We start from the raw sequence: 141,447 nt of genomic DNA, 5'->3' as shown, positions 1-141,447 counted from the left end.
TCCTGTGTCTCAGGTTCCCCAGCCAGGGCACTGCGGCTCCATCTACTTCCCTCCATGGGATGGAGTCCGGGAAGAAGCCTCCTCACTTCTCTGTAGAGTCCTGTCCCTGAAATGACCTCTTCTGATTTCCTACTTCCCGCCTTACTCATCCTGAAGCCCCGGAGGCAAGGTGCTGTCCTCAAAATCAGTAGGTGCCAGACCCACCGCGTCATCAGCCAAAGCTATGTGACAGGGCTTCCCTAAAGGCAAATGCCTAATTGATTTATGATGCAGACTGGAACCCGCGAGCAGTCCAGTCGAGCAGTCATGCTGTGTGTCCTCCGCTGTGATTTCAGTCTGGTCATTTTTAAAGATACATTGTTATAATTAATCACAGCACAAATACACTTGTAAAGGCATTTTTCTTTCTCTGGGCACTAAACGTGAACCATCTGTTGAGTCTGATCAGACAACACGTGCCTTCCCGGGAGGTCCCATGGTGAGCCTGCGGCACTGACCCTGAGTGGTGCAGACAGGGCCCCTGCAGGTCGAGAGGTGTAGCCGCCACCCTCTGGGGGCCACGACGCAGCATGCCCGCATGTCATGGCCACACCCCACCTGCTGGCACAGACTGTGCCAGAGGACCTGTGATCTGCTGTGGGCCCACTCCATGAAAAGGCTTGTTTCTCATCAAGATGCAACAGAAAAGGAAAGCAGCAACTGGCCCCACTGACAGAGCTGCCTCACCCCAGGGGACGCCCAGGAAGTGTGGGGCCTTGGCGGGGCCACATCCCACCTCCTTCTCGACTTCGCTGTAGGGCTCTGAGGTTCTAGGGGGCTGCCTGGGCTGCCCATCTGCTCCTGTGCTGTTTGATGGTGTGTGGAAGCAGGTGGGCCCGCGGTGTTGATGGGGGTTTGGGGTCTGACAGCCTCAGGCTCATGTCCAGGTTCTGCCTCTTGCTGGCTGTGGGGCTCTAGGCGAGCCACTCACCTGTCTGCAGGTGCATTCTCTCAACCAGGATGGCTGTCACCTGCAGGGCTTTGGTCCCCTTTCTGGGCCTTGAGGCAGGGCCGTTCAGGAGCAGGGACCCCTTGGGTGTGGCTGACACCTTTCTAACCAGTGCTGGAGGGTGGGTCGGGGGGTGAAAGCCCCGGCAAGTGTACAGTGGAACGACATGGGAAGATCCGGCAGGAATGAAGCTGACGCGGCGTCCCCGGCGTTGTCAGCAGCTCTGGGACCTCCTGATGTTTCAGTGGTGATATCCTCCCAGGGGGATACCAGAGGAAAGTCCGCTGACCCTGTTTTCTCCGGAGCAGAACTTCATTTGCAAAGAGAAATGTGGACTGTATGAAAAGGACAACAGAACATATCAAAATGTATGGGCTATCTCCAAAGTGATGCTAAGAAGGGTATTTATAGCTTCAAATGCCTGTATTAGAAAAGAAGAAAGAACTTATATCAATAAGCTAAACTTTCACATAAAGAGTCTTAAAAAATAAGAGCAACTTCAACCAAAAGTAAGCAGAAGGAACAAATTATAAAGACTGGAATGAAAGTCACTGAAACAGCAGGAAAACAATAGAGGAAAACAATGAAATTAAGTCATTTGTTTGAAAACATCAACAAAATTGGCAAACCTTTAGGCAGATTAAATAAGAACAAAAGGGGGAAGATAGAGATCACCATATTAGGAGAAAAAGAGGGGAAGTGGCCTCTGATGGTCCAGAAATGAGAAGGATCATGAGGGAATATTGCAAACATGCCTACAAATTCAACAGCTTGTGTGAAATGGATGAATTTCCAGTAAAGCATAAATTATAAAAACTTAGTCAACAAGAAATGGAAAATCTGAGAAGATCAATAACAGGTAAAGAAATTATATTAGCAATCAAAAATCTTCTTAGAAAGAAATGCCAGACCCAAATGATTTCACTGGTGGATTCTATCGGACATTTAAAGACAAAAAAAATTGCCAACACTCTCTGAAGACTTCCAGAAAATAGAGGAGGAAGGAACGTTTCCACCTCATTCTATAAAGCAGGTGTCATCCTGATCCCAAGCCCAAGAAAGACATCAAAAGGAAAGAGAAATGCACAGCAATATGCCTCTTAGATTTAGAGGCAGAAATCCTCAACATATTAGCAATCAGGGGACTGAGGGGTGACGGAAGCTGAGCTCATCCATGCTTTGTAGGGCCAAGGAAGATATAAAGGGCGTTGTGTTCCCGTTGGGTGGTAGGTGTGGGTGTGTTTGTCAGCATGGCTGTATGTTGATAACAGTGACAGCTGACACCTACCTGTGCCTGCTGTGGGCCAGACTTGGAGCTCATGGAAAGACCCTGTTACCAGTCCTGTGTTACAGCAGAGGAAACTGAGGCATGGAGCTATGGGGTGGTTCATCCCAGGCCGCAGGGACCCATAGCAGGGGAGGCAGAACGTGGCTCCTGCCCCTTTGTTCTGGCATGCACTCCAGGCCTCCGCACAGAGCGGTCAAGGCTTCCCGGGGGCTGGTAGTGCGAGGCCACGAAGAAAGACCGCTGCCGTCTGTGGTGCCCAGAGCAGGCTGGGGTGAGACGAGTGGGTCCCCGGGACCCCACTAGGATGGCGCTTGCTCTCAGGTCTTGTCTGTAGGACGACTAAGTGATAGTGAGGTGTTCGAACAGTGATTACTGCTGAGGTGTGAGTTGAGCTGGTCCCAGTGGGCCCAAGCGGCAGCAGAAGGTGAGGGTGTCCTGGTGGGGAGGGGACAAGGTGAGGGGGTGTGTACCAGGAGAGCTGGGGACAGGCAGTGTCCTCGCAGGCAGCAGAGCTGTGGCCCCGAGAGGAAAGTGCTCCAGGGCACAGTGCACGCTGGCAAGCCGACATGGTCTCACCCCGGAGGACGGGGCCGAGTGCCTCGGGGACCCTGCTGGTCTCCAGCTCAGACCCAGGTGATCGATAAAACGTTTAACTGCAAAGTTCAGCCAAGAAAATTCTCTGTAGAGTTTGGCTTCATCAATGCTCAGTGGCATCAAGCTCTAGATGACCCAGATCACTAACCGGACATAGGATCTGGACAAAGCCAACAGCCAATGAGGCTTTGCGCTCAGGGTCCCCTCTCCTTTCAGGCAGCACCATCGTTCAGCCTGGGGGATGGGTTTCTTCCCGGGCTCCCATTGGCAAGGGGCTGCCAGGCGGGGGAGGTCAGCATCCCAGGCTCAGCTTCAAGTTTGTTTGGATGCTGAGGACTGTGCTGGGGGGCTCTCAGGGAGGGGCTGGTGGGGCTCTAGTCACATATTTTATAATCTTCCCCCTGAGGAATCCAGATGACCGAGGATGCATTGGGGTGACACGCCTGAAGCTGGGTTTAGGCAAAGCCCACAATGATGGTGCCACAGCTCTGTGGGGTGGGGGGCCCACCGCTGGGCTCCCCAGTCCCCACGGCCACAATGGGATTCCCATGGGGCTGGTGGGCAGTGGCAGATCAAAGCAGAAGAAACCAGGCCCATGGTGGCCCTTGAGGGTTTTTCCTCCGACTTCAAGATGGGGGCAGGGGGCTCATGAGAACACGCTTTGAACTCCACAGGCCCGAAGCCCTGCTGTAAACAGAGGAAGCAAACGCACTTGTTTACTTGGCAGGGCGGGTCTCAGGAAGCACCTCGTCTACCCGTATTTAGAAAGCACAGGACCACAGCTCACCTCTGGGCAGGCACTCACTACACTGACCTCGGCCCCCGTCTGTGAGCAGGAGGCCAGGATGTTGAGTCTGCGGGACCCTGACTGCCTGTCATGTGGCCCCCGCTGCAAGGCCACAGTGAGAACCCGGTGGAATATTTTTCTCCCAGGCTGATGAAATCTCTGCTCAGTTCCTGGCTTGAGATAGGGAGCCCTTATCTCTTGGGCAAGGCTTCCTTTCTCTGTAGGTGGGGTATTTGCCACAGGAGAGGGGGTGGGACTTTCAACGGGACCGTGACCCACAGACCTATAATGCCAGGCTCCCAGCAGCTCAGCAGGACTGAGGAGGTCTGACAGGCCCAGGTTGGGCCTGGTGCCCCTGTGGGCCACTGCCCTGTGCCCTGCACCCCCTTTACAGGACGGGAGCTGGGACTGGCTGGGGCCCAAATCCCACCGTTGCCAAGGGCAGGCCCAGGCTGCTCTCCTGCTGCGGGCGGAGAGATGAAGTCCCTGATGAATGGCAGTGCCATGCGTTTATGCACGGGTCTCAGTGTCACCATGGGGCCATGCAGACTGCTGGGCAAAGAATCCTAAGGTGATTAAAGACATAATGAAAGCAAGGAAATGCACAGTCTGAGTGGCCACAAGCCAGATGCCCCCTACAGTTACTGGGGTGACCCGTGCCCTCCCTCACTGATGCCTCGTGCACCCGGGACCCGTGGTCCTTTCTGCAGGAGGAGGGGCCCTCTCAGGCCTGGCCCGGCAGCAGGCTTGTTCTCCAAGCCAGGCCCCCAGGGACTCCCTGACTGATGTGCAGATGCACATGGTCCCCAAGTTCTCATTCCCTGGTGGGGGCCCTGACTGAAGGTGGGAGAGCCCAGATCTGCAGTCCCTGTTTCCTAAGGCCAGGGGGCTGCATCAATAATGGGCTGATGAAGTGCCTTACGGGAAGACCCGTGCAAGGACCAGTGTCCACATTAACTGTGCCTATGCTGCGGGCACCTGCCCTTGGCTTCCTGGGCTCATTCGGCAGACATTGATCTGTCCCTTCTCAGTAGGCCTCTGGGCTGTGAGGGCAGGTGGATCCTGTGCATGTCTCATGACACAGTGGCCATTCTATGCACCTGGGGACATGCTGAGAGTCAGGGGAGGAGGTGGAATGGAGGCTGCTAGGCTTTGGGTCAGGGCCTTTGTCCAGAGCGCTGGCCCTGACATGCAAGGTGACTTCCACCTTCCCCTCCCCTGGGGCAATGCTGAGCATGACCTCGGTGGTGAAGAGGTTCATAAGGCCCACCCTTAGCAGAGAAGTATGAGGGGCATGTCAAGTGTACGATGTTCAGAGAAATAAGGGGACTCTGTTCTGCCTGACCATGCACTGCCAGGGAACGTGTGACAGCAAAGCGAGGGTGTGCTGCTGCGGGATGGTGGTAGCCGTGGGACGGCAGTGGCTGTGGATAGTGGTGGCCACAGCACAGTGGTGGCTGTGGGACAGTGGTAGCAATGCACAGTCCCTGCACACCCAGAGACACTCCCAGCTGGTGGACAGTTCTAGCTCCCTGGATCTCGCTGTGTCCTGTGGGACTGATGGGAGACAAGCAGGAAAAGCTGTATACCTGTGTGGATTACAGGGTGTTTCTGTGTGGCCAACCAACCCAGCTTTGCAGTAGTGCAAGGACTCTGGTTCTGGGTTCCAGCTGAGCGGGTCTGGGTTCTGGACCACCACCCACCAACAGCATCCATGGTGCCTCCTGTAAGTCCCTAGCCCCCAAGACCAGAGACAGAGACACAGATCCGTCCAGGCCCTGAGAGCCTCCCCAGGGAGCCCTGCTGGCCATGGCTTGCACTGAGCCATCTGTGTGGTCCCTTGTCTTCCGTCCAATAGGCAACTCAAGCTTAACGTGCCATGGTGGATTGGATCAGCGCCCAGCTATTGCTTCCCCTGTAATGAGATTAGAATTCCCCGCCCTTGGTGTGGCTTGGCCTGTGTGTCCCAGGGGAGCAGCAGGAAGCCTGCTCTGCAGACTTGGAGTTTGGCCATATGGCAGCTCTGGCCAGGGCTGTGGTCAGCAAGGCAGGGCTCTCCTCGCCTTGGGGCCTTTGTCCTCTTCTTCCCCATGGCTTGCTCCTCCAGTTCATCTGGGTCCTTGCTGATCGCCATCTAGCGCCAGTCAGCATGGCCTCTCTTTGAGCTGACCCCCTGCACTTCCACCTCCTGGACCCCGCCATCCACCCGCGCCCCGCTGTCCGTGCTTCGGGGACGAGCAGTTCTACTGCAGGCCACAGCTTAAGCGTGAGGTTCCTGACGTTCTTCCTGAAACCCCGCATGGCACAGGGTTTCTTGCTTCGTTTTTGTCCGTAAGAGACAGCATATGTCATTGCTGCTATCCACATCTTTGGAAGGTTCCGGAATCCACTGCTTGCTGGAAGTGCGTCCGCTGTGTCCCAAGATCAGCCCTTACCCTGCTGTGAGCCCTCTGAAGGCACAAGCTGTCTTCTAGCTCTTTGTATCTCCACAACCAAACCAACCGTTTAGGAGGTGTCCCCTCAGTATCTGTTGGATAGAGTCTTTCTAGAAAGTGAGCTTGATGGTGCATGCTGGCCCAGCGCCCTGCCTTGGGGTGGCAGGCTGCCCCACTGCCTCTGAGCCTTGGGGGACAACTCAGTGGGAACCAGCCATGGGTGTTTGTGAGGCCTCGGGCTGGCCATAGGTGGCAGGGAGGGCTTCCTGCACCACTGTGCCTAGTGTGCAGATCTCAGGGCTGGGAGGACATCAGCACGCTGCCGCTCTGATTGCAGAAGGCAGATGATCATGACCAGTAACCCAGTGACTCAGCTTAGAGCACCCAGATACCTGGCCCCCCATACGGGCAGTAACAGCCACCACCCCTGTGTGGGCCAGTGCTCTGCCCAGTCAGCAGGGCCCCCCAAAAACAAGTACATGGACCTGCTGCCTGCAGGGGGTTGCTCAGCATGGCTGCTGCAGAGCAGAGATTGGGACAAACACTACGCTTTGCCTTTGTGGTATCCCCTTAAAGGTTATTAATTTGAGAGTAAAAACGCTTCCCTGCTTCTACACAGCAGGTGCGACAATCGACTGCTTCAGAGCCAAGGCGGGAGGCACCTATCTGACCCTGGTGGCCCTGGGCTGCTCAGGCAACTGCTTGCCACATCCACTTCCTGCCTCCTTCTGCCAGCAGATAAAGAATCTTCTTCAGCCTGTGGGTAGAGACCACAAGAATGAACCATCGAGATAATTGCCTGGCTTGTCTGTATTTCAGTAAAGCTGGTGACTCCTGCCAGCTGTAACCGCGCGGCTCAGTCCTTGGAGCCCCAGAGCCGCACCGCCTGGGCTTCCTCTGCGGGTGGGGCTGTGGCTTGGAAGGAAGTCGAGGCAGCCTGTTCCCTGCGGAGAGCAGAGACTCGCCAACCAGTGGGGCAGGAAGGGGCCCCGGGGGCATGTCCCTCAGGCTCTGGCTCTCAGATGATGGGGCTGAGACCCAGGGACCCGGCATCTTCCTCCAAGTCACAGCGTTGGCTGGGGGAGCCCTGAGTCCCAGCACCCCGAGCTGCTTGCTGCTTGCACGCAGGGAAGCCAAGCCCCAGGGCCAACTTTGTTCTCAGTCAAGGCTGAGGATGGAGCCCCAAGTCTGGGTTAGGCATCTAGTGAATCAGGACCCGCAACAAGCATCCTGGGACAGGGGTCAAGCCCACACCCAGTGGCACGGGGTTATCCTAATTCTGGAGGTGGGGACGGGTGTTGACAGAGGGGACCTCAGCTTCTGGAGTGAGGTTGTCCTGGGTGACATCACAGGTAAAAATGAGGATCACAGCCGGACTCTGTGTCAGCATCAGCTGTGTCTCCGCCCGCCCGGGAGCTCTCTTCCGGGACTTGGGGCAAGCTCGGAGGGGCCACGTAGCTGTTTCCTCTCCCTGTCAATGTCCAAGGGAAGCCAAAGAAAGGGCGGGGGGAAGGGTGGTGGCTCATGGAAATGTTTAAGTCGCCCTCTGGGTCCTGTGCAGAGCGTGGGTCTGGAGGGAGGAGGAGCTGGCAGCTGGGTGGCCGGGAGGAGGGTGTGCATGGAGCGTGGCGTGCAGGTGCATGGAGGCCAGGCGGGGAAGCAGCCAGGGCATCACTCGGAGGGGGAATAAACAGGACCGCACAGGACAGGGGTGGGGGGAGGCTGGGAGGATAGCTGACCATCCAGTGATGAAAGCAGGTGTGGCGATGGGCAGAGTGCCAATGAGGCTCAGCCGAGCACCATCTCCAGCACTGTCAGTCGGGGTCGGGGAAGCGCTGGCATCTCATCCCTGGGCAGGACATGCAGGATTTCTTTCATGTTTTTAAAGCTGTAGTTGATCTGCAATATTATATTGGTTTCATTATTGGTATAATTGGTAACAATTACATACATTATGAAATGCTCACACAACAGGTGTAGTTGCCATCTGTCACCACACAGTTATTACAATGTTACGGACTGCATTCCGCCTGCTGTGCTTTCATCCCCATGACTTACTTTTTTGATTACTGAATGTTTGTTCCTCTTTATCCCCTTCACCTATTTCACCCCGCCTCCTCCCCTATGGCAACTGCCAGTCTGTTCTCTGTGTCTAAGAGTCCATTTCTATTTTGTTTGTTTGTTCGTTTGTTCTGTTTTTTAGATACTACATATAAGAGAGATCGTAAGGTATTTGTCTCTCTGTCTGACTTCCTTCACTTAACATAACACCCTTCCAGGTCCATCATGTTTTCCCACTTGGCAAGATTTCATCCTTTTCTTGTGGCTGAGTAATGTTCCATTGTATACATGGGCCACATTTTCATTCTCCATTTATCTACAGATGGACAGAGGCTGCTTCCATGTCTTGGCTACTGGGGACACACAGAGTTTCTGCTCCAGGGCCCAAACTGTGTGAACCAGCCTGGTCACCCCCTTGCCCCAAATCCATGCTCCCCCAGCCTTCATAACAGGACTGTTTGGCATGTAGATTTTCCAGGAAAAAGCCAATGAGGAAGTTACTTCTGGTAGCTGGGAAGTCTGGTAGTTATAATTCTTACTGTAAATGAAGAAATGTGCAGTCTGCTCCTTCTGGACTCCTTAGCTGCGCCCCCAAGAGGCCATGGGAAGCGAGCTCACCCTGGAGAGCCAGATTCATTTGGTCAGCAGGCAGGGTAGGTTTTGAGTCTTATGAACCCGAGAACCAGACCACATCCTGGGTGACTTCACCAGGAGATTCCTGGGAAGCTGCCCATCCCCTGCCTACCCTACAGGAAAATCAGCCTCCCCTCCTCTCTCTACTTCTGGCTGGGCCCATCCATCTGCTGACCAACACCCTGTGCCCCTCCTGCAGCTGTCAGAACCCGGACAGTTGGGTCCTGCACCCAGCCCTCAGGTTGGGTCAGGCCCACAGGAGGGCGGCCTGCCCAGGAGCAGGGCCGGTCTGAGCCTCTGGCCAGGCAATATGAAGATGTCCACACCAGCATCCCCATGTCCCTGGCCTGGGCCCACTGCCCAGGGGGCTCCTCCAGGTCAGGTTCTGTGGGGCATTGGGGGCTGAGGCTCAGAGGGCCCAGGAGGAGGGCACTGCCCTCCCGAGGACTACTTGCAGCTCACGCAGCCTGCCTCCAGGAGTTTACAAGCTGGGGTATGAATCTGGGTTAAAGTTCAGGATGAAGTAATTGTTGCAAGCCATGTGCAGAGTCTGACTCACATATATTATACAAAATAATACCACAATAGACACTGAAATCAGAATGCAGTACAGAGAAATCTTTAAAAGCATGAAAAGGAAGGTGTAGCTGGGCTGATTGGTGAGTGTGCTTCCTGGACAGCCTGACATGCCGACGTGGGCACGTAGATGGCTTTCCTGAGCTCAGCGGTGATACATTGTTTCTTAGTGGGAGATACTAGCATTAAAAAAAACCTATAAATATTCACATAGATAGTCCCTTATTTATGATACCCATTATTTAATTGTTTGTACAATTAATCCTTAGCACTGAATCTCATTTACTTATTTCTGTGGGGTGCTTATGTGTGTCTCAGAAACTACAAACATCCTGCGGACACCCTCTTTGTGACCCGCTGGCCAAGTAGAAACCTATTTTGAGGGCAGAAATTTATGAAAGGTTTGGTGTCTGTACCATAGAAGGGGCACATGGAAGCATCAGTTGACCCAGGATGGGAGGTAAGTTCTAAGAAAATTTTCAAGGAAGTACATGCAGCCAAGATTCAGGGCTGGGGGCATGTGAGCTGTATGGTCTCCTGAGGCAGCGCAGCAAAGTCCCTCCGACGGGGGCCTTAAACAGCAGAGATTTATTTCTCCCTGTCCTGGAAGCTGGAAGCGTGAGGCCCAGGTGTGGCTGGGCTGGGTCCTTCCGAGCCTTTCTCCTCGGCTTGTAGATGCCACTTTCTCCATGTCCTCAACAGTCATCCCGTGTGCGTGCCTGTCTCTTGTCTGAATTTCTCCTTTTTATAAGAACCAGTCCTACTGGATGAGGCCCACCCTAACGACCTCATTGTAACTTCGTTACTTCTGTAAGACCCTGTTTCCAAGCACAGTCTCATTCTGTGGTCCTGGGGCCAGGACTCCAGCAAGTCTTTTTGGGGGACCACAGTTCAGCCCATAACAGGGGCTGACATGAGGGCATTTTGGGGTTTTGCTCCTGTTGTCCAGCCCATCTGCCCTGAATGTGATCTTGGCGGGCTCAAGTGGCCTTGAGGAGGGCTGGGGTGCTTTGCAGGAATTTGTCTGGGTGTCTTAGGCTGCTGAGATGAGCGGGGGGCCATGCCTGTCATTTTGTGTAGAGACCCGGGCACAGAGTTGGGGCTCAGAAGGAAGAGCTGTCTGCCTGGGACCCTGCATGACCCTCCAGTATCTCTCTGGCTAGCAACACGCTTCTGATTATTTGCACTGAGAACCTGACTCCACTACATGTAAACATAAGGTATGTTTCACATGGCTTTAATGTTCCAGGAATGTAACTATTAAACTATTATGAAGATTGAATTTTATTTTGTTTGGAAATTTTCTGGGACTCTTTCACCATTTTGGAAAATCATGTCATTGAGGTATTTGAGCTGCCCACACACTACATCATCTGTCGCACTTCTCGCATTACTGAGGTGGTGACACCATCTGTCTGCTGATCCATAGCCCCTTACCTGCAACGTGGAAATCTACAAAGCTCTGAAAACCAACAGCTATCTCTATAGGCCACTTAGAGAAAATCAGATTGAGCCCGCTGATTGGCCCAGAGTGCCCAAGGCCCCAGGCAAAAATGTCCATGGGGCCCCAACTGTGCAAACATAGGAATCACCCCGAATCGGCAGGTTGGCACCATTCTGGCACAAACATGATTCTGCAAGTGAGAGGCTGTGCTTGCCAATGGGAGGGTCGCTGCTAGGCTGCTGACTCAAAGTGGGTGCCCAGCCACAGGACCCAGAGCTTCTCAGGGCATCTGTTCAACCCTGTGAGTGGAGTAGAGGGTCAGAGGGTGCCACAAAGTGGGAAACAGGAACCAGGGCCCACTGGGTTCAGTCCAAGCTCTGGTGCTCACTCAGATGGCACTGTTTATGCAACCATCCCGGTCATTGGGGGAACTTGGAAGATTTCAAAGGACATGCTCCGATGTGGTGCACAGAGGGGAGTCCAGGGTCCTGTAGCAGGCCGCATGCCCACGTAAGGGCAGTACTGGGAACTCCTGGGAGGCTGGAACCAGCCTTTCATGGAACCCATTTTGTGACCATTCATACATTTTGTTTCAGAATCATTAACTTAGAAGTTTCTAAGTTGTTTGATTAGAAGGTCCTGCCCCAGGCCCTAACGGGATGACTTAAAATGTACAAAGCAGCATGCCATTACATGAAGAAGCCTTTAAAAATATGAATCTCTAAGCACATTTCTTCTCAAGGGTTTCAGATAACCAACTGTTAACTTTTCTTTTGGTAAAATCATGCTTGAGAATTTACATATTAAATGCATGAACACACTATGTTTCTCATGAATTGTTTCTTTTTCTTTTACGTCATGGTGAGGGCATTTTGCAGATTTACATTTTAAATTCTACATGTAGATAGGAGATATTTCCTAGGGACTGGATCCCCTAGACAAGGAGTGTGGAACTGTAAGTGATGTCAGTCCCCAGGTGAGGGGAGGCCAGGTGATCGGAGAATGAAGACAGCAGCCCAGGCCATCCTATCCCTGGCCGAACCCAGGGCAGAGCTGTGGCTGGAAATCTCCCTGAGAGGGCTGCCTGGCTGCCCTGCCCCGAGCTGGCTGAAAGGGAGGAGGCACTGAAATTCACCACGCTGGGCTGAACCTGGCCACTGGTCATGGTCTTGCCAAGGGATGACAGGGCCTACCTGGTCTTTGGGTTGGCATGTCCAGCCCCCAGTTCCCGCCTGGGTGCCCAGGGACCCAGAGACCAGGAGACCCAAAGACCAGGGGACCTAGGGCAGCACCAGATCCTGGGCAGACATAAGTTCTGCTGGCTGGAGAAACTGGGCAGGGAAATGGATTCACATTCAAGTAGGAAGTGCAGCCCCTTATTGGTGTTTGGATACCATCTCATGTAACAGTGCCTGGACACTGACGAATTTATGAGACTCAGAGAGAACCAAGGAAAAGGTGGGAGGGAAGGGTGACAGCTCATGGCAATGTTTATGTCCTGTCGGTCTGCTCTGTGTGCCTATGGAGGCGGGCGGGACAAGGGTGGCGACATGAGCAGGCCTACCCTGGAACCCATGCAGAAGGTTTTTCAGACTCTCCTGTTGGAAGTCTCGGGGTGTCTTCTGCTCCCAGACCCCCAAGTCCCTCAGACTGCCCACCCAGGAACGTGCACCCTTGCACACTTGCCTCCCTGCTCGTAGGAAGCAGCTTCTGAGAAATGTGAAAATATTGCCAAGATTCCATTTTCAGAGTTAATATGCCATGGAAGCGGTAACATTTCATCCCTGCTCAGTGGCCAGACCCCAATAAAATCCACACATTTCCTTTACTAAATTAAAAATACTCCTAAGCCCCCACAGACGAGTGTCCTGAAGGCGTGCTCCCAAAGAAAACACCTCCTTGCCAGAGTTACTGAGAGGAGGGGTGATGGAGACCCCCAGGGAACAGGGCTCTGGGCCTCGGTGCGCCCCGCTGCCTCGCTCTCCTGGGCGGGCTCCCCCACCTCTCCATCCAGCTGGGAGGCACCTGCCCCCTCCAGGAGTTCTTGCCCAGGTGTGGCGGCTCCCTCCCTGTGCCCGGCATGCTGGTGTGGTGACCTGGGCTTAGGTCATGGTTCCAGGGCTTGGAGCTGTGTGACGGTGGGTGAGCAGAGCTCTGACTGTCCCTGAGCCTCAGATTCCTCGTATGTAAACAACAGTGTTTCATGCCTTGTAGGATTCCTGAGAGGCTGAAGCTCCAGTTAGGTTGAGACGTTGTGTCCTCAATGTGAGACCTACTTTGAAGGCTTGGAGGCTCCTTGAATCTGCACTGAGCTCAAGGGAGCAAAGGGAGGCGTCAGTGGGACGTGAAATTCCACACGGACCTGTGGACCGTCAGGGTTTCCCAGTGGAAGCAAGGAAAGATGAGCTGGAACGCGTCCTTACCGAAGGCTTGCATCTCTCCGCTTGGCAGTGACATGTATTGAGAAGATCTGTTCAGAACTCAAAGAGCAATGGGGTTTGTTAGGTGGGCCACCCTGTAAGATGATTTATTGGAAACAAATATTGGTTTTACCTTCCTTTGTGCCTCAGTGGATCAGACCATCCACTTCCAACATTATCTACCTAAACGTTAATGAAGAATGAAAAACGGCAGTTGACTCAATGTGTAATTGAAATTAATGCTTGCCAGCTCATTAGTTTAGGTTAAATGTCTAATTTGGTAGATTTACATTTAGGGTGTCTGATTTATAAAGAATGTGTGCAGTCCATAAATGACTATTTTTATAGGTCTTAGAGCACACCCTATTATTTTAAATGGTTGTAAAGATTTTTTTAAAAATCTCTATTTGTTCTATTCTCAGCCCTCCCTGTGCTTTTGGATGCTGCAGCACGGACCAGAGAGCCACCCCAGTCACCATCTGAGTCCTTGGGGAAAACACGTTCCTCCGTGTGGTTTGCATCATGCCGAGGAGTTCATTAACAAGCTGCGGGGAATGTAAACTCGGCCTGGTGGAAAGCAGGCGGAGCAAGGCCCTGGCAAGAACTGGTGTTCTGTCATCGGAAGGCGAGGGTGTAGGAGGGAATGCAGGAAATATTTAAAGGGCCTCACCCTGTCTTTTCCCTTGAGGCAAAGCCTAGAATGCTAGAAAGAAAGAAAGAACGAGACCCACGGAGAGCAGAACCGAAGCTGGAGGCGGTAACCGGGTCACCTGCGCGCCTCGGGAGGAATTACAGCGAGAAAGCTGTGCGGCCGGTTCTCCGAGGCCTGGCCCCCCACAGCCCCGTCTGCGGGCCGCCCGCCCCGGCCACCCCCACGCGCACCGGTCCCGTCGCTCCGGCCATGGGGGCGGCACAGAGGCGGCCAGCGCTCTGCGCCCCGGGGTTGTTCAGCAGCCCTGCAGAGTTTGGCAGATGCCCTCTGTCGGCACCCAGGGGGTGGGAGGAGGCTGGCAGCAAAGAGGCCTTGTTTTATTATTCACAGAAAGCATCAGGAGAAAAGCAGTCCCGTTGGCTGCCTGGAGAACAGCCCTCACAGGCAGCCGCCTGGCTCCTGGGACGCGGCTAGCTCGCACAGACAGACACACGTCGCTGTGGGGACAGCGCGCCGCAGGGCAGAGAGGGGGCTGCTCCCCAGCAGAGGGGGTGCATCCTGGGCCCCGACCTGGAGGTAGGCAGGACGCGCGGAGGGCCGCTCCCCTCCCGGCACCACCACCAGCGCCCTGGCCCACAGAAGTCCCGGGGCCCTTCTGTGGAGAGGCTGGGTGGCGAAGGGCCCCATCTGGGCTCAGGGTGCGAATCGTGAAGTTCCTGCCTCAGCGATTCGCTGTCTCCGTTTGAGGGTAGGGATGACACAGTGAAGGAGTTACATTTCAATTTAGGGTGCGACTTATAGTCCTCCATTAAAAAGGAGTCACGGAGGCGCCGCCCTGAAGCCCGCTGCCAAATGTTACAATTGCAGAGCGACAAAAAGCCTAAGTACAGAGACTGATAGAGTCATGTTTCACTCATGAAAGAAATGTTCTTTCTTGTCAAAGCAAGTACTCAAAATAATTGCAGAATACGGGCTTCAAGAGTTCAATAGTGGTCGCAGAGGAAAGCCTTCCTTATCTAGGTGAGGCCGACTCCACCGTGCCCTCTCGGGACGGCAAAACAAGCCACGCCCTTCAGTCTTGTCAGCTCATTGACCAAACGCTGCACCCCTGAATGAAATATTAATGCGTTTGTCTTCGTGCTTGTCTGGCTATCCATCCTTTACCATCCATTCCTCCCTCCATCCATCCCCCATCCATCTCCCCATCCATCCCCCCATCCACCCCCCCTCCATCCACCCATCATCCATCACCCCCTTCCTCCTCTTCCTTGTTCAGTAATAACTTCAGGCAGGCTGTTAGTACTCCCAGAATTATTCAGATACATGGAAATAGGAATAGAAAATAGAATAGGGGAAGAAAAAAGAAAAATGGAAGAAGGGATAAAAAGAAAAAAAGAGAAGATGAAAGATAAATGACTTCAGTCGGTTTTATTAGAAATTTTCTCTTATGGTGCGCAGCAGTAAAAACCAATGAGGAAAGACCAGATTGTCCACGGCAGTCCTCATATTTGCAAACTACATCTAAGCTAACGTGTCCCTGAACACACAGCAGGTGACTCGGATAAGTCAGGAGGAATAGGCGGGCCCTGACTCAGAAGGTCGGCCAGTGCCCACGAAACACCACCTTCCGTGCAGGCCCCCCAACTAGGGTACGGGGTGGGTGCTGTTTGTCTGCTTGGCTTCCGTCCGCACCCCCCTTCCACTCCCTTACCTCCTCCGGGGGTCCCCCTCACTGGTGTGGTTTGTGATGGTCGGTGTGGTCACATCCTCCCAGATCCGGGCATGGGCAGAGCCAGCAGCCTCGTGCTGCCCACAGGGACAGCCCTGGTGATGCAACCACATAGGTCCAACCAGCATTCGCCCTGGTACTGGGTCTGGAACCACAGGGAAACGAACTCGGGTGTGTGAGGGGGCGTCTGGGGGGACCCCCCCACCCAGCTTTGTGCTGGGGGGACCCCGCACAAAGCACCCTGATGTGAACAAAGCAAACAGACTGGAGGGAAATAGGAGCGGAGCTGGGGCCTGACGTCTTCTGAACTCGCGGATGCGTATATCAGACTCAGGTGTGAGAGTGAGGCAGTGCCCCTCCTGCTGATGCGGGGGTGTTCTGGGAACCCTGGCCATCCTGGCTGCCTCACCCAGCCCCCCAGCATGGCAGGGGCCAGAGAAGAGGGTGGCCTCATCCCTGCTGCTCCCACGTAACCCTCCGAGGCAGAGCCAGAACTGCCCGCTGAGGCAGCACTGGCCCCAGAGCAGGCCCTGCTGGGCGGCTGCACCTGACACGTGTCACCGGAGGCATGTGTGCTGCCCTTTGGTTGTCGGCATTTTACTGGAGTGGTCCCCTCTGGTGCCTTGTGACATCTGGTGTTTTGTAGCCAAGTACAGTTCCAACCACTTAAGGTTAAAAATGTCAGAAGTTAAAAAAAATCACACACGCTCACAGGTAAATGTGATTTGTGTTCACTGCTGTGTTATATTGCAGCTTTGGAAGTCTTTAATCTACTGTTTGACAACGTAGAACATTGCACCTGCATGGAAACAGTTTTTCCCGGAAGAACGCTCTGAAGCCAGTGATGAGGGGTAGGAATACCCCTCACCACAAAGGAGCAGAAGGCTTTGTTCTGTTTTGGAAGGCAGACGTCATGGATTATGCATGCCTTACCTCAGCTGTGGTGGTTTGAGCAGTGATGAAAGAGTAATGCAACAAACAACGGAATACTATTTTTCACTTTCCATTTATTCAATAGGTTGTCTAAAGTCTCTGAAAAACGTCTACCTGGAATCTTTTTAAACTTTCTGGAATATAACACAACAATTTCAGAGGGCTTTCCAAGGTGTCAGGCATTATGTTATGTACTTGGGTACAGATGAAAATACTGCCACTGCCTCTGCCTTCAAGGGGACAACAGCTTAGTAGGAGGCGGGTGGCATGACATAAAAAGCAGAGCTGCAGGACAAAGTGGTGACTGTCAGGACACGGGAGTGAGGAACCTGCTGCCTAAGCAGAGGGCAGGTGGGGTAAGGCTTGGACTTCCTGTACACACCTGGAGCAGCAGGTGGATTCCAGAAAGAAGGTTGCCAGAAAGTCCCTGGCAGTTGCATGGGCGAAGGAGATTTGATTCTGAAGAAGCTAATGTGGGGGCACTTCTGTCCTGGCACTTCAGTATCTCGGGATGTCATGATACCTACCAGGACTGGGTCAACCTGTGCAGATCACCAGAGCACTGCCAGCTGTCAGGCTGGCCGTGGTCTGAGCGACACCGGGTATCTGTACTGAGCAAGTCAGCTGACACTGCCCATGTGCCATCGGGTGTCAAATCCATGTGATAGGGGCCTGAGTCTGGAAATGCGGGCTTTTTATCATCATACCGGTGATGGGAAATGCTACTTTAAGATGTCAGACCAGACCAAGAAACATTTATTTAGAAAGGAAGCCACTGTACCTCCAGAGGAGATGGTGTGGACCAAGCAAGCATCCAGCTCAAGCATCAGCCTTACTCTGGCTCATGGCATCTCTGAGAAAGTGCAGTGCCGACTAACAGTCACCCTGCGCTAGCATCTCTGTCTATACTTGGTGGAAAACTGAAAAAGATGAAGATACATCCCAAATGCTTTACTGAGTGTATGAGCTTATTAGAAGAGCTTTTTTTCACAATTGCAAAACAATTTTTTCACAAATAGGTATGTTGCAGCAATACCCCCAGAGATGCACTCCGATTTAAGATCACATTAAGAAATTCATCTTAGTATTTCATTCATAATTTATTGCTCATTTTTGTAGGCATTTAGCACATTTTTAAATACTAGTTTCAAAAACCTTATCTAGACATATGACCAGAACCAGGGTCCCAATTCTTTCTACCTAACCACGTATTGATTAGTGACTTTAAAAATGTTATTAAACATTCATACAACACAATGTGTTTATATTTCTGTCATTTTAATTGCTCTTTATCATTTTGCATTTCAACCACAGATTGCTTTAGGCATCACTGTCTTCATGGAAAGACAACTGGAGGCCTTGTCACCGGGACTGGATGACACTTGAGATTCATGGTGGGGCTTGGGGAGCACCCGCTGGCTGAGATGTTCCCAGAAGACAGTGGGCAGATGTACTACAAATGGTCCCCAGGGGTAACTCTAGAATATTCATCAGCCACACATGGTACCTTCAGCCTTTACATGTTGACAGCTCTGGTATAGGGCTGTGTCTTCTCGACAATGGCCATTGTGATTGACCTGAAACTACACTGTCGCTTTGCTGCCTATGTGACAACTCGTCTACCTGAGCATGTACTCCTGGAACAGCCTGGTGACCCCATCCTGGTGCCGTGTCTGGACACCTGAAATCCCTGGGTTTCCGATCACCCAATACCTTGGCTCACTGGAGGTATGAAATGAATTTAGTAGTTTTCTGGAACTCTTTCTTGCTCCTTGTTAAGATGATAAAACATCAGCATCAGAATGTACAGAACGAGTGTTAAGAGCCTGCAAACATTCCAAGGACAGCTGCATAGAAGCTTCTCCCCTGGTGCCCCGAGGTATACCCCAGAGGTTACTCCTGGGTGAGCAACTTGGACACCGTTGAGTCAAAACATGACACAGGAATGTCAGACACTGGATTTGAGGACATATTAAAGGCATCACAGCCATTTATAGTGCTTTGTTGTTCCCTTCTGTTTTCATGCATAGAAGAGATGCAGTGTCTGTGACTGAAAAATGGAACTTAGCACATAGGCAATTCCATGCGGCCCCTCGGGCAGCATAGTGGCAGACAGGGAACTGCAATCAGGTGAAAGGAAAGGATGCCCCAGACTAGCCCAGTTTTCATTCCTCTGTTGGAGCCACGTGTGGATAGCCAGAGGGGGGTTGGATTTTAGGGTCTGTCCTGTAATTGTGGGACGTAACAGATCACTCCCCATCCAGGAAACTACGATTTCTCACTTCGACCCTCATTCTTCCTTCCACAGGTATTTTATGCACTACAGAGCAAAACCTGTATTGTTCTTCTTAAGATGTCAAAATCAATAACAATATTTTAGTTTAAAAGTTTAAAAAGAACTAATAATAGCTTTCTGATGAGAAAGGAAAGGTTCTCTTGTGCCAAGAAGTTTAAGATGTTAGGTGGAATTAACCTGTCCATCAGCCGCCGTGGTGAGGGCTTGGGGGTGGTACCCAGGCAGGACTTCAGGCCAGGAGGTGGGGGCCCGCCACCCAGCACCTGCCAAGGAGAAAAGCCAGGCCTCAAGGGCAGCACCAGGGACTTGGGCAGAGGGAGCTGAATGAAGAAGGGGCTTGGCAGAAACAGTTCATAAGGACAAGAGAGCATCTGACCTTTCCTTGGCTGAATCTGAGCACTCTGGTAAGGGTTCCCAGATGAAGTACAGGACACCCAACTAAATGTGAATTTCAGATGGACAACGAATAAAATTTTTAATGAAAGTATGTACCTAATATTGCAAAGGACATGTTTATGCCAAACATATCAGCTGCTCCTCTGAAATTCACATTTAACTGAGCAAGCTTGTAATTTTTATTTGCTAAATCTGGCAACCCCACCTCTGGTCTCAAATTTATTCTCTAAGTGGAAAAATCAGGCATAGACCAGCTTTAGAAAACCAGACCAAAATCGGGGGAGGGGTGGATTTTTACCTGAGGTGATTCACTGTATTGTTTAGGATTATATTTAAGTTCTGTGAGCTTTGATTTTTTTAATAAATGAACCAATGGAGGCAGAAAACACCCACCTCTAACAAGCTCCGAGATCCATCATGAGGATGAATAGAAACAAAATTCACAGTCATTCTCTGAGCTCTTGGGGAAACTGCATTTCATAATCAAAGGTATTTATTAGAGCAATTCCTCCAGAAGCCCGCATTCCTGGCATTCTTACTGGCATCCGTAGCTGCACGCCACAGCTCTTATTAGCCATCTCTCCCCGGCGCTGTTTACCAGAACCCCCAGAGAAGGCAATTACATCCTAACCGCCTGCCCCAGGGACCAGAGTTCAGGCTGTCTCTGTTTTATTTCCCCTCTGGGGCCAGCTCCGCCTTTGATGCCAGCTCCCGCCTTCTCCACACCACTGTGTGTTTAATACATTTAAGGAAATTCTTAAACAAGCTTGGGAAAGATGTCACACAAACACAGGTAATGTCACTCACACAGCACCCGTGTGCAGCCAGAAATTGTTCTTTCTCTGGACCTTGCATCCAATCAGCGGTCTCACCTCTCAGCTTCTCCGTTTCTCGCTGGGTGGGAGCTGGAGAAAAATGACTGTTTTGATGCACAAGCACTCAGGTTCTTTGTATTCCTGGTTCCCCTGGGAAAGGGATTTGTGCTGTTGGGCTGTTGTGATTTGCTCTTCAGCTCCATACTTCTCCTTTCTGGCCTCTCCCAGCGCCTTCATCAGGTGGCGAGCAGACGCGGCTCCTTATTCTCAGAGCTCAGGAAATGTATTTCATTTCCTCTTGAGGCAGATCCGTCTTATCAAAATAAGCAACCAAACTAGGCAGTGAGATCTTAAATAACAAACTGATACATTACCAGTCACATGGCTGACTTTTTAAAGAAGAAACGGTGGTTACAATAAAAAAAAAAGCCCCAAAACCCTAGAACTTTGATGGTCCTTTGTCCAGTGCAGTGGTTAAACCTCCATTTCTTCAGAGGACTTTGTAGGACTACAGGGGACAGACAGCTGCCCTGGTACCTGGTTGTTTTTAAACAAGAGGTCAAATCGTGCGAGAACTTCCAATGACAGAGGGTTAACAAGCCTGAGGCGGTCAGTGTCGGAGGCTACATCATCAAAACAGTTTCTCCTGGGAGTGATAAAGTCATGATCATTCTGGGATACTAAAAAATCGATTATTGTATTTTTTATAGGATGAACTGACTCATCCCCCCACCAAAAAAATATATTTTTTCAGAGACATGTTTAATACTCACTTGTATTAAAAAAGACAAAATTTGACCAACTAGGTTGAGATGGAATTGGTTTTATTAAACGATTCATGAATCGGGCAGCATCCCACCTGGTGAGCGGAGAAGCCCTCTGAGGAACCGTGTGAAGGGAAGGTTCTCAGAGGCAGGAGGGTGGGGGCAAACATTTATCAGCAGAAGAGAAGGAGGGATTGTCTCAGCAAGGTCACCTTCCCCTGGGAGGACTTGGGTCCTCTCACAGTGTGTCCCCCTTCTGGGGCTGGAGGGCGCATGGGACAGGCTATCTCGTGGGTCCCAGCTGCAGGCTCCCAACGGCCGGGGCTGCCTGTGGGGGGCACTGCCCTGGGCCAGGCTGGGTGCTGAGCCCATTTGCTGGCTGGCCAGCTCCCCTCTTGGGGCTGTGGTGCTCCTTTCTAACAGTTGCATTTCTTCACTTCCGTTGACGGAACCAAAGCTCTTATCTACGCATTCGTCACCATCAACAGCAACCTTTCATTTCGTGTTTTAATAGTGCCATTGTTCTTGTCACTCTGAGGAATGAACCCAGAATTTCAGCCAGTCAGCTCTCAGCACAGGCCTCCCCACGTGCTGTAAGGCTTCCTCCGAGCAGCAGTCCTGCCCCAGGACTTTCCTGTTTTTTTGGTCAATTGAATAATATTTTGAATGCAAAGAAGCACCTTACAGCAGGAACTCCCGGAGAGCTCTTTGGCAGGGTGATTGCTCCGTCATCTGTGGATGCAGTGGTCACTTCTACTTGGGTGCCATGCCCCGCACTGCATTTCTCCTGCTCACCGGCCCTGGAAGCAGGCCTGTGTTGGATGTTTCCTCCTGTGTCTGTCATCAGATGCTACCACAGCGCAGCCAGAACTTCACAGAAGTTGTTCCCTGAGTGTGGCCTCCAAGCCGAAAGCTCAGGATGAGTGTGCCAGGCTTGGTCTGAAAACAGACCAAGTATCTCAATCCCAGAAGGGCTGGGCTGCGCGTCTCCACAAATGCAGCAGCACCTGCTGCTCCCTCTGAAACGTCAAGGACGTCACAGCTGATCGCTTTCAACGCCATGGGGATTTTGCACCTGACATGAGTCAGCCACCCCGCCCCACCGAATTTCTGCCCATATCCTGGGGTTTCTGGAACAGAATATGAGGTCCTTATTACCAAGTGGTAGACAAGCATGGGATTTTGATGGACATTTCTCCACTCCATCCTGTTTATTCTCCCACGCAGCACCTCCTTCCCTGCCCTGAGTCCTTGTGCTCACTGGTCCTGACCCATCCATCACCCCCGGGAAAGGGAGGGACGTGCTTGCTGACTGACTCATGGGGCTGCAGCTAATAGAGGACTAATAGTCCACCCACGGAAGCTCGGAAGACGCTGGAAAAGGGCTTCGCATTCTCTCCCCATTGGCTCTGGGAGAGCAGACAGATTCGCCTCGTCCTGCAGGTAAATAATGAAGACAGATAAGCGATGCGTCCCTTAAATCAAGACTTACTGCTTATCCATAGCAGAGTGGATGTGGAACTCAGTCACCAGGCAGAAAGAGAAGGGACAGTTTTTACACTTGCATGCTGATTACTGATGCCAGTGAGGAGGCCAGGAGGCATTATGCTGCGTAGCTCAAAGGCAGGGCCACGGTCAGGTTCCTTTGAGCATCTTCAGCCCTAGAGCAGGCCTGACATACACCCTCAGCAAATATTTGCTCAACTATGTGACATTTTTGAGACTATGATGCAATTTTTAAATCATAAAGTTCTATGAAATCGAGTATCTTTAGTTTAATATCAGAGTGTTTAATGAGTTCTTACCACTTGACAGTTAGTGGTCTGTGCAACCCTTAGGGTGACTTTTTACTAAACATCATTCTGGTTGAAGTGAAATTTACTAAGGATTCAAAGCTGATTGTTTAAAATGTTATTACATGAATTATTGTGATACTTCAGGGCTTAAGAATCTCAGTAATTGCTTTTAATCCACAACTCTCTTGTCCCCCAAATAAAGTCTTTCTAATTGAAAAGATGAAGTGACATGAGATGGCATTTATGGCTCTCTAAATGCATCTCAGAAGCACACTTGCCAAGTTTTATTTCATATAGCTTCCTGGTGCCTTGAATTCAGCTCTTTGTTTTAACCCTTCTAACTTTAGATAATGCTGGATAGATCATTTCTGGTGACCAGAAGGTCATTCTGTTTGTTATGGAAACTAAACCAGCAATTCAAGCCCATCAAATTTACTAATTTTGAGGGAAACAAACAGAAACAAAAATTATAGGTCACCTTTAATGACCCCTGAAATAGTTTGCTCCAGATGCTCTGATCTGATACTTTCTATTCATGTAGAGAGGACACTTACTAAAAAGAGACTGGTTGTTTATGGACCAGATTCTCACCTCAGAAATAATCAGTTTATGATGGTGTTGGTCTGGAGAAATGGGTTAAAACATGAACAGCAGCCTCACTGTTTTAAAACCGGGAGGACCTACTGGAGGAAGTTTTCAGAAGAATTCTCCGAAGTCACTCTATGCCTCCTTCACTGTGCTTTCAGAAAATAAGACAGTTTTAGGAATTGTAGTAATTTGGGGGCAATGTTCTAGGTAAGAGGAAATCAATTGCCTTTCTAAAAGAAAATCTCGAAGTGAATCAGTAAACTATTTACATGATAATCATAATAGCTAACATTTAACAGAGCTTCCTCTTGCCAGGTGTGGCTGCATCTCCAATAAGCCAAGATGCCTGGTCGGAGTCCTTGGAGAAAGCTTCGTGCAGGAGGCAGAGCGGGCCATGAGGGTGCACGTGGAGCAGAGGGGTGTGCTGTGTCTAACTGGGGGGTGGGGGAGACACGAGCAGTAACTGGGGCAGAGGCTTGAAGAGGAAGGGGATCGCACTGAGATACTGGATTTCACAGGGAGTCTCAGGACACACTCTGGAAGTGGCGATTCTCCCAAAACCCATCGATTTAATGCAAGCCCAATCAAAGTCCTATGGGATTTTGGGGGGAGCTTTACAAACTGATTTAAAAAAGAAAATTTGAAATTAGAGTTCCCAGGCTGTATTCCCATCCCCTCCAGGATGAGTTAATTTAGCTTGACACTGTTTTTATGTTCCTTCTAGGCCCAACCTCCTTGTTCAGCGATCCCCAGCTGCAGAGGTCGCTGGGCAGGCAAATGGCCCGGGAACTGGGGATTCACTGGAGCCTCGGGCGCCCCTGAGCCGTGCTTGACAGCCTGCTGTCCTGCACCTTGTCACGAGCCTCCTGTACGGCTCACCATGGACTGTCTTCTATGCCTGTTTAGAAAATATATTTGATGAAAGGTTTTCACTTAATTCTCCAGTACTGAAAGCTTCATTTATTACAGCTCAGACTGAGTGAAGTGTGGACGTAGAAGGGCCACTTCTTGGTGCCTCGCCTCTGTCTTTGGGGTATTGTGCTGGCTCCAACCCTCCCACGGACTCGGTGTCTGAGCCCAGGTTGTCACAGAGTTCTCCCCACACCTTGGTCCTCCCCGCATACTGCGCGCCCTCCTTTCTCAGCTTTGGACCAGTCTGACTCAGTGTTGGGCTTTGCAGTACTCCACATGCACTGGGAGATGCGCTGGGCGGGGTGAGGGCGCAGGCAGGGTGCCCTTCATTCCTTGACACCTGCTCAGCCCCCTCCCCTTTACCTTTGAACTTCAGACTTCTTTCTGTGGCTTTGGCCTGATGACTGCACCTGGCATTGTCCATCAGGGGAACCATGATGCTAGATCTGTGGGACACTTGTTGGCAATTCCGTTACAAGTAAGAGGCACGGCCTGATGGGATGAGGCTCACCTCTGCTCCCCAGTCACACCTTTGGATTCTGTCTGCTCAGTATCAAGCCCTCTGACTTTGATGAGCATTATTTTGCTGAGGAACAAGCCTTCCCCTATTTCATTAGCAACAAAATGTTAAAATAGGAATTTTGACCATCACCGATACACAATAGATGCCACGTTCCTAAGTCAGGGGAGAGACCCCCATGAAGAACTGACAACAGAGGCTGACGAATGGGGGCTTCCCTCCTCCTTGCGAGGGGGGCACTTTAAAGAGCAGCCTTAAGGGGCTGTGCAAGTGCCCCGAGTCAATGGGCCACAAGGGCCTTGGGTTTAATCCATCCAGAAAACCAAGAGGCAAGGAGACTGGTGAGCAGCCGCTTTGGTAAAGTGGGTCTGTGGGTGGGCCAGCTCATTGGTTCTGTAGAGCAGGGACCATGAGGTTTTCTGGAATAGACTCTGGGCGTGTAGAAGCCATGTCCCCCTGTGCATGTGAGCACATGCAAGTCTGCGCAAGCACACAGCAGTGGGGAAGCTGGGGAGGTGAGGGGGCAGCACTTAGACTAGATGCCGTGTAATGAGGGGCTGCTGTGGACCTTCCTAGGTCCACCCAGGGGCAGGGCTGCCATGGGGCCTGTCAGTGTCCTGGGGCAGCAATAGAAATACGACAAAATTCATAGCTTTCACCAAGAGGAGCACATTCCCTCGCAGGTCTGGAGGCCAGAAGGCTACCATCAGGGCCTTGGCAGAGTGGTGCTCCCTCCCCCTGTCTCCTCCAGCCTCCCCAGCCTACCCTGGCCTCCCCAACCTCCCCCAGCTCCTGGCAGTGGTGGGCAGTCTTTGGGTCCCACTTCAGCCTCTGTCTTCACTGGGGCTTTTCCTGAGTCTCTGCACCTCCATCTCCCTCTCCTCTCTCTTATTAGGGACATCAGCCATTGGGGATCTCTTCCTACACCCAGGATGACCTCCTCTTGAGATACTTAAACTTACCCCACTTGCAAAGGCCCTATTTCCAAATGAGGTCATGTTCACAGGCACCAGGGGGTAGTGCTTGGACACGAATCTTTGTACGGGGCACAGCCTGACCACCACAGATGCCTGGGGCTGAGAACCAGTAAGCAGATGAGAGAGCCCGTGACTGAGGGGGAGGGAGCGGCCTTCAAGCACTATGGGTGCCCCCTGAGGGGAAGGGGCCCATCCTCCAGGAGCCCAGGGCCTCCTGGGGGGCCTTCCCTCCCTCCTCATCTCGGCTGCGCCGCCCCCCACCCAGAGGGTGGACGTGCAGGGCGGGAGGAAGAGCAGATGGCTGAGTTAAGGGATAAGAAATGACCATTTCCCTTTCCTGACAGGTCTCTGCCAGCACCAGGGGCAGGGCTGGGGGCAGTAGAGCCCCAACTTGAAAGCAGGAGTGAAGATTTGATTGCTAACTGGGCGCGGCTGTAATAACAAGGAAGGTTATGTCTGTGTGAAACATGACAAGAGCGTTTATAGTCTGAGAGTGACCAGAAATATCCTGGGGTTTGTCCAAATTTCATCCAGGTGAATAGGAAAAAGCATCACAGAATCTATTTTAAGAGAAAGTGCGAGGCCAAAAAAGAAAAGAAAAGGGAAGTTTGTTTTTGTTTGTAACAGTTACAAATATGCTCTGGAATTGACAGGCGAGAACACCGGCCTGCCCCCAGCCAGGAAGGGGCCCTCGCACGCTTTCCCCTGGACTTTGACTTGAAGACTGAAGATTGTTGCCAGAGGTCACGACTCCCAGCGTCAGTGCCCATGAGGTGGGTGACAGTGAATGTTGCTGAGCTGTTCCTGCCCTTCCTGACTTGGCCCCTACCTTCCCACTGGTCCTGGGGGTGACCCCAGTAAATACCTTCCATGCTGGGGTCAGCAGGAATCTGTCTGTTGCTTGCAATCAAAGAACCCTAGCTGGCCCTGCTGAGCTTGGAAGACGAGGCATAAACAGATGTCTTCCTCAGTTTACCTTCTGTGCCGACAGTACTGCTTGTCTGACAGGACAGCTGCAGACTCAAGGGACATATATCCTGTCAAACAGGTCATATGCCTTAGTCTGTCCCGGCTGTGTAATGTGATACCAGACTGGGTGGTTTATGAACAACAGAAAATGACCTCTCACAGTCCTGGAGGCTGGAAGTCCCAGATCAGGGTTTCAGTGTGGTGGGGTGAAGGTCCGCTTCTGGGTCGCTGATGGTGGCTTCTTGCTGTGTCCACATATGGCAGAAGGGCCTAGGGGGCTCCCTGGAGTCTCTTTTATTAAGGCATTAATCCCATTTGTGAACGCTCCACCCTCCCCACCTGACGACCTCCCAATGGACCCACCTCCACACACACACTGGGATCAGAACACCACCATGCGAGTGGTGGGGGTGCAGGGATTCAGACCACAGCAACATATTAAAGTGCTTTGCAAACTGCAATCCATCCTATAGTTCATCGCATTTGCCTGTTCGCTCTGTACTTTTAAAACCATCAGGTCCCTTGTATAACGGTACATGAGTCCCACTGTGCCCTGCTTCTGATCTACATACAGTGAGGGCGGCTCTTAGCTGGGACGGGTCCTGCTTGGAGCCTGGAGTCAGATGACTGTACCTGAGCGGATTTTCAGGATATGCCTGGCTGTGTGGAGAGGGTTCTGGATGATGGGGGAAGTCGAGGGGGCGGTACCGCTTGGAGGCAGCCTCAGGGTGGGCCCTGCACTCCGCCTCAAGAACTGTTGCTGGTGCCTGGCTCAGACCCTCCTGCCCTCCGCCCTCCCCTCTGCTCTGTGGGGTCAGGCCCACATCTCAGGCTGGATGCCTATCTTGTACCCCCATGGCTCTCTCTCTCCATGCATGCATGTGCTCCAGCTCTGTCATGGCCCCTGCTCTCAGAGGGGCTGAATGGTCCATAGAAACTATGTGCAAAAAAGGGGACTGCTTCCCTTTAATTAGTATTAAAACACTTCTATTAGATGCTCAAACATTCTCTGTTGGCTTCCAGGAAGGTAGAGGAGGTTTTCAAGATGGGCCCTTTTCCAAAAAAGTGGTGGAGAAAGACTTGGGGTACCTGGAACCCCCTAGAAGAAACAAAGCAGGGGGGCCTTGCCTATCTTGGGAAAAAGCTATTCTCCCATGGGCTCTCCATGCAGAAGGCCTGGTGTCTCATGACGCTCCTCTCTGGCCCTCCTCCCGCAAGCATAAACCCTGCCTTCAGCCTCCTACCCACGGCCCCGTGCTGTCCTCAGGGCCTGCCTTACGGAAACCTCTGTGCCCGCTCTTGAAGCCACTGCCCGCGGGCAGGGCTGGGATGTGCCATCTGCGCAGCCCAGCGGGGCTTGCAGCCATGCCTGCAGACTTCGGACCGTCCTGGTCACATGGTGGAGTGACAGGCTCTGTGTGTGCACGGGTGGTGGCGGGGCATGGATGGGGTGCGGGGGGGAAGCCTGGGGACTAACCCCGGCTTTCATGGGAAAGTGTACTTTGAGTTCAAAAAAATTAACAACAACCGAACACCACCAGAGGGTATTTGTGAATTTCTGAATCGGGCGCCGCGGACACGCCGGCAGAGGCCCTGCCTGCAGCCATGTTCCCTCCGCTAAAGCCATACCAGGGTCTGGGGGGCTCTTCTCCAGAGGGTGTCTGGGACGCAGCCCTTGGCCTTTGTGTCCATCCCACTTCTTCTCCTCAGTGGTGACCTGTCCTCACCAGCAGCCAGCAATTCGGGGTCTACCTCAGTCCAACACGTGGTGTGGTGCATGTATGTACCATGCAGGTGCCACTCGGGGACCACGTACCAACGGCCGCGCAGGGCTGTGAGGACGACAAATCACACCCTCAGGCATCAGGGTTTCAGGCGTAGGCACACGGCTCTCACAGTGCCGCAGGGGCCTGGGCCACACTCGCAGCTCTGGGTGCGTCGGCTCAGATACCCGCCAGCTTCAGTTCTTAATGGGCCTGCCCATGGGGTTTATCACGAAACTGCCCAGAGAGCCTCCCAACAGCTCTCAGTAATAGGATGAGTTAGGTAGCACTTGTAGTATCTTTACTTCAGGGATTAGTAAATAGATATGAAAGACTTGCTTAAATTTTCACAGAAACAACAGTGCTGGGACCAGAAGCTGGTGGATTTATTTAGGAAGAACTCCTAACATACAAGCTTTTTATAGGGTAAATTTCTTTACCATCCATCTCCAGACTGACTGCTCAACTTACAGTGCTCACACCCGGTAAGCCCAGACAGCTGTGGAAACAGGCCCTTCCTGCACACACATGGAGGCCCTTTTCCTGACAACTCATAGAAACACTGGTGTGGAACTGAAAAGGTTGTGTGATATTATCAACCACAGAGCCATGGGTGTTTCTAATATAATGAAGTGAGAACATGAGATTTGGATATACCATCTGTGCTGTGACGTTAGCAGTTTTGGGGCCCTTATGTTATGCTAATGCTCTTTTCTTCTGTGAATATATATTAACAGATGCATGTGTGTATGCAAGTGTGTTTGTGTGTATATGTGTGTATGCATATATATGCTAACAGGAATATATGTGTGTGTATACAGTCACATGAATAAATATGTGTAATGTGCACATATATACCCTTATAGGAATATATATGTGTACATGCATATATATACTTGTAAGACTGTATATGGATGTGCATATATACACTTACATGAATACATATATGTCTGTGTATATGTACACATACCTGCTTACATGAATATGTATATATAAATGTCTGTGTGTATGTACTTTACTCAGCTTTGCTCAGCTTTATCACCTTCCATTTTTTTCTTAAAAAACACTAAATCACTTCTTACTGAGATTATGATTCATTATGTAATCTACTTTAAATGCCCTGTGCCTGATATAAGCAATACTAGAACCATCCATTCCTTTCAGGGATGGTTCAGTTTGTAAACTGTCAGGGATGCAGACCCCCCTGGAACATCCTCATGTTTCCAAAAGACGATAAAGGGCAGGTAGCTGTGAAGGAGGCTGGGCATTCCTTTCTCCTTTCAGGGCAAGCTTCAGTTCTCCTCGACGTTTCCCAAAGCAAGATGCTCTGTCAGGTGTGGCCCCGTCCAGGCTGCCAACCTGCTCAGCACTGCCACTCCTCCCTGTGGGCCTCTGGTGCGCCGCCCACCTTTCCCTTAGCAAGGGCCCCTCCCAGGTGCAGCGGAGAACAAGGTCGCATTGGAAGAGGTGCAGGTCAGCCCGTGTCCCACTCACCTTCCCCATCTTGGGGCCTGTGGGTGGTGCACTGGGGTGGCTCGGTGCTGCCAGTGTAAGAAGCTGGAAACTTACTGACCTTTTCTCTCAAGGGTGGCAGTGGTGTTTTGGCTGCCCCAAGTCCCAGGGCCCGCCTCTCCTGCTTGCATGGGACCAGCCTCAGCCACAGCAGGGCTGGGCTGCTCTTCTAAACTCCCAAGACTCTAAGAAAGTAGCAGATTTGTCAGTGACACACAACTGGTATTTCCGCAAAATGATGAAATTTGCATGAGAAGAAAGAGAATCATCGATGATTAAGGTATTTTGAGCTGTCAACTTCAAAAGAGGCACAGACACAGATGGAATGTTCAAGGCCGCACATGAAGGGCAACCAATCTCTGTTATTAGTTGGGGAAAATTGGGGTAAGATATTGAAAACTAAATGCCCACAGGAGCCTCGGGAACATCTGAAGCATTTTATTAAAGTCCAGCGGAAGGTACGCCATGCATCAAAATGCCAAGCCAAGGCCCTGCCAGTTTTTATTCATATGGAAGCCAAACAAAAATCTCTCCCACAGCTGCACAGAAGTAAAACACGCAGTGGTCTTCCTGCACCCGACAGATATGCCCCAGCACTTCTCACGCACCAGGCTCTGCGCTGGGTGCTGGCCCATCTCAGAGTGGCTGTGGGCTCTGCCCAGGGAGCAGACAAGCATTCCCCAGAAAGTGCACATGGGAAGGAAACTGCCCCACAGAGGAAGCATCCGGCAGGGACCTGGTGAGAAGGGGTGCAGACAGGGGCAGGCGAGGGCAGGGTATGACCAGCAGGGTCAGGGGACTCTGAAGCCAACACACAAGGGCAAAGCGACCAATCACTGAAGAGGAACTGGTTTTCTCTGTGCAGATAGAGTAACAGAATTCACGTTCACAAAAGGAGGTGGACGCTCTAACAGGAGTCAGCACACTGGGCTGCAGAAAAAAGTGAGATTATTCAGACATGGTGCTGATGGAGGCTGTGGCCACTCAGGGCATCCGTTTGCTCTCAGCAAACACCCCATGAAATTGAAGAGCTGATCCTTAAAGAGATTCAGGAAGATTAAGTGAACTCATTAGCAATAGATTTATAACACGCTATTAATGATAACTGGAAATAGTCTGGTAGACACCTGGCTCCTGAAATCGACGTCACAGGACACAAGTTTGTCATTTCCTGTTGGGGCTTGGAAAGCAGGATTCCTGGCCTAAAGTACGTCTTGATTCGGCCTGCCCTTTGGGGGCCCTGCCAGAGCTGGCATCTTTTCTGCTGGTTGCCCTGGAGACCCATGATCTCCCTCTGCTCCCGAGGCTGGACCAGGACGCTTGCTTGCTGAATGCTGCTCAGCAGCTGGCAGGGCTGTGGTGAATATTTCAGAGTCTGCTTTCTCCTAAATGACTGGAGGTAAGAGAATGGCTGGACAGAAGGCAAATCTCCAAGATCAGTGGCTCGAAAGTGCCATACCTTTTTTTGTGGGATGGGTTTTAACCAAGTGTTTGCTGTATAAGGCAGGCCAAACAGGTCACCTTCATCCTCACAGGGCCTGTGATGGACTAAGACACTCCAGGCAGCCTTTGGAAACCCTCACCAGGCTGGAGCTGGCTTTTGTCTAGGACATGATTTCTGTGTTCGTTCTGTTAACATGCAGTTCACGGGGCTGTTGACATAGCCTCAGACCCCCTTCCCCCCAGTGGGAAGCTGTTTCTCAGATTATAGCAGGTAGTGACCTACATTACAGAGCACAGGTATGACTCCTAACTCACACAGAGGCACGGCTGGCTCACGGGACCCTTGCTCTCTGATGCACCCAGTGGAGTGCGGGCTCCCAGCCCTCAGGGGCATCATCAGCCACTGTCCTCTGCCCTCCAATGCCCTCTGTTACCTCCCCGGCTCCTCCCCACTCCCATGGTGGGGGCAGTGTTCCAGCCCAGCAGGAAATAATTCATTCATCCTCTCCCTCCAGGCTGCATTAATTCAAAACATGACTTGTTTTTAAATTATCTATTTCTCCTCTGTCAGGAAGAGCTGTGCATTTTCAAGCAAAGGCTGCCTTAGGAGGGGGCACAGACACTCAGGGAGGAATCCTGACCCAGGGATGAAGTGAGGACGGAGAGTGGGAGGCGACGGTGGGATAGAGGCGGACAGACACAGGGCGCAGAAGTTTTTCTTTGCATACCAGCCATTCCACAGCCTCCAGGAGGCACCCAGTGAATACCCAGCTTTATGCTTCACTCGAAATTTCCTCCTGATCTGTGTCTATACAGCTGCATTTTATTATTTAGTGGTGTGTCCAAATGGCTGTGTGTTGTATTTTCCTCTCTCACAGACAGATTTCATGTTTTTGAAGGACTCTGCTTCCTTGTCGGTCCTAATGATTTTATTGCTTTAATCAACCATAGCCGGCTAGCCCACAAGGACTCAGGGGTGACAATTAAGCCCATCATTCAACAAGCATTTAGAAGAAAGAGGAGAGAGCCGCATCCTGGTCCCTGAAGGACCCGGCCTGCCCTCCTGTGCTTGGTGGGGTGGTGCCCCCTCTCCCGTCTCCTGACAGACAATTGCTGGCGTGACATTTTGTCGGGTAGCTGCCTACTTAGCTTTTCAAGTCTCTTTTCTTATATCAAATTCATCTCCTGTGGCATCTTGTTTTCCTCAGCTGCTTGTTGCCTAGGAAACTGAGCAGGGCCTGTTTGGAGGCCGCACAAGGGCCGTGGGCCGTGTCCTTTGGGACCCCGCCTGCTGGGAAGGAGGGCTGCCCCTTTATCAGGCAGGAATTTCTGCCAGCAGGGCAGACTCACTAAAATTTTCCCATACCGCATCACAAAGGCCAGCTGGCCCAGACAAAAGTGTCCCGCCCCCACCCTCCAGCAGCTCACACAGTCCGCAAGGGACCAGCACCCTGTGCTCCCCCTACAGCTAGGGAGGCCGGGAGGGGGTGTGCGGGGGCTCTCATTAGGAACACTCAGGCGTGCATAATCACCACATAATGTGGTGTTGAAATGTCCTCAGATTGTCAAGAAGGGGAGAAAGTAAAAATTCAATATCTCAGAACAAAAATATGAATGGACATGGAGTGCTCTTAATTCCAGGAATTTCACACCCTCCCGAGAGACCGTTACTATGTGTGACTCAGAGGCATTTAAGAAGCTCCCCACCCGTGGGGGGCACCCGCCTTCCGTCCTCACCCTTCCTGTGTGAGCACAGGGTCCCAGCGACCTGCAGGCAGTCTGTGCCCACTTCCTTGCAAACAGGACTTTGCGAAGGGGGACCCAGTCTGGGCTACGTCAGGCCCGGTCCTTTCACATCCCCCTCGAACCGCTCGCCCAGCGGGCAGCCCCTGCCATCACCGCCTTGCTGGATTTTCTCTGCTGATCATCAACATCCCGTGTGATTTCAGGAACCAGGCATGATGGTGTGAAGGGATGCAGGAGACAGGAAAGAAAGAAAAATCCCTCTTCTTGGAAATTCTATACTGATTCAAGGTTGAGCAAAAAAGGCATTTTTGTAAGAATTCAGTAAGGGGCGATCTTGCTCTTCAAACAGGACATTGTGGTTTCTAATGGGGTGTCGCCATTTACTCTTTAAACCTTGATGCCCTCAAAATCTTGGGGGCTGTGAAATTATAGGTTTCCAGTTCCTCAAGACCTGGTGAATTAGAACCTTCAGATGGGTACCCAGAGGGGTGTTCTCAAGCACACACACACACACACACACATACACACACACTTATCTGTATGGTACACATGGGGTGGATTTCATGGATCTAAGAATTGATGTTTAACAATATAGACTCATTCAATCCATGAACATAGTCTGCTTCTTCATTTATTTAAGTCTTCTATAATTTCTCAAGCATACTGGCAGCCTTTGTAAATGAGATAAGAAGTATCCCCTTCTGTTTCCTGATAGAGTTTGCACATGATTGGTATGTTTCTCTCAAGTGCTTGATAGAATTTACAATTGAAATCATCTGGAGTTTCCTTTGTTTTTAACTTTAAATTCAATTTGTCTGATAGATATAAGGTTATTTTCTCTTAAAAATTTCACCTTGTGCCACCTGTAGTGATTTGTGTCTTTCAAAGAATTTGTCTATGCAATCCAAACTGTCAAATCTGGTGGCATGGTTGTTTATAACATATCATTTCATGTGGATAGCATCTGTACAATGCCCACACTTATTTCTGATACTGGTAGTTTGTGTTTTTTCTCTGTTTTCCTTGATCTGTCTAGAAGTTTATCAATTTTATTGATCTTTTCAAAGAATCCACTTTAGGTTTTATTAATTGTCTATATTATTTTTCCATCTCCCATTTCCCACATTTCTTCCCTTATTATTGCCTTTCATTTGTTCCCTTTAGGTCTACTTTGCTCTGCTTTTTGTAGCTTTCTATTGTGGGGCCTTAGCTATTGATTTCAGACCTTTCCTCTTTTATGATATAAGCATTTATAACTATAAACTTCCCTCTACTTACTGCTTTAGCTGCATTCCACAGATTTTGATATTTTATATTTTCACTATCATTCAACTTAAAAATATTTTCTAATTGCCTTTCTGTAGCAGGTCGAATGATGACTCCAAAGATTGGTCCACGTCCTAATTCTGGAACCAGTGGATATTAACTTACACGGCAAAAGGTGTGCTTGTGTTAAGGATCATGTGAGGTGGGCTTGTCCTGGAGTATGTGGTAGGCAGGCCCCAGTGCCTTCGAAGGGAGGCAAGAGGGAGCTTCAGCACAGACACAGAGGCGACGGCGACGTGGAGGCAGAGCAGGGAGAGAGCACCTTCCTTTCAGCCCAGAAAACTGATCGTGGACTTCTGGGCTCCAGGACTTCTTTCTAATCACATTTGAAGGAGAAAGAGGAGAGAGTGAAGTCCTGCTGTCTGACCCTCCAGCTGTGGTGATGTGTCACAGTGGCCCTAGGTCACTCAGATGACCTTCGTGATTTTTTTTTTTTTTGATCCATGGATTATTTAGAAGTGCGTCATTCAGTTTCCAAATACTTGGAGATTTTCTAGCTATCTTTGTATTACTGATTTCTAATTTAATTTAGTTGTATTCAGAAAACACATTCTGTATGACTTCAATCCTTCTGAATGTATTGAGTCCTGTTTTATGGCCCAAAAAGTGGGAATTCTGTGTGCATTTGACAATGACTTCATGTCTGTAAGTGGTGGCTGCGTCAGGTTGGTTTGTGGTGTTTCCCAGCTTTCTGTGTCCTCACTGTTTTTTGTCTAGCAGTTACTGACAGGGGAATGTCGATGTCTTCAGCTATAATTGTGGATTTGCTTATTTCTTCTTTCCATTATTAGTTTTTGCTTCATGTATCTTGGAGCTCTATTGTTAGGCACACATAGCTACCCCAGGTTTCTTATGATTACTGTTTGCAAGGTATCTTTTTCCATTTTTTTTTGCTTCTAACCTATTTGCATCTTTCTGTTTAAAGCACTTTTGCTTCTTTATCCACTTGGACAATTTCTGCCTTCTGAGGGCAGCACTTAAACCGTTACATTTAGTGTCATTATCAATATGCAATGCTTATGCTATAAGTCAAGCACCTCCACATTTGTTTCTGTTTGTACCATCTCTTGGGTTTTTTTAAAGTACAAAAGGTTGCCAGTTTCTTCATTTTCCCTCAATCTCCTGCCTGAGTGAGGCTGCAGCTTTCTTTCCGCCCCCAGGAAGGAAGCTCAGGCGCGTGAGGCCTGTCACGGGGTCCTGGGCCTTGGGGGCCTATAAACCGCCTGTATCCCAAAGTGTGTGCCATTCGTATTTAGGGTGGCCAAAAGGATTATGCCAAATGGTGTATCTGTTACACTGATATGGGGGAGCAGTGGGTGAAAGATAATGAGAAAAATACTTCTGTTTTTGTTTTAAAGGCAGAACTCCTGGGAGGTTTTACATGTTGCTATATATTATGAATTTCTTGAAAAAATAACATATTCAAGTATGAAACATTCTTTTTAAAGCCCTTTGAGGGACTCAGCCCCGTGGAACACATTTTGAGAGATTGGCTCACGGGGTTTGCTAGCACGCATTTAATTCCCTCTTAGGGGAGACGGTCTAGGCAAACCACTGATGAAGACAGAGTCCACATACAAAAGCTGCAATTTCTGAAAATAAACTCAAAGGAGACAGACTCAATGCAGGGGGGCTTCGTTTAAAGACAGCCACATCATGTGTGAGAATATTATTTTAAAAGAGTCAGTCTCTCCTCTGAACTATGCCGTCATAGTTTTCTCTTTTACAAAAAAGCATTTGAAAACGTTTCCCCTGGTCAGTAGACCAGTTGAATTCTTGGCAAGAGAATGCTCCAGCTTTTCTGTAAAGCACTAAGGCCTTTGCAGGATTAAAACAAAATTGCAACTCAGCAGCCTGCAAATATGTTTTGGTTGCCTGAAAAAAGTTCGGCATTTTTTAAATCAGTTACAAAAAAAAATAACTACTAGTTGTCAAATGTTTCAACATGAAGAGATTTCACATAGAAATTTGGGTTTCTGGTTTCTCTTTACAAGTGAGCCTGCACAGCTGGGGTCTCGAGCTCAGGAGGGCAGGGAAGTGGCCTCAGACGGCACTGTCCATCCCGGTTTGGGCCCGTTCCCGGTCCTCACTGTGCGATGTCTGGCCCCAAGTGGGTGACCTCGGCCACATGGGCAGAGGGACTCTGTTGCAGTTGCTAACGTGAGCACAGATCCCGTCCCCTTGTGTGTCAGCCAGGACTTCGTCCTGCGTGGCCCCCGGGACTCCCTCTGCTGGTGAGCTGGTTCTGTAGCTCAGTAATGGGGGCGCGGACCAGCAGCTTGCACAGCATACATTTAGGGTCTACAGAGCCCTGGGCCTGGGAGTCGGCCCCATGTGCTGGGGGATCTGCCTGCAGTTGCCGCTCTGTCTGGCTGGACCCTCTTCCAGTTGTTGGCTTCAGTTCCTTGAGGGGGGACTGAGGTCCCCGTCTTTCTGCTGCTTGTCAGCTGGTGGCTGCTGTCCACTCCTCCACCAGCAGAAATAAAATTTAGCTAAGCTAATACCTGACAGATTTCAGAGCTCTTTGATGCGGGAGGTACCCCACCCTGACTAATCTGCCCCCCGTCTCTGGTGCGAACACCTCCATCCCCACACTGCAAAGCTGCTGCTTTCTGCAAAAAGGAGCACCCCCGAAGTGTAGCCAAGAGATGAAAATGTTTGTCACCTAAGAGGAAGACATGGCTCTGAGGAGTAGCACTAGAGCAGGTAGATCTGCAGCATTCCCCTCGGCAGGAAGAAGGCAACCGCCTTAGATACTCCCATGGCCGCCACACCCTATACCCCGGAAGGGAAGGCCTTCCCTTCCCTCACGTGGTGCCTGGAAAGGCCGTGCACTGTGCCAGCTTGTGTCATGGCCTCCTCCAGGGCCCAGCACCAGAGCCAGGAGGACATTACGTCCTCCCTCTGGGCCCACACACAGACACCTGGGCTGGGGACACATGGCATTGTACATGGAGCTGGGCCATGGGGTGCTGGCAGAGAGGGGGACAGATGACATTTCCCCCGGTTCATGGCTGCCCAAGCATGTCTCTTGCAGACAAGGCCACAGAGATGCTTCAGACTGCGATTCTGTCAGAAATTGGAGCAGGGTGCCCAGACCCCCAGCCCTGTCACTCACCAGCCATGTGACCAGCCACATCACTCTGCATCCTGATGACTCACTTTTCTCACCTGTGGCGTGGCGGTGACATCAGTCCCCACACCAGGAGCAGTCACAGGCCCTCAGCGTGTCGGTACAGGGAACGCATCTAGGAAGGGCACAGCTGCAACCACAATGAGAGCACATGTGTGTCCCAAGCTAATGAGGCCAATACACCCCATTTCATGAACATCTGTGGGGCTAGTGCTTCTTGGAACATATTTTGGAAAAAGCCAGGCAGTGGAAAAAGAATGGGTTTGGAATTGGCCTCTAGATATTTGGAGAGTTTTTCTTTCATTTTTGGTGTGGGTGTGTATTTCATTCAACAATATTTTTGTTTTCGGAAAGAATGCATGGGTGGTAAAATAATCTTCCTTTTGCTCTGAAAGTTAAGCAGTTTGGCTGAGTGTAAAATTCTATACCCATCCTTTCTCTCAAAATCTTTTATTATCACTGCTTTTTAAATTTGGTGTTGCAGTAAAGACCAACATCAGTCTGGTTCTATTTCCTTTCTAAATTACCTGCTTCTCCATGGGAGGATTGTAGTGTTTTCTTCCATATGGAATTAAGAGAATTCACCAGTTTGCATTTATATGTGTGTCTTTTCCCAATATTCTGCCTTGACCCTTTGGTGTGAAGGCTCAAATCTTTGCTCGGTTTAGGGGAGGTTTCTTGTATTATATCTTTGGTTATCGCCTCTCCAGTCCCTGCATGTAGTGTAGCAGGCAGTAACCGCCACGTTAACGCTTTGTAACAGGCCACCCCTTCCTCAGGGTGTGCCCTGTAAGCACGTGTTCCCCTGCTCACTGGTCAGTGCTGCCTGGAGCTGCAAGGCTGTGGTCAGTAGGGAGACTGTGCTCCATGGGCCTACTCTTCTGCGACCAGCCAGGCCATGTCCTCCTTCCGTGGCAACAGAAGGCATTCCAGAGGGCCATTCCATGGCCCACATCAATCCCAACAGGACCCAGAAATATGTTCTGCCTGTAGTGGAGGAAGGCCCACAGTCACATAGCTATGGATGTGGGTGCAGTGAGGGTGAGGCTCTGCACAGGAATGTAATCTACTGACCCAGAACATGGATATCTGGTCTCCTGGCTAATTTCACCCACATCTTTTGATTTTATAATATCCCTCTCTCCCACCCAATCTCCCACTCTCTCTCCCCTCTCATCTTAATTCCAGATGATAGTCTTCTTGATAGGAAGCTTGATAGTCTTCCAATTCACTAATTTTGTCTTAAGCATAAAATCGGGAATAAAAATAACCTAACCAGGGAAAATTGTTTAGCCTTGCTCATAATAAAAAAAAATGCAAACGACAACCCACAAAATTGAACTGTTAACCAGATCCAAAGGTCGGGGAAAGGGCAGCCTCCCTGGCTGGGGGCTGTAAGGCCAGCCTGCCTCCGAGGCTGCATGGAAGGACATCCTTCGCAGGACGCTGGGCGCCCTTCCCGGAGGCGCTTGCTGTTCCCACCACAGGCTGCCCTGTGGTCCTGGCCTGCGGTTGGTGCCAGAGAACTTCAAGACGCCAGCTCTACCTAGAGCCTCGCTTTTTATGCTGAGACTGAGCTGTCCAGTCAGGTGGCCGCTCGTGCCCCACATGTGGCAATGGGCACTTGGAAGCCGTCAGTCCAAACTGAGACAGCTGTAGGAGCAAAATACGCATTGGATTGGGAAAATGTAGCAAAAAATGCAGCATCTCATTGTAAGTTTTGTAATGGTTGCAGATTGGAATGAGGACATTTGGTATATTGGGTTGCATAAAATATGCCATTAAAATTAATTTTAGCTGTTCCTTTTTACTTTTTTTAATGTGGCTCCTAGAAGTGTAAAATTATATATGTGGTTTGCATAGACTTCTATTGGACATTACTACCCAAGAATGTTTGCCAACTGCTTTAAACCTTTCCATTTTACACAAAGGCTATGCTTGCCTTTTTGTTGTTTTTTTTGACAAATGCAGTAATTGCATTATGCTTATCTACTTGACCGTTTTTTGTACTTCACTTGAACTTTTGTTGTATTTTATCTTACAATTCTTACCCCCTTTTTACAATGATGCATTTATTTTTATCTTTGTTTATTTTAAATGCAAAGGAAGAAATTACAGTGTTAAGAAGGGAGCATTTGTGTTCAAAACAGGGAGACTAGATGCTTTTTTAAAAGCCTAGGTCCCATCAGAAGCTACTCTCCCACGTTCTTGGAGGAGGAACTCCTGTGCCCAGGCAAGAGGTTCAGCCCCAGGAGCTCAGGGCTCCCCCAAACCTCTCCTTTCTTCTCATCTCATGGGGACATTTTACAGTCCTGCTTGGGACCCGATTCTTGTCGGTCTTTTGGGAAACACGAAACGTGTCCTGACAATGCTCAGCTTCACCTCAAACAACAAGCTTCCTGGGGACTGGAAGCCTGGTGAGGAAGGGCCCTCCCGCTGCTGGGGCGAACACCTGCAGGGACCCGCAGGAGCTGGGGGAGGCTGTTCTTGAGTAAGACCAAGGGATGCACCCTTGCCCCAGACTTCTGCGTGCCTGTGCCCTCCAATGTCCAGCCACCTCCCCTGTCCCCACTGAGACGCAGGTCTGGCTGAAGCTCCAGCTGGCATTCCAGAGGCCAGCCCCGAGTGCTCCACCTTGCCTTGGGGATGGGCACTGCCCTCGGCTGGCTGTCCTGCTCTGCTGTTCTCAGGACAGGTGAGTTCAAGGCAGGACAATCCAGGTCCTGATGTGCTGGTCCTCAGCTGGGCTGGCAAGGCCACATCCCATCCTCCACAAGCCAGGTGCTCCAGACGGACCGAGGCCATCTGGGCTGCTCATTACACTCCACGGAATGGCACGAGTTCCAGCCATGGAGGCAAACGGCCACACTGTCCACCCTAAAGACCTTAGGAAGCACGTTCTCCGTGCCCCAGAGCCCCTCCTGGAACGTGATGGGGGCAAACTCCGAGATCCTGATGCGAACATGTCTTTGGGTTTTGAAAACCTTTTGCCCTGAAGGTTACAGGACCCACCCGAACCAGCCCTTCAGCCGCGCTGTCTGCTCCGTCTCTGCTCCGTGGACTGGGGAAAGGCCAGTGCGCGCGAGCCCGGTGCCAAGGGCCAGCGCCCAGCGACGCGGAGGCCACACATCCGGGTCGCCAAGGTCTTGACTTTCCCCTCTGCTTCCCCCCCCCGCCCCACGCCCCTCTGCGCTGCCCACGGAAACAAAAAGTCACAGCAGCAAGCCCCACACAGGAGATGATCGCGCCGCCTCCCCGCGCCGGCCGCCCCGCCCGCCCGCGGGGGCCATTCCTTCCGGGCCGCCGCGCCGCGGAGAGCCCCCCTCCGCCCCCGGCAGCCCCGGCACCCGCGGCGTCCGCGCCGCTCGGCCTCGGCAGGCGGGCGCTCCCAGCCTCGCCGCCCTCGGTGCGCCCGCGGCCGCTCTCCGCCGACGCCGCGCACGCCCACCTCCGGCCCCGCTGGGAACCCCGGCTGGCGGGCGGGTCACTGGAGCGCGGCCGCCGCCCAGCAACCGGCGGAGACTGGCCTGGGCCGCCCCAGCCCGGCCAGCCCTGGGCGGCCCCGTCGCGGCCTCGCCGCTCACCAAGGCGTCCACGCAACACCGCACAAACCCGGACAGAATGGACGCGGAAGCCCGCATCCTCCCGGGGTCGCAGCGCTCCGGGATAACGCCTCTCACCCAAGGCCAACGAGCTCCTTGGAGCCCCACTTTGGAGGCACCTTTGAAGAATGTTCCCTCCGGCCGTGGCGAGGTCATGAGTACTGTTTCTTTTCGTGAGTTCTTTCAAAGAAGGGCCTCGTGAACGTGGATTTGTGCGCCCTGCGCACGCGTCCGGCAGGTAAGTTCAGGCGCGGTCCTCACCTGTGACATGCGACCGCCCTGCTCAGGTCCCTTGGGGATTGAGTGAAAGAACGCGCCCTGGGGCCTAGAAGCCAGAGGCAGGTCGGTGGACCCCGGAACCTAACACACGTTCCACGAAGATACATTTAAAGATGAGATGCGACATTAAAGATGAGATGCAGGCACGGAGGGCCGTGGGGCCGTGGCGGTGCGTGCCAGGCGGGTCCCGGGGCAGGGCTGGGATGGCCACAGAAGGGCTTCCCGCGTGTACACCTCTCTCCCGTGACCCGCCGCTGCGAGAGGCGCGGGCAAGGGCCCAGCTCGGCCCTAGCCGAGGGCGTGCGGTAACTGGCTGCGACGCCCGCACCATCACACGGCGTGGCCCCGCAGTGATGGATGGCCTGTGCGTATGAATGAGCTCATGAAACGGAGGAGAGGTCTGAGCAGTGCACAGGTAAACACAAGACATGCCTGTCCACCAGAAGGGTTGGAGGCAGGAACTCAGACGGACACCTACGCACCTGTGTTCACCTGGGCACAGCAGCATCCCTTCCAACAGCCGCAGAAACACTCAAGTGTCCATCAGTGCGTGAAGGGATGAACAAAATATGGTCAAGCCAGACAATGGGATATTATTCAGCCTTAAAAAAATGAAGTTCGGACCTGCTGCAGTATGGATGAACTTTGAGGACTTTCAACAATGAAAGCGAAGAGAAATTATTGTATATACATCATTTTGCATGTGAGCAAGTGTATCTAAAAAATACCCCTGAAGTGGAATTCCTAGGTTGAAGGGTGCATGCATATGTAATATTGAAAGATATTGCAAAGTGCTCTCCATAGTTTTGTGCCAATTTACACACAGCTTCCATAGCACTGCACCATCAATTTGTTTTTACCAGTCTGATGGAGCAAAGTCTTCAGCATAGTTTAATCTTCACTTTGATCATTGTGAATAAAGTCTTCATAAATTTAAGAACCATTTGTATTTCCTTTTCTGCAAAATGCCTGTTCATCTGTTGCTATTTTTTCTATTGAATTTTGTGGGTTCTTTCTTTGATCAGTTTTGGTCTTACAAATTAGGGGTTTAATCCTTTGTGATGTGAACCACAGATATTTTTTTCCATTGCTATTTGTCTCAACTTTGATATATTCCATTTTTATGTTGGCCATGAAGGTTTGAAAATTTTCCACGTGGTCAGACTAATCAATCTCATCTTTTATGAGTTTTGAATTTTGAGAAACAGTTTAAAATTTTTTCCACATTCCAAGTTTTTAAAGGAATTTTCTCATGTTTAACATAAAACCTTTTATGTGAGTGTGACTGCATAGATATATGTTTTGACACCTAAGAAGGGGTATTTTAAGTAATATATTTCTAGATTTAACTTTTTTTGTTGGAATACCTATTTCTGCTCTTTTCTGAGATTTTTGTCCCTTGAGGCAGACGTCTTGAGGTCAATCATCACTCAGTGGAAAAGAGGGACCCATTTTTCAGAGATGAGAAAAGTGGCCTGATGAAAGCTTACCGTAAGAAAGTGTCTATTTGTGAAAGGGAGACGGGAGCCTGGGGTGGAGTCGGGGTTCACACGGAGACTCAGGTCTGGGTTCAGCTCGTGTCGTGTGCGTGGCATGGACGGTCTCGGTGTCCCTGCCTCTGGCCATGTGAGGGCCTTACCCGTGGGCTGCTTGCCTCTTTCCCACACGAGTGCTGTGAGGATGGAGCTCTCGGTGATGCCCCCATCAGCCTGAGAAGTTCTGCTGCGGCAGCATGGACAGGGCCTGCGGACCGGGCTGGCTGCAATCACAGAGGACTGGAGACGATCCCGACTACAAGGAGAATGGCTGAACTGCTGTCCTTCCAGACCGTGGGGCGCTGCACAACTGCTCAGAGATGCAGAGCCCCTGGGACTCTGCTGGGTGTCTGTGATGTGCTGTAAAGTTAAAACAAAAGCAAGTTACAGAGGAGTAAGTAGGAAATATTATTGCACAACAACAGAGAAATGCTGAATGGATGCCCTGAGTGGATGAACCGAGAGAGAGACAGAGAGAGATGTCTGTTAACAGTCATTAATCCTGGGCAGTGAAGTGACGTGGGGTAGAGAAACACAGGGAAGACTTTACAGGATTTTCAATTTTTCAAAGATCATGTGTTACGTCTCTATTTAAAAGAATGCATATTTCCTAATACTAAAAGAGAAGACAGTTCTGTGAAGTGTGAAGCCAGTTTTGTAAAAGGAAAGGTGTAGGGTATGCCCTCCCTGCCGCGACCTTCTCCATGGCTGTGTAAGAAAACACAGTGATGGTGCAAGAACCAACCAGGGTCCACGGAGATGCATAAGGTGCCCCAGATAGCATTTTACACAGGAACTTCATCCAGGATGTATGTGGAAGCATCACAGAGAGATGGGCAGGGGGTGGTGACTTAGAAGGTGATGTTAGGAAAGAGAAACCTCACCAGAAAAATAAGGTGGATCCCTTCCTCAGCCCATAAACAAGTAAACCCCAAATGGGCAAAGATATAAATGTGAAGGGAAAGCCCTAAATCTAATAAAAGAAGCCACAGGCAAGTGTAACTGTGAAGTTGGGGTGGAAAAGAGATTTCAGATATGACCCCCAAGTTCCAAACCATAAGTGGCAAAACTAATGGCTTGATGACATCATCATCACAAAGACTACATGGACAAAGTTAACCAGTGGTGGCAGATGTCCGCAGTGCCTCAAACAGCAAGGAACTAATATTTTGAGTATGCTGGGAACTCTTGCTAATCAAAAATAAGACCGTCAACTCAACAGAAAAGCAGGCAGGCTCTACAGAATGCTACCAAAGAAGAAACAGTCACAGCTAACGGTTGATACTCAACCTCTCTTGTGGTCAGAAGAAAGCCAGTGGACTCAGGTGTGGGAGGTGGCGCTGGGGGGAGACGTCAGATGGGGTCGGTCAACTTATTCCACATCAGCCACTGAAGGAAGGTGGGGCCCAAGGGGTGGACGATGCGGGAAAGGTGCCTTGTACAGAGGCGGCCAGACAGGCATGTGTCCCAAGGTGGAGGGTTGTAGAAGCTGAGACACAAATGTACCCACCGTCCCTGCCCAGAGTGCCTCTAGCCTCATCTTGGTGCATGGTGCCTGTGCCTCTGAGCCATCGCCACGGTGACCCGGGTCCCAGACACCCTTCCCACCGAAATGGAAGCTGCCCATCCCAAGAGCAATGGCTTCTCACCCAGATCCGGCCACCACCTTGTTTCTCACGTCCTCAAGCCATCCCTGGGGTGCTGGCATGGAGAAGGGGAGGCAGGACCCCTGAGTGCGCTGGGCACTCGAATGCTGGGCATGAGGGTTCGCCGGGGGCACAGTCCACTTTGTTTTTTGTTACATTTAATTTTTATTCCCACACACCGTGTTTCTGTCTTGGGTTGCTATTTTTAAATATAATATTCATTTTTGATTATTAGGTTAACGTTCTTCAGGGAGAATGTGAATATGGACATACAAATCTGAAAAGGGCTTTTGGGCTCAGGAGACCTGAAGCCCCGGAAAGGACTGAAGCACATTGGTGTGGGATGCGCTGCACCACTCCGCGGGGAGCGGCCGTGGGCCCAGCCCGGGTGGAGGGCAGCTCGGCTGCTGGCCCTTCACAGAGTGCAACAGCTCCTCACTGGATGAGGGCTTAGTCCCTGATGGCCCCAAATATGACTCCCTTTTTGAAATTCCATAGTGGCTACACCCGACTGCCATGCTGAGAACTTCTCCCTCTGATGGTTAATTTTCTGTCCACCTTGACTGGCCATGGGGTGCCCAGCCTGGACCACCAGTTGGGGGCCCGCATAGAATGCATGTGGGAGGGGAGAGAGCCCGCCCCCGACCCGCCTGGCGGCATGCACTGCCCTGAGCCACTGGGACGTGCACCATCGGTGCCCGAATCTCCAGCTTGCACGGTACCAATGGTGGACTTCGCAAACCCCCTAAGTGTGCAAGCCAATTCCGCTCATCTCTGCTTACCATACGTAGCACCTCCTACTGGTCCTGTTTCTCTGGAGAACCCTGACTAATACACTCACTCTGCCCAAAGAGACTGTCCCTCTACTGGGGACACTTTGTTCTACTGAGAAGCCCTGATGGTAGGATGAGGTGGCCCTGCCTAGCCCCACTTGCCAGCCACCAGAAGAGGGGCTACGTGGAAGCCTTCTGGGCAGGGGGAGGATGAGTGTGCACTGTGACGCACCGAGGGACCTGCGTTCCCACTCGACAGCCTCTAACCCTCCCCAGGAGCCCACACGCAGCGGGGCCCCAAGCCCCCAGATGAGGCCTGGGGCGAGGCCTGGGCCTGGGCTGCAGGACCAGAAAGCTCAGCATGGGGTCAAGGTCACACGAGTGTGGCTTCCACCCTCTCTCTCCTCTCCTAGTACATTTCATGGGTGCTGGTGTTGGGGTCCGAGGAGTTTGCGTTTTCAACCCTTACATTTATGTATATAGTGTTGTGCTGACAAATATTTAACAGCTTTCCAAAAAGGAGTGCGTGGAAATACATAAGTTTATTATAAGCTTTGCTGATATAACGTGCTACATATCCTTGTCATATGATAGTAAAATATACATGCTCTTTATCATGAATCCCACTTCTAATCGACTCTCACAGGATGTTTTCATTGATTTGGTTGAACCATGACTGGAAAAATCAAATTACTTGCAAGTCTGTTAAGTCTTCTTTATAAATTTACAGTCACTAATCTAAATTGTGACCTACTCAAATTATTGTCTCTCTTGTATATATTATATATACTAAACTGAAACTCCTTTCAGCTTCAGCACCACATACTGATCCACATTCATGTTTTTTCCATCCCTTTCTTAAGTCTAGACTATCAACAAAATAATAAACCCAGCCCCAGTTTGTAGAGCTTGCCAGTTCCTGTGAACCTGCTCACTGAGGCTGCTCTGAAGGCAGCGGCGTAACACTGAGCATGCTGTGGGGACAAGATGCCAGGAGGGCATGCGCCCTCCCACTGCGTCTACCAGCAAGACCCAAGGGCACCCAGAACGCCAGAGCAAAGGGGCTAAGCGTACACAGCTGTCAGCACCTGGTGAACTCCGCGTGCGTATCACCTTCGTAAACATAGTTTATATGACTGAAAGTGTGTATGATTTAATGTTCAGTAATGGTTGTGTTAAACAATAGGTTTGCCAAAACCCTGAAACTGTTACAATATGAGATGTACATAGAAAGGGATGGAAGGCACCGAGATGCAGGAAAATGTACAATTCCATGAAGTCACTTACAATGTATTTAAGATAAAGGTCTTGCCAATGTCAAACAAGGGAATGGTTCTGAATTTTTTTTCGGAATAAGGGAATTTGTCTCTGCTGAGAAAAGGCTGCAGGTGCAGTCCTGGCAGCTGTCACACTGCAAACTCCAGGGGAAAACATCCCTGGGAGATTTCTGGTCTCAAAGTTTTTAAGGCTGCAAGGAACTGGACCAGAAGCTATTTTGGTGTGTGATCAGTCATCTCTGCAAGCAGAAAATCCAAATGCCACATATCAGAAAACAGGCTCTGAGCCTCATACTCAGTCATTTTCAGTCACACGACAGAACACTGTCATAATGTGTGGAAATGAATTGGTGTTCGCAGGGCTGGTGGGCGCCCTTGTTGCTCCCTCAGCAAACACGCCATGGCATTTGCGCTGCCTGAAATGCTGAACCCTCCTTCAGATCGCCAGTCAGAAGAGTGTCTCCCCAGCCGAGTGAGGCCTTGCTCCTCACACACTGTCCAGACGCACAGCATGCCAGGCGGGAGACGCTTAAGCACCCATACCCTCACCCCTGGGCAGACAGGCTGTCTGCTCACACCTCCCTCCCACATTCTTGCAGACATTTCCCAAGAGTCGACAGCTTATGTTCTGGGCTTTTTTTTACTAGGCCAAGAAGGGAGATTAGAAAAGAAAGTCCTTTATCACGCGCTGACCTCCTCTGCAAAGGCAGCAAGGCCAAGGGCGGTCATCATGCTTTGGCTGTTGGGTGAAAAGCCCTTGGTTTCCAGGCCATAAAGTCTGAGGTCCTCACTGCCGCTGGGACTTCTGGGAACCAGAGGCAGAGCAGATGGCCAGCTGCTCCAACAGGGCCATGCGAGAGCTGGTGTCCTTGTGGGGGCCAAGGGCCACTGCCTCGACCCGTGTGGTGATTGTCATGTTTACTGCAGGCCCCAGGCTCAGCAGCAGCGACTCATCCATGCAGACACAGCATGGACGCATGAGCCAGAGCAGCAGTTTTTAACTGCAGGGCGGCAACTCTGCCGTGACCTTGACATTTGCTTCCCCAGAATATTTCATTCCCAGTATCAGGGTTCTTGGAAATCAGATTCTTATTCTAGGCTTGTTTGGAACCGCTGCTTCAGAAAAGAGAGAACCATAGGATACAGACAACAAAACAGGACAATTACTGGCTCTTGAGCTGGGAAAACTGTGACTCTTGGCAGAAAGAGAACGTTTAGGACACAGAACAGACATCCTTTTCCTGCCCGTCCACCCATTCACCTGTAGCTGGACAGAGCCTCTGTCCTGGGGGGGTCGGCAAGGGGGCTGTGGGGAAGTGGGGTGTTAGACGCTGGGGGTCCTGGGCACCCACCCAGCCTCAAGGTCAGTCTCTGGGCCATAACCGAGAGCCAACAGGATCCTAGAGAGGGGGTCTGAGAAATGAATGTGTGAGGGCTTCAGGAAGCCTCGGGGCCTCCCCTAGGGCCCCCCACCCCCTCCACGTTCTAGTGTCCTGTTCTCCCCTTTCTTCACAGTGTTATCTTGATGTGTTTTGGCGGTGCTCTGGGGCTTTGCTGGGTTTTGAGCCTCAGTTGCAGGAAATCACACCGTATATGTTCTTCTGCAACCTGCCTGTCTCAGTCGGTGTGGTCTCTGTGATTCATCCACATCGAAGAGGTTGATTTGGTTACATCATTTTCACTGCTGTACTAGAGGAATGTGACACCATGTATTTATATGTTCTGCTGCTGAGGAGGAGGACTACTTGATTTCAGGTTTTTATCAATCGTGAATAATGTCTCAGTGAGCACTGGCATGTAGCCCTGCTCCACGCGTGCAAAGGTTTCCTTGCACACCTAGGAGCAGAATAGCCAACTCATGACACCACACCTTTTCCTAACGATGACTGTTTTGCTCATCTGGTTCACATAACATCATGTCTCATTGTGGTTTTAATTTGCATTTGGTATAGCACTAAGGTGGAGCCCTTTCTGTATGTTTATCGGGAAATGCCTATTTGTGTCTCTGCCCACTTTTCTTCTGGGTTCTCATTTTGTTATTCATTTGCAGGAACATATTTTTTTTCTTTTACTCAAAAATTTTTATTATTTAAGTACAGCTTATACACAATATTATATTGGTTTCAAGGGTATAATATAGTGATTTGACAGTTATCTATGTTATTAAATGCTTACCCCAACTAGTGTAGGTACTGTCAACATAGATGTTACAGAACCATTGACTGTATTCTCCATGCTGCACTTTCATGATCATGACCAGTGTATATTATGATTGAGAGTCTGTGCCTCTTTATTCCCTTCACCTGTTTCACCCCATCCCAGCCCCTCCCCTGTGGTAACAGCCAGGTACTTCTCAGTGTCTGTGAGCCTACTGCTGTTTTGTTCATTTTGTTTTGTTTATTGTTTTGTTTTTAGGTTCCACATGTAAGTGAAATCATATGATATTTGTCTTTCTTAGCCTGATTTATTTCACTGAGTATAATACCCTATAGGCTCATCCATGTTGTCACAAAGGACCGGATTTTTTCTTTCTTATGGCTGAATAATATTCCATTGTATAGATTTACCACTTCTTTATCCACTCATCTAAATGATGGGCACTTTGGTTGCTTCCATGTCATGGCTATTGGAAATAATGTGGCAATAAGTATAGGGGTGCATATATCTTTGTGAATTAGAGATTTTGTTTTCGTCCGGTAAATTCACAGAAGTGGAATTACTGGATTATATGGTATTTCTGTTTTTAGTTTTTTGAGGAACCTCCATAGTGCTTTCCTCAGTGGCTGCACCAATTTACATTCCCACCAACAGTGTAGGAGGGCTCCCTTTTTTCTACATCAACACTTTATTTCTTGTCTTTTGGATAGTGGCCATTCTGACTGGAGTGAGGTGATACCTCATTGTGGTTTTGATTTGCATTTCCCTGATGACTAGTGATGTGGAGCATCTTTTCATGTGCCTATTGGCCATTTGTATTTATTCTTTGAAGAAATGTCTGTTCAGGTCCTCTGCCCATTTTCTAATTGGGTTATTTGTTTTTTAGTGTTGAGATGTATGTGTTATTTATATATTTGGATGTTAGATCTTATCATTTGCAAATATATCATTTGCAAATATATTTTCCCATATCATATGTTGCCTTTTTGTTTTGTTGATGGTTTCCTTTGTTGTACAGAAACTTTTTAGTTTGATGTAGTCCCACTTTTTTATTTTTGCTTTTGTTCCCCTTGTCTGAGGAGACATGTCCAGAAAAAAATTACTTATGCTTATTTGTTCCAGAAAAAAATTATTCATGCTGTTTTCTTGTAAGAGTTTTGTGTTCATGTGCATTGTATATTCTTGCCTTCTTTGTCATATATTAATGACCAAATATATGTGGGTTTATTTCTGGGCTCTCTATTCTGTTCCATTGATCTATGGGTCTGTTCTTGAGCAAGTACCATACTGTTTTGATTACTGTAGCGTTGCAATATAGCTTGAAGTCAGGGAGTGTTATGCCCCCAGCTTTATTCTTCTTTCTCAAGATCTTTTGTGTCTCCATATAAATTTTAGGATTTTTTTCTTTAGTTCATTGAAAAATGTTATTGGTATTTTGATAGGGATTATATTAAATCTATAAATTGCTTTGGGCAAGATGGCCATTTTGACGGTATTACCTCTTCCTATCCATGAGCATGGGGTATCTTTCCATTTATTTGAGTTTTCTTCAATTTCTTAATAGTTTTCAGAGTATAGATCTTTCACTTTCTTGGTTAGGTCTATTCCTAGGTATTTTATTCTTTTTGATGCAATTGTAAATGGAATTGTTTTCTTAATTTCTTGATTTCTTTTTCTGCTTATTCATAGGAGCTTTTTAAATGCTTCATTCAGATATTAATCTTTGTCATTTGTGTTGAAAATATCTTTTTTTCTGCTCTGTGAATTGTTTCCTTACTCTCTTAGCAGTAACTTTTAAATGGAGCCAAATTTATCAAGTAGTAATACAAAAGTGACCTATCTGATCTTGATATTTGGGGAACAAATCTTCCCACCCTTGTTCTCTGTGAGAGGTGGACTTGGCTTTTCTTGAGTCTATGCTCTTTCAAAAAATTAAAAAGTCATCTAGTCAATTTCTGCAAAAAGGCATACTGGTATTTTGTTAGGGTTACATTCAATCTGGGCTAGTTTGGAGAAAATGAGCAACTTCCCACAATTACAACCAGCTTACCCACAACAGTCAAGGTACCCACTTACTTAGCTCCTCATTAATATGTTTCAGTTCAGTTTTATATTTTCTACAGAAAGGACTTGCATATGTTTTGTTCAGTTTATACCCAGGTTCCTTATTTTTCATTGTTGTTATTATATGCCACTTAAATTATATTTTTGAACTACGTTTTTCCTGCATAATAATGTAATTGACTTTGTTTACTGACCTCACATTTGGCAGTTGATATTTTGTTGATTATTTCTGGGTTTTCTGTATTAATGGTCACATCTCTGAATAATATCTATTTTGATTCTTCTACTCCAATTCTTGACCTTGTGTATTTTCATCTTGTCTCCTTTGTACTAGCAGTAAAAAAAATTAATGTATGGATTTGGTTTGTTAATGTTTTGTGTTAAAATCTAATATCTTCGCTCAGAATGAGACTGTGCTTTTCTTTCACTGTCCTTATCTGGCTCTGGCATCGAGGTTGTGCCTGTCTCATGAAGTAAACAGAAAAAAATTCCTTCCTTTTTTGTTCTTTACAATTGTTTATATGCAATTGAAATTAGTTATTCTGGGAATGTTTGATAGAACTCACCTATAAAGCATCTGGCCTATGTATTTTCTCTGTGGGAGGGTTTTTAAAATGTAACATGCATACAGAAAATACACAAACTGTGAGCTTGAATGAATTTTCTCAGAGCAAGCACACTGGGGTGACCAGTGCAGGGACCAGGGACAGGCCACCCCAAGATGTGCTGCTTTGGCAGGGATATTTTTTCCATCTGAAAATCATCAAGGCCCAAAAGACTCAGGAAGCTGCTTTGACCTGCATCCCACCCCGCCCCTCTACAGCAGCTGCATGAAAAGGATTTAGATGGAGGAATGGCCCAAGGAGAGCCATCACCATAGATGCTGTATTATAATGTAAACTAGGGGTGATCACCAGGAAGGAGTGCCACAAAGCTTTTTGTTAAAATTTCCCTCTGTGCCCCATTATTTCTGTGTAGCCCTCAAATATATATTTTTTAATCAAACATTTACTCTTTTCATATTCCTATGAGTTGCTTTCCCTCCTTTTGAAACCTCAGCCTCCACCTCTGCCTCCTAGGCTCGGGATGATACACAGACCTCATTGTCCCGACTGTCTTTGGAACCCACGTCTAGGGCTCCCGCTTAAATGTGCAATCAAACTTTGCTTTTGTCCTCCTATTAATATGTCTCATGTCGATTTGATTCTTAGACCAGCTGGAAGAACCTCGAGGGGGAGAGGAAATTTCTTCCTCCCCAGCACCAACACCAGGTCATGAGACAGAAACAGGAAGCCCTTGCCTTACTAGTTATCCCACCCACAAGGGTAGCCACCATCCTAACTTCTAATACTGTATGCTAGCTTTTCCTGCTTTTGACCTTTACTAAATGAGGTACATGTGAGTGTGTGACTCCTTCCTCTCAGTGTTATGTTTGTGAGATTCATTCATATTTTGTGGACAATAACAGTTCATTCACTTACTGTGTTATGTAGTATTGACGTAGAGCAGGGACACGGGACAAGCATTATGATTAAATTTTCCTGCCTATGATGAAAAATGCCAAGATATAAATAGTATAGTAAAAACAGCAGGAACTCCATCTTAAGGCTAAGATTCCATTTTAAACCAAGAAGTTAGGAGGCAAGATTCCTAACATATTTTATGGTAATTAGCCAACAGTTAACCCTATCTTAAGGCATGGCAAGCAGTCCTAAATGATATGTTCCCACTGCTTGAAGGTAAACATTATCTTGGAGAAGAACAGGATCGAGAAATTCCTTGTGTTAAGTTTATCTGACAGAATATCTAGAGGACTGACTGTGGGTGGTGACAGGGTCTCTCGCCAGAGATGGACATCATGAGACCACACGTGAAGCCTACACACCCCCTCCTGCCCTTTGCTCCATTCTTGAAAGCCTTAAAGAACAGAATGCTAAGCCCTAAGTGTGCCTCTGAGGTTGCCTGCACGCCGCTTTCTTCTAGTGTGTACTTTGCTTTAAATAAAGACTTCCTGCTGCTCAAGTTACTGCATTTTGTCTCTGTGCTCTTCCGGTGGTAAGTGTCTGTTACTTCACTATTTATTCAATTTTCTGGAATTAAACACAAGTCTCTGCTCTCTCTGTCCTACTTTAGACAAGTAGGGGAGAGTTACTGAGATCTCTGATTTGGGCCTGCAAGTTCCTGTCACCTGGGTGCCCAGACAGGACTGCAGCAAGATCATCATACTAAAAAAGTATCCTGCCCCAAAGTCTCCTTTTTTTGCCTTTGGGAAACTCTCAGAACATAATCTCCCTCCATCCAGTGCTCTGCGGCTCCCCCAAGTCCTGGGATGGTGGGGACTCAGTTCCCACACCCTGCAGATTCAAGCAGACACTGGACGCCAGGGGGCGCTGGCTTCAGGAGCTGGCAAGGGGTCTGTTCTAGGCTGAGCAGTCTAGTGAGCTTCCCTTTTCTCCTTCTATTCTTCCCTGCTCTTCCCTGCTCTTCTGGCTTTAGTGAATTGCTTCCTCACCTACACTCGTCCCACCTGCTACACCTGCTAGAGAATTCTCTCTCCATCAGAGTCAAGAACCCTCCTCATGCAGGTTGCGGTTTCACCTAATGTATAAGGAGGGGCCTCCCCAGATGCAGCTGCCCAGCAACATATCCCATTGTGTTGTGTGACTAGGACACACTATTCAGCCCCTTTTACCTTTGATGAATAATACTGCAAAGTATTCCTATACATATATTCTGATAAGCACATTTTCACTGGGAAGATACCTATGCATGTGTACATCCATCTGGATGGATATGGCGCATGTTTTCCCGGGTGTTTGTGCTGATTTCTACCATCACCAGGACAGCCTGAGATGTCCAGGAGTCCCTGCTGCCATCTGCTCATGCTTATGTCTCCTTTTCCTTCTAGCCTCCAGAGGTTTTGTTTTAAAGTCCTTTGTTAGTGCCCCTTGTGGCCTAGGGGAAAAACAACTGGTGGTGAATCCTTCCAGCTACCATTTCAGAAATGATTCCCAGATCTGCAAACATAAAAGACTCACAGGGATGTAATGAGCAACAGGGGAGGGAGGGCAGATTCAGGCAACAATGGCACTGGCCAGGAGCTGGAGGCCCCTGGGAGCAGCAGAGGGAGACAAGCCCTGCAGCCTGTACCCTCTGCTGCTTGTACCCTTGGCTGCCTGCAGCTCACCTGCTGCTCACCTGCACCCTTAGCCGCTGAGCTGCAGCTCACCTGCACCCTCAGCCTCCTGCAGCTCACCTGCTGCTCACCTGCACCCTTAGCTGCCTGCAGGTCACCTGCTGCTCAGCTAGAGCTCATACGCAGCCTTCACCTAGGAGAAAGGAAGGGTTGCCGCCCTGTGTTACCCAGTACAAAGTGAATGCACAGGAACATTTCATCTACCAGAAGGTGAACCGCGTGGCATTTGGCTGGATGGAGGCTGTGGTGATCACATAAAAGGATCATCTGCAACTGGCATGAAGAGGCAATGTCGCTGCCTCCCTCTCCCGGGCTCCAAGAAAACTCTCCATCACCCTCATTCCCAAACTGCTTCCTTTTTTCCCTGCCCACCTCTCTCTCCTCCTCTCTCCTCCCTTCTTTCCTCCTTTTCCTTCCTGGAGGTACAAAGGTTGGCCAGGTATGGGGCATGGGGACTTTCCAATAATTTGGATTTTGATTGAACTTTGATGTACTCCTAATTACCATATCGTTTTGCAACAGTTTATAGAGACTGAACTAGTGTCATTATTTTTTAATGTTTTCCCTCTAATTCTATACAATTATAGAATAATTAAGAGACATTATAATAATGCCACAAGCTGTCCTGGGACTAAAGAACCAGGAAGCTGAGGGCCAGGGTTGCAGAGGGCCGATTACTGTCAACACTTATGTACTTCAGAATCTTGAACAGTCAGTGCCTTGCCACAGTCATTAGTCTGTGTTCTGGGCATGTGACAAACAATCCCCAGATCTTAGTGGCTTGTCTTTCTCACTGTGGGGCTACTGGACAGCTCTGTTGGGGCTGCTGGTCACCTGGGCCGCAGGCAGGCTTGAGCCTCTGGGCGGGACAGCAGCCCTCTGGGCATGCTCTCTGCATGGTGTGTCCAGCAGCTCCAAAGGCCCATCAGCCCCCCACCCCTGCCCTGCATCAGCAGAAGCAAGCCCAGCATGAGGAGTGGAGGGCACCCACTCATTCCCGGGACTGCAGGTCACCTGGCAGAGAGACCAAACAAGGGCCAAGCCAGCTCACCTTCCCACATACAAGCAAAGAGCAGGGATGGAAGGGACGCCTTCGACAAGGCCAGGTGTGCGTCTGCCTCCTATCAATGAGGGACACCAAAGCTGATGCTTGTTGAGTTCTCATGAACCGTGCACTGAGCTGAGCATTCCATGGGCACTGGTGGACTTGTTTATAACCACCTCACTGATGGACATTTCACCACACCCTTAACAACAGCCGCTGAGATTTTCTGCACTACTTTAAAATGTGTGAAGCTGGGTGTTTAATGAAATTCAGGGCACAGCTAAGGTATCGATAGCTTATAAATGGATGTAAGGAAAAATACATGAACATTTCAACCCTTACCTTATGGTGCAATGTTCAACTGATTTAAGGTTTGCAACCAAAACATAAATGGAAACAATTCATGAAATTTCTCCATTGATAGACTATCTCTTAGAGTGGGCAATCAATGGCATAGTTTTGCAACTGAATTTATGCAATGTGACGTCCCATATGCAAGAAGTCATCCCAGCCCTGTGCTCAGCTTAGCACCAACAGGTGCAGAAAATGCACCCACAGAGACACCTATGACTCAGCTATCTCCCACCAAGGCCTCCCATGAGCCTCATGGGGCCCGCACCCTGCCAGTACTTGGATCCTTACCTTCACACAGGCCCTTCCCAGACCAGCCCCAAGATGCCAGGACCCAACAGCCTGGAATTGCGAAAGCACCTTGGTTCCTTCTCCTTTGGAAGCAGGGTTATTGCAGATGATGGGGCAGGGGGATGCCTCTCGGAGGGGTAAAGCTCCAGCCACGTGGATCCGGCAGGCCCGAGAGCCTGCTAGAGGCACCTGGCCAGCAACACCATTCAGAAAGCTGAACACCAGAGATCTTGTGTTGAATGCTCTTATACACACACACACAAGAACACAGGGACCTTTAGAGGTGTGGAGATGTTCAGCAGGTCACATATGGGGAGGCGTCTGTGTCCAAGCTCACCAGGAAGCAGTCATTAAACGTGCAATATTCATATATGGACCACATCTCAGCAAAGCTTAAAAACAAACAAATCAACAAATAAAAGAAAGAGACACTGTTTTCAGCTAATACTCTCTCCCACTCCCCTCCCCTTTGAGGGTGCGCCTCTCTTTCTCCTTGTTAACTTCTCCCTGAGGGGATGTGCTGTAACTGAGGAAATGGGGAAAGTCCACGAGGACCAGCCAGCTGGGAGGTGCTCTGGCCAAGGCAGTGAGTGCCCACCGCCGTGCCCCACAGGCTGCCTCCTGCCCAGTTCCTGGCCCAGCGCCCCGACTGGTAGGTTTGGAGCCTCCGGGGTAGATTGGGGTAGATTTTTAGAGAAGAACAGCTTTTCCCGATTATCTCACGTTATACTGATCAGGCAGCTGCCTGAAGAGTAACCTCCACCCCACACACCCCACACATGAACGTGCACGGCGACCGGGGGTCCACGAGCCCAAGGGGCAGAGGCTGGCAGGTGGCACCAGAGCACATCCCTCGGAGTCTGAAAGACAAGACCTGCCCAGCAGTGCTGATTTGGGGGATCGGTTCCTGTGGCCCACCAGACAGGCTGTATCAGCACCCCCATGGAGCTGTCCTCCGAGGCTCCAGACGTGCACAGCCGAGTGACTCCTGCCTGGGGAAACTGATGGCGGGAAAGCCTGGGTGGACTGTGGTGCATGAGCCCCGGAATCCTCTTCTGCACCCCGGGGCTCCATCTCATGGGGTGATGACTGAAGTGCTGCATCTGGTAGCCTGTGGCCTGGAGCACGTGCTCATCAGCTGCTACTGTCACTCCCTCTCCAGCAGACATGTCACTTCCACGTGAAGAGGTCAGTGTCCAAAACAGGAGCCCAGCATGGCAGCAGGATTCATCAAAGGCAGAGTCCCGTCGACCCTCCTCTGACCGCCCTCATGAGCAGATGCATAGAAGTGGACTTGTCACATCTCTGCGCAGGCCATGGAGGCAACAGCTGGCGCTGAGGACGTCAGGCCAGGAAGGGTGGACTGGACAGCTCCCTGCCTCAGTTAGATCCTGTGAACCCCGGGCCGGTACCAGCTGGGCAAGCAGCCCCATTCTAGTGTGCTCTGCCCTGGGTCCTGCACACTCACATCTTGGAGGGTAGTGAGATGACTCGGGCTTCCTGATGGTAGCACAGGCACTGTGATCTACAGCACGCAGCCAAGAAGAAGGGGCATCCAGCTGCATACTGACTAGCATGACATTTTAAACAAGAAAACAGGATTAGAAGGGGCTCCTGTTTGTCACCAGGGTCATTCCCAGTGCCTGCTGAGCTTGGACTCTGCAGGAAGCCAGGAAGAGTGGGGGATGAGCTGGTGAGAGCTTAGCGAGAATGAAGGGCTCAGTTCTCCACACCAGAAATAAAATCCCACAGCTGCATGGCGGGAAAGGACAGAGCCGTGGCTCGAATGCTTCCAAACAAAGTCTCCAAAAGGTACTTGTTGCCCCAAATGAGGGACCAAACGTCCCTGGGCTATAAACAGCCAGAAGGCGGGCCACCTTTGAAGTGTGAGTGCGGGTGGCACACATGCCATCTGACAGGTGGCGAAGGTTAATGGGGGTCAGCAGAGAGCACCCGGAGGGCTGCATTTGGCCCCGAGGGGCGTCCAAGTTGACAGAAGCTTTTGACCCTCACAAAAGGAAGCAAGAAACACAAACAGAGCAGGACAAACATATCGAAGCAGCGTGTGGGGCACCTGGGTTGCTCGGGCTCCTACGTCAGGACAGAGGTCTCGTGATCGACTGAGCAGCGAGGACATTCAGTCCTCCCCTGAGAGTGGCAGGTATCGTAGCAAATACGCTTGAATCAGCCACTTTGCCCCCTTTCCTGGGCGCTGGGGTGGCAGGATAGGGGAGTGATGTGGGATGGCAGCCATCCTGTGCTCCAGACGAGTCTCAGGGAATTGGTGCACACTCAGCGCGACTGCCAAATGATTCAGGTAAACACACTTTTTCTTTTTTTTTTTGCCTTCTACGAGCTACAGAGAATAGTTAAATTTCAGAGAATTTAGAGCTCATCTAACCCAATGTGCATGTTTTATGTTTCGACCACAGTCCCCCTCCAATGGTAGAAACAAAGCCTATGGCCCGCAATTCTGGGCACTGCCTCACCAAGGCACACACACTTTGTGCTTAGGTTCAGAACAATTCAAATAATTCCCTCAAAGTTCTGTACCTGACCTCTCAGAGCAGAGGAACTGGGAGGCAAGGCCCTGGTGGTTCCCACAAATTTCTCTTTTTGCTTAAGAGATAGAACACAGACAGATACAGACAGATGCACAAACGTAGCACATGTAAACATATCTGGGACTGTGTCAGCACGCATGTCTGGGTATGTACTGTGTGCATGTGCTGTTTGAAAGAAAAGCATTTGGGCTAGAATACTGGCTTTAGTAAAGCTCCTAAGCCTTTGTCCCAGGGTTCTGTATAAACTAGCCACAGGCCAAGTGGAAAATCATTTCTTAAATTGCTGTTCTTCACTTCTGGGTTCCTATAATCTCTATAATCACTCCAAATTTCTAGCATCAAACATCCTCAGATTAAAGCATTATGATAAACATCGATTTGTCTTTCTTAGGAATATTTATATTTAACAGAAATGAATTTTTCCAATACAAGAAAAAATTGCCTATGGTAGAAGTTCCAAGGTTCATACACAAATATTTTATTCCATCCATCCATCCACCCATCCTTTAATGTAATTAATACTGTATTCACTGAGTTACTTCTCTGTCAGGAACTCTTCTAGGCCCGGTAGGGAAAGTCTCTGCCTTCACAGAGTCACACCGAGGAGCGCCTTGGCAGAGAGCAGTTCACAAAGCACGCTCACATTCACTGTTTTTTGAGAACCTCACAAGTCTGTGAGGAGGCCCAGTATATCAGACAGCAAATGTTGTAGTAACGCTGGGTAACAAACCATCCTAAGTGCAGTGATTTCCAAACAAGCTTGTTTTTCTCTCTCTGAATCTCTAGGTCAACAGCGGCTCATCAGATCCACACTGGGCTCAGCAGGTGGGCTGGAAGGCTTAGCTCCAGGCTGCGGGTTGAACCTTAGTTGGCCACGCATGTTATTCTGGGGCTGCACCTGATCAGGTATGTCCTTCCCATGGCGGACACACGAGTGAGGCCGCAAGAGTCAGCAGGAACCCTGAGCCCCTCCCAGAGCTGGCACACCTGCCCTTCTGCCCTGGGACCTCCAGCCTCCTCCAGTGTCTGCAGCCAGGGCACGTGACCTGACTCTCCTGGAAGGACACGGGAAGGTCACGTGGCAAAGGGCAGGTGTGTAAGCCTTTTGCAGGCGAGGGAAGAAGTGGGGCTAATAATCCAATCTGGTGCCCTTGGAAAACGTATTTCAGGTGACATCCCTGTTTCACGGATGAGGAAACTGAGTCTCAGAGGCACAAGTGGTTTGCTCAAGCTCATGTACTTCAGCAGAGCCAGGCCTCCGGGGCTCAGCTCTTGGTCACTGTTCTGTCTCGGCTGCATTCCTGGGTGACTCTCACGCACACCGACAGGCCAGCCCACTTTGTGACACTCATGCCAGCATGCCGAGGGCAGTGTTCATCCCCATCTGAGGCCACTTGGAAGCCTTACCCCAATGCATCTTGTGAACCCTTTAATTGTGGGTATCTGGGAGGTGGGTACCAGGGCCATGAACCCCAGGATAGAAATACGGAGCTGTGATGTAGATCCACCTCCCCCCCAGGGCGGCGGGCTAGAAATAGGAGTGAACCCAGAGCGCTGAGCATTTCCCACACTTGTTCGTTAAGACACAAGCGAGGCCAACACGAGGCTCTTGTGCGGCTGAGAGAGAGCCTAGCTACCCAAATCGTTTTCTTGTGCAGTAATCCTTTGAGAAAGGACCCACGGCATGTGGCAAGAGATATTAACTTTAAAATGAAACAGCCTCGAGGAAGTTATTAAAATGTTTACCTCCCATTGGCCAAGACAGGAAGCAGTGAGCCCAGGCCCAGGGGGAGCTGTTCTGCCGGCTGCAGCTCTGCTTCCGGCCTGACATCCCCCTCCGCCTGTGTTATCCTTGCTGTGGACCAGGAGACAGGAACACAGGTCTCCGATTAAAGAGCGTTACCTGCCAAGACAGTGCCTCACGCCCCTGCCAGGTCGCCCTGGGTTCTGCTCAGACATCACCCTCCCTGCCTCCCCTTTCTCTCCTGCCTGCTGCTCTGGGCCTTCCAAGCTGGTTTCCCCATACCTGTCAAGGACATTTTCTGTTGCATTACTAATGATACAGCCTTAAAAATGCCTTTAAATGTAAACACATCCTGGCTGATGAGTAAGAGCTGACCCATCCATTCTCGAGGCAAATTTTCAGCTCTAGATTGGAAGCCAAAAAATAAAAAAGTGAACGTCAGCTCACAGCTTTAAAAACTGAAGCCAGACCCTAAAGCCTTCTGGGACCAGGCTGCTCTAGAAGCAGTGAGCTCTGGGCACATGCGAAGAACAGGTGTGGTGCTGACACATGGGTGCAGCACCCCTCCATGGGCAGGGCCCACTCAGAGCAGGACCATGTCTTCCCAGTTCCTTCATTGTGCGATTTCCCCCCACGCAAGCTGCCCTTCCACTTGATTTCAGGACACATGAACTGCTTGCAGTAATTAGCATCTTGTATTTTTATGTTCCTTAAAAACACTAGAAAAGCTTTGATTGTTCAAATTTCTACTGAGTTGGCTGTCACACCTGCCTTTCACATGTGGTGATACCCTGGTGGGATCATTTTAGGGAGTCACGTTTTAGGCTTACATGTTGTCTTTGGTTGGTTAGCAAATTTGCTTAGTTACCATTTTATTTTTTTGCTGGAAGACATGCCATTATCTATATGAATAGGATTATGATAAATGTGAGCAGAGAGGGCATTTTATAGGGCACATACCTTTCCAAAGCCATTCAGCACATTGTATAATGACATGCCTTCTCAGATGCTTGCTTAATTATAGGATATACTTACAAACCCAGACCAATTTTGACTCCAAGGACAGCCCTCTGAAATGGCAGAGGCTCAATGGGAAAACCTCAGATCAGCTGTTTCTCTCTTGATAATCAATTTTGCCATTTTGATGGTTGAGGGCTATTGTAAGGCTGGGAGCTGCGCACATCAGCCTCAGGGAGGGTGTGTGGTGCTCAGTGGTTTGAGGGCGGAGGAGCCCTCAACAAAATCTCTCTTGACAAATTCACTCCGTGCTTGTCACAAAAATAAACGAGGATAGTTTCTTGAGGGTAGTAAACGAGGATGACCCAGATAGCTTGCTTGTTTGAAGGCAGCCCACGGAGGGTAAACCACAGAGCCACTCCACTGCGAAGTAGCTATAGCTAAAGTCAATGAGCTTCTCTGCCTGAAAACCTGTCTGTTTTCTGCTGAGGGTCTCTTCTTGCTTCAGGAAATAGGAAGTGGCATCAAAAGCTCTCAGAAGTCATGCGGCAGAGTGAGCTCCTCCAGCGCGGGGCGGGTGCCCCTTGGGAGAAGTTCGTGACTCCCTTGACGTTTTGGTGATTGAATGGGATAGTGTATAGAAAGCACCCAATACTTAGATCTTTATTAAAACTGCTACTTCCTGCCTTTGTTTTTATGCCTCAGTTTCCCTCTTTCTAAATGAGAATTTGGTAATCAGTGATATCTAAAGTTTGCTGAGATCGCCTATTTATGTCTTCTGAGGACACAGAGCTAAGTAATACTTCTGGCCGTGCAGGTGTTTCAGCAGGAACCTCGGCCTGGAGGCTGAGGGAAATGGACTGGGCTCCCCAAAGGGCCCCGGAGCAAGCTGTCTTGGACGTGATTCCGGATCCTTATTACATCTCGCAACATGGATGGGACAGACCCCTTCCTGCCATTTCTCCCCTGACCTTGTAGCTACTGTGCACATGTGGAAACAGGCCCTTCTTCCCCTCATCGGGCATTTTCCAGGGAGGGGCCTGTTTGGCACCGCTGGGGTGCTGAGTTATGCGGGCCGATGGTGGGAGACGATCCACGCAGGTCTACATGCAGGCACAGAACAAGTGAGAAGCAGGTGTGGTGCCTTTTCCAACGGCTGTGCGCTTGAACATGGCGCGACCTCCATAGCATGACACATGGGACTGTCACACCCACACCCTCGGGAGACGCCCACCCACCTTCCTCGGCAGCATGTTCTCCCTCTCTGGCGTCCCAGGGGAGGCCCTTCCCCTTTTCATTCTTTTCCCTTGGGGACCATCCTTTCATCCTCGGGTGCCACTCACTGAGCTCCTCAGCCAGTGTGACAGCACCCCCCAGGGGACACGGCCTGAGCATTACCTTGTTATCTTCGTCAAAATGACCACAGCCTCAGGGGCTGAGAGCAAGACGCTGTAATCCTGCAATGAACAGGACATTCCTGCAGGTGGAACCCTACTTCCAATGATGTGAGTGCAGTCTAAGCCCATTTTTTAACCCGTTACCACCAGGCCTGCTCCGGCTGGACACTCACTGCGCTCGCCTGATTGGACAGCCACCCAGCTGGAAGGCAGGCTGCTCTCAGTGTCGCTTGGAACTTTCCCTGATTTGCACCATTCAGGTCATCCACTCTATGTGTTGTTGTCAGTCTGCGTCTTTAACTGTTGCCACTGGTGACCCTACATCTAGTGACTGGTCAACCAGCGTCAAATACACCATCAGATTCTCTAGGCTATTGTACCAAAGCAGTCACATGAAAAAATACATTGTTTTATCAAATTATTGTATAAGTCAGGATTCTACAGAGAAGCAGAGTCAATGAGATGTATAAAAAATATATATGAAAGGATATTTATTGCAAGAATTGGCTCCCTCGGTTATGAACGCTGAGGCCACGCGATCTGCTGTGTGCCGTCCAGAGAGCCCAGAGTGCTGGCGGTGGGATTCAGTCCTGTAACCCAGTCAAAAGGCTGGCACCTCTGCCTTCATATTGCATCTGTCTCCTTTGCTGCCTTAACCTTCAGGCCAAAAAGAAAAAAAAAAGAAAGTGGGCTTTTGCTCAGCCTGCAGCCCAGCATACAGGCTTGTTGATCATCAGAGGAATTTTGCTTATGGTTTGAGATTTCTGCAAGAAGCTCTTTGCCTGAAGCTCGCCTCCTCCAGGAAACAGGGAGGTGGGAAATGGTGATCGTTCTATGTAACAAGCTCTTCCCATGTGTTCACGTCACAGCATCCTATGCACAACCCTTAGCCTCAGTTTACTGGTGAAACCCCCAAGAGCCTCCTTTCCTGTGGTCGGAGCCACTGCCACAGAGCCCACATTGCTGCCGTTGTGTCTGCCATTCAGGGGTGGCCACTCACTGAGAGGCCCAGCGTGGAGCACGATTCTGCTCCTCTTCCCGAATCTCTGTGGATTTCAAAACAACCCCTTTGTGCTGGGGCAGAGTGAACAGACTTTAGTGTGAATTTTAATCGCTTTGATATTTGTAAAAGTGACACTTTTACCCGGTGGCCCACTTGGGGGCCAGGCCACGGCAGCCAGCCAGGTCACGGTGGGTGACATGAGAGAGGAGAGTGCCCCCTGGCCTTTCGGGTTCCATGGCTGCCCCAGGAGGTAAACTGACACTCACACTCTAACAGAAGAAAAGCAAGCAAATTAATACTTTTATTGTGGGAATCCTCAGAAGGAAAATAAAAACCTGAAGAAATGTGAGGCCCAAACAAATGTGTGGATACTTTTTACACAAAAAGTGAAAATTGTGGGGACGTGACAAGACACAGGGGCAGGGGGCCATGGGACTGTGTCTAGGACATACATGGGGCGGGTACAGGGAGACTGGGGGTGTCTCAGCGGGTCTGTCTGTCCAGACCCATTTTGGCACCAACTCCCCATCTCCGGGGTAAGAGCATTCTCTTCCTGTGCAGGGCGGGCACTCACCTCACCAGAAATCTCATGACCTGCTTTCAGGTACAAGAGGGCGGGCAGAGAGCCACCTGCGCCTGCCGCTTCTCAGGTGCAAAGGGGTCCGTGTGCCAAGGTGGCATGTTTTGGAGTGATGTGTTGAACCCTTTCAAATGTTGGAAGAATATTAAAAAGCTGAGACGTAAGTAAGCTTGAAAAGCTGGGTGAGACGTGAATCTGGCAGTGAGTGGCCCCTGGAGATGGGGCAGGTGGAGGGTGCAGGGTCCAGGGTCCATGGGTCAGGATGAAGCTGTGGTCCAGATGCCAGGGCCTCAAAGGCCCAAGCAAAACGACCTGTTCCCCAAAGAGCAGAAGGTGAGGGTGGAGGGATGGGCAGGGGAGATGGAGGGGTCCCCTGACGGATATCACCTGCCCTGCAGGCCAGGCAGGGAGCAGGGCTGGCTTCACGGGATAGGCGGGTCTGCACTCAGAAGGGCCTGCAAGGCCCGGTGCTCCACTGTTGTGTCTGAAAGTGTCAGTAACCTCAGGCTTGGTCGTGTTCTGTCCCCGGGTGGGGCACATGTATGAGCCGGGGGGGCTGCCATGGGTCTGCCCCTGCTCCTTGCCTCCCTGTTGGCACAGAGCAGTCATGATACCTGGTGGGCACAGGAATTGGGGGCCCACGACGGTGGAGATGCAGGTGAACCTGTTCTGTCTGTGACCCTAACAGGGGTCCCAAGAGCCCAAGAGCTTTCCTCTGGAACCAGCACTTATGGGGGAAAGGAGACGGTGGGTCCCAGGGCACCCCGACAGGGAGCCCCAGGCGCAAGCGTGCTCTGTGTCCCCCAGCTCCTTTATCCTGGCAGTGACACGATGGAGGGACACAGGGACCACAGCTCCCTTCCTCCGTCCTCCCCTGCTCTCCAGGCACCTGGGGAGGTGCCAGGGCCGTTTGCAGACTGAGGGGCGGAGCAGGGGCAGCCGCGTCATGCTGTGCGCAGCCCCCGTTCCGGAGGGAGCGGAGCACAGAGGCACGAGCTACAGGTACACATTGAGCAATTCTGGTGATTTTGCAAATGAGATAAATGTTTTTATATTTGCATTTAAAATTGCATTGCACACGATGAAGTTGACCAGTGACCTTCATGCTAATATTTGTTAATTTTCCTTTTTAGAACATTAACTGGCAAATGGAAGACCACCAGGATAGGTAGAAGAAGAAAGATTCCAGAAAAAGGAACATGCTGGGTCTTTAGCACTTAAGTGCACATCTCCCTGCTCTTCCAACAAGGGCCCTTCTTTTGCCATGCACTAGGCTCCCAGATAGGTAGCTGGCCCTGGTAGGAAGCTAAGATACAAGGGCAAAGGTCACATGGCTGATAAAAGAATGGCAGGGTGGGTGTATCAGTCCTAACCGAACAGCTGGCATGTGGTGGCCGGTGTCATGTATCAGCCATGGGGCCTCAGATGAGACGGTCACTGTGAAGTTCGTTTGTTCCATCAGTGGAGTGAGAATGATAGTAACAGACACCCCTCCTGGAGGCTGTGGTGAAGCCTCCTTGTGAGGTCCTATGGTGGAGCTCATCCCGTCTCCGCGCCAGGTGTCACAGTCCTGGGTGCCATCTGCCAGGATGTGCAGCCTCATGTGTGAGCAGGGGTGCAGGGCACAGGCCATGAGGCCTCCAAAGGTGGGCAGGACATAATCGTGTCCTCCACGGGCTCACAGTCCAATGCGGGGCCTGAGCAACCGCAGCGCACCTGCCCTGTGACTAAGTGCGTCTGCAGGGCTACGGGGCTCAGAGGGAAGGAGCTCATTCCAGGTGCAGATCGGAGAGGACTTCATGGGAGGAAGGGTTGGGGGAGAACCATCCCCCTGGAAACTGGAGGTCCTCACTCCCACTGCTTGTGGATGTGACCTTTGCGTCTCTCGTCCAGTTAAGATGAGGTCAGGTGCACCGCAGATCTAACGTAGCTGGAGTCCTTGTAAGAAGAGGACAGAGACACACGGGGAACAGGGTCGCGTGAGGTTCACAGCAGAGCCTGGGGGGACGTGTCCATGAGCCAAGGGTCGTAGCAGACGCCAGAAGCTAAGGGAAAGGCGCAGGCAGGCTGTCCCCCAGGCTTTACTGGGAGCCCAGGCTCCTTGTGCTCCGGCCTCCAGAGGCTGAAACGATGGGTTTCTCCTGCTCCAGGGCTGAGCCTGTTGTCACAGCAGGCTGGGGAAGGCCTCCAGGACAGGACAGGTGTTCCAGCTGGGGGATGCCGCTCGAGGGGATGCCTGCTGAGCAAGAACTGTGAGACAGGCTCCGAGGGTGTTGCCATGACCAGCGGCATGTGTCACCTGGGAGTCATTTGACTGGTAACAGAGGAATCAAAACTCCAGGGCGGGGCCCAGCCTTGTGTCTTAACCAGCCCTCCAGGGCACTGGCTCAGGCCAGCGAGTGGGGAGGGACGTCTGCCTGATGTCCAAACGAGGGAGCAGTGGGCTGGACACCATACCATGCAGGCCTCGGATGCCCCGCCTGATGCACGTCCCAGGTGATGGGGAGGCTCTTGCAGACTAGAAGCAGGGTGATGCGCTCCTTGAACACAGCAGCCCCGGGAGGAGAAGCTGGCTCCCTGCAAGGCAGCCAGCTAGGGGTGCAGGGAAGTCAGGGCCAGTGGTCGGCAGAGAAGGTGCAGGAGACCATGGGCGTGGGCCCCCCCCACAGAACTGGGGCTGAGAAAGGCTGAGCCGGCCCGTGAGAGGATGCTTGACAGTTTACAAAGGGCAGCCGTACATGTGTGTGTGCATGCATGTGTGAGCATACATGTCCTCTCCTTTCGCCCCACAGTCAGTGCTGTCAAGGGTTCGGGATCATCCTCCTGGCCCTGCCAGCCCTTTGAGGCAGCCACCCAGACCCTTGCCTCCAACTCCAGGTGTGGCCCACCTGCTCTCTGGGGCAGCCGGCCCGCTCGCAGGAGGGGAAACAGTAGGTACCACACGGGGCGCTTCCTCCAGGCCCACTGGGCCCGGGGCTCTGATCCCTGCTCCTGGTTCTGGCAACTGGAATGATCAAGGTTTAGCCAGTAACCTTTGGGGTGCAATGCATGACAGACAGTTTTGCTGCGCAGACATTTTAAAAGGCACGGACTTGCTCCTTCAGGTGGGAGGTGCTGCCCCGCACTAACAGGAAGAGCTCAGCCCTCCGCTGCCCGGCCCTGCCCTCCCGGCCAAAGGACATGGCGATCTGGTGCACAGATGCCGCCACAGTGATCTCAGGGGCTGCCCACACTCCCACAACCCCGGGCGGCCTCCCACTCATGCGGTGACTGCAGGTCCACGCAGGGAAGCGACCCCCTGGGAGAAGCTGCCTTGGGATTCGGCTGATGCTCGCCGCACAGGCCGCTCTCCGCCATCTGCATCAGTCCTGGGAAGGGCTCCTTGCCGGGCCGCAGGCGACGCCAGGCCCGCCCTCTGGCCGAGGTGTCTGGCTCCTCGGCCCCAGACAAGAGCAACCACACCTGCGGCGTGGTGACCATGTCCCCCACAGCGGGGCACAGTGAGAGCCGGCCCACTCACCAGCCTCCCTCAGGCTGGTGCTGGCTGTAGGGCTGACCTGGTGAGGCCGCCTTGCCGCCTCCATCGGGACGCAGCCTTCAGCTTCTAGAGGCGAGCACCTCCCTCACACACAGCCAGTGCTCCCAGCTCGGCTCCTGGGGCCCCAGCAAGCTCCCCCGATGGGTCAGCTCCCCGCCTCCCAGCCACTGGGGGCCCAGGATGCGCAGCACAAGGCCTCCCTGGCGCTGAGGTGCGGCTGCTTTGCTCAGAGGCTTCGCCGGGGATGCTCAATGGCTGCTCACCTCATGCCATGTGGCCCGGCCGTCTTGGTAAAACCCCTGGTCTTCAGGGCTCCCTTGTCAGCCTGCCATCCTGCCACTGCCTCCCCGACCCAGGGCAGCCGTCAACCCAGGGAAGGATGGTCGCTCTGGAGGCCGCTCCCTGCTTGAGGGGCGCTGGGCTCTGTGGGCTGTCTGTCTGTCTCTCGCCACGTCCTTCCACCTTCCAGGCGATTCTCAAAGTTGCCCCAAGAATGCAGATCCACACACAAGCCTGAGAGCCCCAGATGAAGGTGTTCCCGATCCCGGAGCCACTCCCCACTCCCAGGGGTTCCCCCAGGGGCCACTCGCCCTCAAGAGGGCCCCAGATTGCCTGCCCTTCCAGGCTTCCGGCTGGGGTCTGCAGGTCAGCCTGACAAAGGGCAGGTCAACTGGAGGACGGAAGGCACATGGGGGGCGAGGCAGGGGGATCCAAACGGAGCTCGGGCACTTAGCGCGTGGGCCTCTGCAGCACCTCAGCAAAAGAACAAGTGATGAGACAAAGGAGGGACTTGGGGCTGCTCGGGGCACAACAAATGGAAGGAACGCTTTGGGGAGCTGGCGGAGGTAAGGCTGGCGCAGCGAGGTCTGTGGTGCAGACTCCCTGGTCCCCTCCGGTTGTCTCAGGATTAGGCAACCTGCCCTTCCCGGCAGAGGTCGGGGGCAGAGAGCTCTCCTTGTGTTTGACTTTTCTCAAAAGCTGCCTTCACCTCCAAATCCCTCTGTTCCCCCACGGCATCTTTGGGGTTCCTGCGGGCACACTGAGGCAAGGATCCCAGGTCTGGCTCTTTTAGGCACCCTGTGCCTGGTGGGGAGTTACTGAAATGTCTGTAAACATGCTCAGATTGTCCATTTCCGTGTCCTCCTGTCCCAAACACTCAGGGTCAGTGTGAGTCACGTGAGTGTGCAAACCGGCTCCTCAAGAAGGCCTTCCCCTCCACTAAGGCCCATGGGGCGCTGGCACACACCCAGCCCACCGTGCCCAGGGCCACTGCTCCACCTGGTGCGGCTCCACCCGCAGGCCTGATATCTTTAGGAGACCTTCCTTTGATGTGAATCTGCACAATAATCTCTGGGATCAGGGGAATACAAGGAAGTACATGGATGGGTTCTGGGCATGTTGAGATTAGAAGACTTTAAGAATATTATCAATTGCAGGGGAGATAAGAATTTTTCCTAAAAAGCTAAGATGAGAACTTATGCAAGACTCAAAGGAAACCTTTTCTTTCTGCTACTGAAGAAATCTTACCCTGTGCAGGAATGTCAGGTGAATGGGGGTCCTGTCTGTCTGGAAGTTCCGGATGGGGGTTAGAGACCCGGCCTCTCCTACACCTCCTGGAAAGGGGAGGGACGGGACCCAAACTTCCCCTGGGGGAGAGACACGAGTCAGATGACTGCCTCTTTTCAACCTTGCAAGGGGACCACCCACTTTAGAGTCACCTGGCGCGACTGAGCAAACGTTGCAAAACAATGTAACTATTCTTTTGTCTGTGCCGGTTTGTTCCGGTTTTGTAAATTCCCTGCTGCTCTATTGCCACTTGGTGTTTCTTGTTTGTGAGTCCAGGTGGGGCCCTCCTAGGTGAGCTGAGGCTCCTCTGGGGTCCCTTCCGATTCTAAGGCACCTAAAGAAGAGACATGTCCTCTGACATGCTCCCAGCTCCCGGGACCAGAGGGGAGGGGAGGCGTTCTCCTTCCAAGATGCTCCCTCTGCGGCCCTGCAAGTTAGACTAACAGAAGGCAGATCAAGCAGGGAAAAGTTAAGGGATGTTTTTTAGCCATGCAGTGTGCTCCCATGACAGGACTCAGGGCCCCTCAGCCACGGGAAGGGGTCTATCTCCAGGCAGGCCAGACCCATATTTCTCCAGAGACCCCTTGTGAATCCAGTATCTAATTGATCTTCCAACCAGTACAAAAGGCCTGTGTCACAAAATGTACTTTGAAAGAAGGAAAAGAGGTACGAAATGTGAGACCTCCTTCCACATGAGGCTGTGCTTGTTGCTTTTCTTTGAAACCCCCCCTGAAACCAAGAGCTCAGCAGGACAGCCTTGCAATTCCTGGAAGTGAGTCCGGTTCCTGCGCCTCTTCCTCTCTGCCCTCTCCTGGTGCGTCTCTGCTGGCTGCCGGGCTGGGGCCTGTGTCCTGCCCAGGACCAAATGACCCCATATCTGTGACTCTAGATGAGAAGGAAAGAGAGACAGAGAGGGAGGGAGAGATGGGGAGAAAGACAGAGAGAGATAGAGAGGGAGGCAGAGACAGAGGGTGCCCTGGTCCTGACCAGAGCTTCCGCACCCCAGAAGCCGGCCCGGCAGGTTTTCCAAATCAGTCTTTCAAAGAGGCTTTGCCCAAGTGGGATTTCTGCAGCATTCACCAACAACCCTGGGTGGTGAGCTAAAAGTATAGTTTGAAATCCCAGAAGGATGGAAGGAAACGAGCTTTCTTGGAGATGGCCGTCTGTGTCCTGGCTTCAATATCAAATCCACCGCACATGGGAAGGTGGAGCCTTACACAGCCCAGTTCAGACCCTGCTCATTTCCTGCTTCAAGCTAAGTCCTGACTTATATTTTTAAAACTTTGAAATGAGTCAAACGCCTGCCCTCTCACCTTGGCCTTCCTGCCCTTCACCAGCTCCACAGTGGCTTTGCTCTGTTTTGCTTCTAAGTCATCATCTGAGAGGATCTTGTAGGTGTGAAAGTCAGAGAAAACCATGGCAAGGTGTTGGAGATACCTGTTCACCCGTGGTGTATGATCGGCCCAGCTGAGCTCAGACTCGGTTTGTACCTATTAGGATTGATTCCCTCCATACTTCTCAGACCCCGTGGCCACATATTTCTTCAGCAGCCATTGGAGGCCACTCCTTCGAAGCACTGTCTTGCCACATGAAGACCCGGAGATGCCAGCCCCTTGCGGGCATTCGGTGGAACAGAAGATGGTGAATGCTGGGAAGTGCTGGGCCAGGCATCCAGGGGGTGCTACGGAAACGGGGGTGAAGCACCAGGGTGAAAGGCCTCAAGGGAAGATTTCTGAGCAAAGTGACATTTTGGCGGAATCCTTCAGAAGAGATGAAGTGAGGCCGGTGGAGAGGCAGGCAGGCATTCCAGCAGGCACCAGCATGGGCACAGGTGCCAAGGGGCCCCAGGCTCTCTCCAAGAAAAGGAACAGAAACGGGAGGTCTGGTTGGAAGAGGGGCAGGACTCTGTGGGCCTCTGGGCACCACATCGAGGCATCACACATGTTCATCAAAACTAAATAAATGAATAGAGGAGCTATAAAGTTTTTATGGAACATGATCAAACTTCCATCTTAGACGGGTGGCTGTGGCTAGAGATGGGGCTTGTGCGTAGCGAAAGGTGAGGGTCCCTGACCTTACTTAGTAAACACTAGGTGTGGAGAGGGGATCAGAGTTCAGAGTTATTAAGAAGTTAGATTCTGTAGACTTTGTGATCACCTGGTGGCCAGGTTGAAAGAGGAAACATGCTCATAGTGTTTGCGTCCAGCTGGCTGGGAATGGGGCAGTGGACACGCAGGATAACAAGTTCCAGAGGAACATCGGGTATCCCCAGGAGGAGGAGAGGAGGCACAGCACAGTCATAAAACAGGTGAGTAGCTGCCAAAGGCATCCACAGGGGTGCACTGCTCACTGCGGCCATAGTAAAGTCTCTGCCATTTACTGGAAGTCTTCAATGCACTGGGACTTTATATATTAGTTATTATTATTTATTTTCTTATAGCGTATATGTTATTTATATATATTGACTCTGTGTGTACAACAGCCACCCCCGTCCTACTGATGAGCAGGAAACCATAGGCAGGGCATCCCGGGGGTGGAGCTGAAGGGCTGGGTCTGTCCGGCTGGCCTGGCTCCAAACCACGGCTCTGCCGTCTGCTGGTTTCGTGACCTTGGGTGGATTGCGTAAGTTAGCTGAATTTGTATTGCTTCATCAGCTACATGGGGAAAACATCTCTACTTCACAGGCTTGTCATGGGAAATCACGAAATAATGTATATAAATCACTTGGCTAGGTAGCTGCTCTCAGGAAAAATTGCCCAGACTTAAGAGACGAAACACAGAGATGGTTGGGTTCCTTCTTATGTGATACCAGGACTGTCACTAACCCCTCCAGCGATAATTCAACAGGGGTTGTGCATCTTTGATCAATTTTCTACTCACTACACTATGTCACAACTCTGTAGGGATAATAAATAAACTTACTGAAAATTGACATTAGTGAAAATTATTTTTGTCCGTAGTAATGCAAAATAAATTTTGTTTGACAGAGAGGCAATTGATTTCCTGTAGAAAAGAAAACCTCAAATATATTTTTCTACTGGTAGTAACTGATGTTGCAACTATTAACAAATTCATTTCAACATCCTTGATATTTATGTGTGTATCCATGGTACACGAGGGTACACGCCATAAATACATATGCATTCTGTCTTCGAGTTACCCTTGAAACCAGTCTTAACCACTTCTTCTTTCTGGCTTCCTCATTGATTAATGAGTTTGACATGCATCCATTGAAGTTTGCATGAGTCATGATTTCGCCTTATTGAAAATTTTGCTACAGCCTGAGGGATAGTAATGAACGCTGCCAAGTCAGGTATGAGGAATGGTAATTGGCCAGTCATGACCCAAACCCGATATCAGGCATGGAGGCCGTGGCTGGCCCCCCGGAAGACACCATCTGGAGAGTATACTGACAGGGGGATCTGTTTGATGGGAGGGTCTTTCCCAGTGGAACCCAATAAGAACACCAAGAAGAAATAAACCATGAAAGACAGTAGACACAGCTCCTTGGACTCAGGGACCCTCCATGCTGATTCTAAGGAGAGCAGTGAAGGCAAGCAAGCCAGGCTTTGGAGACCCCACTCAGTAAAGCACTTCCTGCAGTTTCCTATCAAATCCCACTGTGTATCTCAGTTCAGGGCTCACCTGTGGGGGTCGGTAGGAGAGAGGGGAGCACGACCTGGCTTGGGGACATTGGGGAAGTGGCGTTGCTCGGGACACACTGTGCGGGCCCCTTCGTCAAGGAATCCCACATCACCCGAAGCTGGGTTTCTACCACTCCGGCCCCCGGCCCGCAGCTCTGGAAAGCAAGGTCCCAGATCCACATGGTTCTCTGTGTTCGTCTAGCACACGTCTTGAAGAGGCACAGCTGGGAGGCGGGGGGGAGAAGTCCAGATTCATGCACTGGGTCGGTAGAAACCACCCTGAAATAACCCATTCCTGGAGGCCATCTCTGGGAGCGGGCCCTGCTGGGTCCTCTTCTGGGTGGGGCCAAACTTGTTCTCCCATAGTCTCTAGAAATTGTGGAAAGGTGACGTCCAGGACCACGGTTCTCCCCAAACCCCTGCTGAGAGACTGCTAATTGTCATCCAATATTTTTTCTCTCCTTCTGCATGAAAAGAACACTTAATTTTTAGCTGTCACTTAGCCTCCTGAAATAAGACTGTATTCCCAAGTGTCCCTGGCTTTTAGGAGTTGGCATGGAACTAGGTCCTGTCCAGTGAATCTAGGAAGCAGTGTGTAGTATTCGTTATATCCATGGGGCACTGCTGAAGGCACAGAGATGACATGGCAAGCAGCCTCCTGGCGGGCCATTCCCTTGCTGTCTAGAGTGTGTCTGGATGGCTCTGGAAGCCAGTGCAGGCCTGGTGAGCTGCAGGATGCAGACGGGGAGGCAGAAGGAGCCCGAATCCCTGCCAAGCAGGGAGCTAACAACCTGAGAGGCACCCTCTCAGACAACGGCGGTGAACACTCTGGGGTTAAGCCATGGTCACCCTGCGGTTTGCAGTCCTCGGAAGCAAGCCGAACTTTAACTGATGCACAAGGTGCGCACGCAGGAAGAGCTGAATTCCAGTCACAAGCTGAGTCCTTAAAGATATTCTGTCCAACAGGAGTGAAAACAGCCTCCCCTAGGACAACGGAGATCTTCAAATATGGCTTGTTATCCACCAATTAAAGTATTAAAGGGCTGGCTTCGTGCCAATAGTTTAGAAGACAAACACCTGGCCGTGCTGCAGAGACCCAGCCGCTGGGGCCTCTGTCTGCCGTGGTAACACGCTTTACACCTTGGCTGCAGTAACACCTCAGCCTTGGCCTAAGAGATGGGCTCCAGCATGAATGCTCCATCTCTCTCTCCATAGATCTGCTGGTGTCCTACTGTATCAATGCACAAATTCAAACATTACCAGTGAAAATACCAGCTGGCTTTTTTAAACAACACAATAAATTATACTAAAGTAAGTGACATAGAGACTGGAAGTGCTGAGAACCCCTAAGTGTGCTGGCTTAGCGAGCATCATCTGTTATTTTTCGAGAAGAATCGTGCAGATGCGGTGCCGTAGTCCCCAGCCGCCAGAATGCTGCCCTGAGCCCAGTGGCCCCAGCCCAGCAGTGCCACCCCAGCCCCTTCCTGAGTCCAGCAGGGACGTGTCTGAAGGGCCAGCCCAGAGCCAGGGCCCCAGGAAGTGTCCTGGGCTTTCCACGCATTTGGCAACAGCTTGATCTGGTTCCTTATCAGAAGGAAAAGGTGATTTTTAAAGAAACGTTTGATATTGCTTCCCTAAGCATAATAGGGATATATGCCATTGCATGTTTTAATACATTCAAGATGGGAGTACAGCCAAATAGAGCATAAAACAAAGGAAGGCCTACTTTATTTTGTTTTTGTTTTATGTTATTTTGTTTTGTAGGAAGAGCTGACAGGAGGCCTAGCCACTCAACACCTTTTTCATCGGAATAGGGGATGGCTGCCTGTGCTAGGTGGTGCCCGAGCTCCAGGCCGGCTCATCTTGCTGAACTGAAGCTTCATGCCTGTCAATTAGCAACTCCCCTTCTGTCTCCCTGCAGCCCCTGGCCAGCCACCCCACTCCAACTCTATGGGTCAGACTGTGTCCAAGCCCTGCCAGTAGTAGGACCCTGCCTAACATGTCCTGCGTGGCTATTTGTGGCCTGACCACAGTGTCCTCCATGTGCTGGTTTCTGACCCTGAATGAGCACTTAGTAATTAATAAGAAAAACTTAAATAACAGACGAATGACATAAAAAGCAAATTTATAGGAAAAGATGTGTAATGACTTAGAAGCACAGGAAACGATGTTCAGTCTCACTTGTTATTAAAAAAAGGCAAAGTAAACAACTGGGTGCTCCTTTCACCCAACTGAACACAAGATTAAAATGATAATGATCATTTCTTGGGTCTGGGGCCAGGAGCTACTGGATGTAGCCAGTGTGACCTCTTGGCCGGCCGTTGGTTAAGGATTAGGGTTCTGGTTCTATAAGATAGATATAAGAAATTCTACAAATTTCTCCTCTGGATATATGCACATGTGTTAAAAAATAAGTATGCAAATAGTTTGGTGTAGTTTGTTCAGAATAGCCAAAAACTAGAAACAGCTTGCGTTGGCACAGAGGGGCTGGCTACCAGATAAATCATGAGACTTCCACACTGCGGAATATCCTCACAGCCATCGCGGAGAAAGAGGTAGATCTTTATCTGATCATGTTAAAATATGGCCAAGTTTTTTATTCAATTAAAAAGGTGGATAGCAGAAAAAAAAAATAGAATAATTCTATCTACATAGAAAAGTCTGCCTATGAGTTACCACAGGCATATAATAGGGCCAGAGATGGAGGTGGCAGGTACCAGGGATATGCTCTTGACACCCTGCCCCCACCTCCCAAATGTCGTGAAGCCCAGGCTGACCAGCCCTGGTTTCCTCCAGTCTCACCCTGACCTCTCCACGCCTTCCCCTGCCCCCCAGCCAGCATGCTGAGCTGCTCTGACCTGCTGCCGTGAGCCATGTGCCCTTTCCCTACTGCAGTACCATCCCCTCTGCTGGCAGATCCGCCCCATTGGCTGCGCACCCCACGGGTTTCAGCCTAGAGGCCAGCACTGAAACCCTCCCCTCCATCTGGTCTGCCCGTCCCTGTGGCTGTCACCGCATAAACACCCGTTAATCTGCCCCTCCACCCCCCAACATGTGAGGGCTGGGAGTTCAAGGGCCCTGGCTGCCCACAGCTTGATTGCCAGCCCCTCGGCAGTCCAGGGCATGTCCAGCACACAGCAAGCACAGCTTCTGGGAATGAGCGAGTCATGTCTGGGGAAGGAAGTCTGAGGAGCGCCAGGAGTTCACACAGGAAGCCCAGAGGGACCAAGGAGTGGAGCGGCAGCCCCGGCCATGTCCCCAGTGGACACACAAGGACTGAATCCGCCCAGCACCTCAGGCCATAGGAAGAGCTGTGGCTACAAACAGAACTCCAGGGTGAGCCAGAATATAACTGGCCTTGGATTGGAGACCAAAACCCAGCTTCCAGAGAGTGTCTCAGGGGTCAGGCTGACAGTGCCGGGTAAGCAGGGCAGATTTGGTAGCAGGGCTGGCCGCGCACCACCACTGAGAATTTAAAGCTGGTCAAAAGGAAAACATAATTTTTTTCCATCATGATTTGCTCTGAGTCAAGGTTACTTTGCAAGTAAGTTGGCATTATGTTTCCAGAATTTAACTTACAATTATAGAATAAATTAATCCCAGGAATAAAAATACAGCATAGGGAATGTAGTCAATAATATTGTAATAGCTTTGTGTAGTGATAGAGGGTAATTACACTTACTGTGTTGAGCATTTTGTATATAATTGTGGAATCACTGTGTTGTACACCTGAACCATTGTAATATTATAGATCAATTCTACTTCAATTAAAACAATAAATACTTATAAAGCAAGCGCTGCTCAGGTCTCCCTGTCACTGGTATGCGAGAGATAAATGAAGAGAAGCCGTGTAAAGGGCCAGCCCTCCAGGGAAGGAGGGTGAATCCAGACAGTGCCAGGTCTGAGCAGGGGCTATCCCAGTGGCCTCCCACATAAAGGAGAAAGGCTGTGGGCATCAGGACTGCAGTTTTCCGAGGTTCACCCCATAGGAGGCCACGTGGGCGTTGCCTGGCCTGGGACGATGGGTGCCCTCCTGCTTGGGTGTCTCCTCCCCACATGACGGGTGGCCTCGTGCCCACCCAGTGCTCTCTGAACACCTCCTCTCCCCAGGTCCAGGGCGACCTGCACACTCAGTGGATATCCAGCTCAAGCTGGTCCCAGTGTGCATCCTCCTTGCCTAAGAATTTTGCTGTGATCTGTCCGAGTTGAGGCATTCTTTGCTTAGGGGTGGATTTAAAAGAAAAGGCTGGGGTGTCGTCTTCCACCCACACACTAGTTTCCAACCCATCTCCCAGGAGGGCCTGCATCCAGGTGAGGATGTATGACTGCTTTCGAACCACTGAATGCACCAGTTAACACCATGTGTTAGCGGGACACGCAGGCTGAAATGACAGGAAACCCAGGATTCCTGGGGAAGCCCCTGTCTTGCTTACACGGCCCCCACAGAGGTCAGGTTCCCGGGCAAGCCCTGGTCTCAGCCCTGCCGATTCTGAATGCTTATGACCATCAACAGAGATTTCCGCCTTGAGGGCCTTGGGTTCTGCACGCTGGGTGTCATGCCTTGGGAACACGTCGCTTCCAGAGACAGAACCCAGACCCACAGAGACCGAGTCATCCTGCAGGGGACATGCTGTAAGCACAGAACCCTTATTCATCCTTATGAGTCGTGATCCTTTGCAGTTCCCAAAGCCCACCATCAGCTTGATTTCTCCTGGGTGAAATCACTGGCCAGGACTCTGGCCCTGCTGGGTGCCCTTGGCACAGAGCAGCAGGAAGCACTTCTCAACTGAACAGGATGCGTAGGTGTGGGGCTCCCCCCAGAGGAGCAGCTGATGCTCCAAGGCAGAGCCAACATCCGGCCACACTGGCCACTTTGGAGAGCAGCCCCCAGCCAGGCGAGTGCCTGGGCCATGCAGAGCAGAGCTCTGGGAATATTTACTGCATGTGGGTAGCCATCGGCCAGGCCTCCTCTGGGTCCCAACCACACATCTCGCTTCTTTCCAGCTCTCCGGACAGGACCAGGCCTCGGGAGCTGACCGTGCAGTGGGGAGCCAGCCCCAGGAGAGATGCTCGCCATGGAGGGCCCCAGGAGGAGGGCCTGGGTGGGAGCGCAGGAAGGGTGAGGCCGGGTGTCCTGCGCCATAGGGGAGTCCGGGAGGCACAAGCGGCATCCAGTGGCAGTGTCTGATGCTTGCATCTGCTTTGTAGATGACCCAATTCAGGCAGATTGGGGACTTCAGAGAAGCCAAGGGAAACACGTTAGTGACTGAGTAAGAGGCCTCACAATAAGCTGGGCTTATAGTTTCATTTTAGAGTTCTTTATAAAAGTACATTTTCCTTTAAAAGCTTTATTCTTTTAAAGTTGGGTATTCTTTCTAAAAATGTGGAAATAGTGTTTAGGTGCATCAAAGAGGAAAGTGCATGTGCCCCCTTCTTCCCACAAATTCTATTGTCTGGAGACGGGCTCGATGTGAATTTACTATAGATTCATTGGATGTAGTAGATATCTGTATGCATATGTGTGTGTATCTATAGTCCTATATGTATATACACATGTAGATCTTTTTCTTTCAGTACAGGGAGTTGGTACTATTGCTATTCAAAACAAAGCAATAGCTTTCACTAGATGTCTTCATAAAATGTTTTCCCTGAGCCATCAGACGTCCCTCCCGCTCACCTTTCTACAGTTTGCCAGCAAATCTTTCCTAAAGACAGTGCAGTCATTCCCAGATAAGCCGCTTCTGGGAGCCTCTATCTGACAAGCAGGCTTTGCTACTTTCTGAGGCAAAAACAGGTGTGACTCAAAGATTTCCCAGTGTGCTATGGAAAGTCAGTCATTTGCCTTGCAACCAGAGCAGACCAGAAAAGCCTCTCAGCATCCTGACACTCTCCAAGACTGAAGCAGCTATGCGCTACAAGAGAGAAGTGCTGAAGCCACCAAACTAGGTAAAATTGATAGAGGATGGCATTATTTGGTTTGGGGACAAAACGGAAATTTTATTGGGCATGTGCATCATAAGGAGCAAAGGCACAAATTTACCTTTGGAGATTCACTGAGGTGGTTCCTGTTGCTGTAGTGTGTGTGTAGACAGGAACAACAGGTTGAAAACCACCTTGGACAGCCCGGCGGGTCACTTTGCCCCTCATGGAGATGTTGTGCACAGGCATGCCTTTGGCCCCCAGCTGTCCAGATTATAGTCCAGGGTCCTCAACTCCTCGCAGGCTTGGTGGGACCCTGTTGTCAAAAGGGCTGTGAGCTCCAATGGGCTGGGCTCGCTGAGGTGGCCTGTAAGCAGCAGACCTGGGACTTTCAGTTTCTGTTGAGAGAAGATCGTCTAGGTTGATATCTGTGGAGCTGAGCAGCTGTAACAAGGGCCAGGTGTTATTCTGCCACCTTTGTGGAGATGTTGGAGGTGGCGGTGTGAACAAAATGTGACACCTTCCGCTACATTCTCGCCTAAGAGCTGCTTTATTTGGGGGACAAGTATCCCCACCTGAAAGTTTTGATTTCTCTATTTGCTCTGCTGCTTATCGTCTGTCTCCTGAACTAGAATTAAGCCTTCATGAGAACAGGGGCCCGTGATGTGCGATCAGTGCGGTGCCCAGCACGGAGAATGACAGTTGGCATAGGGCAGGCACCCAGCAGGTCGCCGTGGGGTGACAGTGGAAGGCAGCCCTCTGCAGTAGCGGCAGAAGAGGCTGGCTGGGCAGGGAGGGACCGTGCATTTGGAAAACAAAGTGGTGTGTGTGCATGCCTGCATGCGTGTGCCAGTGTGCTCCGAGCCAGCGGCTCTGGCGTCCTGAGTGTGAGAGTGGACATCTCATCCCTGGTGCTCCTTCTACAGTCAGGCAGATAAGACAAGACAAAGATGCAGCCAAGGTGAGGACCAGGGGTTCCTTGCTCTGGTCAAAACGCAGGTGCCCTGGGCAAGTGAGGCTGCTCCTGGCCCAGGTGGGCGTGGAGCTCAGGGCCCTGGGGCAGGGCAGACCCTGGCTCTCAGGACAGCCTGGAGGGCTTGAAAGAGCACTGTGAGGGGAACTACTTGGGAGTATTTCTCGTCTTGCTCTGGGTCCTGCCTCACTGAGTTTGTGCTGAGTGGGGTCCTGCTCTTGCTGATAGTGATGGGAAGGAGCTGACGGGGCCCCAGCCGAACAGACCCACGCAGACCCAGCGGTCTGTTCAGCCAGGTCCCCGCCACGCCGGTGGGCCCAGCTGTGGGGCCAGCTGTGCCCACACTCTGCCTGCTTTGGAGGCTTGCCCGGAGAAAACGGCTTCTCAAGTCAGGGTTGTGTTCATAAAATCTGCTTTTCCTTTTTGTTTGTTTAACATCAACAGAAAGCACCAAATATATTTATTTCCAAAGTCTAAAATTCCTAACTTAGGTGATAAGTTTTTCCATCCCGTATATATACAATGTTCATCTTTATGTAGATGGATTTTTAACTAATGAATAGGGAAAATTTGAATTCATTTAGTAGTGCTTATATTTAAAAAATGTCAAGACTTAAATGTCAAGAAAATTGGTGTTCACATAATTACATAAGTAATTTCTTTAAGAGAGTAAACTGCTCATTAGACCTCTTTGAAATGAAAAGGAGTCTTTAGCTTCTTAGCAGGAAACTGACTTAAAATGTGATCCTCTAGCCCAGACAGACCTCGGGTAAGCTGCCAGTGTGGTTCCAGACCACCTCAGTAAGAAAATAATGTTGAAATAAAATGAACCCAAGGAAGTTTCTGGCTTTCCAGTGTATGTAGAAGTTATGCTTACACTATACTATAGTCTGTTATGTGTGTAATAATATCATGTCTTAAAAAAACAATGTGCACACCTTAATTAAAAAATGTTGCTAAAAAATACTAACTGTCATCTGAGCTTTCAGGTCATAATCCATCTGCTGGGGAGGGTCTTGTCCTGATGTTTAGGCTGCTGACTGAGAAGGCTGGTGGCCGCTGGAGGCTGGGGTGGCTGTGGCAACTCCTTGAAGTAAGACGACAGTGGAGTCGTGGCACTGATCGCCTCTTCCTTTCACAAATGATTTACCTGTGGCATGCGATGCTGTTTGACAGCATTTTACCCACAGAAGAACTTCTTTCGAAATAGGGATCCATTATGCAAATGCTGTGGCTGCTTCATCAACTAAGTTGATACAATATTCTCAATCCTTTGTTGTCCTTTCAACAATCTTCACAGAATCTTTACCGATAGATTCCATCCCAAGAAGCCGCTTTCTTTGCTCATGTGTAAGAAGCAACTCCTCATCCATCCAAGTTTTATCAGCAGATTGCAGCCATGTGGTCACAGCTTCACACTCCACTTCTAATTCAAGTTCTCTTGCTGTTTCCTCCACACCTGCAGTGACTTCCTCCACTGGAGTTTTGAGCCCATCAAAGTCCTCCATGAAGGTTGGAATCAACTTCTTCCAAACTCCTGTTAATGTTGATATTTTGACCTCTTCCCATAAATCACAAATGTTCTGAGTGGCATCTAGAACAGTGAATCCTTTCCAGAAGGTTTTCAATTTACTTTGTCCAGATCCATCAGGGGAATCTCTGTCTACGGCAGCAATGGCCTTATGAAATGTGCTTCTTAAATATTAAAGCTTAAAAGTCTACATTGCTGCTGATGTTGAAACTGGCTGCAAGGTCGACTTTCCCAACCTCTCCAAACGCCAGCCACACCCCGGCAGGAGTGTGCACGTGGGTGGGGACACACTTTGCAGTCTGTGTCCCTTTGGTTCTGAGGAAAGAATCCTGACTACACTTAAAACGTAGTGTCCTCGTCACACTGAGGGGCCATGACTGGAAGGTCTCTCTTCTAAGTATTTTGGGAGAGTGACATCACCAAGAGGGTGATAGAGGTGGTTCCTGACTTTGCTCCTCCTCATGAGAACTAGCATCTGTTTAAGAATAAGACACCCCTGTGGGAACCCTAGAACACGGAGCCAGGCTGAGGCACCTCAGAGACCAGCAGATGGACATGCCAGGAGGTAAGAGCACGCCGCCTTGACCACACTGTCCCTGGGCCTGCCCAGCAAGTGCCCTGAGGGCCCTCCTGAGCCTCCTGCTCCTCCAGTGGGCAAGGACAGCCCCCCAGCAGTGAGGGTGGTCCTGTGGGGGCCTCTGGCCTGATCTCACCCTGCAGGCGTACAGGGGAGTCCTGGGCTCAGCTGCGGGAGTCTATGAAGAGGAGAGGGAGGGGCCCACCACACCTGAGCAGGGACCCATACGTCCTTCCTGTGGTGCCCGAGGAGTGGGCCAACCCGGGGCTCGCTCGGCCGCAGCATCCGGGAGGGGGCCACACCCTGACCAGAAAACTTGGTGGGAGCAGGTGGGGAGCTCTTCTGGCCCCAGAGCCCGGCCTGTCCATGCCCAGGCAGGGGGCTAGGTCACAGCCCACCTCTGTGGGGAGGAGAGCGCCCTCAGCCCGGGCTGATCAGAAGCTCCGGCAGCAGTGCCCGGAGTCTGGGTGGCCCGGAGCAAAAGCCAAGAGGCGGGTGGGCACAGCGGACTCTCCCGCTCAACGAGAGCAGCGTCAGAGCCGGGTGGGAGCCCTCCCACGGGCACAGGCAGGGCCATCAGGTCCTGAGGAGCTCAGGGCAGGGCCCAGCCCTGCCCACCCACCCAGAGAGACCACTGGGGAAATGGAGAGAGGCCTGGACCGTCCCTCCCAGCCCACCCAGGCTAGGGAGCTGCAACTCAGCCCCACCCCCTGTTTGGAGTGCATTGTCCCCATCTGACCAGAAGGGCTGCCCACAATGCCAGGAAGCCGGGGACCCCACGGCACCCAAGCCGAGAGGCCCAGACAGACCCAGCAGTCTGCAGAGGAGAGCCAGCGATCCTGTTCAGTCTGAGAGCTGGGCTGTGGGCTGGCTTCAATTCCAACCAGCTTCAGACCCACTCCTCCACTGCGTGCAGCAGGGCAGCTGATCTGCAGCCACACTCATCATGGAGACAGCCTCGGCCTGGCCCACCAGGAACCCTATCCAGGGCCCCTGGGAGGCTGCATAGTCGTCCAGCAGCCCTGCCTCTGTATAGCGAGCGGCTCTTGTACAGAAAGCACAGCCATGGCCTCCCCCATCTGGAGAGCAAAACCAGTGTCCTCCCCTGACCAGGGAATTCAGTGCACCCTGAGCTGATTCAGGTCCCCAAGCAATGCGCTGTGCAGACCCTGGGTCCCTCCCTACTGCTCTGCCAGGGTACGGAAGCCAATTCATACCCCACCTAGTGCTGAGTATAGGGCCCAGATACACCCCTAATAAGCCTGACCGGGGAATCCAGGCAGCCGCCGCTCCCACCCCACAGCCTCACTTGGGCAGGAAACCTAGTCAGCAGTCCTACCCTGTTGTTCTCAGCTGGGGGCATCTCCTGTATGCACCCCCACCCCCAGAGCCGCAGCAGTTATCTTGCTCAAAAATAAGCTGTAATAGCACACCCACCGGGCAGGCACATGACCCGCAGACACACCCAGAAACGCAAACTGAGCTGACTGGGCAGGACTGTCTGCCAGAGCAAGCCTGTAAAGCCGGGAGGAGGAGCTCGGTGACTCCAAGGCGCAAACACCGACATAAGGAGTCAAGGATCATGAAAAATCAGGTTAAAATGGGTCTACCAGAGGAAACTAATAAAGTTCCCATAACTGACCCTAAAGACATGGAGACCTGTGAACTGTCAAAGAATTCAGAATAATCCTCTTATGAAAGCTTTAATGAACTACAAGAAAACACAAACAGCCAAACAAGATTAGGACAATGCATGAACAAAATGAGAATTTCCACAAGGAAAGAGCAAAAATAAAGAAAAAAAGAAAACCAGCAATCCTGGAGTTGGAAAATGTCCCCGAGCTGAGGAATTCAGTAGGGAGTTTCAAAAGCAGAGCCAACCATGCAGAAGAAAGAATACGCCAACAGCCAAACATGGGAGCAGCCTGTGCCCACCAAGGGACGAGTGGGTAAAGAATTACAATGATGGTACATCACCTGCCCGTAAAAAAACAAGGCAGCCCTGCCTTGTGAGGAGACCTGGGTGCACCTTGGAGGGGGCATCATGTGCAGTGAAATTGGTGGAAGACGGATATTGTGTGCTCTCCCTTATATGCAAACTCTGACAAATAAATAAACAACTAAACTCATAGAAAAAGAGATCAGACTTGTGGTTACCAGAGGCAGAGGGCAAGGGGAAGGGGCATTGGAGGAAGGTGGTCAAAGGTGCAAACTTCCAGTCGTGAGATAAATAAGCCCCGGGGATTTGACGTACAGCCTGATGACCCGCTCACACTGCTGTGCGGGGTGCAGGGAAGTTGTTAGCAAATCCCAAGGGTTCTCAGCACAAGGAAAAAAGTGTTTTTCCTTTTTTCTCCCTTTCTTTTTATTGTATATATACGAGAAGATGGCTGTCAGTTGAACCTACTGTGGATCATTTCACGATATACCCAAACCAAACCGTCATGCTATGCACCTGAAACTTATGTATGTCAATTATTTCTCAATAAAACTGGGGGGGAGGGAGCATTTTATCCTGCTAGAGACCAAGGCAAACTGTAAAATGCCTGAAATATATATACCTGAAAACTCCCTTGTAAGATAAAGGGGAAAAGCCGGGTGGGGGAGGGAGAGCAAAATAGTAAACATGACTAATGCATGACCTCGGTGATGAATCCGTGACTGGAAGTGGGACGGAAAGAGGGACTGAGTGCGGGTGACTTGCAAAGGCTAGCAGACTCTGAGGTTCTTGGTCACCCATGGGGCCCCCGGGAACACTGGCTGACTGCTGAAAGGGCCGGACAGTAGCTACAGGAAGCTGCTCCCCGGAGGCCGTTAGTAAATCGCTGAAGACTCGGGGGCATAGCAGAATAAAGCCTTAGGAAGGTCTTCTGATACCAAAATATAGGTCCTCTCTGGGTAGTTATAGAAGGTCAGAATCGATATAAACTAAAGTGTTGCTGAAAAATAAAGAAGTCAGAGTTTGTTAACGATGGTAAGACTGCTGTGGAAACATCCATGTCAGACTATGTATTATATTTCTTTAAATATTGTTCCACCTGGTATTTTTTTCTGGGTTAAAATGTCATCTTGGCCAATTGACATTACTGGTGACTGTGTCAGGGCCAACCCAGGGGCTTTCACAATTATTAGCTTCTTGAAACTTTTGCAACCCTCCTTTTTCAAGAGGAAACTCAGGTTTGGGGAATTTTATGATCCACCTGAGATTGCCCAGCAAAGAAGTCATAGGGCTATGGTTTGAACCTACAGACCTTATTTGTTTCTGGGGTTGGTGTCCCCTTTTACTAGACTACTTTGTTCACACATCTGTGTAAGTGTGGTGATTCATATTTAATCCTTACATTAAAAAGCCATTAGTTTCCTAAAATTTTATTTTCATGGGAAGTTAAGCTGCAAGGGCAAGACCTTTATATGCTATTCCAATGGCACAGCAGGCTTCCCTCTGAAGAGCTGCCACCATGTGTTGAAGTTACCAGCACGGTAAAGGTCTGCCTTACTGATCCAAACTAGATAAAAATAACTGGCTGCACAGAACTTCGGAAACAATCTTCCAACACCAAGTTTTACTAACAACTGAGGAAAATAATTGAACAGTTAGATAAATAAATGGTTTTGCTTGCTTATTAGCTATGAGATATGGGGTGAGTTGTTTAAAACGCTTGACTGTATTGTCCCATATGGATCCGCTGGTCACACGTAGCTACTTGAATTTAAGTTTGAACTAATTCAGTTTGTCATTCGCATTAGAGATGTTTCAAGTGCTCAGCAGTCACTAGGGCTGGTGGCCACCATACTGGATGGTGCAGAAAGTTCTCCTAGGCAGCACTACCCGAGACCTGAAATCCCAAATCCCCAAACTCTTGTGCAGTTAGGTTTTCTGTCTGGCAATGGGTCTAAGCATTCTGATGATAGTTATCACAGCACTGCTGTGGGACACCATGAAACAATACAAGTCAAAGTGCTTTGCACATTGTAAAGTGCTATCTATGCTCATAAAGTTTTAAACCAATAATTGCAGTGTTGTAAATTCATATCATCATTGAGATACTAATGCTCTGCCCTCGGGCCTTATAATCGTGTTAACTCTGCCAGAATTCGAACTGCGTATCTTGAAGCTGACATTTATACTTTGCTCTTTAAGACCGAAGTACATTCTACATTCTGCACCACTGAGAATTTCTCTTAATGTGGAAGGTGCCCTTAGACACATCTGTCATATAAATATAATTGGTATTAGTTAGATAATATAATGGTGTAGATCGTTATATATGAAAGTCCTCACTTTGCTATAAGGACCATACCTGGTGGAAACTAGCAGGGAAAGTGACAAGTACACCCCTTGTGATTACAGTCCTGATCTCTTGTCCCGTTAGAGAGTGGGGTGTGGATTGCAGAGAAGGTGAATGAGTAACAACCACGCGGTGCTCCATCGTCTGTGATAACCAAGTGCATTAACTCAAAACAGCCTTCATGACCTACGCACTTTAACTCAGACGTGAGCAAACGTGGCTTCATGGTGCAGGTGGCCTTACCTGTGCCCCGATTGGTTTCTTTTAGGGAACCACGATCCCAGGGCCCGCTGAGAGTTGACACCTTTAATTAGCACCATGGAGAGAAGCCTGAGGAATGTCCTCGTCGTTTCTTTAGGATTCCTGCTTCTCTTTACTGCCTATGGGGGTCTGCAGAGTCTGCAGGTGAGTGTGGGAACCTTCTGAATGTCTTCTCTTGGCCTCCAAGAATCTCCAGGTCACAGGAGACCAGGAATGGGGGGTTTCTCATTATCCACCAAACTGTCCTCTCATTATTTTGTTCACCCCCAAACTCCTCTAAAACAGTGGTTTTGTACGTGCAGCTCCTACTCCCGGGACTGCACAGCAGTGGGTGTGCCTGACCCTTGGACAGGGAGTCAGGTCTTGGGTGATGATTTGATAAGATATTCTTTGCTTTTAAGTGGTTAAAGAGACACAGGATGAAACCTTGTGAATCCTGTATTTCATGCCCCTGGCTTTCTGGTTAGGGGCAGTCATGTAAATATATCAGATTCCACCAGACCATATAAATTCTGAGTCTCCCCTGGGCAAAATTGTGAAAGTGGTCTTGTAAGTCTGACCCCTATGGCATGCTGCCCTCTTAGGGTCCCTCTAATGGCCATGGCAGTGGTCAGCTTGCCAAGGAATAGATTTGTTGTATCTTTCCAAGGTAGTTACATTTTTAAACTAAAGAATAATGGGCACACGATATCCTATTAGTTCCAGGTGTACACATAGTGACTTGACAATTATATACATTACTCAATGCTCACTGTGATAAGTGTGGCCACCACCTGCCACCATACAAAGTCATTACAGTATAACTGACTATATTCCATTACTGTACTTTACATCTCTGGCCTTCATGCTTCTACAAAGTCTCCCTGACTCCACTAGGCTGGTCTCTCCCAGGAGCTCTAGGTCCCTGAGGACTCCAACCCCATTTCAGTGACCAGTATGTGGGTGTGACCGATGCCTGTCAGCTCCTGTCCCCTGCCACCCTGTCATTGTAATCTCCTTTGTATCAGCACAGCAGCATACAGAGCCTCTACTGGTGTGCACTTAAGGATCTATTTGTTGAGTGTTGAGTGACTGTCCTAATTGTTTATGGAAGCCAGGTTTTACTAAATTCAGTTCTCATATGTGTAGTTTAAAGTTCAGCTTGTCTAAGACATGCAAATATTGGTGTTAGAACATGGTCATTCAAGTAGAAAAGAAATTTGCCTTTAAAGTGTGATTCCCCCTTTGGATATTGAAATCTGTCTTCCTTTGCAGGGGTTTGCAATCAAACTCTATGATACCTTGCCAGTTTGCGGCAGGACTGTGGGTGGAAAGGAAATTCCATGTAGAGAAGTGCTGCAGGTTTCTCATTAACATATAGAGAGTCAAGCTCATTAACACACAGGGACTTAATACATAAGTATTCAGAAAATAAAAGGCTCACGCTGAACCAGCTCTCTTAGTACACACTCCTGGCAACAAGTTGTAAACAGAAACTTCCAGATAACCCCCACTTCAGAGCAGAGCGCTGTTTCCATCTTCCAGCCAGATTTTAGCATTTTCCTGGCTGTTCTTACTTTCAGTTTCAATTAATCAGCAAATGTTAGTAAGTGCCTGCTTTGGGCAGGCAGAAGGGGAGACTGAGGAAAAGCAGAACATTTCCTCTGCACTGGAAGGTGCTGTCATCAGTTGGGGTGACACCAGTGTCACCAGGTGGGATGGGCTAGAGGTCAGGTGACCGTGGAGACGTGCCTGCTAACACAACAGCAAAGCAGAGATCTCCCTGGACACTACTGGGGGCCCTTGGAGACCGCTGATCTGTACCTGATGAATGGGCACCATTTGGAAATCAAAGATTTGGGTGGTGAGAGCGGGTGGAGGGGTGAAGGGATGCGAGCAGCTGCACAGAGAGAAGCAAGAGAGAATCCCTACCTGGCGCCCCTGCCCCTCCTTCTTGTCCCCATTCCCGTCCTCCTCGCCCATCCCCCTCCTCTTCTACTTCATTCTTCTTCCCTCTTACAAAAGAAATAAGAGAAAAAAGCAATTATGCTGGTTTTCCTTCACAGCAAAAGCCAGGCTTCCCCACTGTGGTACCCTTTGTTCTTGTCACCTATCTGGCCTTCTGGTCACTTCATACCAAGGTAGGCACTTAAGTGAAAAAATAACAAAAATAGGAAGCATGTGAATTTTCATCCACTGGGGGTCAAACGGGACCTTCACTGTGACCCTGGCCCCTCCCGGGCGCCTGGACCCACTAGGCCGTCACCCTGAAGCCACTCCTCCGCGGGGATGGGGGCGGACACCTAGGCTCTGTTCCCCTCCGCCTAGTCTCGGGCCGCAGTCACCCAGCCTCCTGCACGCCCACGCCCGGAGGCCCTCGCACGGGGTGCTTCTGACCAGGCTGGCCTTGTCCCCACAGAGCAGCCTGTACAGCGAGGAGGGCCTGGGGGTGACGACGCTCAGCACCCTCTACGGCGGGGTGCTCCTGTCCTCCATGTTCCTCCCGCCGCTCCTCATCCAGAAGCTCGGCTGCAAGTGGACCATCGTCGTCTCCATGTGCTGCTACGTGGCCTTCTCCCTGGGCAACTTCTACGCCAGCTGGTACGGCCCACGCTGGGGCCCAGGGTGGCTTCGGGGATGTGCGGCCGCACTCCCTGTGCTGGGTACCTGCTGCCTCTGCTTTAGGACGCGCTCTGCTTCCCCCAGCTCCTCTCACAGCCCTAGGGCAGCACCATGTCATGCTGTCTTCCCATTTTTCCCACCATGATGTCCTGTCCCTTCTGCTGGGCCCCCACCCCCAGCCCCAATCCTGACCTTTCCACAGCCTGCTCTCGGCCTCTAGCTCCCCTCTCCCAACCAGGCTGACACTTTCCCAGCCCCAGAAAGTAGGGGAAGGTCTGATGTGTTGAGGCTGAATTGCAGAGAGACTTAGTGGAACGTGACCCATTGGCAAACCCGGTCACAGAGAGCGGACATGGAGGGGCTGAGGCTGGAGCCTGGCACCTGCCCGAGCACAGCTCCTCCTGGTGGAAGGGACCCTCAGGGACCAGCAAAGAGGTGAGGGCCATGTGCCCTTGCTCCCAGGAACAGACCTGTCAAGCATCTCTGAGGGACACGCCCTTGTTATCTAGGCCACACCAATTACGGTGGCTTTGCATTCTTCTTTTTCTTGTTGCCACAGTTTCCATACAGAAACCTCATGGAAGAGGGCACAAATTAAAAATTTGAAAATTTAAAAAATTCAATCAACCATTTTTAATGTAAAGTGATTAGAATTACCTGGAAACACAAAGGCTTATTTGTGCTCCCTGCTTGTTAAAATCACAAAGACAAAGAAATGTGATTGGCACTGATGTTTTGCAGACAGAGAAACAGAGGGCTCTGCCAGGGGGATCGGGTTAGGGCTCAGTACCATCCTTTCAGGCCATCTAAGAATGGTTCGCCTAGTGTACTTCCCCCAACTCGGTCCTCTGAGAAGTGTCTGGTCCCCTGAACCAGGAAAAGCGCTGAGTCTGATGGTGGATCCGTCTGTCTACCGGACATATGAACATCGAGGGGCTTTTGATGGGACAGGCAGGGAGTATGCCCCCAAACACAGGCAAGAAGGAGGCCCCAGGGAGCCACATGTTTGCATTTGACTTGCAGGTACACGCTGATCCCCACCTCCATCCTGCTGGGACTCGGAGCAGCGCCTCTGTGGTCGGCGCAGTGCACCTACATCACCATTATGGGAAACACGCATGCGGAGGAGGCAGGGAAAATTGGCCGAGATGTGGTGAACCAGTATTTCGGCATCTTCTTTCTCATGCACCAGTTATCCGGTGTGTGGGGCAACCTGATCTCATCCCTGGTGTTTGGCCAGTTGCCCACTAAAGGTAAAAGGGAGCAGGGCTCCATGGTGACTGTGGGGAGGTCCCTGCTCCCATTGGCACATGTCTTTATCCCGGGATTGGAGCAGGGGATCTTGTGAGACCCTCCTGGTTCTCAGCCTGCCTGTGCTCAGCTTTGCCTGGTTCCTGCTTCCCCAAGACAGGCTGGCTGAGTCCAATGGTGCCCCAGGATTCTGACCCTGCCCACCCTGGGCCTGTGCTGGGGAGTGCCCAGGGAAACAGGGCACTGTGCCAGGGGGATCAGGTTAGGGCTCAGTACCATCCTTTCAGGCCATCTAAGAATGGTTCACCTAGTGTACTTCCCCCAACTCGGTCCCCTGAGAAGTGTCTTACATGTTATGCATAAGGCCACTGGTCCCTTCCCTGATCTGGGCGCTTGATGCGTCTGAAGATGGGAAGCCATAGGGGTGATAGGTTCTGATTTTTTGCTCATTACTGCTGTCACCATCAGCAACAGCTAGCAAGTTGGGATTAAAGTTCAGTTTCTGTAACATGACTGGTAAGAAATGGAGGGAACAAATTCACGTTTAAAGACATTCGAGCAAGTGAGTGCAATTCTCTGAGTGGCCACAGGACAGAGAATTTGAAGGCTGGAGGCTCCGACAGCATTACTATTTCATGCCTCCTTCTGCCTCCAGCTTCCATACCACCTACTCATTAGCTGGGCTGCAGAGCTTGCTGGCCAAGGGGGATTTTGTGGTGTTTCATGTGATTCAATTTGTTTTATAAAAAAAATGAAATGCCGAGTATTCTTTCTCTATGACACATTCTCCTTCCATCCAGAGATTCTAACATGGGTCTGACTGAGAGTCTTTGATAGTTCAAATTTCATTCTTTCAACAGATAGGAAACTAACATTCAGAAAAGGTAGGAAATACCTGCCTGAAGTCATGGAACTGGTCACAGTTGAATCTAGAAGAGAACCCAGTGGTCCCAACACCCGTTCTGAATTTTAAAAAGTTGAAAACTTTTCAGTTATGTCAGGAAAGTAATACGATAAGTAACCACAACTTATTGTACATGTGTCCAGAGCACATCTTAAAATCAAGTATACAGACACATGCCTCAGGGGAAATGTTTGTGGAGACACTTGGTCCAGCAAACCCGCGTCTTGCTGCGCTGTGGCGAGGCCTCGTCTTGGGCATGCCCAGACTCCGTCCCCTGCACCACGCGCCTCGCACCCCATAGCCTCCAAATCACCCGTGTTCTCACATTGTCTCTTTGCCTCCCATACCCCAGAGGCCATCCCAGAGGAGCAGCTCCTGTTCTGCGGGGCCAGCGACTGCCTGTTAGACATAAAGTCCACCAACAGCACCCAGAACCCCTCCCAGGAGCTGATCTACACCCTGCTGGGCATCTACACGGGTATGTGCATGCTCAGAGGCGAGGACAGCAGACCTGGCTCCTTCCTGTGCTGGAAGGAACATAATCTCCCCAGAGCATAATCTTTCTTCATCTGAGAAACCCTGCAAAATGTCCTCAGCTTGATCTCATTCAGGTGTTTTTCATATGAAGTCAAATAAGCCAACCACTGCTAACTAATAGGGTTTCCTCTGATGTGAGGGTCATGGTTCATCTGCACAGTGCAGTACAGTAGCCGTTAGCCACATGTGCTTAGTTAAATTTTAATCAGCTAAGTTACAGGTACTGTCCCGAGTGCCACCAGCCGCATGGGGTGGATGACTACCATGTTGGACGACATCCTGGTGGACGTGGCGTGAGTAGGCCAGCTATCTGAATTTCAGCTGTGTCCCAGTGACCCCAGAAACCCCAAATCCTTACAAACGGTCATATTTTTCTGGGGAAGGTATTTGAATGGTCCCTGCTGAAAGGAGGGTGTGGGGCATGGTGTCCCCTGCAGTCACCATCCTGGCACCAGGGAGGCCTCAGGACTGTCACCTGCTGGTCACAGTGCAACTGCTGCACACAGACATCAGATGTTCATGCCAATAGGGCTGCCCAGAGGGAGTTAATTCTCATGGTTCTTATCCTTATAAGTTTATTTTAATGGAAAACATTTACATGAATAGGTTTCTAAATAACATCATTCTTATAGTCCCAGATTTATTACTACTGAAGGGGATACCTTTAGAGTAGTTTCTTTTTTAACCATTTGGAGGGAATTTAAATTGGTTCTTTGTCATTTTTTAATTTTGGGGTTCATAAAGGGTCTTGGAATGGGCCCTTTGTAAAGACCAAGGGTCTGAAATATATTGAATTTTGTGGGACTGTCCAGGATGCCCCTGGGAATTTACGGTTAGGCAGGTGCTCGCCAGGACATTGCCCGGCACTCGGGTGTCTCTCAAAGCCACTTCCATCAGATGCTCCCAGCGAGCACTTGTAAACAGTCACTCAGTGGGGACGAAGCAGAGTGTGGGCTCGCGTGTGACACCCACTACGGGCCAGAAACCAGGAAGACAAGAACCTCACGTCAGTAAGCTCAGAGTCCAGCCAGGGAGTCAGACTGCATTCAGCCGACCCACGTGTGAGGCGACAAGTGTTCCGAGCGAAGCTTGCAGCTGGTGTGCAGCGGCACCCTCTGCAGTGTGGGTTCTAGGGCCTCTGGGATGAGGGGCTGTGCCGAGCCAGGTGGTGGAAGGTGGGGCTCACCAGCAGAGAGGGAGCTGAGAGGCCACGGGGCAGGGAAACCAGTGACACTGGAGCACACAGGCATGGGAAGGGGGACAGTGGAGCCTGAGAAGGGACAGGCCATGCCGCCAGGGAAGGCCTTGAAGCTTGCCGAGTGCCTGGACCAATGCACACCTGTTCCCTGGACAGGCCTGGGGTCAGTGTGATGGGAAGGGAGGGAAAACACTGGGCAGAGAAGCCGGTTACGGGGCAAGTCCAGTGAACTGTGGAGGAAAGAAGAGGAAAGACAGTGGCACAGTGAAGACAGAGGCGAGCTCAGGGGAGTTCAGGGCTAATGGGACTTGCCTGTGGACGGGGCTGGGATGCGGGAGGGTGGGCCAGACAGCCCTGCAGTGGGCGGAGAGTCCACTGAGCTTGGGAGGTGTCCCTCCTGGTACAGCAGCAGGACAGGGCTGCCCTGGGCAGGAGGAGCCTTGGGCAGGGCGCGGGCCGTGGAACAGGGATGCATGGAGGGGGCTTCCCTCTGTGTGATGGGTGAAGTCTGTGGAGGGCCTGAGATTCTCAGGGAGACAAGAAAGGTCTATGGGAAGAAGTGGAGATAGTGGGCCCAGAACATGACAGAGGTTAGGAGCTGGAAGAAGGCAGTGGGGACCCAGGGTGAGCAGTTGGGTGGGGGACTGAGATGGTCACAGGTGGCAGAGGCTCCTGAGGGCTCAGGCATGACCCCAAGAGGCTGCTGCCCCTGGGAGAGCTGTGGACTGGTGCCAGAGAGCAAGGCTGGGCTGAGCCGGCTGCGGGGTGAGTGGGGCTGCAGGAGGCTGTGGGTAGCGGTGTGAGGACAGGGGATGCGTTCTGCACCTGCCGCCCTTTGCCGGCTTCCTCTCCTCATTGTGTGGCTCTCTGTGCACCTTCCCAGCCACCAGCCGCCTCTCCTACATTCCCTGCAGCAGCCCTGGGCCTCCTGACACCTTGCACACCATCCCAGGAGCACAGGGGCCCAGTAGCTTTGGGGTGGCATGCAGACATCTATGTGGACCCGAGGCCATGTGCATGTGATGAGGAGACATTGTCCCTTATTATTCGGGTCCTGACTTTCCTGCAGGGTTTCATATGTTCCTTCCCTTTAGCAAGGCTATGTTGCCGTAAAGACCAAAAAAAGGGAAAAGAGAAAACGGACTAAAGGGCAGAGAACACAGTCTCCCTAGAGTGATTTCCCAAGATTTCTGAGCTTTGTCCTCATCACACAGTTCCTTGTGAAGCTGTTCTCATCAGAATGCAGTGTGTTCATTGTGTAACACGGCCGTGTCCCCACACTCGCCTCCTGGGAAGGTTCTGGGTCACAGGACAGCTCAGGACACACATACATGTCCTATTAAACATGTGGCTTCTCTGCCCCTGGCCCCCCACCCACAGGCTGCCTCGCCACTTTGCCTGGACATGGGTGTCCTGGTGGGCTGCTCAGAATGTCATGTCCCTGCCCACGAGGTGGCACTGTGTAGTCGCCATTAGTGGGAACTATGCCCTTTCCCACCTGATTCACACACTACCAGTTGATGGGGTTGGCTTGAAAGAACGCTTTCCTGCTGAGATGCCCAGCGGCTCCCACCCAGGCGTGGTGACCTGCTCTGATGGTTTGTGGGCAGCTGTGGCCCCAGAGGTTAAGGGCTCTGCAGGCATTCATACAGTGTTTAATGAATGTCGTTAAACTGTCGAGTTACCATGAGGTGGGGAGAGGGGCTGTTGTTTGGCCGAGAGGGAAAGTAGCTGAATTACAGGAATGAGGCTTCGAGGTCAGTTGGTGCCCCTCTGGGTGGGAGCAGATCGACAGTGCAGCTCCCCGAGATGGGCTGAGGACTGGTCTCATGGCTTCAGCAGATAGTCTGGGGCTGACCCTTGGGTCCCAGTGGCACTCAGTCAGCATGCCGCTGGGAAGGACCCACTGTGGGGTGGCACCCGCTGGCTGTAAGGGACCGAAAAGGTCAGATGAGGCTGGTGAGACACAGTGAAGAGATAAAATAATCCAAACCATCTCCAAAGGACGACAGGTCTACAACCAGTTGATGGGGTTGGTGACTGACAGCAGTTCTGAGGGGTTCTGACCACCATCAGGAGACCATCACAGCTCTTAGATTGATTTGGGATTCCAAGACACAGTGCGTGATTATCACTGCAGGCAGAAGGGAACAGAAGAGATATACGTGTGTCACATTCAAACCAGTCAGGGTGTGGAAGGGTCTCTGTGTAAAGAAAAAGAAGCTAAATAAATATACATAGTCTTTCACCAGGAGAAAGGAAGGTTTATCAAGTCACAAGGTGGCGCATGGCAGAGAAAGACATGTCACTTTATTTTGGAATTGCAAACGTACAGGACGCCCCTTGAGGGAGCAGGGAGTAGTTGTCTTTAATAAAATTGTGTGCCTAGATAACTATTCACAAGCACTGTGCAGAGAAAGACCCTCACATCTGTCCCTGCTTACCCAGCAGCCCTGCCCACACAAATGGCCCTGTCTTCCTAGGCTCTCCAACGTCCTTGTAAACAGTATCTCTTCATGTCCCCCCCTGTTAAAAGCAAATGGTAGCACATTCTGCACCCTGTGGGTTCTGCACCCTATGGGTTCTACACCTTGATTTCTCTCTCAGCCATTTGAGGGATTTTCCCTCCTTAGTGTATAAAGAGCTGCCACTTTTTCTTTTTTCAAAAGCACAGTATCCTTCTGCAGTTGGGGCATACCATAATATCTGTAACTGGTTCCTCCTGCAGGACTTTTAGGTAAATAGATCTGGAATAAATGCAAAGCATAGCAAATGGAAGGTTTTCCTGGACTCATGGTCCTGGGAAGGGAGGCTGGCTGTTGGTAGAAATTCCCTGAGGATTAGGAAGAGAGAAGCAGCCAACTGTTCAGGGTGCTCAGATGCCAGGGAAGTCCCCCCAGGTATGTGTATTTCATGCCGCTGAAGACAGGACTAACCTGTGTGACGGGCTGCATGGGGGAGCCTGGCAGACCCAAGTCACCAGAACCAGCACAGCGGTCACAGCCCCATGTCAGCTCCCAGGTGGCAGGTGGCCAGGGGCTTCGGTCAGGCTGGGCCCACGTCCAGACTTGAAGCTGACCCTCCATCTCCAGAGAAGAAGTGGCTGGAGGAAACCCAGGCAAAGGGTGGTGCCCCCTGGGGTCTGAGCACCATAGCCCATGCCCTTTGTTTTCCCTCCAGGAAGCGGGGTCCTGGCTGTCCTGCTAATAGCCGTATTTCTCCAACCCGTAAAAGATGTTCAGCAGAAAAATGAAGAGAAGAGACCATCGTTTTGGTTCACTGTTCTGTCAACTTTCAGGCTCCTTAAAGACAGACGTCTGTGTCTCCTGGTCCTGCTGCCCATGTACAGCGGATTCGAGCAAGCCTTCCTGGCTGGCGACTACACCAGGGTACGAGGGATGTCCGGCATGGGCAACCGCGGGCCTCCTGCGTCTGCATGCCACAGAGCCCTGCCCTGGGCAGGCGGGGGACAGGCTGTGCATGGCCTGCCTGGCCCTTCCTGGCCTGGGCCCACCACAGTTAGAGTACTGGGTTTAGTATGGCCACATTTATGGTCAGGAGATGAGCTCACCTGAGCTCGGACTTCCTTCCGCTTGAGCTGTGTCTTCAGGCAAAGGACCAAAGGCATTCCTGAGTCGTCACATTTAACACTTATCAGTGTTTGCTTGCCTGCATCTCACTCTCCCTCCTATTTTAGAGTAAAAAAATAGGGAAAAACATGAAATCCACGAGTAATGCCAACATTCCTCCTCACTCTAGCTTTCAATTATGTGTTACAGTCCAGAAAAGGACGTGGCCCTGGGGCACAGTCACCTTCTCAGGCCCCCAAGCTATGCTCTACCTGCCGCTTTGTGCACAAAGGGGGGCCTCTCCGGGTGCGGTTGGAGCAGCGCAGCAATGCCAGTGGGCACAGTGACCCCGTCCCTCTGTTGGCATTCACGGCCACCCCATCGTGGGTTTCCCACCAAGACTCTGTCTCTTGTTCCCCTGCCCGGGTGGCATCCTGTCCTCAAGAGCCATCTAGGATGTTGTGGATGGCATGCCACAAACGGGGATGCAGAGCTGAATCCCCTTCCCCAGAAAGTGCCAGGTGGGAGCTGGGGCCCTGTGGGGGCTGAAGAGCTGGGACCATGGTGGTCTGGCCAGCCTGCACCCAGGGGAGCTCCCCTGAGGGCATAGCCCTTCCCCCAGACTTGTCGTTGCCCAGCCCTCCCAGATGCACTGGGGCATCCTCATTTGAGTGTCTGCCCGAGGCTGCCCTGTCATGGAGTGGTGGGCGAGGTGTGAGCACCGGCATGCAGGCTTGCCTGGGTCCTGGCTGGGGGCTGCTCTGCACCTTACATTATGTACAGGAGCATTTTCCTTCTAGTTTCCTTTGAGGACCCCTTATTTTCTTTCCATCTGGTTCTTTTTTTTGTTAAGATGTTATTAGTTTAGAGCAATTTTAGGTTCATAACAAAATTGAGTGTAGGCACAGAGATTTCCCATATGCCCCTTGACCCCCATTCATAGCCTCCTCCAATATCAATGTCCCCACCAGACAGGGTACTTGTCACAACAGGGGGACCTGCACGGACATGTGCTCACCCGCAGGCATGGTCCACACAGGGCTCACTCTTGGCATCGTGCCTGCTGAAGTTCGGACAAATATATCCTGATGCCACTGTGGCGTCATGTGCAGTATTTCACCCCGAAAACTGTCTAAGCTCTGCTCGTCTATTCCTCCATCTTATTCCTTCCTGTCTCATAGGCAGAGTAGGAAACAAAGGGTTCATATCAGCCCCATATAAACAGGAAGTGTGTCGCAGTATATGGCAAAGACTGTGGGAGAATCATGTCCACAGGTCTGTCCAGACCATTCCTGCCAGTTCTTGCCCCAGAGGCATTTTCCTTACAAGCACCCACATTGTTCCCTGACTCAGGGAGCTCAGAAGCCTAGTCAAAGGTCCTGGGGCGATAGGGCCGTCAGCAGTCGGGCCACGGAGTGCCATCCGGCATGAGCTGCGCTCCCAGCTCACGTGGCCCAGCAGACCGCCCGTCGGAGCTCGGCCTTGCGGCCCCTGACGCCCTGTGCTTCCTCCCAGTCCTATACCACCTGCGCCCTGGGGATCCAGTTTGTCGGCTACGTGATGATCTGCTTCTCAGCCATCAACTCTCTGTGCTCCGTGTTCTACGGGAAGATCTCTCAGTACACGGGCAGAATCCCGCTCTACACACTGGGTAGGTAGGCACGCTCTCCCGACTGAGGCAGTGCAGGCAACGTGAGTTACATGCAGTTGCTCTGAAGTCAGGGACCCATCCCCTGACCCCTGCAATGCACTGGCACCAGGCTCAGGTGGGTGTCGGGCCAGGCCCGTGGATGCAAGTTCCCGGGGCAGGGCCGTGGGCATTTAAAATGTAGTGTGGCAAGAGCTAGAATGGGGAGGTACAGGGTTTTGTAGGGGCACATCGAGGGATGTCCGAACCTGTCTTCAGGGCCATGTGGCAAGGAGTCAGGGAGGGCTCCTGGGAGGCAGTGTCTCCACACAGTGGACGCACTGACCTAAAGCTGGCCGGCACCTCTACACACTGTTGCTCCTTATTTCTCTTGGAAAGGGGAGGAAGAAGATTCAGAGATGCTGTGGATCATGAAAAATAAGGGCGTTAACAGAACAGCCACCCACTGCCCAAGGTCTAAGGTGTCTGTGGCGAGGAGGCCTGAGGGGAAAGGGGCACCCCTATCGGTGTGCCAGCCCTGCAGGAGGCTGAGGGTGCTATTTCCCTGGCTCATCCTGAGTGCCGGTGGAGTGGACACTGCCTGCTTTGAGGGCAGGAAATCGAGGAACACAGAGGGTGGCTAGCAGCTTGCCAAGGTCACAGCTCAGGGCCCAGTGGGCACCCGCTGCTCCTGACCACCCGGATCCTGCCTCTTCCGCCGGGCAGTGCTGGGCTGTGGTGAGCTGTTCTGTTACTACATTGAAGTAATAGAACCGCAGCACCTCCAGAAATCATGGGCCAAATCCTAGACCCCCGGGGACCAGGTCAGGAGGAATGAGCCTGGATGCTTCTGCCGGCCTCGCCTCCCCCGTCCCTGCCCTGTCTGCAGGGCCCAGCTCCCACAGTGGGCATGGCCCTTCCCAGGCCCTCCCCAGGCCTGCACCACCAGTGAGAAACCATGCTTACGGCCCCCAGAAGGTGGAAGCCCTTCTGTGTCCTGCCTGCTGGCTTTCCCGGCCCAGGCAGGATGGCACTTCCCCTGTGACGCAGATGCCTTGCCCCAGCCTCCCTTCTGCTGTGGGGACCAGAGGCGGGCAGCTGGGCTACACAGGCCACACAGGTCAGCCTGCACATTCAGAGTTAAAGCCACCTGGAGAAATCAGTGTGAGTGTTTTCAGGAGACGTTATTTAGGCCGGGAAGCAAAGGATGGGGAAGGCTCCCTTAGCATTAGCGCACCAGGGTGCTCTGAACTGGCGGGAGCTGGCAGCCCGGCACTGGCCTCCTGGCGATCCTCTGCCTCCACAGGCACACAGCGTGCCCTTCCTCCCCCTGCACGCTCACAGCATGGCCTTTCTCTCCCTGCACACTCACAGCATGGCCTTCCCCCACCTGCACGCTCAGAGCATGGCCTTCCTCCCCCTGTATGCTCACAGCATCCTCTTCCTCCCCCTGCACGCTCACAGCATCCTCTTCCTCCCCCTGCACACTCACAGCATCCTCTTCCTGCCCCTGCACGCTCACAGCATCCTCTTCCTTCCCCTGCACGCTCACAGCATCCTCTTCCTCCCCCTGCATGCTCACAGCATGGCTTTCCTCCCCCTGCACGCTCACAGCATCCTCTTCCTCCCCCTGCATGCTCTCCCCCTGCACGCTCACAGCATCCTCTTCCTCCCCCTGCACGCTCACAGGAGCAGTGACCCACCTGTGTTGCATCATCACCCTCTTGCTGTGGAAGCCTCACCCCAGCCAGCTGGCTGTGTTCTTCATATTGCCCGGCCTTTGGGGCACAGCTGACGCCGTCTGGCAGACACAAAACAGTGGTGAGTTTCCCGCCTCCTGCCCCAACCTCAGCAGCCATGGGTCGGGGCCTGGGGAGATGTGGGACACCCTCCAGCAGGGAGAGTGGAGCAGGGACCCTGGCAGGCAGGCAGAGGGCTCCAGTCTCCTCCTGTGGACTTGAAGATTTTCTCTGAGCACCTGGGCAGCCCTACAAGGAAAAGAGAAAACCACCTGAGTACAGCTTTCCTCTCCAAAATGACGCTCCTTCAGAGTTTTCCCAGACAAGGGCGCCTCGGAGTGGAGCGAGTCTCCTGCCACCTGCTTCTTGCAGGCCCTGGGGAGGCAGAGCCCTTCGGGACGCCCAGCTGTGGTGGGGAGACAGACACATACCTTCTGGGGTAGAGGAACTTACAGGTCACTAGGATCGCATCCGAGCAGCTGCACTGGGGCTGGGTGTCAAAGTTCTGGGGGATCCGAGCTGGGGCAGGAGGGGCGGTCAGCACGGGCTCCATCCTGGAGGTCACAGCTGAACTACATCCTGGGGACTGTCCCCAGGCAGGGCCGTAGGGCAGGGGAGGCGAGGCGGGAGCTGTCCCGGTCCACCCAGGAGCCTGTGCCAGGACCCCACAGCCCGGGGCCTATGAACAGCAGACGGCTCACAGTTCGCTTCTCACAGCTCTGAGGCCAGGAGCTGAGAGGGAACCGGGTCACAGATGCCGTCTCCTCACGTGGTGCCTTTTGAGGTCCCCATTCATGAGCCTGGCCACCCCTGGGGACCTGCCCCCTGACACCATCACATTTGGGGTTAGGTTTCAGCATGTGAATTTGGGGGACACAGCATTCCAGCCACAGCAGAAGGGGGCAGGCTGGGCAGGAGCCCTGAGAGTGACTGACATGGGGCCCGGGCCTGCCTGGTGAGGGGACTGGTCTCTCAGTGTTACTGGAAGCAGCAGAAAGGGTGTGACCAGGAGGGACAAGGGGCTGCTGCTGTGATCAGGCGGGACAGACAGGCCTGCAGCAAAGTGGCCTGGGGCCTCGCAGGGCAGCTCCCTGGGTGTCCCAGACGGGCGAGAGGGGCACATGCAGACGAGGTGGCAGGCAGGTGCGGTGCTGAGGGCCTCGGCTGCCAGCAGGCCAGGGGATGCTGGTGGGGGCTCAGCACGGAGAGGGGGCTGCTCCTGACGTTCGTCACCTGGGATGGCGACTTCAGGCTCAGAGATACAGTCTGTGGTGAAGCCAGGCAGGAGGTGAGGACAGAGCTGGGAAGGAGATGCAGGGGGCTGGGCAGGGGTGCGGGAGTGGGGACAGAGGACGGAGGAGGGACCGGGGGAGGGTGCCATCTTTGGGGGACAAAGGGGAGGAAGTGGGAATGAAGGACACATAGAAAAAAGAGTGAAGAAAGTCCCATTTCCTCTGAGGTGACAGCCAGTGGCCATCACAGGAGACAGACCCCCGGACGGTCACTGTGTGCCAGGGGCTGCGGGGGCCTCTCAGTGAGTACACTGGCGGCTACAGCCCTGCTGGGCTGCCCACCCCTTCCAGGACAGGGGCCGGGGCAGAGAAGCCAAGTCATTGTCAAGGCTTGGCTGAGAGGGCAGAGCCGGGCCTGGGCCCTGGCGTCCTGCAGAGGCCACAGCCCCCATCATCAGGTCCCCCGGTCTCATGGGTGGACAGGAGAGCATGGTGGGGGTGTGAGGCAAGGCCTGGGACAGCCTCGAGGGCATAGGTGGGGCCTGCCCAGGACCCCAGGACTGTGGGGCTGGTGCACGACTTCAGGCAGCTGAGTGGAGAGTGTGAGCAGGCGCACCTGGTGCCTGGGGCTCCGCAGCCAGCAGAGTGTGGGGTGGGCAGGGACGTGCCAGGTCAGACTGGGGGTCCGGGTGAGATGTGAGGCCACAGGTGAGGATGGCCAGAGGCACACAGGAGAGGAGGGGCCGGTGGCATCAGAGGTCAGGGGCCCTGAGAGCAGGAGCGCATGCTGCCGGGCCCTTGGATCTCAGGGGAGAAGCAAGACCCAGGTGTGCGCGATGCGGAGCGCAGTTCCTGAGCTCAACCAGGGCCAGGCCACTGGACGCCAGTCAGGGCACCATGCCGTGCAGGTCAGCAGGGGTGGTTCCTGGTGGAGACCAGCGGCCAGAGCCCAGGGGCGGGGAGCAGTCCTGCAGGCAGCCAGGAGGCCCCGAGGGGTTGGGAGCAGGGGGTGGGAGGAGGGTCGCCTCCTTGGCCGGCTCTGGTAGTGCTTCTACCATGAGATGAGTCACCAGAGAGGGCGTGGCAGCCCCCGGAGAGAAGGGACAGGCTGTGCATGGTGGCAGCACCTGGGGGCAGGGCTCCAGGGCCCCCCTTTGGCGCAGGCGGGAACCCTGATCCCTGATTGCCGTGGACCCGTCTGTGACCCAGGAGGCGAGCCCCTGTGTGTCGAGCCGTTTGGAGACTGGGAGACATGCAGGCTGCCAAGATGGGCTTGGCTTTGGAAGAGAGCCACTCTCCTTAGAGACATCACCACTCAGCCTTGGCCTGGGAAACACCTGGGGGGAGGAATGGCGTCAGGCCAATCCGCAAATAAGCCACGAGCCCTCATTTCCAAGGACAGGAGGCTTGGCAGAGCCCTGTGCCCACAGATCCCCATGCCCTCTGCCACTGTGGGCTCAGCTGCCTGCACAGCCCCTCCTTCCATGTTAGCCTTCTTGCCGCTGAGAAAACATCCTTGAACAAACCTGATGCTGTAGGATTTAAGGGGTGTGGGTCTCACAGTCTTTCCTGCTGCCTCAGCAATGCAGGGGCCTTTGTGAGGTTCTGACCCAGGTGACACACATGTGTCTGACACACGTACATAATCTGGTGTGTTCGGATCCAGGGCAATACCTGGAACAATGCCTGAAACTATTCACTGCTAGGCTTTTGATACATTCACCAGAAACACTGATTCAGTGGAGAGATAAACAAAACCTGCTCCGGCTTTTCCTGGCAGTCCAGGATTATAACTAGAGACAGGTCCCATCACCTGTAGGAGTCCTAGGCACCTCACCCAGGAAGCATCAGCAGAGAATTCTTTCAGCATCCCTGTGGGGGTACGAAAGGCTCTGATATTTTATTGAACACTCCAAATGCACATACTGACTTGCTTTCTAAAATGGTAGGACATCTCTGCATTCACCTGAATTTCAAAAAGTATTTATACCTGAAAAGCCATGTAAGTAGCCACACAATACTGCACACTGTAATTCTCTAGATGTTTTGAATGCTTGCCATAAAAATGTTTGGTCCTCTTTCCCCCTGAAATGCATGAATAGCATGAGCCCTCCCTTTCTCAAATGACCTTCAAGCCTGTCAGGGAAACCGGTGGTCAGAATTGTGCAGGGCTACGTGGGGTCCAGTGAATAACTTGAATAAAGACTCCCTAGAATAGGGATGCTAATTTAAAATGAATTACTTCTGTATTTTTGTACAGATTAAAGGTAATTTTTTTCAAGGTAAGATCACTTGGGGAAAATTGCTCTTTTCCCATACTTGAGAATGTCTGCAGAGCCCGGACTTGGAGTCCTGGCCGGGAGTGGTCCTCCCCGCAGGCCGCCTTCCGCAGGCTCTTGTGGAGCCGGCCCCCCTGCAGAAACAGGGCGTATGGCCTTTGCATTTTAACAACTGGAAATTTTGTGTAGCTTTTGCAACCTCTCAAGGACAACTCTTTCTCATTTTTCCTTTTTTAAATAGCAAGTTGGGGTTCTAATACTATTGCCCCTGAATATGTGTCTCTATTTCAAGAAAATATCTGAGCCACATACTTTCCTAATTAATGAAGCTGAATATAGTTCAGAGCAATTAATCCTCCTTTTCCATCATCCCTTCTTAATTTAAAAACCTGATAATCGCAGTTGTCTAGGTAAGAAGTGAGGCAGGTGAATGAGCCAGCGAGTCCTTCCTCTGGGGCAAAATGGAGGAGCGGCTGTGTGGCTGGTCCCGGGGCTCCAGCTCAGCCCCAGGTCAGTCCACCTGGGCCAGTACATCCTATCTGCTTACTCACCCTGACGGCTCATGGAAGGGGGTGCCATGGCCGCAGCAGCCCTTACCCTTACGAGCCAGTGCGCTGTGTTTACGACTCAGAATGTCTGGTCTAAAAATCCTCTTTTGCCAAATGGGCTTCTTTTGGGTCAACAAACTCAGGAAATCTGACTTCTCTGAATGCCCGGTTCATTTGCCCTGTCTTCCAAATGAGACCGCCCAACTGCTTGTCCACATCCAAGGGCAGGAGTCAGCATCCCATCTTTCCCCCGGTGCCTTCCCTGGGAGGATGAGGCTGAGAGCGAGTATCTTCCTCTTTTTAAATAAACTGTTGATTTGGTAATGATCTTAGATTTATGGGAAAGTACAAAGACAGGACAGAGCTCCCACATCCCCTTCACCCCATGTACCTTAACACTAACATTGAACAAAACCATGGTACATTTGTCAAAACTAGGAAATAAACATAAACATGTTCTTAACTGCACTCACATGGACATGACTTAACTGAGCTTCAGACAGTATTTGGATTTTCCCACTCTTCTCACGTTTTGTGCTCCAGAGTCCCATGCAGGGCACCACCTGCATTTAGTCACCACATCTCCACCTCTGGTCCGTGAAGGTCTCACATTTTTCCTTGACTTTCATAACCTGAGCGCTTCTGAAGAACAACGGCCAGGTATTTTGTAGACTGTCCCTTAAGGGTTCACCTGATGTTTTCTGGTGATTAGGCTGGAGTTAGGGGCTTGCGGAAGAGCCCAGAGTGCTGTGCCTCTCTCACCGCACCAGCTGTGGGCATGGGGCAGCACAATTACCGGTGGTGTGAACCGTGGTCACTGGTCAGCCTGGTGTCTGTGGGTCTCCAGTGCCTAGCTGCTCCTTTTCCCTTTCCACAGTCAGCTCTGTGGAAGCCAGTCAGCAAGTCCAGACCCCAGGCAAGCGGGAAGTAATCAACCTCCTCCTCCTGGAGGGGTATGTACATAAATTATGTCTAATTCCTCTTAAGGAGCAGCTGACCCTGCTCCCCAGCCTACTTCCTTTTTATACACACATTTATCTATGTCCATATGGGCTCATGTATTTATTGCACCCTTTGGGTTGCAATCCAATGCTATGTTTCTTATTCTGTTGTTACGATTGTTCTAGCTTGGCTGTTGCGATCTTTCACACTGGCACATGTGTCCTTCTGACATGTCCCATTGATTTTTTTTTGGTACTTCCTTAGTTTCTGGCACTACAAAATGTCCCAGGCTCACTTTGTAATTCTCCTGGGCCAGCACTAGAATCAGTCACTTCTCCAAGAAGCTGAGGTTCATTTTATTAGATAATGGTATTAGAAACCAAGATCTGAGTGCTGGGTGTGCTCATTGCCATGGAGATGATGATGCTTCTAAGCTCCCTCAGTGTACAGAGTGAGGGGAGGCATGGTGACCCATATACATATTCATCTTTTTTGTCTCTGTATCTGCCTATCTGTGTGCACACTTATGTCCCCTCCACTCCGGCACTAAGGCTTCATTCTACTCCCTACTGCTGTCCTGGGACTTCTTTCTCTGCCAGAAACCTGGCCCCCGCTCTGCAACCACACTGCTTACTTGTTCAGTCCTAGTATACATGTAGAGTAATTTCAGAATTGTTGAAATGTTTTTAGCATACTTTCCTTTTCTTTTTAATGTCTTTCCCCTCTACCCACCATATCAACTATTGATATTTGACATGATTAATGTATTGCTTTCTTTGTTTAGATTAAAATAGGAATCAGATCATGAGTAATTTCATGAAAAGCCTGGTTTTGCTTAATTATGCCTGGCTCTGCCACCTTCTCCTTCAGGCAGGGCCTGAAGTTACTCGTGCACACCCCCAGTGGATTCCCCTGTTCCCTTCTCTGTTCTTCCTTAAAGGTGTTCTGGCTGCCACCCCCAGGGTCCCTGGATCTCTCCCTCTGCTGGCTCTGATCCAGCTTCTTTTGGACAAAGCCATGCCCAGGATGGGGGAGAAGGGGCCTCACCTCTCTACCACTTGCCACGTGTCTTCTTCAGTCCTGCCAACTTCTGGGTTTTTAGTCCTCCTGTCCTCCTGTCCTGAGGGGATCCCCCGGCTTCCCAAACACACTGAGGCTATTTTGAATGCAGGGCATGAGCCCACAGACATTCTAGACCTCTCTTTCCCACAGGCAGATCTCCTCTCTAGGGGCCAGTTTCAGAATCAGACTCAGAGAATATCAAGCCCCTCATTTGGTATATCAGGCTATGGAGGCCCAGCAAGTTTACACTGATGAAAAAACTCAGGAAGTTTAGGAGCACATGGCTGCATAAGAGGCTGAACTGGCCTTGGACCAATGAGAACTAGATCAGGGGAAAGCAGGGAGAGCCCCTTAGCTTGGAGCACAGCAATTTATAATCAACACAATCTGAATTTAATCTTTAATGACACCAACCTACAGACCAAAGACATGAGCTTAAAATTTGAATTGTCCTTATTACCGGTATATTCATAAAATTGGGTGCATTTGCTCAGGTACCACACCTGTGAAGGTCCCGTTGGGCCCTTCTTGCCACAGACCATGAAGTAACCTACCCCTTGCAGCCATAGCATCTCAGCTCAGATTTTCTTCCCGAGCATTGCGCTTTGGGAACTGATTTTAAGAGTCACCCTCCAAAGAAGGACAAGGGGTCTTTAAGATAACTTTAGACACTGAATAAATCCCTGGGTGTTGTCCTTGGGTTCCCTTTGCATGTTAGCTTTCACTGAGGTGGGCACCTTGCAGACTCTCAGCCAGAAGGGCACCTTCTTCCGAGGGTTCTGAACAGCCTCTTGTTTGCCCAAACACACACGTTACTTAAAATGTGTACCTTGTATCTGCCAGAGGCCTCACCCTCCTGCACCCCTCCCACCGTTGATGGACAGTTGAGTAGCTGAAAGCCAAGAGGCATCTCTGGGCACCGTGCTGTCAGGGCCTCTCCTCCCTACCACCCTGTCCCCTCCCTGCAGGAGAAGGGAAGGGACAGAACGAGAGCTGGAAAAGGAAAACTCCGCGCCGGGCTCTCCCACCTGCAGCCGCCCACCCTGCAGAGGCAGCTCTGAGCGAGTCTGCATGACTTTGCACGCTTCAGCTGCCCTGGGAGTAGTAGGCTCTGTAGTGTGGTGGGACCTGCACCCCTGGGGCTGGGCCAGAGGCTGTGTGCATCCTGCCCCAGCTGGAGGCCCATGTGACATTCGGACTCACTTAGTGCCACACTCCCACAAAAGGGCCCTGTGGTGCATCTGCTGTGTGGCTGCCTGCCCTGTATCACCCCGACTCCCTCTGGGGTGGGCTGTTGGGCTTTTAACACATGTAACCGGTAACCCTGCGGCTCATGGACTTGAGGGCTTCCCTGCTGGTACCCTGCTCACTTCATGAAGGCCCCGTCCATCCTGTGTCCACGTAGTCACTCAACAAGTGACCCTCTGATAGTGCTGGGATTATCATTCTGGAAAGAACGGGTTGTATGGGCATGGCAGTCACTGTCCCCATACAGGGCGCAGGGCATGGGCAGGGGGCCAAAGCGGGGGCACTATGGCCAGCAGCACTCAGGGGCCTGGAGGGCAGGGCCGGGAACGGACGGACCTGCCCCATCATGAGGCAGAAGGCAGGGCCTCTGGAGGGGCTCAGTGTGGGGGTGACAGGGCAGGTTTTAGAAGACCGCTTGAGCACCAGGCTGGGGGAAGCCTTGTTGGGGTGAAACTGAAGATTCAGAAATGATTAGAGCATGAAGCAGGGAACCACACAGATGGGACAGAAAGGCTAAGCACCCAGAGCCCACATCCCGTGGGTGGGCCTCAGCCTCCCGGGAGCAGAAATTGACCCGGTCTCTGCAGAGCTCCGGGCTGTGATCACCATGCAGTTCTTAACAGAGGCCAGAAAAGCACAGTAGTTTCAAATTCTTTTAAGATTTCTGATAATGTGTGTGAATTCTAGGCATCTGGAGGTACAGGGCCCACAAATCCAGTCCAGATGGGTGCCGTGCTCTGCTTCCTAGGGCATGAGTCAGCCTGGCTGCTGTAACAAAACACCACAGGCCAGGCGGCTTCTGAACAGAAATCCGCTTCTCCGGGTCCTGAAGACTGGGAGCAGAGACCCAGGGTGGGCAGGGCTGGTCCCTCCCAAGGCCTCTCTCCTGGGCGTGCAGATGACCACCTTCTCCCTGGATTATTGCATGGCTGTCCTTGCGTGTGTGTCTGTCTTGATGTCCTCTTCTTATAAGCACACCAATCCCTACAACAGGGGTCCACCCGCATGACCTCACTTACCTTAATCACCCCTTAAAGGCTCATCTCCAAACATGGCCACAGTCTGGGGTCCTGGGGGTTAGGACTCCAGCCCATTGACTTTGAGGGGACACAGTTCACGTTTCACACAGACACAGGTCATTTCTCTCTCAAAGCTTCATGTGACCACCGAAGGGTGCCCTAACACTAGTCCTTGCATCAGGGCATGAGTGTGGGGCACTCTGACACTGGCACCGTGCGTGGCTCAACCCTGGCTCATACAGTCTCCAGAATCATAATGCAAGTCCCTTATAACGGTAATTTTTTTACTCCACAGCAGTCATCAAAAATCCTGAGGTTGAAATAACTCACCTGCTAAGCTAGTGTGCAAGTCTTGGCTGGCATTCCTGTGAAAGGCTCAACGCCTCTCCCAGATATGATCATTGCTTCGGTTTGTCCTCCATTCTGGGCTCCGGGTAGTGGCCGCACCTGAACTTGCACAGTCAGGTCTTGGCACCTTGCTTTTCTTCTCTGAGACATGAGGGCTTAGGCCCAGAGGCTAACATTTCATGAACTCGGTTTCTTATATATAGCAGAGGTCTTCACTGCTGGAGAATGTCACCTGTCACCTCACCCGCTATAACCCGCAGCATGACATGATTCTGTGTTTTCAAAATGAAAAGGTTCTGATTTTGTGGAGAACACTGGGCAGAGGGAGAGCGACTTGCTTTCAGCAGGAAGTGGTGGCAGTCTGAGGCCTTCCCCAGCGTGCTCACTCCGTCTCTCCTTTGCAGCTCTTTATGGCGTCCTGTTTGAGAAGAACAAAGAGGCTGCCTTTGCCAACTACCGCCTTTGGGAAGCCCTGGGGTTCGTCATTGCGTTTGGCTATGGTACAGTTTTATGTGTCAATGTCAAACTCTATATCCTCCTGCTCATCCTGGTTCTGACCATGGTGGCGTATGGGATCGTTGAGTATATGGAGTTTAAGAACTCAAACAGGCCACAGGCCACAGAACAGACAAAACCAGCAGAGGAAGGAGAAACGCAGACGGAAATGTGAGAGCAACAGCCTCCCTGGCAGACGAGCGCAGAGGGCGTCAGCAAGAGGACTTTATCTGAAGAGGCCTCGGGGTTTACAGTAGTTTCTTCACATTTGTTTCAGCAATATTTGGCCATACTGAAGATACAATGATATAGTTTAGTTTCATTTCTTTATGTAATTTTTTTTCTATTCCAACCAATTTTCGGTCCACCATCTCATCAGTAGAAATCAGGAGCATACAGGAAGGAATCAGTTAATTTCCAACAAAAGAAAAATGTTTCTGGTATAATTAGCCCTAAGGAATTTGCTCAGAATCACAGAATCAACAACTTAGGCTTGTTTGTGTTGCTGTCATTGTTGTTTTTTTTAAAGAATTGGAAGGATGCTTAAAATAATGCAGTCTAACACTGAGATTTTACAAAAGGGTAAACTGGCGTCTAGGCAAGGCCTTCCCAGTGTCAGTAAGTAACGAAGCCGGGCTAGAGTTTATGTGTCTTGGAACTTAGTAAGAGTTTCTAAATAAATGCAATTATATTATGGACTTATCTCCTGTCTAAATGATTTTATTCTAAATATACCTAGATCACACCCAAAGCACCAAATGGGTGAGTCAGCCATTTGTCGGCCACTGGAATCCTCAGCAGTAGTTGTGAGTGGGCTCCGATGCCCAGGACCGACAGCCTGGCACAGGTGCACTTGTACTCTGCTGCAGCCCATCCCGTGGGCATCGACGGGCTGTCCTCATCCTCGTCGTCGTCAATGGCTTGGGAGCCTCTGGCGATGCTGGTTTGCCTCCTGCTCCGGCCCTTTGGCTCTTCCCAAGGCCCATGTGACTCTCCCTGGGCTCCCTGCCTCCGCGGTGCCTCTTGTCCCTGTCCCCGCCAGTCTATGCTCTTCGCCAGGACTTCCCCATGTCCTTGAAGGGGGCCCTCTGCACCTTCCGGTTGTCTGAGGCCAGACGCCGGGCAGCGCCTGCCTCCTTGCTTAGCCCTTCCTGCCTCCGGCTCTCAAGGAGGCAAATTCTCCCTTCCAGCTGAGGCCTCCAGAGGCCAGAGCCTCTGGACCGTGCCCTCCTCCAGACCCTGGACCCAGTCTCCAGCCCCGGCCCTGCACACTGCTGGCCGGCTGAGCTGGGCTGCCCCGCAGGCTGGGTGGCCCACACAGTCCCGGCTGCTCATGTGTGGCCGCTCCCCAATGGGGCCAGAGCTTTCCGGGGTCCAGCATGTAGGCTGTAGGCCCTGTAGGCAAGTTTGCAGAGTGAAGAAAATTGAAGAATGACTGCCCTCTCGGCCTCTCGGTGGTGCTCCCCCCAAACCAGCCCTCTTTGCCAGCTGAGCCCCTTGTGCAGGGGCTGCAGGGGGAAACCCCAGTGCAGGTCCTCTGTGCTCTGCCCTTCCTGTGCCTGAGGGCACAGGCACTGCCAGTCAGCCTGTGGGAGGCGGTATCCCTGGGCTCTCCGAGGTCCCCTTTCCAGCAGGGGGTCCCCGAGCCCCAGCTGCGAGTCCAGTGGCACTCTCCGCCCTGCCTCCCAGCCCCACTGTCCTCAGGCAGGGCCGCCCCTTCTGCAGGCCACAGAGCAGGGGCAGGTCCTTGCCCATCCCCCGGACGCTCCGTGGATGCCCTGCCCACTTCCCACCCTCCCGCAGGCTCCCGTCCTCCCCCCTCTGCACTGGAGCCTGCATCCTGCAGCTCAGCCCTTGGGGATCTCTCCTGCCTCAGGAGGATGATCAGACCCTGGAGCATGGCTTTCCAGACCTTTGTGATTCTCTCCCAGATGCCGCTTTGCCCAGCATCCATTTCAGCCACACTGACCCGCCCAGTCCTGCTCCTGACCAGCCCTTCCCCACAGGCCCTTCACACAAGCTGCTCTCCCCTCTCCATCCAAGTCATCTTCATGCCCTCAGCCCCAGAGGAGATGCCACGACTTCTCGACACCCTCACCAGTCCTGACAAAACTGGGCCTTTATGCTCCCTGAACCTCCTGTTTCCCATTCACTGCGGGCTGCCTTCCGTCATGCTGTCGTGCTGGCCTGTCACATGCGCAGCCATCTTTGCACTTCCCACAACACGCACGGTGGGTCATTGCACAGTCAGGGCTCAAGGTGTTCGTGCAGAAGCCTTCAGCAAGGGCTAGATGACAGGCACCATCCCTCCAGCTTAGAGCCCGGGGCTAATGAACAGTGTGGTGCTCCTGGATGCAAATCAGGTTTAGGACAGCCTGAGGCAGAGTTGATGTTCCGCCTCTCACTCAGCTCACAGAGCACCAGGATGTGAGGTCCCCTCGGGCCGAGGCCCTGGAAGATGAGGTCCCCTCGGGCCTTTCAGAGAGTCCCTGGGAGGTTATCCAGGAGATAATGGACCAGATTTTCCCACCCCCATCAGGCTGGTCTCCCGAGCCATGGAGCTATGGAAGACACTGAGGATCATGCTGAGGGCCAAAATCCAGGGGGAGTTTATTTTATTTATTGTTTTGGAAGGCTCGGTGGGCCCTCAGCTGCTGCTGACAGTGGGGTTGCCTGAGGGAAGCAGTGCCTGTTGAGTGTCTGAGTGGGCTGCACGGGCTGCCCCAGCTTAGAAGGTGAAGGTCAGACCTGTGGAGCCTTTGCTGGCCATGCTTGGTTCCTCCCCTGCCTGGGTGCTGGTGCCAGACACCCTGTCCCAAGGGATCTCGCTGATGATCCATCAGACACTTGACAAAGAGGAGAATGTGGACAGAGAGGCCAGGGCATAAACCTCAGGCCCAAAGGCCAGCCCTGTCCCAGCTGCAGTGAGCAGAGCTCACTTGAGTGTGACAGGTGGCGGGGCAACCCTGTGTCTTCGTGACCCCAGGAAGAGAGGCCTCCCTGCAGTGTATCCACTTGAGGCACAGGTCACAGACTGACTGATGGCTGTGCACAGTCCCTTGTCACCAGCCGCTGCTGACGCTCACTGGAACAGGTGCCAGACCACACTTCTGCCAGGAGCCCGAGCCTCCTGGGGGACAGCAGGTTTCAGAGCCCGGCTGCATGGTTGTGGGGGGCAGCTGGGTGGCCCGCGGGTGCTCTCGGCAGACATGCTTTCTCAGGTGCCAAACCAGCAGCTCGGCCAGGCGTCCCGGCTCTGCCTTTCTCTTCTCTTCATCCATTGAACTTTTTGATGAGAATCGGTGGATGTGCACGAGTACCCTAGCCTGGAGAACAGATCCTTATGTCTTCTTTTCTTGGCCAGGGGTGCAGAGTGGATGGCAGGTCCCCTTGGCCACATCAGGATCACAGCAGAGCAAATTACTGGGCCTGGCTCTCAGCATTCCATTTGTAAAATGACAATATTCCTACTTCATAAGGAGTCATTAAGACTGTGAAGGGCTGTGTACAGTGTAGTGATCGAAGGACCATCCCCTAGACTGAGGTTAAAATGCAATGCTTTCTGTGAATCCTAAACTTTGATAGAGTTACTACAAACCTCACTGGATCTGGCCCAACAGTAGTAGAGCCTTTGGCCCAAACCCAGGACCCACAACAGACCCAGGCTTTATTACTCACTCAGAGGTGACTGAGGGCAAGATTTTTGAAAATATAATTATGAATGTATGTCACAATATATTACTAAAAACTCCTAAAAATTAAATGTATAGCCAAAGGAAAATGTTAAATGTAAAACAACAAAGTTAAAAGCGTATAATAAGGAGAAAGTGAATGTGCCAATAGTCTGAGTTTATGGCTATTCAACAATTGCTATAATTTACTAAAATGGGCCCTAAATTTACTGGCAGCCAAGGAAATTTAAACAATACAGATTATCTAAGTCATTATTTCATAAAAAGAAGCTTGCCAGCATTTTAAAAAGAATAATTTTCTAGACCCCAAAGTGTAAAGGAAGATTCACGTGGGTCTCTAACGGAGCACGTGGACCCTGTGGGTTCCGGCGGCCTGGCCACTGTGCTTGCGATATAAGCTGAGGGCTTACAGCTGGAACGCAACTCTGAGCAGGTGGGGCAAGGTGCGCCGTGAGTCCCGGGGGCTTGGTCACTCCCCTCCTGCAGTCCAGAACCTTCTACTCGGAAGCCTGGGTCAAGGGCCTTGGAGACCCTCACCCTAAGCCTCACCCAGCCTGGATTAGGTCTGCTCCCATTAGGGTTTATTTAGTCAGTGAGTTGAAGTGGACAAACCATTTTACTACTAGAGAGATGATACAAAATAAAAATCATGTGGGTTTAAAAGTACTGAAGTATTTTACAATTTTTTCCTATTTTATGTGCAAATCATACACAGAGATAACTGTTCCTCCTGAGCCCCTTTCCAGGCCAATCGCCTCTCCAGCCCCGTGGCCACACTGGGGCCCCCTGGTGCTGTTGGAAGCCCCTAGCCGCTCCTTCTGGGGCTCAGCCTTTGTCACAGGAGCCTCGAACTGTGTAAATGTCTCCGCCTCCTGCCTCCCCATGCTGACTACTGCCTCATGGACTTGCGTCCCCTCCAGCTCACCGGGCCAGCTGCCTGGTTTTCTCTTGCAAATACCAGTATAAATTATGTGAAACATTAATCCAGTTACCAGTTGTGTCTCTATTACTGCACCTCACCTGCAACGCAAGTCTCCATCCACCTGAGCTTCTGCGTGCAGACCTGGACCATTTGTCGCTCCTGGCTGCCTGCATTCAGGTTTCAGGTCTGCTGGCCTCCGGACACCCCTCTGAGCACCCTGGTGAACGAAGCTGTTGGGAGAGCGCCCCATAAGCACAGGTGTTCCCCTAAGCACAGGTGCACCGTGTGCTGCAGGAGAGCCTCCACCCAGGGTGCCTGGCTGCTCCCAGAAGCGTCCTGGTGGGCCGGCCGCCTGCAAGCCTTCGTGTGACTGTCCTCCCCATGACCCCGGGGCATTCGGGTTGGTCTTTCCTGACCTCTGACCCAGAGGCTCTCACCCTCCTCAGAAGCCTCGGCTCCAGCCTAGGGATCCTCCTTCAGCCGGTCTGGGGTGCAGCCTGGGCATCACCAATTTTAAAGGCTCCCCAGGTGGTTTGAATGTGCAGCCCATGTGTGAGTCAAACCTGGCATTGACCTAAATCGTGTAATATCAGGTGGGCAGGCCACAGAAAGTACACTTTTTGAAGTTGGAAATTTTTTTACAGGATTTCTGGAATTAAATGTTATTCATTATTATTATTGTTACTATTGTAGTTCACATCACATGACATTACAGATTACACTGCCATTTGGGGACCATGAAACAACATAAAAATCATCATAGTTCTGTCAGCTTTTGGCCAAACAGCTTGGGGAACCTCCAGTCCTGCGTAAATCCCTGTCTCAGCTGCTCTGCCCAGCGCTCCTGGCCGTGGGCGCCCTCCTAAACCCCCGTCACCAGCCTCACCATTCCCTGGGTGTCCTGCCATGCCCCCTTCACCTTCCACCCACAGCGCCCAGATTGTGCCACCCACCTCCTGAGCCACGCAGACTGGTGGCCAGCACTGCTGACTTTGCCTTCTGGAAACCTTCCAAACCCCTTCCCTCCCACCGTCTTGTCAGCCACTAACCCGGTCTACAGCCTTCCAAGGTGCAGGACGGACGAGCCGCCTCCCCTCCTCACCATCCACCTGCCACCACTGCCTGCCTGCAGGCTGAAATCCAGCACCTCCGGCTGGCCTGCGGCACCCCCATAATTCACCCCAGCCGGCTTTGCCCTGCCCTGTCCCTTTTTCCCCAAAGAGGAATTTCTCTTACAATCCTGGGACTTTTCAGTTACAGCTAGCTTTATTAAAATTCCTCTCCTCTTCCTCTGCCTGGCTAATTTCATGCTCAAAATTCAGATTAGAGGTCACTTCTTCAGGAAAATCTTATTAAATCTTTTTTACAGAAGCTGCTTGGGCCAGGGGCCCTTTGCCTGCACTCCAGAGCCTCTGCCCTTCCTTCCATAACAATGCCCGCCTGTCCCCTCCGGAGTGTGAGAGCGAGGAGTGGGCAAATCACACAGCCGGCGACACTCGGGTCTGGTGAGCAGGCCACGTTCCCCCAGCCAGTTCCTTCTCCCACGGGGCTCAGTGCCCTGAAGATGCAGGGTGTCCAGGAAGAATTGCATGGGAAGAAAAGCATGTGGACCCCATGGTCCTGGCTTCCTGCGGCCGGTGCCCCACCACCCCGCTGGGCAGCAGGGACACTGGCAGGTAAATGGTGGCCCCTAGAAGCAGGGCTGGCCACCATCGCCCAAATAGATGAGTGTCCCCCAGCCAGGAACCGGTGCACAGCAGGTTTCAGGCCCCTCCACCCACTGCAGCCCCAGGTGTGAAGCTTGGCCACCAGACTGCGTGCGTGTCATTGCCACTCCCAGGAGGGAGCAAACATATGAACGCCCGCTGTGACACTCCTTTACATCCCCCCGCCTCATTTCCTTACAAAACGAAAACAAAAAAACTCCAAAGGCCTCCCTACCCGCTGCTCTCAGGGTAAAGCATTTTCTCTTGAAATTCAAAAGGCAATCCTCTCTCCTCAGCAGCACGGCATTTTGGGGGGACACTGCTCAACCTCGTATGGGACCAACAGAGGAGCGTCATGGGATGACTTGATTGTGAAAGGTTCACTCTGACTGCGGGCAAAGAGGACCCAGCACAAGGATGAGACGAGAAAAGTCAGAAAGCTATCGAGCCAGTATAGCAAGAAGCAACGGTGGCCAGCACGGGTGTGGCGGTGGCGGGAAGTGCTCAGCCTGGAACACTGCAGGGCAGGGTCTGCGGGATGTGCCGTTGGGCAGCACGAAGCCAAGGAGCGGTCTGGAGGTCAGGGCTAACAAGAACTCAAGAATGAGGTGGCTGCTCAGACTGGGGACGCTGGCAGAGGGGTAAGTCTGTGGGGTACAGTACTGATGGGCACAGGAACTCATGCCTTCATCCTGAGCCCAGTGTCCCCTTCCCCTTCCAGGTGGTGGTTGGGGAATAGCTGTTTCCTTCTGGAAGCTTTTATGGGCGGTGGACCTTAGTCTCTTGGGATGCTGGATAGGCACCCTACCAATCAGGCCTCATTGACAAATGAGCAACTTTCCATGTCTGTAAGTCTCTGGCTGCACACCTGCCAAGGACACCCCACCTCCACAGAGCCCCTCCCACGGGCCACCTGAACAGCCAGCCCCCAACCTGAGAGCACTGGGAAAGGTGAGCAGGTCAGGACACTCCCAATTTGACTATCTGTGATCACTTTTGTGCAGTAAATTTAAGTAATTTACATGTTATTAGTAAAAGCACGCTGACACATTTCCAGGCCAATCATGACACATCCTTGTGACTGCCAGAGAGGCTGAGAACTGTAGTTCCAGACAAATTTTTCTGAGCTCCCAGTGAATGTCTAGTGGTTTGTTTTTTTTTTCAGAATAAAGTCTATGGGCCTTTGACAGCTCTTCTAATTGGGCTGAAACTGAGGCCGTTGACAAGTGTCTCATCTTCTGCCCTGGATAATGGCAAGTATTTTTAAATAACAATTCCAAATTATGTTGTTATGGTCTAGTATGTGTGTGTATATATATATATATTTGCATATTGCTTATTATATTTCTATCACATTATACATTCCTTTGCCTTTTTAATCTTGAGTATACTGAGCCCAATTTAACATTTAAATTTTTAATTATAAGCATCACTTAATATAAATCAATGCCTTCAGGAAATAGCCAGCACTCTGCCTGTGTAATGAAATACCCTGCACTGCTATAATTATATATGTTATTTGCATTTTAAATTAATTTCGTTATATTAGCAGTCATGCCATCATTTTCCTACCTGTCCACCTTATGTGGTACAGCCTGGAAACCCAAGTACCCAAATACATACAGATAGTTTACTGATTTAAGCTCTTGGGGTAGAGGTGTAAAGGACTGGTATTTACTCTATTTGGTAAAAGGTCAAATTTTGTGATATCTATTTTAACTGGGAATATAATTTTCCATTGGATTTGGGGTTCAAGGCCAAGAAGGTTGAGTTAGCCAGAAGTCTCTTGGCTTCTGACCCTGGCCAGTGGGGTGTCATTAACAGGAAATTTTAGGCCGAGATGAGCAATGGGATAGCAATCTTACGTATGTTCTCTGTACTCAGCATTAGTTATCAGCAGTTGAAGGAAAAATGCACAAAATGTTGTATTTCAGTAATTTACAGGAAAATATGGAGACCCTCCCCCCACAATGCTCTCCCCCAACTCTGAACTTGGATTCGTCGGTTCCTTCATTTACTCCACGAACATTGGGGCCCCCAGTCCACACAAATGGATGAACAAGACAGCCCTGCCCTCCAAAACTGTTATTTCAGAGGCTGAGGCAGACGGATGGCCATTTCCAGACCCATAGTGGCTGGTGGGATCTGGAAAGGGTCCGGGAGAGACTGGTCTGTGCCACAGCCCATTCCCCGGGTGCCCTTCACTCCTGGTGCTGATCCAGAATATTCCTGTCTCCTGTCCCCAGCCTGCTTCAATCGCTACATGCCCTCCCCCCACTGTGTACTTTTCTTAATCAAACAGAACTATTTGCTGTTGTCTGAAGAGACAGGAGGAGAGAAATTCCACGTAGTTCCAGAATAGCTTTTCCTGAGCAGGAAAAGCTCTTAATTGTGCATTTTGGTTCTCAGGAAAATGTTGATAGGAAGTGGTACTTAGCTGACCTGGGACCCAGGGCCATGGGTTTGCATGAGGTAAATACTCCCCTCCCGAGAGGGTCAGCACGGGCATGCTTGGGTCTGCGGTGAGAGGCCACTGGGCTGCCCACCCAGCTGTGACAGTCCCATTTCCCGGCTCTGTCCTCATCCATGCCTCTCTGCACCGACCCACAGAGCCCGGACACGTGGGGCTCCTAGTCACCAGGCACCAGTTCTCTGGGAAACAAGGCTCCAGCTGGGGCACCACATTTCTTTTTGAGCCTCTGATAGGCTTATCCTGAGGCTGGGATGGTGGAAACTGCCAGAAATTGGGCAATATTCAGTTTGGTTTGCCTGGCTCAGTATTCCTTATACTGGTTTTGCCAAATGGTAAATTTATGTAAGACAAATTTTAAAAGGGGGTCATGATCAAATACGTTGGGAACCCCAGCATATTTCTTGGAGATAGAAAGAAAAGAAGCATTTTTAACTTCAATCCAGCTTCCATGATGATTTGTTTCTGAATTGTCCCCCTCCCCTCCCCCTCCCTACACACACACACACGCACACACACGCACTACTTGAATGCCTGTTAACACTATTCATGCGGTTTGAAAATATCACTGTAAACTGCAAAGACTGGATTTGTAGTAGGCGCTGCAGACTAACAACAGCCACACGTTCCTGGCAAAGCAGCCCTGAAGAGGCGCACATCCATTTGCTGCCTGCATCACAGCTCTGCTGGACTCTCCTCTGGGGGCACCACCCTCACCTGCTGCGGCCTCGTGGTCAGAGGGGAGCCAGGCGGCACAGGGCGCTTCAGACTGGGAAACAAGGCCTCTTGGAAACAGCGTGTCCTTCCCTCCCCAACTCCCCAGTTTCTAATTTGGAGAAAAAGGGGGTTAGCAAACTGGACCTCCTTCCCACCACTTCTCCTTCGCCCTCTCCTCTCTCCCCTTTCCTTCTTTCTTGTCAAAACTGGCTTCACTGAAAATATAGTGTATGTCAAAATGTATTTATTTTGCACCAAGCAGAATCCCTCCAACACCACAGAGCTCCACCAAGTGACTTATGCCTCTTTATGTGATAAGTTATGCATGAACAGTCTGATACTAACATTGTCAAACTGGTCAAAATGGCCTGAACTTGGAATTTTTGATGAACACATTGTTTGGGGGACTTTGAAATTTTTACATTTTCCCCAAGAGGCTTTTATGTTTTTACTCTTTTTCTAGGTCACAGCAAAACATTGTGCTTCATCATCAGTTTTGATTTTTCTCAGAAATTATCTTGTTTTCTTTCTTTGAAAGTTCAGGAAAATGTCAAATCTGCATTTTCTGTTTATCTTTCAAATGGTGAGGTGCAATGTTAATGGTTTTTGCAAAAAGAGTTTTTAAAAACTCAAATTTTTCTTAGCTATTAGTTTCACAAATTACCACATATTTGAGTGCACTGAGCCTCTGGCCCTGACTCGCCTCTGGGGCCTGGGGATGGAGTTGGTGTTTGGAAACCATCACAGGTGTGTGGCCTGCGCTCTGGAAACTTGTCAGGCCAAAGAGCCTCTCTCTACTCACACATCATCACCTCCAGCTTCTTTCACATGCTCAGGTTTATGTAACTACAGGAAATTTGGCGCTCCCCTTTTCTAAATACTGCTCACTTCTTAGTCGCTCAGGGTTCACCGCAGCCACGGGCCTGCAGCCGAGGTGCTCTGTGTAGGGCTGATGGTGAACCTGCAAACATATTTAACCTGTTGCTACTAGAGGGGGCTGCGCAGGGGAGCTCTGGGGAAACAGACAGGGTGTGCGGCCAGGTGGGTCTGCTGTGGGGGCGGTGGAGACGGCGGCTACAAAGCAAGGCGGGCGTCGAGTGAGGCTGCACGGGGAGGGAAGGCACGAGGCAGCCAGCCTCACAACGCTGAAGCTTAAGCCCCCTGACCCTTCCCTCAGTACTGCCGTCTTGCAGCACACCTGCCAACACTCTTCCGATCATCGATCATCAGTTCACAGAGAGGAAAACCCCACTTGATGGCCGAAGACGAGCCTGTGGGGCCTGGAAGCCACTGGCGTTGACGAGACCACGCCGGCAGGGGTGCAGAGCGTGCTTCTGGAGTGCCGCTGGGACAGATTTCACAAAGGGGAGCAAGACGTGGAGGACTGGGACCTGCACTGGAGGCCGCCCGCCTTCCGGATGGCCCGGCGCCTGAAGCACATGTGGAGGCTGTACGGCTCGCGCTTCTACGAGTTCCTGCCACCGACGTGCATTGTGCCCAATGACTACGGCAAGTTCATGACCGAGAACTTCAAGGAGAAGCCGTGCAGGGCAGGGGCACTGGCGGGGCACCCACACGGTGGGCCACCCACCCCTCACAGCTACGGGATCTGCAAGTCTGCAGAGCTGTCTCGCAGGAGGGGAATCATAATTTTCAGGGACATTAAGGACTTTGCTTTCGACAACACATGCGTGGTACAGAAATACATCTGCAACTCCTGCTGGTGGGCACGCACAAATGTGACCTCCGCATCTAGGTCTGCATCCCTGGCTTTAAGCCTTTGACCATCTACATTTATCAGGAAGGGCTAGCGCGCTTTGCCACAGAAAAGTTCGACCTCGGTAACCTGCAGAACGATTATGCCCATTTGACCAACACAGCGTTAACAAATCTGGGGCCTCGTATGAGAAGATCAAAGAGACAATCAGGCGTGGCTCCAAGTGGACCCTCAGCAGGCTCTTCTCCTATCTTCTCAGCTAGGACGTGGACGACCTGCTCCTGTGGCAGAAAATCAACCAGGTGCTCGTCCTCACGGTCCTCGCCATCACCCCGTCAGTGTCCTCTGCAGGGAACTGCTTTGAGCTCTTCGGATTTGATATTTTGATCGATGACAACTTGAAACCGTGGCTCTTAGAGGTCAAGTACAGCCCGGCCCTGTATGAGGATTGTTCAGCAGACATATCCGTGACAAGAAAGCTCATCCACAACACCACTGAACTGATTTCCTTGCATGGCCTACGTCGCGACAGGAGAGAAGGCAGTGAGGCCAGCACCTGCCTCGCCCACCCCAGCACCAGGTGCAGCCCCTCAGGCAGCCCCCTCCCCTGCCAGCCCCCTGGGCAGCTCATGGAGAGAGTCTTGCAGTGAGGATGAGCCCGCTGCAAGGGGAGCAGCAAGAACGGGCCCCGGGAACAAATGGGCCTCCTGGCTGACAGACATGACAGCCAGGAAGGAGGATGCACTTCTGTCCGCAAGAGAGCCCCCCAAAGCCAAACCAAAGCTAAAGGGCAGGCGTGCACCCTGCCAGGCGCTCCGCCCCAAGCCTCCTGCACCCTTAAGGCAGGCATCACCCTGTGTGTCCTGTCAGACAACAGCCAGGTGCCAGATCCAAGGGCAGGTCACTTTGTTCTCATTTTCCTTGCAATGAAGCTACCTTTGGAGTGCCTAGGAATGCATTACATTTCAGAAGACTAATCCAAGAGCTCCAGAAAATAATGAATAAGCAACTTTCCCAAATGGGAGGAAAGAAAACAGAGAGAGGGTGACATGGCTTTTTGAGAATCAAGGATCCCTATGCCAGGGAAAGTGGCAGCTCAGCGTCTCATCCCTGCATGAGCCATACCATTGGGGCTGTAAATGCAGGAGTGCCTAGAAATACAACAATTTTGACCAAGTAGAGCATGGTCAGCTGGTGGCTGGATTGTACTATATCACTGGCTCATTTGTTCAGATCTCTCAGGAGAGCCCCCCACAGCCCCTTGCCTGTACTTGCAAAGCTTTATCACAGTCATGCTGTGCATTTATTTCAACTTGAAAAAAAGATTATTATAACATTTTTAAGGACTTACAGGTGAAGACAGTATGAAAAAGGCCAAGGGTGTTTTTTAATAGACCATCTTTTGTCCAAAATTATTTTGGTCTAATGGTCAGTCATCCAGAGTGAGGTGAATTATTGAAGACCTCTCCCTGCAAAATACCCATACGACTCTGTTATTTCTAGGTTGTGGGCCCTGAACCAGACATGTTCCAAGCAGCTTTCCTCTGGAAACATCCATCAGCCATATTTGAAAAGTGCCCCCTTTGTTAGACTAACACCCCAGCATGGGACATCAGGACCTTCTGGCTCAGGCCTGCTATCCCTCCCGAGACATGGGAAGACATTTGAAGGGTCCTGAGACATAGAACTCCAGTATTCACTCAGAAACATGATGCTGAATGAAAGAAGCCAGACGCACAAGGTCCCATGTATGATTCCACTTACATGAAATGTCCAGTTGGCAAATTCATGGTCAGAAAGTAGATTAAGGGTTTCCAGGAATGGTGGGTGGAGGGGATGACTACTATCGGGCACAGGGATTCCTTCTGGGAAATGCTCTGAAACGAAATAGTGGTGATGGTTGGACACACTGTGAATGTGCTAAATGTCACTCATGGTGTTATGCTATGTTATCACGATAAAGAAAATAAAGAAATAAAAAAAGAGGATAAGCAAAATGAAGCTGTTGTGACAAGGGGTGCACAGTGGATGATACAGGTAAAAAGAGCAGAATCAAGGAAGTGGTCGCCACCAGGGCCCACATGACCGTTACTTACTGGACTTGGGGCAGGGGGCAGGGGCGCTTCTGAAATGGCAGCAAAATCCTGTTACTCCACCTGAAAGGTTCAGGAAAAAAGAAGAGAGAGAACAAAGGCCCTGGGTTTAGACATGAGGCTGCAAGGCATGTGTTGTGCACTGTCTGTTTTCATGTATGTATACCTGTGTTTGCTCCTGACCTTGTTCCAAGAAAGACTTAAAGGAGGCACTTCAAGAGCAACCTGACCATATGTCAGTCAGGCTCCTAAACTATAGTATTTGGCAAATAAAGTCAGGGAGCTTTTTGGCAAACACTAGGGAGTTCTAATGAGACCAGATCATGCAACCACCACTACATGAAAGCAGGAGATTAAATCTCTCTGCCACAGTGCTTTTAAATATTTCTTTATCATGAGCCAGGTTTTAATGGCACCTTAAATGTGAAGGCAAATGTTACAGAGATAAGCAAAGCATGTGTAATTAAGGAAAAATTACTGTATTTGCACATTTGAAGTTTTAGGGTAAGAATAGCTTTGGGTCATCTGTCAGGAGAAACACACAAAATCTAGGCAGTATATCTCTTATGGTAAATGTAGGCCACTTAAACTGAAATAATAAGAAACTCACAAATTTCAAAGGGAACAGGAAATTTATATGCATAGAATTTGCATCCAGGTGCAAGATGCTTAAGAGAGATGGAGGAAAAATCATAGACAAAACTACAAAGTCCAGACACTTGCTAAGGAGATGGAGGGTAGTTCTTTCAAAATCCATGAACTTCTGCTTCCAGGAAGATGGTATAGGCTTACATTTCCCTATTCTCTGCTATGAACACCTAAAAACCTTGGGAAGAGTGGACAAAATAACAGCAGAGTCACTGGAAAGGGGAAAGGAGGCTGCCACCCTAGAGGCCCCAAGAAAACAGGGTGCTGAGTTCCCTGGGTTTTGGAGGGTTGGTCTCATGTCCGAAAGTGGGCGCTGTAGGAGCCAACAGCCTGGCAACACAAGTGGACTCAAAGGACGCCCGAGCCTGCTCCCCAACCAGAGGGCAGGGGGACAGCTCCAGGCCGACGGAGCTGGTGGAGCCTGGGAACTGTGTCTGGTCCTTCAGCCCAGCAGTCAGCGGGCCTCGACGGTTTTGCAGTTGAAAATGAAAGTTCTTATTTCATTTCAAAACTGGATTCCATTTCCCTTTGACTCAGGGTTGGGGGAAACCAACAAAAGAGGAAGCAGAAAATCATGATCAGAACCTTTTAGACGGAATGGGAAGTAGTGGAGAAGTGTGCTCCTGTGACATGTGGGTCACTGCAGGGTGGAAGGCAACAGGGGGATGTGGTGCCCACTTGCCAAAACCTCCTGGGATGGAAAGGACACTGGGTGGGAAATCCCCCTAAACAGTTGCTCCAGCCAGCTCTGGACACCAGGTGAGGAGGTCAGAGGTGCCACAAATTCCAGGCATTGGATGTCAACATGCTGCCACATGCTGCCCTCGTGACTGTGCAGGGAGGTCTGCAGACACTGGCAGGAGGCCAGCGCTGTGCACAGGCCTGTCGGCCAGTCCCTTTGAGACTTGGGCTTCTGACCCTCTGTGCCCCTGCCTCCCACCTGGGAGGGGGAAGCTCCAGGAGTGAGGGGAGCTCCGAGCTGTGGCCATCCCGGCCATCGGCCCACAGGACAGGATGCCTGCTGGACCGAGGGGCAATGCAGAGCAGGCCAATTCCATAAACTGGGCAAATAAGCATTCTTGACCCCCTCGCGGCTCGCCCTTATTTCCCAAGTTGTATCTGGAGACCTGGGAGAAAGGAAGCATAAGGGGTTGGGTGCTGGGCAGTGATGCTGGCCGTGGGGTCCCCTGCCATGTGCACTGACATGTGGACTCGCCTGGCCAGGCCAGTCACTGTAGAACTGGCTCTGCTGTGCTTTTTCCTCAGGGACACATGGACATTCCCACAACCTAGACCTCCAGACCGCACCAGCAGCGGGCAAGCAAGTGACCAGACGCTCTTAGGGGGCAGGTGGGGAGCTCAGAGCAGCATCAGCCATACCGGGGCAGAACACAGATGTCACAGGGCTCAGCACCCCACTCTCCCGGGAGCTTCCGGAAATAGACAATCTAATTCATTTAAAAGAAATTTAAGTCCTAAAATAACTCAAGTATTATTTTCATTGAAAAATTGATCTCGTTTTGTTTTTGGCGAAAATTCCACCATCAAATCTGTATTTACTACAAAAGCGACACCTTCCTCGAGGCTGTTAGGGGCTCCTTTCAGGTTCGTAGAGAGGCCTCTGTCTGGTGTTTCTTCGTATTGTCCCCTGTTTCTGCTGACTGTCCCCTGGAGAAGCAGAAGGAGCCGGAACAGCGGGTCACCCCAGGGCACCCTGACCCTCCCGGGCTGGGCTCGGATGATCCGAGGCTGCAGCGTGACCTGAGATGTGACATCCACCCCCAGAAGGTCCATGTACCAATCCTGCTTTTAATCAAACACTGTTACCAGTTTTAGAGGTAAATTTATATATAGAAACCAGAAAAAAAGAAAAAAATATGAAAGAAATGTGCTGAAATCACATGTCTCATAGTTATATTGAAACTATGGAGAGCATCTTACTAATTTCTCATTTTCAAGATCTGGAAACATGAACATATGAGCAGCACATTTGGGGAAGGGACTTTAATAGGTTATAACACACTAGTGTGATGTAAAGAAAAGGGGGCTTTGCTCCTGAGAACTTGGCAGGCAGGGGCAGAGCTGTCCCTGGGCCTCAGGCCAGGCCTCCATCTGTGCCGGGAGCAGGGAGTCCGGCATGGAGGGGATGCGGCCGAGGTCCAGCGAGGCCCCAGCTGGCGGCAGCAGTGGCTTGTGTGGTAGGCCAAGGGGTGCCGTGGCCAAGGGGTCTCATCACCTCTGCGGGTCTCATGAACTGACACCTGAGTTCCAAGTATCAAAGGAATAATTATTGTGATAAACAGTAACGAAGACCCTACCCAGGCCCCAGGATGAGGGACAAAGGCTGTCACACCAGGGGGAGGTCGGGGCACCTCCACGCAGAGCTGGGCCTGCTGGGGATTCACAGCTGAGGAGCAAAGCACGCCTGGTGCCCAGGAATCCCAGGGGAGACAGCAGGCTGGGGGAGCCTTGCCCAGGGCAGCCTGGGGTGATCGGTATCCAGGGCGGGGAACCCCCCTAAACTGACCAACAGGATTCTTGCTACCACCGGACAGGGCAGGCCGAGGACAGGGCACAGGACCAGGCCTTATGGGAAGCAGGCTCGGAGGAGCCAGTCTCCAGCTGGTCGAGGAAGAGCATATCCCTGGAGAACACCCACCTTGGGGGCAGTAGAAGGCGGCAGGCCCACGATGGAGTGCACGGCCCAGTGTGAGGCAGCCTAGCCGCGGAGAGGCAGGACCGCTGAGCATTTGCCTGAAGACAGGCAGCCCGGGGGGAGGGCAAAGGTCACAGTCTAGACCTGGTGTTCAGACTTCTTTAATCTCACTCACTCGGGTTTCTCTTTAGTACGGTTACTCCTGTAACTTATTTCACTAGCAATTTTGGTATTTCTCCATGAAGAATAGGACTTTTAACAGAAAAACCTAAGAATAGAGCTCTGTTTCCCATCTCTGTTTCCTACACTTTTCATAAACCTCATAATCGGGCATATTAAACAGATGCAGCACACGGCCCACCCACAGGCAGAGGAGCTGAACACATGGGCCCCGGCAGGGAGGGAATTCAGCCTTGGCCACGTTCCTCATTCGCTCAAGTGTCATGCACTTAGAACGGTGGTCTGCTGGTCATGCCACGCAGGACCACACTTCCCAAACTTTTGCCAGTCTGGAGCGCACAGACAGGAGGGCCCCACCCAGAATTTCTGGCCCAGCAGGTCGGGGGTGGAGGGTGATCGTTCACACCCTGACAAGTCCCGGGTGACCCGAGGATGCAGGTTTGAGCACAGTCTTCTCTGTGACCACCCCCAGTTCCACAGTTTACAGCGGCCTTTCCGCCCACCTTCCTACTGGTGGTCGCCTTCTCTGCAAGCAACTGGCACCAGGGGCAGCAGGCTGGCTGAAAACAAAGGGCAGGCAGGTCTGACCACAGAGAGACTGGAGGAGGACCTGGGGGTAGAGTCCACGAGGACGGCCACATGGTTCCCAGGAGTGCGTGATGGCATCGCTGGTGGCCTTTTCAGAAAGAAAAGGAACATTCTCATCTATTCCTCGCCCTTTATCAGACTAGTGCAGGGGTCTGGACCACACTGGGCCTCCTATGTCTTCCACAGATGGAATATAGTTGCACTAAGGTCTCTCATGGGTGCCTTGCAGCAGGCAGAACAGAGGCCCGAGTCCTACTTGTGGCACCTGCCAAGACACGGCCTTGCCTAGCAGAGAGGCCTGGCTGATGCCCTAAGCCAGGGGTCACGGATGGGAGGTTGTCCCCGGTATCAGGCAGGACTCAGTAACCACAGGGCCCTAACGAGGCCCTGGAAGCAGAAGCCAGAGGAGATTTGACCATTCTGTGGCACTGGCTTTGAGAATGGAGGAGAGGCTGTGGGCTGAGGAGGGCAGGCAGCCTGTGGGAGCTGGAAGAAAGGATGGACCCTCTCCTGGAGCCCCGCCACCCATTTTAGAATTTGAACCTCTGGAGCTGTAACAAATGTGGGTGTGACAAAAGCCACTGGGGTGTGACAGCACGAGCAGCTGACTCTGGCGGCTCCCCGCCATGCACGTTCTGCAGATATCTGGGAGACTGGGGCACAGCCTGTAGCCACAAAACCCAGCCCTGTCACCTGGGCTGCCCAGCCCCAGGAGCAAACACTGGGAGCTGCAGAGACATCACGTCAACTGGAAATGTTTTCCAGGGACGTGCCGGCACTCAGCCCCGAGCAACGTGCTCAGCAGTACGGAGCCAGCCACTGTTTCAAATGTGGAAACACAGAGAGCATGGCGGAGCAAATGGTGGTCCATGCCGTTACTTGGCTTTTCTTAGCATTAAAGACAAACGTGAAGAAATTCCATTTTTTTAATCTATGGAAATATTATTATTCTAACCAAATTCAAATTATTCTAGTAATAAATTGAGTGTTCTTGTTAGACCTAAGTGGAATTTTATCTAAATCTAAACTTTAGGTATAACCAGTATAAATCAGTGCTATTTCTGAATGTTACCTTTTCATCCCCAAATGCAGGGGGCTTTTCTTCAGGGGGAGACCCCCTGTCCGTTGGTGTCCTCCCATCCTGAAGGCTTCCCGACAGAGCTTCAGCTTTATGCGCATGTGATTCTGTTTTCCCTGAGCTGACTCCTTCTATCTTTACACTTCCTGGCTGAAAATAAATGTGGGGGCACTTTTGCATTAACAGCAATCATATCATCCAAAAATACCAGTAAATACATCGTGCCGGCTATCAGGGAGGCCAGACTGTTGAGACACTGTCTGCCCCACAAGTGCGAGCTGGTGAATCCTTTTCCATCTACAGCTGTGTTCTAGCGGGATTCCGGAAAGCTGTGACTGGTCCTGTAGGAAAGGTTTACTATCAGAGCAAAATAAACTGCTCAAAACTGCATTTAAAAATGTATGATAGAAATGTATTTTCCCCTATGCTTTATTCAAAAAATGATGGTTTTGAGGTATGGATAAGCGAGTTATCCATTCCCTCAGACCCATGTTGGTTAAGCAAGTAAGTTGCCTGCATTTAATGCATTCCAGTGTAATTTGAGAACAAAGGGCGGCTGCATTGCCAAGGAAACCCAAGAAACCACAGGGCCCATCCTGGGGCTTCAGATGCTATCTATGTAAAGGATGGAAAAAAGGTATTTTTCCTGCTTTTCATAAATGTTTCGGCCAGGAGATTCCAGATCCTCCTTCAAGGAATAAGACACTTTCTGCTCAGCAGTCTCCTTGGGAAACAATGTCAGGATGCGAGATCATCCTCAGAGTCCAGGGGTCTCCTCACCAAGTCAAGCCCAGGATGGGTGCCGGGTGAGGACGCAGGCAGGCTTCCCAGGCATGAGGGTGACACAAAGCTGGGGTGGGAGTAACATACCAGTTGGCAAACTACTCTAAAGAGGAGCTCATTTTAACAAGGAAAATGCAATAAAGACAAATAACGTCCTGCATTGAGACCCCAGAACCACATAGAGGAAGCCCATGTGGAAAGCAACAGGTCCACGCCACCTGGGGACCCCAGGAAACACCTACGGCTTTAAAGCCACAGAAACAGATGGCATGAGGCCACGTGGCCACTCCAATACCTGCCTTAGGCTGCCTCACTGGAAATGAAGCATGCAGCCCATGCTAGCCACCACCCCATGCTGAGGTGCCAGCCAGGCACTCCTTGAGGGCGCCCCAGGGGAGCAGCCCGGGATCAGGGCCCCGTGCTCCCCAGCACTGTGTGCAGGGACGCAGGATCCCATGCCAAGACAAGCCGTTGGGGTCCGTCCTGGACCCCTGCCTCCTTTTACAGATCAGCACCAAGGGTCACCTGCAAACAAGTTACGCTTTTGGGCAGCAGCCTTCGTCCTGTGACAGTCACGCTCTGCCGTCTGTGGCCCGCATTCCTGGGCTTTACTTCTTCGCCTGCTGACAGCGGTGAAACGTTTCCAAGAGCAGGATCTGAAACCTAAAAGGCAATTTATCATAAAGAAAATTCAGGGGGAATGTTCTCATTTCCTAAGGTATGGCAACTGTAAGATAAATTCAAATTTCAATCCATTCAATAAATATTGCAATGTCCTAGGGAAAAAATGGGGGTGCAAGATGGACGAACATGGGTGTTTCTCCCCCCTCACAGTGCTGAAGAATCTCCGGGACACACGCCACAAACACCGGGCCACTGCTACTATTTCAAGATATACCCAGTTCCCAAAGGCAACAAAGTAAATAATACCCAGATGTATTTCCTTGGATTTTGTGTCTTAATCTGAAAAAGAGCTTAAGGAGGAAATTACCTCTTTTGTTACCTCTCATGATTTAGCAGAGTGAAAATCAGCAGTTTATCAAAACCAAAAGCTTCCCTGCTCTAAAGCAAGCTCCAGACACAGCACGACCGGGAGGAATGTGCCCCTGAGGAGGGGAGGAGACTGGCCCCATTGCCAAGAGCTCATCCATGGCCGTGCACTTGCACCATGTGCTTGCGAGTGTCCCTAAAACTGTGCCGACACCTACACATATCTAAGAATGTGGGAATCCACGTTCCTGTCCTGTTGTCTTCAAATCAGACATGCCCTTTCGAGAGCACGTGCTGTCCTTAGAGATAACCCATGACCCCATGCCCAGTACCAGGCCCAAAGCCCACAGATGTTTGGAAATTCCCCAAACACAGGAGCTCAAAGTAAGAGAGAAAGGGTGAGGGGGTGATGTCAATCATTGTGCCCTATTAGAAATATCCTAACCCCTTGACCTACAGTTAAAAGTTTACCCAATAAATGCAGATAAGGAATGTTAGTACTTTCCTTAATCCACTAGAAAATGGCCCAACCATATGTTTTGAGGTTGTTTACGAAGTTTCATCCTGACAATGCTACACAGAACTTTAATGATTGGAGTTGTCTGGATACATATGTGGGAACTAGAATACGGGGGGGGAGCCACAAAGCCCTGGCTGCTCGGTGACCCTCAGCACCTTGTCCCCGCCTCTGCCTGGACATGGAAGCCGGAGGTCACATCGGAGTGGGCTGATGTTTACAGGATGCCGCTGCTCGGCTGTGGGAATGCAGACCCTTCACCTGGAAGTCTGGTGGTCGGGACTTCAGTTCCACGGAGCTGCCTGGTGTGGACAGAGCGCCCTGAGAACCTGGGAGCTGGTTCTGCCCCTGCGGTGCAGCAGCCCCGTGACCGCGCATGGCTTAGTGACAGAATCCATCTCTTGGGTCATCTTAGCGGGTCAAGAGGAGCTGTGTGCAGGCCGGCCTGTGCACACTGGGAAATGTCTGCTGCTGGCGGAATTAGAGGTCTAATTCCAGGAATTAGTGGGCAGGAGTGCCAGTGAGGCCTGGCTGATCCCATTTGGTTATGCGTCTTTTTAGGAAATAGAGTTGGTAAGAGCGAGTCCCCCGCCTCCTGGAGGGTGCAATTGGCTGCAGTGGCCAGTGACAAAGTGCGCCTTTACTAATGACCCTGCTCTTTAGTAAAACAGAACAGCCTTGCGCACAGGAGTGTCTGGCTCTCTGCTCGTGTGAAGGGAGGCTGCTGAGGCCTCACCGGCTTCCCAGCGCCCAGACCCCCAGGCTTGCAGCCGCCGGTACAGCTCCTGGTTCTGCATCATCAGGGCGTGTATCTGGGTCTGGAGCTGGCTATGAGCCGTGGACCAGCACGACTCCTGCCTGCCCACCTCCTCCTGAGGTTTGGCAACCTGCCACTGTAGTTGCTGTTGTGCGGGAGACAACGCAGGACTCAGACGTCACAGCAGGGCCCAACTCTGCTCCCAAACCCTCCACCCTTGCAGGCGCAGGGCCAGACATCCCCCCCAGGGAAGAGGTCGGAGGCTGACGTGTAGGCACACCTATGCCCACTCTGCCCCCTGGCACTGGCAGAGCTGTCTGATCACCCATGGATGGGACGCCCCCATGAAGGGGCAGGGGACTCGTTCCCATGAAACACTGCAGACCACGCAGGGCATCGCCTCTCACCACACTCGCTCAGCTGCCCTTCCTGGAGGCTGCGTTTCCACAGACGAGGCTGGTGGCAGCCCAGCAGCACATGTTCCCAGCAGCCTCTGCTCCCTCTGTGTCTGTGTCACAGTATTGCAAACGTTTTCATTATCGTTCGTCATGTTTGCTGCAGTGACCAACCACGACCTGCCAAGGGCCCAGATGATGACTGGCATTTTCTAGCACTAAGGTACGCTTTAGCTAAGGTATGTACATTGTTTGGTAGACAAGATGCTATTGCACACTTCAGAGACCACAGTACAGTGTAGGCATAACTCTTATGTCCGCTGGGAGAGCAAAAGTTTCATTTGACTCAGCTTATTGCAATATTGCTTTACTGTGGTCTGGAACCAAGCTCACAATACCTCCAAGGTTGCCTTCTTTCTTTCTTATCTTATCCTTAAGGCAGGGAGTTAAACGCATGAGTTTTGAAATGGTTCAAACCTAGACTGCAAACCCGGCTTCACTGCTAGCTTGCTGTGTGACCCCAGGTTAGGCATCTAACCTCTCTGAGTCTGTTTACTCTTCTGCAAAATGGTAATACAAATGACCTCAGACTGCTTTTTTGAGAGTTGAAACCTATTCTGCATGTGGACCACCCAATGCAGAGAATGGATTATGCAGAGTAAATGTTAGTTTTATTTTTGCATTTCCTTCATTCAATTATGCCCATACTAATGTCACACTGCTTTTCATGTTAATATACAAAACAGACTTCAAAATAAAATAAATATTGACTCAAGAAAGGATATGTTCTTTATTTATAAGAATCGACATTGTTTTCAGGAAAGATATTAACCTGCCTACATTAAAAACAATTCAGTATGGAACCTTAGAATAAAGAAAACACGTTTAAAAACTCTAAAACTACAGGAAAGTATTCTCCTTTTATAGAGATTACTTCTGAAAAGCAATTAACATCACATTGCAAATTAATGATTAGAAGGGAAAATTACATCATCTGAGAAGGAATTGGTGATATTATCTCTCACTTTATGCTAGAAACAGTGGGAAAGTAATTGCATTTGCATTTTAAATTAAATTAATATCCCTCCCACCCCAGAATCATCCTAATAATAGCAAAGAGAAGCCTGGCACTGCAGGGCTTCTGGGTAGAGGTGAGAGGGTGGCCAGGAGCCAGAGAACTTGGAGTGATTCTCCAACAACCAAGCTGTGTCACCTTCCCCACAACAAATCACATGTGGGGTGTTTCGGGTGGAACCCAGAGGGAGAGGCAGGGAGCTGCAGAGCTCCCAGTGGAGAAGGAGCCCCTCCAGTTGAAAGCAGAGGGGAGAAGGGGAGTGCCACCCCAGGCCGCTGCATGGCCTCCTGCACAAGGCCCACACAGGGAGCCACACTTATCCTAGTGCCCAGACCAGTGGAGACACCGGGGTCGCAGGGATTCAGGGACAAGGAGCCCATTCTGACTTTTCCCAGGAAGATGGGCACGGAATTCACAGCCATGCCCACATCCGCTGCTCACAGTCACAGGGCAGATGGCGCTCGGATAGGACATGGGGCTTTGGTGGGAGCGGAGAGAGCAATGATCACTGCCCCAGGGGTCTGCAAGAAGCTGATAAAGCTCTGGAAGTTTGGGGGGATGATTCAAGTCTTGTAAACATTCTGATTTTTTTAATCAAGTGTTACGTTTATGTGCCTTCTTTTGGATTAAGGCAGATAAGCTGAAATATTAACGTTTTCTTATTTCCCCATCCTGTCTCACATCTATCAGACCCAAAGCTGTAGAGGGGGAAAGAACTGTATGCCCTCCTAGAAGGAAGTGGAGTCACGACCTCCATGTTCAGGCATCACTGAAGTGGTCCTGCACCAGGAAGAAGGCGGGGGACATCCCCAGGCAGGTTGGGGAGAGGGGCCCTGCTCACCAGCATCTCATCGGCCCTGCAGTGTCCCCCAGAGAGCCTGGCCAGCTCCTCAGGGTCTGCCTCGGTCCCGCCGTCCTCTGGGCAGCCTGACTCTGTGGGCTGCTGGGCCACGAGGTCAGTCGGCATCATTCTGTGTGGAGAAGGAGGCTGTGCACTCAGCAGGTGGGGTGAGCAGGTGCCCTTCATCAGGGCCTCCAGCTGCTCACTGCACACAGCTGGCCCAAGGCCAGGCTGCCTCAGAGCCAGGCCATGTCAGCAGGAGCTGGGACACTCGGCCCCTTCATCAGCACCAGCCGAGCAGGCTCCCGGCCTGGAGCCCCCATGCGGGCCCAGCGAAGCAGGACATGACTTTCCTCCCATGCCCAGGGGTGGCTTGGGTGGTGGAGGAAGCCACCTGGCAACCAGCTCCTGGAGAGATGGGACACGCCGTCCCTGGCCACTCGCCTCCCCAGAGCACATGGGGCGGGGCTGCTCCTGCTCCCAAGCTGCAGGCCTGGGGCAAGAGGACACGCCTGCGGGGCCAGGCCTCTGGGCGGAAGATGCAGGGCTGGAGACATCTTCCCGAGGACAGTGTCTGTGCTGGCTACACAAAGTTCACGGCAATTCAAAACAAAAGCAAAACCCAAACCCAGAGGTTCCCCAAAGCGTGAGGTCCTCTCAGAAGCCTCTGCCCCAGCTGACTCCTCCTGCTGCTGCTGTAAGGGAGCCGGGGTCCTCATCAAGAAGAGGCCCAGGGCTGACTCAGAAGGAGACAAGGGGCTCCTCCTAGCAGGACGGGGGACTTGGGGGCAGAGTGGATTTCCGAAGACAACTCAGATCATAACAAAACGTCCCCTGTGTGCAAGAGAAATGTATTCGTAGGCTTCAAACTATATAAAAGTTTTAGAGTGAACAATCTAACCGCAGCAATAGGGAAATAAACTGCTTGCAAGCATTTATCTCCTGATGAGAGGTGAGGCACCAACAGCAAAGGCACTAACAGCCTGAACATGCTTCCGTACCTCGTGGGTTTTCCAGAAGCTTCATTTGGAAGTTGGCTTGAGCTTATGATCCAGGAACCCTGAAAGAGGCACATGGTTCCCATTTCTCTGAAATAGTAACTATCGCAGAGTCCTTGATCACCAAGTCTCACATCCCTCAGTCCGGGGAGGACCTCATCTCTCAGCCCACCAGCCAGACTTGGCACCTCTCCTTGTCCACAGTGGTCGCCTGGGCCCAGATCCTGGGCCTCCAGCCGTGTCCCCCTGCCATTGCTCCTGACCCCTTGCACCCCATCTGAAAAACCAGGGACAATGGATCGATTCTAAACTGACTCCCTTTCTTAAAGGGGCATACCCTCTCCACACTCCCCAGCACCCTATCCAGGGGCACCATTTCATAAGCTTAAATTAGAGTGACATGTTTATGAATATGTGATTTGAGTACAGTAAGCTCACAGTCAGTGGACTATATCTACCCACATAGGGAATTGGGAGATGAAAATCCCCCCACCCAACAACTAACCAAAATACTTTGCTTTGTGTTTACATCAAGTGTTCCATATGCAAGGTACAGGAGGAACTCATTTAGCACATATTCTTGAAGAAATAGAAACTGTCTTTTGATGTTAGAACAAAATATTTGCCAGAAGAGATGTTTTTCATGAGGAAAACATAAGATATGCAAGTTTAAATCAAGAAATGATTCAAAATTTCACCATTTCTCAAAATGCCTCTCCATCTAAATTGTCCGTACGATTTCTGTGATAATGGAGAAAATTAAGAGTAGATAGTATTGTGTTTACACTAATCAAATATTTAGGTAGTCAGCATAAGGAACCTTTTGAACATGCATGCATTCCACACCGTGTACAACGTGACCCCAGGGCCCTCAGCCACAGCCGCACCGCGGGACACAGTTCCCCGGCTCAGAGGCTGACGGCCCTGCTGCCCAGATGTCCAGCAACCAGCCCCGTTCCAACTGCACAGCTCCGAGCCCACACTCTCGTCATCTCGGCCTTGTTAGCCAGGGGCAGCGTGTGCCTGGTGCCCCGGGTGGTGCGCCCGGTGTCCACTGAGTGTGGACAGCCCGGGGAGGGCATGAACCAGGAGGCTCCTGGGGGCAGACAGACGGGATCCCTGGAGTCGGAGGCCCTGCCGGGCAGGAAGCACTGGCTGGTAGCTCTCCCGGCTCCGCCAAGATACACCTCCATGCATTTCTGCCACTTTATGCCGTATGCTGACGCGTTTCCATTTCACTACCTTACCAAGCCTTTTAACGAACAGCTCAAAGCCCAGCCTTCACACCTGGGAAGGGGCACAGTCACCAGGAGTCTGTGTCCACCTCCCAAGGCCCACAGCAGCAGCAAGCGGCAGGGACGCAGACCGGAGCAGGAAAGCCGGAGCTGGCAGGGGCTCCCAGGGAGGGGCCGGGCGGGGGGTCAGGCTGCGTCTGCCGTGAGGGGCGGCTGTGCCTGACACTGTGCTCCTTTGCAGAGCCTCGGGTCCTGGTGGGGTTACGGGCTCCAGAGGGCTGGCAGCAGCTAAGGAAAGTCCTCATGTAAAGGCAAACAGAAACCCGGATGCCTCAGATTTAGTCTATTTCCTTAGTGGAAAACATTAAAGATACACACAAATTGGGCTTGGGCTTATGTGAGAAAAGGCTTAAGGAGTTGCTTAACTTTAGCTGAGTTGTTTCTTACTCCTCCCATGGATCCTGAACGTGGCAGTGCACATGAAAGGGGAGCTGAGCTGTGGTTTTAATATTGCAACTATTTGATGCTAAGATATGTGTTAAAAATATTCACATTCAGTAAAAAATACTGCTCAAGGACAGAGAATCTCTCACCCATTTTTAAGGAAGGAGAAGTTGAAGCAGGAATAGGTCTTTCGTTTCCTAAGTTAGTAGAAACCAGGGACCACGATGTTGAATCTCTCACAAGGAAACAAGGCAGAGCTGCAGAGAGAACTTTCTGCAAAGCAGCTGCCCTGGATTCTGCAAACACATTATTATGGGAAAGAGAAAGAAGGCAGGTGGGGCTGATGTGGCGAGTGGGTCTGAGTGAAAAGGAAAATGAGACCAGGTCAGTACACGTGATGCCCGAGGTAGGTTGGACCCTGGGTCTGAATTAGAGGCGAAGGAAGAAAATGAGCATAAAGACATTCCAGGGACAATGGGGAATGAACAGGGACCATCTGATGTCACCAAACTGTATCTAGTCAAAGGCACCCAGCCTGAGACTCACGCTGGTTAGGAGACTGTCCCTGTCTTAGGGGACACACATCGGAGCACCTGAGGGCCATGGAGCCTGGGATCCAGATGATCTGATGAAATGTGCACACACATGCCACGTGGACCTGCACGCACATGTGTGTACAAACAGAGAGACAGAGAGAAAGACAGAGAAAGAAACAGAGACAGAGACACAGAGAGAGACACAGAGACAAGATATAGAGATACAAAAACAGAGACAGAAAGACAGAGACAGAGAGAGAGAGGGAGACACTGAGACAGAGAGCCCACAGCCACAGTGGTGCAAGATTGAATCAAGGGGAGGTCCATGGGTGGTGGTTGTATTATTACCCTTGATCTTCTTCTGGGTTTGAAATTTAAAAATAAAACACTGGAAGAAAATGCTTTGACTTTGTAAATATCAAAACAGCAAATAAGTCTTTAAAAAAAAAGGGACAGATGCTCCGTGAGTGGCTGATCTCTTCAAAATTTCACAGAACCTCTCCTTTCAGTGGTGAGCAGTATAATTTGATAAAGAGAAACCATTATAGTAGATCAGGCTTTAAATTTCCTTATTATGGTAAAAAAAAGGAAATGGGAAAATTATTTTTAACATCTGTTTTGAGAGTGTACCTATGAGAGAAAGAACTAGAAAAGGGCAACATAAAGGGCATCTCTGCGTCTAGTTTGATCATGCAGTTCATTCCATTTAAATTCCTTCCTGTGAGTTTTTAAACCATAACATTTTAAAATAAAAGGCAACTATGTTCACCTACTATTAATATGCAAAGCTGACAAATGCATTCAAAAATATTCCTGCAGTGAACAGAAGCCTCATGCTTTTCCTGATAGCAATACAGGGACCCTTCCCTGACACCTGACCTTGGGCGCACATCCTGCTATCTGGTCACTTTTTCCTGGATTGCTTGACATAAGGCCTGGATGCAGCCATGTTTGAGAGCGTGTGGTATAGAAAAAGAAAGCCTTATCAGACCTGGCCTCTACACAAAAGGGTTATGTGATCTTAACACAGGAGTTGAACTCTTTTTATTACCCCTTCTAGGTCTAAGTTCTCAGATATGGGTGCCAATTTGTGACACAAGGGTGAGGCCTTCTATACATAGTAACACATCTATATACTTTTCCTAAGTCAGCCAACCAGAACCTCAGGACTGGCTGCTCATCATCATGGGAGTTGGCAGGTGCGCTTGAGCATCTCGCGGTCCCATCAAGGATGACAGTTTGAGGAAGGTGCACCATACAGACACGCTTCAGCAAAATCTAATCTCTGCTTTAGCTATAAATCTTCATATAAGACAGAGATTTCTGCATTATGTGATGCTTTCGTAAATCTATTTGATGACTCATACTTGCCTTCTCAGAACTCTGTCAGCCAGAACTTTCTGCATAGTGCAAAAAAATAAGAACTAATGTTGGTCTTGAAATACTGTGAAATCATGCACTTTCTGAGTCATCAGTGAAGCAGAAAACTTCAGGCAACATGGATTTGTTCTATTTGTCATCACCTTCTAACTCCCAGGATGTGGATGGATCAGCATCCTCATGGAGGGCCAAGGGCAGACGTAAGACACCATCCCTGGTGTAGGAGGACTTAGGGCACAGTGGGGCCCAGGGCATCTCAGCTACAAAGAGCTGGTCAGCATGCTGGCCAGAGCGTCCCGTGCCAGGGCAGATCCTCAAGGCCTTGAGCGGGGCCTGGTCTCTGCAGGGTGAGAGGATGATAAAGGAGGGCAAGGAGGTGCTCCAGGGGCACAGGGAATGGGACGGAGTGGTGGGGCGGCTCAGATATTGGTCCTTCTCAAATCCAGGCATTCAGCCCTGGACCTGACATGATAAACAATGGGAACATTTAAGTTTGGGCTGGTAAAACTGATGTTGGCCCAAGTATGTACATCACTGCAAGAGGAAGGGCCTGAGCAGCAGCCCCAGTGACCAGGGCACACAGGGTGAGGTCTGGGCTGTGGTGCACATCTCCGGCATATGTAGAAACCATGGTCCACAGAATAACGGTCCCCAGAGATGCCCACAGCCTAAGCCCTGGACCTGTGAATATGCACCTCACATGGCAAAAGTGACATTAAATTGATCAGATCAAGGTCTTGAGATGGGAGATTATCCAGGATTATCTGGGTGGCCCCCTGAAATCACGAGGGTCCTTTAAGAAGGCGGGAGGGTCAGAGTCAGCAGGACTTGGAGGTTGGAAGAGGCTGTGCTCCCACTAGAGGAAGGAGGGGCCCCCAGCCAAGGAGGAGACAAGGGCACTGCTCACCTGGAGCCTCTGAGGGGAGTCCCCACACCCTGGCTGCAGCCCTGGGAGACACTCTGGACTCTGGCTTCCAGCTGGACAAGGAGTTACACAGGTTGTTTTAAGTCACTAAGTTTGTGGGAATTTGTTACAGCTGCAACAGGAAACACATAGAAAAATCACGAGGAGACTCCTTTAAATGAGCCTTTCCAGGACTTACCCACAGAAATTCCGATTCTTCAGGTCAAGTGCCTGACTTACTGTGACTGGGTCCCCAGAATGGCAATTTGAGAGAAGGTGGCTGGTGGAAAGTAATGGTCAGGAAGAAGAGTAGATACGTGCATCTGGACAAGGATGGGGCACAGGGGTGGAGTCTGTGAGCTCCTGGCAGCCAAGGAGCGGTGACCGGGAGCTATTCTGGTTTCCAGCGGGATGGAGGGGACGGACAGTGTCTTCCTGCAGACACCCAGGGGCCGAGCAGGATGGTGCTGGCTGACAGAGGCGGCCTCCCTCAGATGTGGTGCTCTGCGGGCTGGCCCACCAGATGCCTACATGCAGGTGTTGGGGACCTGGGCCCCGTGGGCAGCCGGAGCATCACTGCAGGCACAGAATGAGGGCAGGCTGTGTGTGTGATAGCTGCAAGGAGGGAATCAGATGAAGCTGGAGGGAGAAAAGAGAGGGTCCTGGGCTGGGACTGCAGAGTAGGGGTGGGGGTGGGGGTGCTGGCTCCCAGGGCGGCAAGCAGGCAGGAACTGGGGTGTCCACAGGGCCACCTGCAGCTGAGACCTCCTGGAACTGCAGGGGACTTGGCCAAGGTCAAGGCAATACATCTCCAGGACATTCAGTTTCCCCATCTGTGAAATGAGAGATGTAGGTTAATTTCTAACACCTCACCTGCTGTAAAAACACTAAGGTCCTCTGATTAAGTAGAAGGATCACCTGCAGCTAATGAGGCCCACTGAGAACAACATCTGAACGTGCACCGGCTCCTCTGCCTAACGGGTAATCCCCTTACCAAGAACGATTTGATTAACTGGATCATAACATTCTTCAAACACACCGGAGAACGTCCAGTAGCACAGCCAAGATGTCTTAGCTTGGGTATAATTTAAGGTGTCTCCCGCCTCCCCCATTCCACTGAACATCTCAGGTTGAAGAGCCCAGCGCATCCTGAATAAGGTCCCCTGTGAACACCGGCTCCTCTTCCCTTTCTGTTGTAGGACTCAGGCATATCGGGTGAGTATCTGCCCTGGTGTAAGGTCCACTCTAGCAAATGCAAAGCCATGGAGATCGCCACCCCTGTCCCCTGCCTCTTTATCAAAGCACTGCTGCAAATTAGCCTCATTTAATCCACAGCCAAGAAATTTCAGTAACAGCAGATGAATCACTACCAAAATCTGCCACCTGCAGGGAGTCCTCGGTAAGAGACGGCAGGTGGCACTTGACTGGCCACACCCAGCGTGCTGACAGGATGCCACCCAACTCTGAGCCCCGTCTCCAACTGACAGTCTCTGCCTACCTCTGCTGACCACCACAGAAAGGCATCTGTAGTCCCACATTAGCGGACAAAAAACAAAGTGCAGAATGAAGTCTTTTAAACCAAAGTACAGAGTGTGTGGAGGCAAGAAGATCTTATTCTACATATTTGACTTTATTTTCTTACCCCTTATTCCCTCCCATTGATCTTTCCAATTGTGCATCAAGATGGAGTTGTTTTAATTTTTATAACTTAAGAATACATTGTAATATCCAATTCAAAAAAGCTCTTGGATACTTTTACTTAGTCTTCCAAAAAAAGAAACAAAAACTTCTGAAGCTTTAAGCAGAATCCTGCACACCCTGCCTGCCCGCATTCAGTCAACACTCCTTCCCACCTTCCCCTTCAAGTTTCCGCTCACAGTGTCACCTCCCTAGGCCTTCACAGGTCATTCAGTCATCCGCACTGTCTCCCCGGGTCTCTTAGCACCCACTTCTACCTGGCAGGTCTGTTGCCTGGATACAACGGCACCCGGAGGGCCAGAGTGGGATTGGACGGGGGCAGCTGCTCCACAGATTTATTGAATGAATATACAAACAAGTAACACATTAAAAACTATGTTTCACACACAAAAAAATCAGGAATGCCATTTTTTTATATCGATTAAATCAATCTCTCCAGTAACAAACTAAAAGAACAGCTTTAAAGACCTGGCCTGCTTACCGGCACTGTGGGCTACCCGCGTTCACTCTGCCCACATCTTCCTCTCACACGGCCACATGGAAGGTCTAGGGATTTTCCATCATTCTGAGTCAGGAACTCTATGTTTAATTGTATCCTGTAGTGAAAAAAAATGAAGATAAGAATAAAAATCTTTTTTTTTTTTACTAAGAAGAGCATTTGTACACTTCCTGGTTTGGCCCAGTGTTGCAATTTGAGTACAGTTATACAACTTCCATTAAAATTTTATTTTTATAGGATTAAATATTTTTCTTTAGGAACGTGTTTCCAGTGGTTTCCTCCCCAGGCCCTCCCAGGCCGCAGCCATGAAATGCTGCCACCTTAGTAATTCTCTTTTGAGACACTCACAGTGTAGGAATATTCTGAGGTTGCTGCAATTCCTTTACACCAAGCCACAGACTCAGTCCACAACCGGGACCACAACAGGACTCTGCCGCATCTGACTTCCTTTTCTAAATTCGTTGTCTTTTTCTTGGAAGTGACCACAGGTCCTTTCTTCTAAGGCCACCCTCCCCAGGGCCAGAGGGGAAAATAAGACAAGAGAAGGGCAGAGTGACCCAGTCCTAGAGGTGGAGTGGGACCACAGCGAGGAAACAGACACTCCCCTGGAAGAGGGGAAGCAGGCGGGCAGAGATTGGGGATCCCTTGGATATGGGAGCAAGAAAAGAAAATGAAATGCAAGAGCTTTTGAGTCTACAGGAAAGCCACTAACCACAGCTGGGAAAACCATCAGCCCTCCCAACACGAAAGATGCAGGTCACAGCTGGGCACGCCCATGCCCGCCCATCTCCCAGAGGCCCTTGCCCCGCCCTGGCCTTGCCCTGGTGCTCAGCTGCCTGCCACTTCCTCCCCGCGCATGCCTCTGCTCCCACCCTCCCCTCCCCAATCACACCTGCTATGTAATCTATCACGCATCCTTCCAAATGTTTGTGCCGCTCACTGGCCTCCCTGTTGGACTATAAGGCCCTTAAAGTTAGCAAGTGTTATTAGCGTTATGAGTGACACTAACTATGCTCTAAATTTTTTGAGTAAGTTTAAGTGTGTCCTGAAGAATTGAACTTTGCTCAAAAGAAG

General features: G+C 51.2%; 3 protein-coding genes and 2 long non-coding RNA genes across 17 annotated transcripts; 3 read left to right on the top strand and 2 right to left on the bottom strand.

The window, feature by feature from the left end:
* Positions 1-20,771: 20,771 nt before the first annotated feature.
* LOC108386830 (uncharacterized) lies at positions 20,772-24,208 on the top strand. The gene is made up of 3 exons (XR_001850646.3): positions 20,772-22,254; positions 23,511-23,614; positions 23,920-24,208. It is a non-coding gene; the product is annotated as an uncharacterized lncRNA (long non-coding RNA).
* Positions 24,209-78,535: 54,327 nt separating this feature from the next.
* Positions 78,536-109,552, top strand: UNC93A (unc-93 homolog A). Of its 3 annotated transcripts, XM_037020852.2 has the most exons (10): positions 81,418-81,693; positions 84,092-84,171; positions 86,263-86,399; positions 88,654-88,835; positions 89,880-90,109; positions 91,364-91,489; positions 95,927-96,135; positions 97,831-97,966; positions 99,632-99,763; positions 108,764-109,552. In XM_037020852.2, exons 3-10 carry the CDS (start codon positions 86,313-86,315, stop codon positions 109,027-109,029), a joined length of 1,368 nt encoding a protein of 455 aa, XP_036876747.2. In that variant the 5' UTR covers positions 81,418-81,693; positions 84,092-84,171; positions 86,263-86,312; the 3' UTR covers positions 109,030-109,552. The 3 variants fall into 3 exon arrangements, with proteins under 3 accessions (XP_017500418.3, XP_036876747.2, XP_017500411.3); XM_017644929.3 differs by lacking the exons at positions 81,418-81,693; positions 84,092-84,171 and adding an exon at positions 78,536-78,651; XM_017644922.3 differs by lacking the exon at positions 84,092-84,171 and having other exon boundaries at positions 81,419-81,693.
* Positions 96,307-99,231, bottom strand: LOC108386871 (uncharacterized). Its single transcript, XR_012124345.1, has 4 exons — positions 98,909-99,231; positions 98,212-98,364; positions 97,334-97,485; positions 96,307-96,434 (listed from the first exon to the last, which is right to left on the bottom strand). It is a non-coding gene; the product is annotated as an uncharacterized lncRNA (long non-coding RNA).
* TCP10L (t-complex 10 like) lies at positions 102,113-141,096 on the bottom strand. Of its 11 annotated transcripts, XM_073219897.1 has the most exons (11): positions 140,722-141,096; positions 140,356-140,470; positions 138,180-139,009; positions 133,681-137,612; positions 132,680-132,809; positions 128,630-128,767; positions 127,316-127,471; positions 122,175-122,234; positions 121,843-121,955; positions 118,362-118,470; positions 112,118-113,698 (listed from the first exon to the last, which is right to left on the bottom strand). In XM_073219897.1, exons 4-8 carry the CDS (start codon positions 133,761-133,763, stop codon positions 122,226-122,228), a joined length of 516 nt encoding a protein of 171 aa, XP_073075998.1. In that variant the 5' UTR covers positions 133,764-137,612; positions 138,180-139,009; positions 140,356-140,470; positions 140,722-141,096; the 3' UTR covers positions 112,118-113,698; positions 118,362-118,470; positions 121,843-121,955; positions 122,175-122,225. The 11 variants fall into 11 exon arrangements, with proteins under 11 accessions (XP_073075995.1, XP_073075996.1, XP_073075998.1 ...); XM_073219896.1 differs by lacking the exon at positions 118,362-118,470; XM_073219899.1 differs by lacking the exons at positions 112,118-113,698; positions 118,362-118,470 and adding an exon at positions 120,389-120,515.
* On the top strand, positions 119,621-120,728 carry TTLL2 (tubulin tyrosine ligase like 2; the record flags this gene model as incomplete). Its single annotated transcript, XM_017644882.3, is given in 3 exon segments — positions 119,621-120,074; positions 120,077-120,235; positions 120,238-120,728. Coding segments are annotated over 3 exon segments (1,104 nt in total), but the record flags the coding sequence as incomplete, so codon positions are not given.
* Positions 141,097-141,447: the final 351 nt, after the last annotated feature.

Source organism: Manis javanica, chromosome 13 (assembly GCF_040802235.1).
Source record: "Manis javanica isolate MJ-LG chromosome 13, MJ_LKY, whole genome shotgun sequence".
NCBI lineage: Eukaryota > Metazoa > Chordata > Mammalia > Pholidota > Manidae > Manis > Manis javanica.
Note: the sequence above shows the minus strand (reverse complement) of the source record. Positions and strands in the feature narration are given on the sequence as shown.

Excerpts from the sequence above, each read along its gene's own strand:
- UNC93A (XM_017644929.3), top strand. The coding sequence starts at position 86,313 with ATGGAGAGAAGCCTGAGGAATGTCCTCGTCGTTTCTTTAGGATTCCTG. Across the intron at positions 88,836-89,879 it reads GGCAACTTCTACGCCAGCTG|GTACACGCTGATCCCCACCT; the intron begins GTACGGCCCACG and ends TTTGACTTGCAG. Across the intron at positions 90,110-91,363 it reads TGGCCAGTTGCCCACTAAAG|AGGCCATCCCAGAGGAGCAG; the intron begins GTAAAAGGGAGC and ends CCCATACCCCAG.
- TCP10L (XM_073219894.1), bottom strand. The coding sequence starts at position 133,763 with ATGGGAACCATGTGCCTCTTTCAGGGTTCCTGGATCATAAGCTCAAGC. Across the intron at positions 128,768-132,679 it reads GCAGGGCCGATGAGATGCTG|GTTTCAGATCCTGCTCTTGG; the intron begins GTGAGCAGGGCC and ends ATTGCCTTTTAG. Across the intron at positions 113,699-127,315 it reads CTGCATTTGGGGATGAAAAG|CTTCGTTCACCAGGGTGCTC; the intron begins GTAACATTCAGA and ends CTCTCCCAACAG.